The sequence below is a fragment of the Camelus dromedarius genome, chromosome 21, assembly GCF_036321535.1.
Source record: "Camelus dromedarius isolate mCamDro1 chromosome 21, mCamDro1.pat, whole genome shotgun sequence".
Lineage (NCBI taxonomy): Eukaryota > Metazoa > Chordata > Mammalia > Artiodactyla > Camelidae > Camelus > Camelus dromedarius.
The window spans coordinates 22,584,053-22,712,221 of NC_087456.1; the positions used below are offsets into that span (position 1 = coordinate 22,584,053).

The 128,169-nt window shown below is 46.4% G+C and overlaps 2 protein-coding genes, 1 long non-coding RNA gene and 1 other non-coding gene across 5 annotated transcripts; 2 read left to right on the forward strand and 2 right to left on the reverse strand.

Annotated features, from left to right (window-relative positions):
• The first annotated feature begins 354 nt into the window (after positions 1–354).
• On the forward strand, positions 355–54,674 carry TP53BP2 (tumor protein p53 binding protein 2). 2 transcript variants are annotated; one of them, XM_031438436.2, is made up of 18 exons: positions 355–655; positions 23,521–23,668; positions 29,113–29,226; positions 32,683–32,765; positions 33,865–33,966; positions 35,948–36,122; positions 36,668–36,849; positions 37,206–37,370; positions 37,763–37,991; positions 39,286–39,396; positions 39,698–39,846; positions 40,749–41,214; positions 42,510–43,285; positions 45,004–45,141; positions 46,020–46,153; positions 48,603–48,769; positions 51,474–51,673; positions 53,863–54,674. In XM_031438436.2, exons 1-18 carry the CDS (start codon positions 629–631, stop codon positions 53,902–53,904), a joined length of 3,408 nt encoding a protein of 1,135 aa, XP_031294296.1. In that variant the 5' UTR covers positions 355–628; the 3' UTR covers positions 53,905–54,674. The 2 variants fall into 2 exon arrangements, with proteins under 2 accessions (XP_031294296.1, XP_064333344.1); XM_064477274.1 differs by lacking the exon at positions 355–655 and adding an exon at positions 6,381–6,400.
• Positions 31,524–31,596, reverse strand: TRNAI-AAU (transfer RNA isoleucine (anticodon AAU)). The gene has a single exon. It is a non-coding gene; the product is annotated as a tRNA-Ile (tRNA).
• A 2,215-nt stretch (positions 54,675–56,889) lies between the features above and the next one.
• On the reverse strand, positions 56,890–105,863 carry CAPN2 (calpain 2). The gene is made up of 21 exons (XM_031438437.2): positions 105,477–105,863; positions 100,937–101,006; positions 80,394–80,512; positions 79,755–79,888; positions 78,451–78,619; positions 77,222–77,305; positions 75,708–75,793; positions 74,760–74,834; positions 73,887–74,047; positions 71,798–71,967; positions 70,109–70,120; positions 68,876–69,087; positions 66,935–66,971; positions 66,331–66,396; positions 64,993–65,050; positions 63,017–63,081; positions 62,006–62,074; positions 61,387–61,465; positions 59,802–59,918; positions 59,493–59,551; positions 56,890–57,760 (listed from the first exon to the last, which is right to left on the reverse strand). Exons 1-21 carry the CDS (start codon positions 105,711–105,713, stop codon positions 57,737–57,739), a joined length of 2,103 nt encoding a protein of 700 aa, XP_031294297.2. The 5' UTR covers positions 105,714–105,863; the 3' UTR covers positions 56,890–57,736.
• On the forward strand, positions 64,112–67,161 carry LOC135318798 (uncharacterized). Its single transcript, XR_010377169.1, has 2 exons — positions 64,112–64,673; positions 65,929–67,161. It is a non-coding gene; the product is annotated as an uncharacterized LOC135318798 (long non-coding RNA).
• Positions 105,864–128,169: the final 22,306 nt, after the last annotated feature.

Genomic DNA, 128,169 nt, shown 5'->3' on the forward strand with positions numbered 1-128,169 from the left:
CAGGGAGGCGACGGCCGAAGCCCCCAGGCTCCTACAGCGTCTTTCCTTATTCTGTCTTCGCGAGGCGCCGCCTCACATTCCCCGCCCCTCCTGGAAGCGCGCGCTCCAGTCGCTCCGCCGCGCGCCTCCGGCGGCGCGTCGTCCGAAGGCAAAGAAAGAAAAGGCGGCCCGGCCTCCGCCGCCTCGGGCGCGCGCCCGCCGGCTCACCTCCCTCTCACCGCGGGCCCGCGCAGGCGCGCGCGGCTCCACCCCCGCGGCCTCCCCTCCCCCAGCCAGTCTCGCGCGCCGAGGGCGGGGCCCCGCGCGGGGGGCGGAGCCGGCGCGGGCTCGGCGGGGGCCAGGCCCCGGGGTTAGTTGGTTTCGGAGTGGAGGAGGGAGTCAGGGCCGTCGCGAGCGCTGAGGAGACAAAGCCGCGTCGGGGGCGCGGCCGGGGGTGGCCCGGGGCTCAGTGGCGCCCCAGCCCTCGGGGAGAGCTGTGCGGACCGTCGCGCCGCCCCGCCACTCGCCGCCTCCTTGCAACAGGTCCGCCGCCTCCCGGGCGGCCTCCCTCTGCGCTCCCCTCCCCCGCTCCGCGCGACCCCCGGGGCGCCTCCGCTCGGCTCCAGGCTCGGTCTGGCCACCCGCTTCGATGCGATTTGGGTCCAAAATGATGCCGGTAAGCTGGCGGGCTGGTTGGGGGCCGGGGCTGGGGCCGGAAGTGTGCGAGGTCGCGGGCGGGGGTCTGGTGCGCGCCTTCGTGCGGGTCCCAAGTGGAGCCCGGGGGCCGGAGTCCGCGTCGCGGGGGGCCCACGCCTTGTGAACCTCGGGGGAGCGGCCGCGGCTCGTTCCGGCGGGCTCCCCACCCCAACTCCGGCGTGCGGGAACGGGGAGACCCTCACTGAAGGGAGGGGTCCCAGCAACAGCTCCAGAGTCGGTGGGGCAGCCACTCAAACTTTTCTTTTTTCTCTCTGTTTGGGTCCTGACTCTTTGCTGTTCTTGAAGGTCAAGAACAGGGGAACCAGGAATCTTATTTGCTTTGTCTTTAAAGAAAAACCCAACAACAAACAACTTTAAGTTGGAGTGAAATATACATACTGAAAAGCGTATCATTGCTCTATCTTTAGTTGAATTTCGATCTTTGTATCTAATAGCAGCCAAGCTGCTCTATCTCTTTTTGGAAACGGGTTTTAATAAATGCAACCTCAAAGTTTTTGATCGCAGTGAAACATATTTGCCTGGCTCCCTCTGTTTTCCACAGCTTGTTTTAGCGAGACTTATGAGCAGATTAGTGAGTTCTTCATAGGTTCCGTAGGTTCTTGACGTGGCCGCCAGGCCACAGGTGAACAGCAGGTTTGAGACATTTGAAATGCCCCTTTCCTTCAACGGTTGCAGAATCTGGAGGATTGCAGTGGCTCATGCAGGCTTGAGTAGCGTGTTTCTTCTAGGAAGTTGTACTTAAACCTCTCCCACTGAAACGAGATCTTCTTGCAGTCATCCGATGTTTTCTTAATGGCTTCATTTTTTCAAACACAAAAACAACTTTTCTTTTACTTTTATACAATCTGTGGAATCAGTGACCACAGATATGTTTATTTGTAGTCACAGATGTAGGATATAATGTTCTGTCCCCTAACCCCCTGTTTGTGTCATGGGAGGGCATTCTAAAATTTCACATGCTGGACAGACTTAATTTGTTGGAATTGATAATTGAGTTCATATGGTTTGAGATATCTTGTCCTGCCAGGATGCAAGGAATTTGAAAGTGTAACATTATCCCTCCTGTTTTAGTTTAATACCTGGTTACGAAGTTAGATTTGTGATATGAATGCCCCAAATTAAAATATGAACAATGGATGAGGGTAGGGATTTTGCTGTTAAAATTCTTTATTCCGTGGTTTCACATTTTTTTGCCTTGAAATAACTTCTGCAAGTTTTCTGTGAATTTTTCCTAAAAATAGGAACAAGGCAAGTGTTAGTTGTTGCAACGTGATTTCTTCCTTAAAGATCCATTGTATGTTATGGTGTCCTTTGGGCTTTCTAAATAAACACTTATGAAAGTTTTCCTTCTGCCAACTACAAACCAGATCATCACAATTTATAAAAAGTTATGTAGCTCTTTAGACTGTATTTAATTTAGCAGCATGGTTCTTCTGATTGCCTTTCCTAGTGTCAGTGGAATCTTAATGAGACTCAGTGTGGTGTGCGGCATGTGCCCCAGCTTTGAACAGACTAATGCTTCAGTATTTGCTCAGCTCCTACCTTTATGACCATAGGCTTTTTTCCTTTTTTAATGATTTGTTCCTCAGTTTCACCATCTATGAAATGGGGATGAGAATAATACCTAGCTCTTAGGGTAATTGTGAGGATTAGAGTGACTGTTTATGAAGCAATTAGTGCCTAATTGCCTTGCTTGGAATGGTGCTAGATAAGAGTTTCTGCTCCTGATTTTGCAAAATTGGTTAAACTGGAGATTCCTATACTTGCGAGACATAAAAATACGAAACGAACTTCCATTTAGTAACCTCATGTTATATGTATCTTTACCGTGTAATATTTGAAATACTTGAAAATAAGGCTATTGTCTTAAATATATTTCTCTTTAGCTTTTTTTTTTTTTTAAATTGGGTATTGGAGATCTAACCTTGGACCTCATGCATGCTAAGCATGCACTCTACAACTGAGCGGTACCCACCTCCCTCCTTTTTAGCTTTTAATGTGAATTTTTATTCCAGCATCGAGTGAGATTTCAAATTTATTATTTTGAAAAACTCTAACCAATTTATCAGGAAAAGCGTTATACTTGATATGAAAAAATAGATAGTCTGGGAATGTAGGTAGTTGCCTTGATAGACTTTCTTACTGGGATAAAATGTACATCACAAATGACCATTTTATAACCATTTTTAAGTGTACAGGTCTGTGGCATTGAGTACTTTTTTTTTGATTTGCTTTTAAAGGCTTGCTAAAGATAGCAATTTGCTATTTAGACTGCATTATATTAAAAATGTGCAAATAAATTGTGTTCGTGTGTTTTCTCACCAAACGGTAGAGAATCAAGTGGTTTTCTTTCATGTGGGACATGAAGTGATAATTGGACCCAAAACCAGAAGAGGAGAATGCGTTTTAGCAGACTAAATAAAAATAAGTAGACAAGTGCTGAGAATCACAATAGAGGTAATAATAGGCTACTGCAGGAATGGGTGTAATAATTACGCTCATTTTCAGATATATGTCTGGTTCTGTGATATTTCCACAGCTTGGTGGGGAGAAACTGATTAATCTTTCATACTTGACACCTTACTTTTCTTCATTAAAGAAAGGGTCATTTGCAGTTTGACAGCACGGCTTTTTAGTGAGCCACTCTCATACTGTGTTTGCTGATCAAAAAGGGAAATCATCATTAAAAGCAAAATTTCTCTGCTATTTAAAATTATATCAGATATCTTCTTTTCATTGCTTTTATTTTGCCAAGAATTATATTCAAACAAAAATAGTTTTCTGAAGGAGCTTAGCTAACTCTAAAAGCATTCACTGTTCTTTTTAGATACAGTTTTATAAAAATTTCTGTTTATATCTGCTGTTGAAATGTAAATTAAAAAAATCTAAACACAAAATCGTGCATAGTATTCTGCAGTGCCACGTGGAAGGCCAGAGGACTTGAATTTGCCTGTCTGAATGATAGATGTCGTATCTTTGGTGTTTACATCCAGCTGTGATGGAAATGAGCTGTGTCTGTGCTGTTCGGTATGGTAGCCGCCAGCCAGCCACTGCTACTGCACTTGAAATGTGACTAATGGGACCAAGGAATTGAATTAAAAAAAATTAATTTTAATTACATCTAAATAGCCACGTGCCTGGTGGCCCCTCTATTGACAGTGCATTCGGTTTGAGGAAATAACACAAAGAATAATTTTACATTTAAATCCCATATTTGCAGCTTTATATTTACATTAATATTTTAAATTAGATAGTAATGGACTTCTTATCTCTAATGACTTGGAGAAGAGGTTTTCTGATGATTTAATTTAGTATTCTGTTTAAACGAATTTCATCGTGTAGCCCTAACAGAGGTAATATTTGCAAGAAAATAATAGCTTTATTTTCAAAAGCTCAGTTGAACTAATGATTTATTTTTAGGTTTCTGGCATTTTATCTTTCAGTGCTGCAGAGACATCATAATTATTTCTAGGTGTTCTATGATGCTGTGAAATAATACCTGATTATTTGAGCTTCTAGTTTGGGGAGTCTAGGACCAAAAAAAAGTGGGATCTCTCAGTAGTTCCTTTAGAAGTTTGATACCTGGTCAGTGGGATTTATGCATTAATAAAGGTGGCTATAGGTATCTTGGTCAGCTCCACAGCCCAAGAGCTTAGCTTCTACTGAAATGCTTGAATTATTTTCATGTAGAAGGCTGGTTTTATTTGCACACATTTTCTTAAACTGAGATTGTGTTTTGATATTCCAGACCTTTCAGGTTATAGCTTTGGAACATTGTGTTTGTAGGATTATACCAAGTGCTGAAAGAATCCCTTTTTGTTGTTGAGTGGTAATGGGGTGAGTTAGCTTAGGTTTTATTCCAGAATAAGGTTTAAGGTAGGTTCTCTATAGAATTGTGATTTTCAAAGGTTGTTAAACAAATCATCTATTTAAAAAAATGTGCAAAGTCTCTCACATTTCATGTGTTACAGTGAAGTTTGTTGCCTTGTGATTTCTGCTGTACTAATTAAAAGCTGAAGAGCATTCAAGCATTTTGATAATTTTACCTGGTTTCAGCGCAACCAGATTTAGACTTTATAAAAAGACATAGCACAGATGTACACCTGCTTATGTTTAAAAAATTAACTTATTTATGGGGGGAACATGGAGGGTCATTTATTCATACACTGCTTCTAGGAAGAACTATTTTCTCTCTCTCTCCATGTCCCCTGCCCCTAGCAGCAGACAGTAAAAACAATAAAACAAAACCTCTCTTTTCTGGAGCTTTTAAGGAATACTGTAGACCTTTCTCTCTTGGTAATCTACCATAGTGTGTGAGAATCCTTGAAAACTCTTTCTAGCGCTGACTTAACACTGAGCCATTCTTGCAGCTCATGTGAGGTCCAGCCTCTCTTCAGCTCAAATAGAGTAACTGCGTACCAGTACACGTTGGTATGATGTGCCATCACCTGGTATAAACCTTGCACCAGCCTTCTCTACTGACAAATATGTAAAGAATAAGAAGAGTGGGGTATAGAATTTAGGAATCCAGTGTGTTCTTTTCAGCTCATGCCACTTAAGTCAAACATTATTTAAATACTTCTCTTTTGATGGTGTGCTAGGTACTGAACAGCATATTTGTCTTTAATCAGATGTAATTGAGAAAAGCAAACACAGATGACGGACTGTGTATGAGATGTGTACTTATGCTGGAGTGGTAGGAATGAGTAAAATTTTACATCTTGTGGGGGAGTGCCAAAAGGTCTTAGTCATTAGGAGATCCTTCAGGATCACTGAGCATCAAGGAGGTAGGGATTCTTAAAACACTCTGCATACTGTCTTATCAAAAGAAAACTATCTTATCAAAGAAATACAAACTCCCACCGTAATCAGATTATATGCAGGAAAAGTAGCTTTGCAGACTCAGCAAGTGTGATCATTTTTTGCTTTTTTCTACATAAAATTTATCCCAAAACAAGTTATTTGGTTAATTGGACCAGATTTTCACTGAAAGTGTTCATGGGGCCAGTCAATACTGAACTTTCCCTTTTGAAATGCATACTTCAATGGTTCTTCTAGAAACAAATGTATAATTTAGTGCTATTTATTTAAATTTCAAACATTTCAACTAGAAATCCCTAAGGCACACATTTAGAAAAGCAGTAGAGAACAGTAATGAGTAAAGTGTTGTAGAATACCAGTTTAAACTGCTAGTGGTAATAGTAAACATGGCTAAAACAATTTGCTGATGTTCCACAGTGAAATGAACAATTTCTCTGTGAACCAGTGCGCTTGAAAGCCCTGTGCTCCCATTTCCCACCCAGGATGGTGTGGGAGCTTCTCCTGAGCACCCCTCTGTGCCCAGCACCTGCCCCGAGGTTAGGCTGCTCATCCGTCTAATCCCATTATGACTCTGGGAGGGAGGCTTCCCCCTCTAATTCAACAGATAAGGAATTTGAAGTGCACAGGGTTTCAGTAACTTACTCCCCGGTCACTGGCAGAAATGAGATGTGAACCAGGTCCACCTGTGAAGAATTGTTCTGTTGGAGACGGCAATGCCCAGATCAGAATGTTTTCATATACTTAACAGTAGTCATGATGTTCCTTTGGCTAATGACAACTTCAAATATTGCTCTTCAGAGCATAACTATAATTATTTTTGACGCAGAAAGAAGAAAACAGAGATATTGTCCCATATTTAAATCCAAACTGGATGAGAAGATTGGTAAGTGGTTCTCTTATCAAGTTTCAGCTGACGTGGAGCTGACCTCACGCTGTGTAAAGTAAATGTCTCTGTGATACTATTTTTTTCTGCCTCTAATACTTCTGTAGAGATCTCAGCTCTTCCACATCTGCGGGGAAAGAAAAGGGGTGTAATGATTATCTCTTTTGTATGAGGGGTGTTGGATAGTCTTTCTTTAGATGGTATCTTAAATAGGGCGTGAAGGTGGGAGGAGAGGGTCAGAGTGGAGGAGGCGTGTTGGGAAACGGGAGGACAGGGAGACGCAGCGTCTGCCATGAGATTGCCATCGTCATTCTTCAGTCATTTCCAGGGGCCCGAGAGGTGCAGCAGTGACCTGGAGGAATGCCCACTGCTGGTGGGGCCTCAAGATAGGGTGAAGTGACAGCGTGTTCGCTTGCTGCTGCAGGCTTGTCTGTATAGTAAGGGATAGTAATTCAATGTAATCGGATGAGTTTATCAGAAATAAACTAGGGACTGACATTGAGTGAAATCACATCAGTTCATTGCTCTTCATTTTTTCTCATTAACCTGCTGATTGTTTTTGGATGGCGATTTGGGCATAACGTCTGTTCAACAAATATTTGGTGAATATCCATTGTATTCCAGGCACTGTCCTAAGTGCCAGGGATACAAGAAAGAAAAAGACAGATTTCAGGTAGCTTTCCTTTTAAATGGAGTTTCATGAAGGGTTGTGGGGGGAATGTGGAAAATTAAAAAAAATCGTGAGGGTTACGTAGGATCTAAATAACATCGCATGGCTGCGATGGACGGTCAGGGAAGTGACATTTCTGCTGAGACCTGGATGACGAGAAGGGGCTGGTCCTGGGAAGACTTGCGGGAGGAGCGTTTCCAGTAGGCAGGATGCCCGGGGACCGGTGCAGAGGCCCTGGGGAAGTGATTTGGACCGTGAGGCTGGCACTGAGTGGGCGGCCGGGGACCAGGGGTGAGAGTGGCAGGAACTGAGAGGGAGAGGTGCAGTGTGTAGGCTTTTGTGGGCCGGGGCAGAAAGTGTAGGTTGCACGGAAGGGATGGGGCAGCCTCTGGAAGAGTTTTAAGCAGTAAAAGCGATGTAATCTGAGTGATTGGAGAAGATCCCTCTGTCGCTGTGAGAGAATGGATTGTGGAGGTGCCAGGGCCAAAGAATTGGCTAAGGTGGGAGAGACTTAGAACCCCTGCCATAGGAAGACTACAGAAAACCACCCAAAAGGAATAAAAGTGTTATCACACTGGGGGTGTGAACTGGATGTGAACTCACACAGTGTGTGACTTGCTTTCGATGTTCATAAGCCCGGGGTGCGAGAAGAAACAGTACTACCTACGCAGGGCTGGGGGTCAGACCCACAGGGCTGGGGAGAGTTGCTTCCATATTCACAAGCTCCCCCATGGGATGAAAGAGAAACTAGATTTTGCAGTCGTTAGAGAGCTCTGAAGAGCCTGAGAGAAAGCCTTCTTCTGTCCGCGTAGCTCTTTAAAACAAAACAGGGCACATCAGGTTCCTTACAGAAGCCAGAACTCGACAAAGTTCCACAACAGCCCTGCCTTGGACAGCAGTTTTGACCACGCCGCCTGGAAGCTTCTAATGCTTTTGCCTGCAAGTTCCTTGACCTATCTTTTTTTTTTTTTTTAAATTAGTAGTATCTTCATTTTATGGATGGATGCAAACCAACCAGTGATCTAGGAAATTCAAGTCAGAGCTGACTTTAATCCTAGGAAGGGTCTCCTCGTGCCAGTGTTTTTCTGCACCACCACATCTTGCTGATAACTGCGAGCGAGGTTGCAATGAGTAGGTCATTTTGGGGTAATTTGTTGATCGCCTGAAAAGGGGGGCTATCCTGGATAATAACTTCTATTTTGAAGGTGGATAGGATCCTCTCTGGTAGGTTTTGCTTGCTGCTTTCAGTGGCCGGGGGACCTGGGTGGTTTCCTGCTTTCCTTCCGTTCTTCCATTTTCTCCTGTAATCGTTTCATCACTGGCACAGACCCTGCTCCCCAGCCCCTGATGCACCTTGTCTGATTTACCCATCTCTTGCCGGGACTGGGGTCATCCTCTCCTTATTTATCTTCTTACCTTTACTGTTCTTTGCCCCTTTCATCCATTGGCACACCCCTTCTGTGCTGGTCTTTACGAGACAGAAATCTGTGTCTTCCCCCTCCAGAATTCTTCAAGACTGACTTGTTTACAGCGTAGGATGTAAACTCCTTCACTAGATACAAAGTATCTTTATTGTCTAGCCGAGTGGATTTCAGCGTTTTTGTGTCCAGCTATATTTCCGTTCCAGAATATTTAGCCTCTCAGTGGGCAGTGGAAGTGATCGAAAGAGTCAAAACTTGGAAAAGTCAGTACTTCAAACCTTCATGTTTCAGCAATTCCAGCCCCACGTGGGGAAGGAGGAAGCAGTGTGAGGGCCTTACACATCGCGCGAGCCGCCCTCCCCACTGCTCACTTGGCCTTCCCTCGGGGTGGTGGTGCCTTCGGGAAGATCTGCTCCCTGCACTAGGACTGACTGTGGGGCCTGATGTTATGTTTTCCTCTTGCTCACAGTAAGTTGCACCCTGTTGTATCTCACTGTCCAGAACCTGGTCTGGGCCATCTGACTTTGCTATAATTCTCTCTGTGTGTGTAAAACAAGTTTTATACATGGCAGTTTTTTTTGCAGCTTGCCTGTGGCTCACGGGTTGAGAATTGACCTGGCCCTTCTGTTTGTCCAGCCTTGCCCCCTCCTTCATGTTTCAGCAGTTCCAGGATTGCAGTGATGACAGCATGCCAGTCTTCTCATGCCTCTGTGGCTTTCCGTGTGATGTTTTTCTGCCTGGATGGCCCTCTTCCTGCTTGTCTTACTCACCCTCCAGTTTTTGGTTCGGTAGTCCACCTTGAAAGGAGTAGTTTTCTCCTGTTCTCTCTGGACGTCACTGGACCCGCCACCAGGAAGTGTGTCACTTGTTTGCGGTGCTCCTGTGTTGCTCTGTGTGCTGCTTAGGGGCGTGGACTGGTTCTTTCGTCTTTGTGTTTCCAACGCTGAGCACACTGTTTGACCCACCATGGGCATTACTGAATATTGTTTGGGTGAATGAATGTTCTTATTTTTGATTTTCCTTGGTGAGAGTAGTTCTTGCCCATTTAAATTTATGCCCATTATTGGGTTTTGCGCCTTCCCAAAGATTTCCACAGAGATGAAATCTTTGAAAATGAAGGGCCAGTGTGCGAGGTAGAAAGAGAAGAACTAGAGGCAGCAGATGGGTTGTACTCATGGCATCACGGATGGATCTTAGAAATACCGTGCTTAGCGAATAATAGTGAAAGGTAGACTGAAGCATGTAACAGCACCTTTAAGTGAAACAAGACGCTCGCCTACAAAACAGCAGCGCTCAGTTTTGAAGAAAGCACAGCAGCGTTAACCTTGGAGTGGTTGGGGTAGGGGCGGGGAATTAACTAGTGGGATGTATATTTTTTAAAATTCTTTTACTTTGGTGTTGTTTATGACACATTGAAAGCAGAGTAGCCTGAAGTGAGCAGCTTTGGTGGATATTTTGGAATTTGAAATGTATCTAAATCAGGCTTCAGGCATAGTTGAAAAGGAGAGAAAAGATTTAAGTTATCCTAAAGTAAGCAGAATGCTGTGTTTTCTTCCTGTGAGACACTGTCTGGCTTTGAGAAAGCCCCCTTGGAAGTTACACCATGTGTTCACGTATAAACGCTTCTTGATTCCTCGTGACGTGGACGTCCTCTGTCACGTCCTGTCTCCTGTTCACTTTTCTGTCTTCTGGGGAGCTTTGAGTCTCCGAACCACAGTATCAACACGTATTACAGATTTGCTCCATGTAAGATACTAAGATAGATACTAAGATTGCATTTTTGGGAGGAGGAGAAGAACTGGGAGGAAGCATTTAATGGCCAAAACCTCTGTCTTGAAGGAATTAATCGACCAGTAAGACAGATCAGACGGGGCTCCAAACAGCTGTGGTGTGAGTGGCTTCTCAGAGAAGCCAAGAGAAAGTTTACTTCTGGCTGGAAGTGTGTATGTGTGGGAGGGAGAAGGTCAGAGGCAGTTTTATGGTCTGTGAATTATTCTAGAAGGATAAGGGATAACTTTGACACTGAGGCGCAAGGTGTAGGAAACAGGTGAACTACCTACCCTGGGGAGAGGAGTGAGGAAAAGCGTGGGTTTTCTAGATTTCTCATTTGGTGATTTGAGGCTGTGACTGTGGAGTGGATCATTTAAAATATGTTTAGGTCTTAATATTTCTTATAATTGAATGGAAATTCCTTGAAATTCAAAACATGCAAAGATTAAATACCATGATATATGAATCTTTTTTATTAAAGTATATTTGATGAAATATTATATAAGTTACAGGTATAAAATCTGTGATGTTTTGATATTGTCACTGGGCTAACCATTGACATTGTAACGTTAAATATTGTACAGATGAATATGCCCGGCTGTTATCTGTTAGTGAAACAACTACTGCTATATTTCATTTACAGCAAATTACCCAGAAACCTAGCTTCTTGGTACATCCCTGCTTATAACCCCCTAATGCGGTGGTTCTCAAACTTCAGCGACATTGCTGGGCCCCACCCCAAGGTTTTCTAATTCAGGAGGGGGCCTGAGACTTTCGAATTCTGATGAGTTCCCAGGGGATGCTGATACTGTTAGCCTGGGGACCACACTTTAAGAACTCCTCTAGTGACTTTTCCTGCCTTCTTCAGCCTGCACTCCTTCTTGACCTACAAGGCCCCACATCAGCTGCCACTGTTTACCTCTCTGCCCTCATTCACACGCGCCTTTACTCCTGATCCACTGGCCTTCTTTCTGGTCATGGACTAGACGAAGCCCATTGCCATCTCAGGGCCTTTGCACGGAATGTCTTCTCCAGATGTTTCAAGAGACATCTGGCTGGCTCCTTCAGCCTCAGTTCAAACGTCCCTCCCTGGACGCCTTTCCCAACCATGCCATCCTGTCATCACCTCTGTCACTCTCTGTCTTGTCACTTTGTATTCCATGCTCATCTATTATCAGTCTCTTCTCTCTGCCCAAAAGAATGCAAGCTTTCTCATCACTGTATTCCCAGTGTGATGTCAGTACTCAGTGAATCCTAACGGGTGAGTGAATACAAGATGTTGAAGTCAACAAGGAGTTGGGATTGAGAGGAAGAAGAACCAGGAACTTCTTTAGAGTAACTGGTGATGGTGAGATATGACTTCTCCACGTTTCAGTGGAGGTAACTGTTACCTGTTTACGTATATGAAGTGGTTGTGTGATCAGACATCTAAGACCAGCTGTTTTTCAGTATGTAATGAATTTTTCCCTCAGTTAAAGTAACCACTTCATATTTGCTGTGTCATTTTTTTCCCAGAATGGTAATTATCTTAGAAAATGACCGTGTACTCTAGGCAGTGCCAACTGAATGGCTGCGATAGTCCATGTTTGATGACGTCCTTTAATATTGCTGTTCAAATTGGTATTGAGCCTATTATGTCATTGATTTCTAGATTCTACTCACTTGCTATCATGACCAAAGAAATAGTTTGATGTTAAAAAAAATCCATTGAATATGATTTTATAATTTTTTTAAATAATAACTTAAATGTCTGATAGAAACTGATATACTGATGTTTAAATATTCCATGATGAAAAAGCAGTACATTTAGTGTGGAAGTGGTATGCTTAGTGTAGAAGTAGGTTTAAATATCGTTGGTCTTTACTAGAACATTAGTAGATGTAGCTCATGGTAACTGAAGATTTTATAAAGCAGTTTAGTGGCCTCAGGAGTAAACTCTAGGCAGGAGAGACAGCCCAGAAGTCTTAATAAATAGGTCTCTGTAAGCAGTGATCATCTGATAACTGTAACAAGTTTGGACCAATCATCAGGGAGGCTGGAGAGCATCTCTTTGAGGGAAAGGACTCCAAGATGTAGTGCCCCGCTACTCCTGAAGGAGGCTACGCAGAGACCTCTGTTGGGTGCCCACTTGGAGACTGGGGAGAGGGGTGACGGGGCAGCACACTGAGTGCAGAAGGATGGCAGCCCAGCCCACAGCGAGGGAGCCACGCTAGCCGACCCATGTTCCCAGGGTGCCGTCCCTACCTGCAGAGTGACCACTGGAGCAGACAGCCAGGTCTCCGAGGAGCATGAGGCCGAAAATCCCGGAAGATCGGACTGGTCTGCATCTCGTTGCTAACCCCCTTCCAGTATTGTAAGCCAGAGTTGGGCTGAATGGCTCTGTGTGTTTGAGAGGCTGAAAGACGTTTTGGTCATTATTACTATTTCTTAATTAAATACTCTTTCTCATATCTTAGTGTTAAGAGATGTTTTTCTTGACCAGGTTATAGGAAGCCTAGTAGCAGCATCCTCTTCCGGGAAGTAGTCTGGGGCCTTCCTTCATTCATTCCCTTTCCCTCTCCACAGAGGAGTTACTAAATACAAAACCACCTGGACTTTTCTCTGATCCTACTATCGGATTATTACTCGGCTGTCCCTATGGTGAGTTTCCTGTGAGTTGTAAGATGGAGAACTTATACCACTCTTACAGACTGTTCTTTTTCTCTAAAGGACAATCTTTCCCTCTCTCTCATATTCTCCCCCCTTAGGTAAACCTAAGCAAATCGAGTTTTTGTAAATCAGAACTCTGAAGGTGTTACTGCAAAGCTTAACTTCCTTTCTGTGACAAGGAACCTCTTACACTCTTGTTTCTTTTTTTCTTTCTGTGGAACTTCATATCAGTTTTCAATCAAAGGAATAAACTGTAGCCTGTGACACAAAGTAAATTTCTTATAAATGCCCTAGCCAGTTTTCTTTCTTTCTTTCTTTCCTTCTTTCTTTCTTTCTTTCTTTCTTTCTTTCTTTCTTTCTTTCTTTCTTTCTTTCTTTCTTTCTTTCTTTCTTTCTTTCTTTCCTTCTTTCTTTCCTTCTTTCTTTCTTTCCTTCCTTCTTTCTTTCTTTCTTTCTTTCTTTCTTTCTTTCTTTCTTTCTTTCTTTCTCTTTCTTTCTTTCTTTCTTTCTTTCTTTCTTTCTTTCTTTCTTTCTTTCTTTCTTTCTTTCTTTCTTTCTTTCTTTCTTTCTTTCTTTTTCTTCCTTCCTTCCTTCCTTCTTTCCTTTCCTTTCCTTTCCTTTCCTTTCCTTTCCTTTCCTTTTCTTTTCTTTCTGTATTTCCTCTTGGAAAAGTCTTCCAAATTTTAATCTGAAATAATTCCTCTTTGAAATGAATCATTCTTGTATTAATAGCATTAACATTAGAATTGCAGTGAATACATGTCCTGGACAAATGGAACTCTTAAAAATTAATCTATGACCTGTTCTTTTGAAATAAAAATTGTCTGTGACTTTGGAGTTTTGGAAGGGCAAGTCTTCATTCAGGCATGACTTGGGCGTGAATTACCACGCAGTGTGTGTGGAGGTCACCTGGAGTTACTTAATATAAATAGTGTTTACTCTTTCCTTGAATCTTCTTTCTCTTCAGATTAATCACTTTAGGAATCAAATCATATTTACCATCTTCAGGGAAGCAGTTTCACATTCGTTTATCACAGTTTATATTATGGGTACTTTAAAGTTGTAAATTATAATAAAAATGTATTAACCTTGAGATGTAAAAAAATGTAAAGTGACATCTCTACTCGCTCTCCTAACACTGCTGATTTCATTTATGTATTCCATTAAGGTCAATTCATAGGTCCATATATTCTAAATGGTTACAACCTACAACTTAATATTATCGTTTTGTAACTTTATCCTACCATGCATTTAACACTGTTCTTAGAGTAGTTGGTACCTGGCTCATAGTCCTTCCAGAAAGTGTGTTTTAAGTGACTTTTCCATGCTTAACTTGCTGGATATTTAGTTTTTCATCTTCCTGTTTATTGATCTAACACTGTAGTGACAATCTTCATACATCTAGAATTTTTCATAATTTCAGTTATTTCTCTGGGGATAAATTCCCAGAAGGTAAAGTCATGAGGAATACATAAATTTATGGTTTTTTAATACATGACTCATGTTACTTTCCAAATGGGATTTTTAACAATTTTTAGTACCACCGTTATGGTCTTTGAATGAATCACTTTCCCATGTTCTCACCTCTGTTGACGCAGCGCTCGACTGTGAAGACTCATTTAATAGTTGTCAGTGATACCTCATTGTTTTAATTTACATTTATTTCCCCCATATTTTATCATCTGTGTTGTCCTATGTGATCTGTCTCTTATATCCTCTGCTTTTAAGTATACTTTAGAGTTGACTCTTACTGTTTAGCAGTGAATCTATTCTCCTTGTGGCTCCTAGTATTAACAAATGAAGTTCTTGAAGACTTAAAAGTTGAAAAGAAGGTTGCAGTTTATGTCTATGTCACTGAGAAGGGACAACCTGTATCAAGAGAAGAAGAGCCATCTCCTCTGTTCCATCTAAGCTGGACCTTGTGAGCAGTTTCAGATGCCCCAGCTATTTATTGTCCTCAGAGTCACAGGGGCAGCTGTAAAGGCTGGTGTGTTGTTTTGATTGGATTAATGCTGCACTCTTAATGATGAAAATAATTTATGTCACAAGTTCCCAGGATCCTGTTTGGAGCATGAGTCAGTGAGAATCATTGAGTTTCTCACAACAGCCTCCCAGAGGATTTAACTCTGGGGAACTCCATTGCTTCTGTGTGGGAAAGAAACTGATGAAGTCATCTCTCTTTTCTTAAGAATATAAGAAAAAATTTAAAAAAATCCCAACTCAGGAAGAGATGGCATTTTGGAAGTAAGGTTACTATAGGATTATTACTGTTTTTTATTATTTCTTTATGCTTTCTGTTAATTTATGCCTCCTTGCTGAAACTTCAGTCTACCTCAGATCACATTCATCTTTCTCATTCTGAATTTCCATTTTACCTGCAGCCTTACTCATGTAATTCAGTACCAAGCTGTCCTTTAATTTTTTCATGAGTAAATTTAAGGAAAATTACCGTAAGAGATCTCACATAGTAAGCATGTAGAGGGCATTTTAAATTGTGATGTAATTCACATACCATGAAATTCACCTTGTAAAGTGTATAATTCAGTGATTTCTTAGTATATCGCCAAGGTTATCGCCACTAATTCCAGAACATTTTCATCACCCCAGAGAGAAACTGTATCCTGGAGTCACTCCCTATTCCCCCTCTCCCGACACCTGGTAAACGTGGGTCTGCTTTTTGTCTCTATGAATTTAAATATTCTGGACATTTCTTTCTGTGTCTGGCTTCACTTAACATAATGTTCTCAGATTCATCCACATTTTAGCATGCATCAGTACTTTGTTCCTTTTGTGGCTGAATAATATTCCATTCTAATGTAGTGGGCATTTAAGGTGTATTTCTTGATCGCTTGTTTTTAGTGGCCCCTGACTGAAGTTGAGGCAGCATGGTAACACAGAAAAGCACCGGCAAACAGATAGTTGCCTTACAAATCTCACAGGAAGGACCCAGGGAATAAAAATGGCACTTTATGTTTATCTTACTAATTTCATCATTGATTCCTTAAAAAATCAATTTTATTATCCAGCTGATGTTTAATCATTCTAGAAAATTTAAGCATAGGTGAATGCTCCAAAATTCATTTCATAATCTTAATCACCAAAGCATAACTACTGTTAATTTGATGAATTTAATTCCAGGCTTTTTTCTGTGCATGTATTTCATATATGTATACACACATTATTATTTTTCAATTTGTATAATAGGATATGGTGAATACTGTTTTGTAACAAAACAGTATATAACTGACACATTCTTGAGAGTTTTGCTATTTGTACTTTTTCTTTCTAAAATGTTTTCATAAAAGATGCTGAAAACATCTAAGATTTAGCTGTTTTATTTGTTATTATTAAAGGTCATGAATTCTCAGCCAAAATTGTTGTTTTCTGAAGGACTTAGTTGATAGAGTAGGCTAAACTTTATTTCTTAAGTTAATTGTCAACATGCTGATAAAACTACTTCATCTCAATGGAATAAAAACAGCTTCACCTTGTTTCTGTTTTATTTTTAGGGAATTAAATTACATTTTGAAGAATTCTTTTGTTATATTGGAGCACAGTACATTTATGAAACAAAGATAAAAGGAAAGGGGCAATATAAAGAGCATGTGTGCTTGCTTTTTTCTCAGGTTAACATGATAAGTTAGTTTAATCAGACCTCTCTTTTGACCCTCTTTTTCTTTTTTCTTTTTTGTTCTTCTAAGTAAATTAAGAAGGAGAGAATTGATACTCATTGAGAAAATACCTGTTTCACTTCCTCTATAAAATTTGAGATAGTTACAATGTATCATACTAAAGCCTATAATTATGGGCAGATTATAATTAAAATGTTTAAAATTGTAAATGATATATAAGTGTGATATTTAACCTTTATAACTTGGGAACATACTTTAATGCCTGTAAATTTAAAGGTAGGTGAAATGAGTTTTAAAAGTTTATTTCAAGTGATATGGTGCCTTTTTGTTCAAATCATAATTTTCTAGGGGGAAATGTAGCAATTATAGGAATTGTCGCCACCAGTAGCAGCTGGACTGGTGGGTGGTCTCTGTCCCCCACACCCTCAAGGACCCTCAGTTGCATGTGAATTGTCCTACAGTCCAGTCATGGCTTAAGGCCACCTCTTCTGTCTGTATCATTGTCACCATGCTGTGGCGTTCAATTAAGAAACCAACAAGCTTGACAGATTATTTTTGTAACTGAAAAAGTAAAATCATCTCTACAGCAAAGAAAGTAAGTGAGAATGGGGCTGTGGCGGTTTGGCCAGGCCGAGTGGGAAGGGGTTGTGGGTTCTCCAGATGGAGATCACCCCTGGGCAGTGAGCACTGATTTGGAGAGAAAGATTCAGCGACGTCAGCACCATTTCCCCTCCCGACTGGATCATTCCATCCATTAAAATATCCTGTGAAAACTCCATGGTGAAATTATAAAAGCAACAAGACACTCCTTTCACCCTGGGTCTTCTTCCATCGGTGGCTCTGTGGTCCCCGTGTGCTTCCCTTGGGCTCTCTGGGCTGTTCCAGCTGGGCCTGCAGCCTCATCCTCAGACAGCACTTGTCAGGGCGGTGTGCAGCCTCCATCCTGCCAGGTCTGGGCATCAGCCCTCAGCCCTCATGGCTGAGGTCTCTGAGCTCCATTTGACTTAGTTGAGGCTGCCTTTGCTTGGTCTCTGGTACGCCACACTCCCTGGGGTTTCTTTCTGTTTTTTTATTGATGGGTCCCCCTCGGTCCTTTGTGGACCCTCTTACTCTGTGGGACTTGTAGGTGTTGGATAGCTCACGGCATAGCCCTCAGCTTTCTTTTCCATCTCTGGCTATTCCTTGCTGATCTAGGGGCATCCAGGCTTATGGTTTTAAATGCTTCCATTTGCTCAGCTCCTACAGTCATCATCCCAGTCAGATGAACAGTTAGATGGCCTCTCCACATCCCAGGTGTAACACAGAGGTCCTGGTCCTGGGGCCCTCCCCCAGCCTGTTCCTCCTTCATCTCGAAATCACACCGCCGTTTGCCCCGTTGCTTAGACAGCAAACCCAGATTCACTCTTCTTTTCTCTCTACTCACACCCCACATCCTGTCTGTCAAGCAAGTCTTTTTGGCTCTACTTTCAAATATAACCCAGGTCCAGCCATTTTTCATCACCTTTGCTGTTCCCTGCTGTCTGTACTACCATTCTGTCTCATTTTATGTGCTACATTTCCTCTTAATTGGTTTTCCATTCCTGTCCCCCTGGAGTCTAGTCACATAGTGGCCAGAGTGATTTTTTAAAAAATGACATAAATCACTACCCTGTTCAGAATCCTCCAGTGACCTTTTTTTTTTTTTTAAATTGAGATATGATTCACATACCACCATTCTGAAGTATCTAATTTAGCGGTTTTTAGGATTATGCAGCCATCACCACTAATTCCAGAACATTCTCATCACCCCCAAAAGAAGCCCTGTACCTGTTAAGAACCACTCTCCCAGCCCCTGGCAACGACTAATCTACTCTCTGTTTCTAATGATTTGCTTCCAATGACCTCTTAGATTAAAATCCAAATTCCTCGCTCTGGCCTTAGAACAGTGTGGTTCTCAGCTTGTGGTTGCCAGACAAGCATCGGTACCATATGGTGCTTGTTAGAAATGCCCCCATCCCAGATCTGAGTCAGAACTTCTGAGGGCGGGCCCTAGCCATCTGTGATTGACAGTCCTCTGTCCACGCCAGAGTTTGACACTCACTGGCCTCCAGCATCTTGCACGATCTGGCCTCTTTGAATGAATCTCCTGTAATTACTTCTTCTTGCTCTCTCTACAGTGACCTTCCTCTTCCGCAAATGTGACAAACTCGATTTTTCCTCAGGGCCTTACACTTGCTGCTACCTCTGCTTGGGATATTTTTTCCCTGGACCTTGTGCTCTCATTCTGTTCAGATTTGTTGCTCAGTGGCCCTCTCTAACCACATAGATGCTGAAGTCATTGAGCCTGAGGATGGAGAGGAGGAACATTTTTTGCTTGCCTGTCTCCACCTCCTTTGTGCCCCAGGGGGCTGACTTCTATAAACCACATCTGTGGCCTCCCTTGCCTTTGGGTCCTTCTAGTCGGATTTGTCCAGTAGGCAGTGATGTGACAATGTAAGAAGAAGGGAGCTGGGTTGGGGTATCTATGCCCTTGGCTCCCTCCCTGTGGGCTGACTGTGTCCCTCTCCACACAACTCTCTCTTTTGAATTTTGTACCATGTGCTGTGTTAACTGTTGAGTAAAGGTTATTTCTGCATTAGAACTTAAACCATGAAATAGGTGGTGTATGAATCTTGGATGAATGAAGAGCATGTTGAAACAGGAGGAGGAGGATGTAGCGTGATACAAGCTGAAGAAGTGAGGACAGGACACTGATTTTTGTCAGTGTGGATAGCTGGGCTCTGTACTGTCTGCTCTCTCATCTGTCAGTACCTCAAGGAAAACTTTCTGTGAAAATAAATCAGAGGTACATCTGTAAAGTGTGATAACAGCTTTGTTCATTCATAAACACATCCTTACTGTGTGCTTGCTGCATACCAGGCCCAGTGCACGGTGCTGAGGATACCATATTCAACATCTCTGAACTTAATGGAACTTAATGTTCTGTGAGTGGGGAAGATGGGTAATGAAAGCAGATTAAGTAAATATAATATGGGGTATGTTGGTGACTGTGCCAAGGAGAGAAATCAAGCAGGGAAGTGTGTGTGCCCCGGTGAGGGTGGGGGTGGAATTTTAGGCGGGATGGTGGGGGAAGGCTTCCGGAGAAGGCAGCGTTGGAGTGAAGACCTGGGGAAATGCTGGCACATAGGGAAGAGCGTTTGCTGGGGAAGGTCGTCCAGAAGACGTGACCGCAGGTTTGCCCTGCAGTCTGGACCCAGGCATTTGGAGGCGCTTCACCCCTTTTCCTGTCCTTGGAATGTGCTCTCTGCTTGCCCTCCCCAAGCTTGAAGCTACCCAAGGACACAGCCTCCAGACTGAACCTGGTTAAAGCTTCTCCATAAACTTTCTGTTCATCTTGCAGCCACCCAAGACAAGCCTTGTGAGTCTTGTAAGCTCCCTTGCTGATTAAATTGCCTCCTGCCAGTCTGGAGTGGGCTGTCTTTTTTCTTCCTTTTTCCTTTGGTCTCTCCCTGCCCTCTGTGTCTGGGGCCCGTTTTGGATTTCACCTGGGAAGCTCCAAGGAGATTTCAGAGATTTTGACCCAACAACATTGCAAACAGGAACAGCAGGTGCACAGGCCCTAGGGAGGAGGGAGGGGGACAGCAAGGAGGACACTGGCAGAGCAGAGCAAAGAGGGTTAGGAGGTGAGGGCTGGAGAGGGAGTGGGGCCAGGTGTTGGTGTGGGCAGATCACAAGCCACCTAATCCAAACAAAGCTCCCTCCCTCCGCTCCTCCCCTCCCTTACCTGATGCTCCCACGGTCACAAAACAGAGCAACCCTGGTTTTCCTCCTAAATTTACTCTCTCATCATCCACTGAATAGTTCAGTTCACACCCACCCCTGTTTAGTCACCTGATCCCATCTTTCTATTGAATCTCTCCTTTTCCCTCTGTCCTCTTCACCACTGCCTTTATTCAGGTCCCCGCTTCATGCCTGGGTTGCTGATTTCCAACATGCAGACTGTTGTAAAGATGTTGGCTTTTGCTCTGACACCCAGTGAACACCCAAACTAGATGGCAACTCGTAGGGAACTTAAAGACTCATATTTTGAAGACAAGGAGGCTGAGATTCAGAGAGGTGACATTACTTCCCTAATAATTATTAATGAGTCTGGGGTGAGAACCCAGATCTCCTGCCTGGGAGTCAGCAGCAGCATCACATTGCTAGCCCTCCTTCACGTCACCGAGCTGTCTTCATGTGTGATGGCAGCAGTGGGGTCCACTCGTGTGCCACCATTCATACCAGTGTTAATCTTGAGGGTTTGGGGGGCGGGGAAGTAAGTTTAAACAGAACATCATTTCTTATCATTCATATTTATAATTGTCCTTTTAAATAAACAAAGCTGTTGTTTCCCAGAAAGTAAAAGGCCAGATCTCTATTAAAGTTTGGTTACTGGGTTTGAAGAGAGCATTTCCTGATATTCTTCTGCTATAAGGAACAGCTTAAAGAGTAGAGCATGGAAATAGATAAGCAAAGTCCTACTGTAGAGCACAGGGAACTGTATTCAATAACTTGCAATAACCTATAATGAAAAAGAATTTGAAAAAGAGTGTGTATGTGTATAACTGAATTACTATGCTGTACACCAGAAACTAACACAACATTGTAAATCAACACTGCTTCAATTTTAAAAAAAGAATAAACAGGATCAAAAAAAAAAAAAAAAAAAAAGATGATAAGAACAGAATTGTACCCTCTCTCATTCTGGTAGCCAAGTGTATCATTTCCCTGAGTCTTTTTCTTCATTTATAAAGAGAAAATAACGTCTGCTCAGCTTATCTGAGAGGTGATGTAAGTTTCTGAGATGTGTGTGAAAGATGAAGTATAAAGGTAAGGTGCTATTATCTTATGTAATAGCCTTTTATTTGTTGACACAGTTAGTGTTTAGTATATACACAGTATGTTAAATATTTCTGTGATTTAATAAATACCTCCAAGTCTCATATTTACAATGAAGCCAGTTACTATGTTTGAAGTGTTAAACTTCAAAGAAAATTTTGGTGTGGGTAGAGAGTATTGAGGACAAGTACTATTTAGTACTAAAGTGACTAAAGTGTAAATTATTTATCTCCCTCCTTAAATGCCCTGTATATGTATCCAGAGCAGCAGTGGGTTGAAAATCTGTTTATTTTGTGTAACAGTTTTAAGTGCTACTCTGTTGGCTAGATTGAGGGCTTGGAACTATGTATCTTTATGCAGCGCAGTTTATCAGAATGTGGAGAACCTGATACAAGTAGCTTGAAAGCTTCTGAGCTCATACTGGGAGACTCTACAGTTTTGTTTTCACATGTTTTATGTATTGTTTCAACAGAAGCCACTTTTAAATTTTTTTCTGGGTTACCTTGTAGATGTAATGGATTATCTTCTATGTTTTCTAGTATTCTGGGTTACTCTCTGTTATACATGTTTATGTGAGTTAAGAGCTTTGGTTGGAGACTTGGCTCACCTTAAGAAAACATGGTTTTAGTGCACAGTGCAGCTGGTAAGCCCTCTGGGGCTGAGCCTGCTGACCCAGTGGGCTGCCTTCTCTTGTGCATGTCTTGAACCCTTACTCGAACCAAATCCTTGAGGCACCTAGTCTGCTGTCTTAGCCAGTGTCCATCATCGTCCCTAATCAGGTGCTGCATTTTTTTTTTTTTTTTTTAAAGAAGAACCTAATTCAGCTTTCTCACTTCTGGGGTAATGGGAGAAGTTAAAGCTGGATGGGGAGGTTGTATGGTTGTCATATGACATTCCTGTGTCATTGTGATCACAGTGCAGATCCTACTCATTTTGCTTTGTTACAGCCTTAAAACTTAAACTTTCCCCAATGTTTAGCATGGTCTTGGTAATTATTTTTACAGACCGTCTACTGTACTGGTCCATCAAGTTTATGTTTCACAGCCTTTGTTATTTTCTTCCTTTGATTATAATTGTTTTCACAGGATAGATTCTCACAGTGGGATTACGCTTTCAAGTCGTCTGTTTTTTTTTTTCTTTTTCTTTTTCACCCTGATATACACTAATCTGCACAGAATAGGTACTCACTGAGTGAATGAGCATAGGGGTTTGCTGATTTGCAAGGCCATCAACAATTCATTTGTTGCTTCATTCAGTCTCTTCAGTACTAAGAATTCTAGGAATTAACAATGGCTTTTTGTTTGGTTGGTTGGTTATTTAATAGGTGTGAAAACTTAAATTCGTCAGTAGCAGGTCTACTTTTACTGGGAGAAAGAATGTTAATGAATTTTAGATCTAAATCTTCTGGTCTGTGTTTATGTACAGAGTCAGATCAATTTTAGCATAACAGCCTTTCATTTCTAGTTACATCTTACTGATGAAGATTTATGCTTTAAAGTAGGTATTTAATTGGATTAAAGCATCTTAGGTTTAAAATACATTTTTTTTCAAACAGGTAATATATGCACATGGTATAAATAGTAGATTTCCCTCCTAGTTCTGTCCTGTTGCCCATCCTGCCTTCAGAGGCAATACCTGTTCTGTTCTTGTGTATCCTTCCCCAAAAGAGGCTTTGCATATATGTGTGTGTGTGTGTGTGTGTGTGTGTGTGTGTGTGTGTGTGTGTGAGTGAGATATCCCTTGATCATCTTCACAGGACTGATAGGAAGATCTGTTTGTAGTGTGGGTCTGGTCCAGCATACTAAGAACTACACAAGTATTCTTAAATAACATAAATAAAATGTCAGAGAAAGCTTTAATTTGGCCTTCCATGTGCGCTTTGACTGTTCTCGGAGGATCCCTGAGGGTTCTGCGGGCGCTGCTGGTGGAGCAGGGCCGGGGGCTATGGGCAGAGGTCCAGGTCCCTCCCCCGCCTGGGCCACAGGGCAGCCAGACTGACCTGTTGTACGTCTGCACTTCAGCTGAGACTGTCTGGGGCAGGGACTCTAAGGTGAGTAGGAAGTGAATGGCACTAGTGTAGACAGTACTGCTAACTGGTGTTGTTTCTCCTTCTGTTTCCAGATGTTTCTTACTGTGTACCTCAGCAACAATGAGCAGCACTTCACAGAGGTCCCAGTTACCCCAGAAACCATATGCAGAGACGTGGTGGACCTGTGCAAAGAACCAGGCGAGAGCGACTGCCACTTGGCTGAAGTGTGGTGTGGCTCTGGTATGCGTGCTTTGGTTATGCCATCTTTTATTTTATTTTATTTCTCCCTTTTATTATTATTGGTTTTAGACGGGGCAGTGTGTGACACACATGTTTTATCCACGGAGAGACTATAGACTGGGGTGTCTGTTGGAGACAGTGTTCTCAGTCCCGCTTTGTTGTGACCTGTAAAGTCTTTTTGCTGTTTTCTTTCTCCACAGTACACTGAAGACAGTACAGTGTGAAAGGTCAGAGGATAGGCAGCTGGTATACCGGGGGGAGGCTTCGGGAGTGTTCATGCTAAACTGTATGATGCTCAGGAGGGTTTTTCATATGCTTAGCCTCCACTTAATTAGAAATTGGGAGCATCCTAGTTGTTTTGCCGTCTCTGAGTTTTTGTAGGTTTTTAGAGAAAGCTCATCTGTATTGAGTTACTGTGGTGGCAGAAAGAAGTGGTGAAATCATAGCCATTATTTTAAGCCTTGAAATCAATCCCTTGCTTTGTTCTTTAGAGCTTTAGAATGGGACAGCCCGGTTTCTTTTCAGCCCCTTAGGAGTTTGTAGATTCGGGAGTAATTTTTCATGATTTCTGCCTTGTTCCCGTACTGCCTGAGTGAGCTCCCACTGTTTCCTTTTCGTCCCTGGGGGTGAATGTCCCAGTGCAAGGTTACCCACTGTGTTCACACCGTTCACACCATTCATGGTACCTGACTGCAGCTGAGCGCCCACTGCTTCCCAGGCAAGTCCTTTTATGCATCTTCAGGTGACTTTCCTGCAGGTGGGGGTTCGGGGAGGTCTTCCGCACCTGCCTGAGTGGCATGCTTCACATAGGAGCTAGATTAGACCACGAGTGCAAAGAAACCCCAGTGATCCTTTTTAAAGGAAAATACGATAGTTTGCCTTACCTGCTGAAACTCTCTAGAGGCTTTCTCTTCTACTTAGAATAAAACCCAAACTCTTGATCTTGGATTGTGAGGTCTTTGCTGTCTGTCTTCTGGTACCATTTTCCTCCTTGCCCGCCGCCTGCAGCTTTTTCATACTCCTGCATAAACGAGGCTCTTTCCCACCTCAGAGCCATTGGCACCAGCTGTTCCCACCGCCTGAATTGCCCTCCCTCCAGATTTTGTCATTGCTGGTTCCCTCTGGTCATTTGGATTTCAGCTAACTTCACACGTCCTCAGAGATGCTTTTCCTGATCTTCCTACCAAAGCAGGCATGAAGTCTATTATAGCATCCTTATCTGATCTCTGGAGAAGACCTGTCTCTGTGGTTTTGTGTGTGTGTTTATTAGTTTATTGCCTCTTTAATCCCTGTAACCCCAAACACACGCACAAGAATGTAAACTTCCTAAGAGTAGAGACCTGCTTGTCTGGTTCCTTGCTGTACCCAGCTCAGGGAGAGTGCCTGGTATTTAGTAGTTGCTCAATAAATATTTACTGACAGAATAAATGAGCTCCGAGCTGCTCTGGTAGCCTCTTTGCATTCAACAAATTTCCTTGCTTTGTGCTTTATCGAGATGGTTGAAACCACCCATTGTGAGTGTCCTCAGTTCCCTCCTTCTGCGCTCACCTCGGGTTTCTCTGAGTGTGTGCCTGTCCTTCCTCCTGATTTTCCTAGAGGAAGAAGTGTTCTTTCTCGTTGCCAGGCCTCACTCTCATCCTTGAAACTCTTGATTCCACCTATTTCCTTTCCTCGCTAGTATGTTGCTCACTTGAGTTCAGTAGCCTTTACTATGTGACGATGGTGTTTAAAGGATTTTCTTTCTTCTTTAATTAAAAAGATAACACTTGAATATGTTCTTTTTTTTTTTTTTAATGTGAAAGAGGAAATAATGTATATAGAATGGAAATCTCTCCCCCAAGGTTATTGTTGCTTGATGTATAATTGCTTTTAATTTTAGCAGATAACTTCACAGACTTTTTCTCTGCAATTGTAAGTAACTATATAAATAGTTTTGTGTTGTCTCCTTCCCTGTTTTTTCTTTATGTAATAGTATCAACCTCTGCAGTTTACTATTTTACCCATAGCTTGGAGATCTTTTCAGATTAGCATGTGTAAATCTGCACCATTGTATTTAATAATCATGATTTTCCATAGTACTATCACAAACTGTAGTTGATCTAACCATTTCTTTTTTTGAAATGGTTGAAAATGCCCTTTATTTTTTATTGAAGTATAGTCAATTTGTAACATTGTGTTAATTTCTGGTATACAGCCTAATGATTAAGTTGTGTGTGTGTGTGTGTGTGTGTGTGTGTGTGTGTGTGTGTGTGTATAAATTCCTTTTCATATTCTTTTTCATTATAGGCTATTACATGATATTGAATATAGTTCTCTGAGCTCTACAGTAGGACCTTGTTGTTTATCTGTTTTATATATAGTAGTTGGTATCTGCAAATCCCAAACTCCCAATTTATCCCTTCCCACTCCCTTTTCCCCCTGGTAACCATAAGTTTGTTTTCTCTGTATATAACCATTTCTTTATTCACAAACATATAAATGAATTCTCTTGTTTTTATAAATGCTGCAGTAAAAATCTTTGTAGGAGCCTCTTGATCTTGTGAAAGCATTTCTCTAGAGTAGATTCCAAGAAGTGGGATTGCTTGATTAAAGGTTCGCACATTTAAAAGTTTGATATATATTGCCAGATTTCCCTCAACAAGGGCTGTATATGTAAGTTCACACTTCTCCCAGTTATTTCTGAGTGTCCCTCATTAACAAATGATACAATAATATTTTAATTTTTTGCTAAGCTGCTAGCTAAAGTTGCCCATTTTTTCATTTGTCTGTTGGCCAGTTGGGTTTCCATTAAAAATGTTTCTTCATAGCCTTTGCTCAGATTTCTTTTGGCTTTTGCCTTTTTCCTTCTTGATTTTTAGGTATTTAAAAAAAACCTGTTTTTGAATTCAGGCCTGTTTGTGTGTTATTTTTTAAAAAAAAATCCTTTCTTTACTCCAAGATTGTAAACATATTATCCTAATATTCTTACTATTATGTTTTAAAGTTTCCCCCCACACTTCCTCATTAATTTTTGAGTACTGTGAATTACGGATCTAATGTTTTACCCCCTAGTGGATAGTGAATTTTTTAAGTGTCTTATTAAACAGTTGGTTTCTTCCTTACTGATGTGAAACGTTGCTTCACATTCTTGTTATATCTCATATGAAGTATGTTTCTGTAAGCTTTAGTAAGTTACTTTTATTTTTTCTTCTAGTTTATGGTAGTACTGAACAGTTTTAATTACTGTAGTTTTATAGTAGGCTGGTTATCTGTAAGGCAAGTGCTTATTTCATTATTCTGCTTTTTCAAAAAATGACCTGAACTATTCTTGAGTATTTTCTTTTTCGAATATGTTTTAGAATTACCTTGAAAGGGCCCATGAAAAGGTCTTTTGGGATTTTGATTGGTTGCAGTGAATTTATACTTAATTTGAGGGTTGTTTGGATGGTGGTGTGATTAAGAACAAGGTCTTGGGTATCACAATCTTGTCTCTTTCATTTACTTTATAAATAAAGCTTTATAACTTCAGGCAGGGCACTTAATCTCTGTAATCCTCAAGTGTTTTCCATGCAGAACTGGGGTGATAACTGAATCTATTGCGTAGGATTGTGGGAGGATCCCAGGAACTCCTATTTGAAGGGGGTTTAGCATTGCCCCTGGCACTTTTAGTATTAGCTCTCAACAAGTTAATAGCTGATATGTTTTCATCTCCCTCTGTTTTGCTAGAAATTGTCCAAGGTGCCCACCCACTTTTAAAATAGTAAATATCTTACTTCCATTTTGTTAGCTTCTTAATTTTCTCACTTCCTTTAACTGACAGTCTTTGAAAATAAGTTGCTTTTTGTTTGCCATCTCCATCTCCTTTCTATCCACTCATTTGTTTGCTGAGAGAACATTTCTTTGGATTCCTATTATGTGCTGGGAACTGTGCTTGATTGTGAGGAATAGAGATGAAAGTCTCCTGCCTTCAAGTAAAAGCAAGAATCAGCAGACATTTATAATACCACGTGATGACTACAGTAATAGATGGATGTGCTCTGTCTGCAGGAGAAACGGGTACTGGGTTTAGTTTTCAGTGCTAAGAATGGCTTGTTCAAAAACAAGCATGGATGTCAGGACAAGGGGAGGGGTGTGGTTGGAGCATGGAGTGAACAGGCAACCTTGAGACTGAAGTGTGTTTCAGTTTGTGCCAGCCTAAGTCTGATTTTTTGTCACTGTGAGCCATCAGGACTTTAGCTCCTAGACCTTATAAGAAGGTTTGTGCCCTATTAATAAGGTCTAACCCAGTATGGACTGGAAGTTACTTCATTTCCTTTGAATTCCCTCTTTGCTGCTGGAACCTGGGGATTTTGCTTCTTTTTTTTGAAATAAAATGTTTTTGTGTGAGTGGGTGGAGACTCTGCTCAGAATTTCCTTTGGGAGGGTGTCTACTCAGCTATGGGTTTTTCCTTTTGAGGATGAATCTTAGTTAGAATTTCTGTGGTTTAGAGTAGAGGGGTAGCATGTCAACTCAATAGGTTATGTTAATGTAAATAAAACCAGAAATGTACTTTGTGGCAACCTAGCAGATTAAGTTCAGTGGTTAGTTTACAGAATTGGCTGCAGAATGCTTGGCTGCTCCATTCTTCACCCTGTGTTGTTTATCTAAGATATCACATAGTGTCTTTGATTACCGACAAATGCAATGCATTTAGGTTATTTCGGGATTCTTATATTAAAATTTATATTGACGTTACTGAAGTTAATTTGATTTTAAATAGTTGCATCCTCAGTTTTTTAGGTTTTGTATCCAGATCTCTTGAGACTGGAAGATTTTTTTGAGGGAAGCCCAAGACAGTTTCTCCTAAAGTTCCCATTTTTTAAATATTTAGCTGTGCCCTTCTTTTTGTCTCTAGAAAAGTTCTGACAACTGGCAGTCTAACTGGAAGAAGGGCCAAATAGGCATATTTTCTGGACAGTAAACAGGCTTTCGTTTGGAAATGTATGCATCTTTTTTTTTAATATAGATTGTAAAATTATAATTTAAAACGAACAAACCCAATAGATAGTAAGACTTAAGCTATTTAGAAAGTTGTTTTTTAATTTTTCATGTGTATACTTAGAGAATCATAGGACCATTAGAGTTAGAAGGGACCTCAGAGACCATCCAATGGGACACCCATAGAGCTTCAGTGGCATGCCTCGGGCTAGTAAGGAGCCCCCTGAATTAGATCCCTGAGCTCCTGACAGTGGCTCAGATACAGTCTTCTTTCCAGGACTTCCACCCAAGTTTGATCCTGATTATATGTATGGAAAATCGGTGATACTTCATTTTCTAAGGGTTCTTTTAATTAAAGAAAAACATGATCTAAGATGCTAAATACTTTCTGCATTCATAAAGCGTAATTTGCATGAAGGATAGACAGCAAGTGGCATGTTTGTCTTTCCTTTACCTGCGGGTAATAGGATTTGTTCATTTCTTTTAGAACGTCCAGTTGCTGATAATGAGCGGATGTTTGATGTCCTGCAGCGGTTTGGAAGTCAGAGGAATGAAGTTCGGTTCTTCCTTCGCCATGAACGCCCCCCTGGCAGGGACATTGGTAGGTAGCACCCTATGAATCCTATCAAGGATCTGAACTTTTGTTTCATGCTCGGGCGTAGCTGGGGGAGAGGTAGCATGTGATCAGGAGCCAGGTAATTGGAGGGATGAATGAGAGGTAAGGAAGTGGGAACAGTGAGGATGGACCACTGTTCGAAGCCCTGACTGGGGTTGGTGGGGAGAAAAGGGCATGGTTTTGTTCAGTTTGTTTTGCTTGAAGACGGGAGAACTTTGATGACAGTTTTTAATGCTGGTTGTGAGGAGTCAGTAGAGTAGGAGGTCGAAATGCAAGGAGGCAGTGCTTGATGGACAAGTCACCAAGAAGGTGCTTGCTCAGCCGGGCAGGCTGTCTTCTCCCGGCAGTGGGGAGGCTCTTCTGTTGTAACAGGATGGGAAGAGAACTGCGCAGAGGCAGGTAGCTCTGTGCCCGGTGGGGCAGCGGGAGGGGCTTCTCATCTGAAAACATTTGTTTTCTCTGAGGTGGGAGGCAAAGTCCTCTGAAAGCGATAGAGGTGGGTGGCAGTTGGAGCTGTTGTGGAGAGCAGGCAAATGTGCCCCCTAGGGGAGCCAGGTTGCTGGGGTCCCTGGAGGCCAGTTGAGATTAGAGACCATGGGTGATTTTTCCCCAGTGGTGCTCTGCAGCCCAGAGGTTTGTAAAAGGAGAAGATGATTGGATTGACCCAAGATTGGGGTTTGGCCAGACCAGCTCAATGCAAAGGCAGTGAGACAGGGAAGACGAGGATGTTGGCAAGATGTCATCTAAGCTGGGTGGGGAGAAGTGAAGATGGTGGGGCCACAGGGAAGGAGCAGAGCAGGGCTAAGAAACCGCAAGTCTCAGATTAACAAATAGGTCTAGTGAGAGGACATATGATCAAAAGGTAGAAAGTCTGAATTTAAGATTTCAGGGGTAGAGCACTTCTAGTGATGTGGTCCTGCATTGGGTCATGAAGTGAGCCTGAATTAGGGCGGAGACAGGAACCACAGGATGGAGAGGCTGGATTCTGGATGGTGAGGTCATCCAGATTGAAGGCAGGACTTGGAGGGGAGAGAACAGGGCAATCAAGAGGTCACATCTGTGGTGACTGCGGGTTGTGACCAGGGTGTATAGATGACAATAAGGAGAGGGTAGAAGGTGATACATGAAGGTGGAAAAACAGTGGGCTGAAAGCAGCATTGGACACTGGGGACAGGGCCATCCCTGTGACCTTGGAGATCTCGTAGGATGTGGGAGAAAAAGTTTCAAGTCTGAGATCTGTGGGGAAGCTTTGCTGTCAGTGGGAAGCCACTGGTTGGGAAAGGATTACTAGGTATTTCTAAAAATGTTGGAACTTTTAAAATGGAAAGTTGAGGGTTTGTGTTTTCAGTATATAATTCTTGGGAGTAAGAATGTCAGTAACAGAGGTTAATTATTAGATGTCATAAAGTCTCAATTTTATTCCTTTAATAACAAATGTCCATGTGGCACCCACAATTAGAAATTATTAGATTGTGAGGAACCCAGAATTGACTTAGTCTGGCCTCTTTCGCTCTAGAGATGAGAAGTGCTGATACTTAGGGGTTAAATGACTGGTCAGAGGCCTCACACCTAGATGCAGAGCCAGGTGCAACTTAAGTCACCTCACCCAGACTGGCTCACCTGCCTGTCAGCGTCATTGGTGTCTGTCATTTTATTTTAAATAAACATTTTTTTTTTTCCAAAGCTGTCCTTTTTTGTAGTTGTAAGTTGACATCCATCCTATTTTTGTTTTGTTCTTTATTTACATTACTGCATACATCTTCTTTTAATAAATTAGTTGAATTTTACCCATTCATCTACCAGTTCAAGTATCTTCCTGTATAGTACTGGGTAAATTATTAAATAGCTTCTCAGTAGTGCAATATGCAGTTTTAGTGTGTTCGTAATGTGAGAAATGTAATGTGAAGATGAAGGCGCTGTTTTCACGTTGTTGCAAAACACTAGTGCCACGTAGTGTCTAAACTGGGGGAAAAAAAAAACAGGATCGCTGTTCAGTGTCCTTTAATAAAGCAGTAACATTTTTAGTGTAGACTTCTGATTACAGATTAGGAGACTGTTACTGTATTCTTTCTCCAATTGAAGTAGGACCTGTGACCCACAATGTATTTGAAATTATTTTTAAAGCTCTTGCTTTTTACTTTGATTATGCCAGGGAGAAATTCATTGAGTGCTCTCTCTTTGAGGCAGCAAAGAAAGCAATTATTCTTTTTTTTTTTAATTCTTTTTTTTTTTTTTTATTTTTGGAGGCGGGATAATTGGGTTGATTTATTTATTTATTTTAATGGAGGTACTGGGGATTGAACCCAGGACTTCGTGCATATTAAGCACATGCTCTACCACTGAGCTATACCCTCCCCTCACAATTATTCTTAAATAATAGATTTTTTTTCTTGCAGAATTATTGTGACAGATTACCTGAGCTATTTTGTGAGAGAATTGAGCAGTATTTAAAAGTAAAGCTAACACACTGGAGTTAGGTGTAAGTGGGATGCCTGGCCCTGAGGATAGATGTGTTTACTTACTGGCAGGGAATTCATGCTAAGCTTCTAGGCAGGTGCAGTAGACCTTTGATTCAAAAGAAATTTTAATCTAAAACTACTTGGGAGATAATTCAATAATTTTTCTAACTTCTGAGAAGTACAGATATAAGCTTAATTTCATATATTTAAACAGTTCTTTTTGTTGATATCATTTATTTCTTAAACTTCATCAGTTTAAATGAAGATTATTTTCCCTTCATGATGCATTAAGTGGTACTGAGAGCCCCAAATATTTTGGCTTGAAAAAGTCTTTTTAGCCAAAAAAGAACACACAATGGTTTCCAGTTAGTTCTTTCCCCAAACTAAGAAAATGGAATTTTTTTACTCACCTAAATGGGGAAGTGCTTGATAGTACTTAGGAATTACCACAAAATGACCAAATATCTGAAATGCCACTTGTTCTGTTTTCAATTGCTTCCTTCCCATGTGAGTTACAGACACTTTAGTAAATACAGGAATAGATCGATTTAATTTTCACTTTTTCCCCCATAGATTGATTTAATTTTCACTTTTTTCCCCAATGAAACCATTCCTGATTTCACTATGGCGTGGCTAAAGAGAGAGCTAGGCAGAGCAACTGTAAACAAATAGTGTGAATGACCCGTAATCAGAAGTACATTTGTTTTCTTACATGTTCCTCCTTTGGTGTCTGAATCCTGCAGCTTTCCCTGGCAGTAGTTAGCCTGTGACGTTTTCTAGTGCTGACTGTTCACTATTCCAAGTAAGGTTTTCCAAAACAGGCTGAATTATGAGACTTTAACTTCATTGCTATTAGAAAATATTTTAAGTATATTTTCAACTTAAAATATCAAAGAGCAATAATAATAGAACTGAGGAATGAACTGGTACCTGTATCTGTCAGTTCTGGTGTTAATGCCTACTGTTTGAATTTTGTACTCAGTGAGTGGACCAAGGTCTCAAGATCCAAGTTTAAAAAGAAATGGTGTAAAAGTTCCGGGTGAACATCGAAGAAAGGAGAATGGCGTAAGTGGTCCTTTTTGTCCAGGCTGTGCTTACACCACAGTGATGCTGCTTTTTAACCTGTAAATCTCATTCATTTACTTTTTTATTCAGTGGGTTTTTAAGAATGGGCCTTATTTTAAGTTTATTTCATCAAAATGATTAATTCTAATGCTCTCTACGTGGCTGTTGAGTGAAGTTAGATGCTGAATATACCACAAATTCAGAGCAAAACATGCTCAGCAAGTTTGAGAAAGCATTCGTTTTTTGGTGCTTTTATTTGTTGTTAGAATCACATTTAGTGATTAATTATGTATTAATGCTCTTGCTATTGTGTATGAATTTTAGCAAGTACCTTTGGGGTACCTTGTAGACATTTTCTTTTCAGAGCTCGGAATTTCTAATACTGTTAGGGATTAGCTAAATTACCTCTCTTCAGTCTACACTGCTTCTACTCTGCCTTTCCCCACATTCTTCCTGTTTCTCTTTTTGACCTTCTGGTTATCTTACAGTGATGAAAGGCTGATAAAAGGATAACAAGAGTGGTCTTGGCCATGAACAGGATTTCAGTGTCTCTTGACACAATATATCTTTCCCACCGCTGGGTTTAAAAAAAAAATTGAAGTATAATTGACATATAGTAAACTGCATATATTTTAGGGACACACTATGCTGATTGCATGTTTAGAGAGTGGACATTTTGCTTTGTCTCTGAATTTTTAAAATTCTAGTCTCGTATTTTTAAAGGGTTTTTTGATGCCTATATTCTAGGTTTGCTGCCAGTGCCCCACTATCATGTTTAATATGATTTTGTTTAATATGATCAAACACTGCCTTCCTAATTTAAATGAACTACAGAACAAGGTAATTCTGAATTGTTCCATTTGTGTCGCCGACTATTGAAACTATTTAATTTAAATTTACAACCTCAAAGAGCGCTGGTCTGTATATTAGTATGTTTACATCTTAATAAGTCAGTGTGGGGGTATTAATGTTACAGAAGAAAAATGGCTAAATAATCTTGTCATGATCGGTTCAGGTGACACTTGTGGACAGACAGACCTTGGTGGGAGGAGTCTCTGTTCATTTTATACTAAGTTGGATTGTTTGCCATTTTTTGTAGGTTAATAGTCCTCGGATGGATCTGACTCTTGCTGAACTTCAGGAAATGGCGTCCCGCCAGCAGCAGCAGATTGAGGCCCAGCAACAAATGTTGGCCACAAAGGTAACATCTTGCTTTGAAAGACCTAACAGACCACTACCGTTAATGTGTGTGTAACGCTGTTTCCCTCCCACCCTTGTTAGTGAGCCAGTTGCTTCACAGATATGAGTTGATCCTCTCAACCCAAAAGGTATCTGCCATGTGATGCTTTCTTCCCTTCCCTACAGCATTTTGTAGGAATCCTTAACTCATCCAGTTCCAGGTCTTCCTGACCTCGATTCTGATCAGTATTACCCATGCTATGTTGAGTATCAGTAAAGCTGAAAAGACATAAAGAACCCCTCAGCTTTGCTAGTAGGAACTGCTCTGGGCTAACCTTGACCTGAATCATTACTGCAGCAAGAGGAACTTTGGAGTCTGCTCTTGCGAATGCTGTCCTCTGCTGCTGCTTAGCACCTACAGAAGGCTGCTTGCCTTTATTTGGGGACATTCTCCATCCACACACTAATCTTAGTCCTGTCCTTGAACAGAGAAAACATGGGATGCCTCTCCGTTACCATCAAAAGCAATGTCACTGCTGTTGCTCCTGCCAACCATAGGATTCCAGTCTAAACCAGATGTTGACAGCTGTTCTCTGTAAAGGGCTGTAAATATTTTATTTAGGCTTTGCGTGCTGTGCTGTCTCAGCTCTGCAGTTATAGCAGGAAAGCAGATGTAGACAGCAGGGAACGGAATGGATGTGGCTGTGCGCCAGTAAAACTTTCCTTACAAACACAGATAACAAGCTGTATTTCACCTTCAGGCTGTATTGTCCGCCAGCCCCTGGGCTGAACACTCAGTATCTGCCGCCGACCAGTCTTTGAGTGACTAAGTTCACTGATGCTGGGGTGGACAGCTGATGGTTTGGGTAGCAAGTGACCCAGCAGGGCTTTGAAGTGATGGCCAGGGATTCTTTAAGGAGGGTCTCAATATGCATTGTGGCCTGTAATCCTTCCTAGGGTTCCTTTCATCATTTCTATTTTTCATGGCAGACACCAGCTTTTTCAAAATCATGTGTATCATTGCATATCAGACTTTAATGTGCATATGAATCACACAGGGGTTTTGTTAAAAATGCGTATTCTGATTCAGTAATTACAACATTTTGCATTTCTAACAGGGTCCCATGTGGTGCTGAGGCACCAGTCCTTGAGTAGCAGGGACATAAATTCAAATAAAAAAGGTGATTGTTAAAACAGGATAAATCTCTAACCTCGGAGTCTTATTTTGAAACTATTTCTGTGTTATTGATATGTTTTAGGTATATTAATCTGTGGCGTTTACCTTTGATTATAAATTGTGTGGCTCTGTTACTCAGTTTTAGTTAAAAATTTTAGTGTAAAAGAAGTAAAGTTTTAGGTTGCGTAATTGCAACCTTCTGAAGGCGCTAGTGCTTTAGCGCTTTTCTAAGTGTACTGAGTGTGCACTGTGTACAGTACTGTTCCGAGAGCCTTACCCTTCGCCTCGCATTTAACCCTCACTGTAGCCCTCTGAGGACCAGTGCCCATCTCATTTCATAGGTGAAGACACCGACTTGTGTACTTGGTGAGGTTCTGTAACGCAGTGAGGTATACACCCAAAGTCTCGTAGCTATTAAGTGGCAGAGCTTAGGTTTGAATCCAGATTTGACTTCAAATCTTATCATTTAACAGCTTTCTTTTACTGTCTCCCATCTCTACACGAGCTCCCTCTTAAAATTGGAGCCACAGTTCATGAAAACTAGTTCAAGGATCACTGCTTGTTTGCTGCACAAGACCACGTGGATTAAACATTACTGATTCTTGGATCTTATCTCCCAAGAAATAGGTTTCAGGGTGGGGCCCGGGAGTGTCTGTATTTTACAGACTCCCCAGGTGGTTCTGACAGTGGTGTGGGACAGATGGGGAGACCAGAGCAACGCCACTGGTGCACCTCAGTCTGGCCATCTCAGGTGTGGTTAGGCTGATTGTGGGTTAGTGGTCTACCTGTTTAAGATGGTATGTCTGATGATGGCTTATGTCTCTAGGAACAGCGCTTGAAGTTTTTGAAGCAGCAGGATCAGCGTCAACAGCAACAAGCTGCTGAGCAGGAAAAGCTCAAGAGACTCAAAGAAATAGCTGAGAATCAGGAAGCTAAGCTGAAAAAAGTGAGGGCACTTAAAGGCCACGTGGAACAGAAAAGGCTAAGCAACGGGAAGCTTGGTGAGTTGTTCCCTGTCCGTCTGCTTCAGTGCTGAATGCTGCACGGTAAACCGTCTGGGTGTAAGCAAACACGCTGGTGTAGGAAGTTTCTGTAAATTTGTAGTAAGTAAGTAGAATGAAATGAGACTTCATGTGTAGATCATTTTAAAAGGATTCTTTTTGAAAAGTAGAATTCACTGCAGTTTTGATGCTGCTGGTTCCCCTGAATTAAATTCAGCTGTTGAGTGTTTTAGATGAGGTTTCCAAGTTCCCTTTGGAAAATGTAGTAGTAGTTCTCTCTCTCCTGAAAATTGGATGAAGGCAAGGATTTTCATACAATAGCTCCATCTATTACAGTACCATTTTAATTAACATTTTAGTGATGTGATTTAGAGATATCTCTTGATTTCAGTTGCTTTTGAAAGAAATAGATTGGTTCCAGGACATTTCTGAAATTTTTCTCTATTGTGAGAATGGTCATTGTACAGCCTTGTTGCCTGGGGAGCGGTCTGTTCTCATTTTTCTTTTCAACTTTTCAACTGTTGCATTTCTCGTTCTTACTTTAGTGGAAGAGATTGAACAGATGAATAGTTTGTTCCAGCAAAAGCAGAGGGAGCTCGTTCTGGCTGTGTCCAAAGTAGAGGAACTGACAAGGCAGCTGGAGATGCTCAAGAACGGCAGGATTGACGGTCACCACGACAACCAGTCTGCAGTGGCTGAGCTCGATCGGCTCTACAAGGAGCTACAGGTAAGCTGAGGCCGTGCACGGCTCTCAGTGGAACCTCCGCTCTAGGCCGCAGTGTTGTCCACATCAGGGGCAGAAAGTGCTGGATTCTGGCTTCTTTTCCCTAAAGCTGGGAGGAGGAGGGAGGCCTAAACCCCATGGAATCCAGAATAAACTTTATGGTACCTCAGACAGGAAATCTGAGGCGTTCCTTATGACCACAGCTGGTGGTCTGACACTTAATTTTAAACCATGAGCTGAGACATGTGGAGGGACCTTACATTTTTAGAAATTATATAATAGAGAACCATGTGATTATCTGTTTGAGAAATTTTTCTTCCTACTCCTTGGCTACTCCCCCCCCCCCCCATTTTGTTCAGTTGAGAAACAAACTGAACCAGGAGCAGAATGCCAAGTTGCAACAACAGAGGGAGTGTTTGAACAAGCGCAATTCAGAAGTGGCGCTCATGGACAAGCGTGTTAATGAGCTGAGGGACCGGCTGTGGAAGAAGAAGGCGGCCCTGCAGCAGAAAGAGAACCTTCCAGTGAGTGTGCTCTCGGCAGGGGGCCGGGGAGGAGGGGATGATGACCAGCAGCGAGGTCAGCTCCTCGCGGTTGCGTCTTCAGAATCATTGCTCAGTGTGCCCTCAGGAAAGAGACAGGGCCCGCGGCTCCTTGAAAGAGAACCCACAGTTCTTGTGCTTTTTTGTATCATCACCTCCGTAGCTCTGCTCTTCCTTCTGATACTTGTGATAAAGTGTGGGTAAGAGTTCATCATTGTGGGCAGTTTTTGTTTGGGGATGTTTCTTGTAGACTCTGTGGCTAGATCCTAAAAGTGCCGATTTTCACAAAATTAAAATGATGACAGTAGCACAGGCTTTTCTGCGTCTGATCCACCGTAACTTGTAATACTAAAGGCCCTGTGCTTTTTCCGCAGGTTTCATCTGATGGCCACCTGCCCCAGCCGGGGGTGTCGGCGCCGAGCCGAGTGGCTGCAGTCGGGCCCTACATCCAGTCGGCCACCATGCCGCGTGTCCCTTCGCGGCCCGAACTCCTGGTGAAGCCAGCCCTGCCTGACGGTCCCCTGGCCACGCCGGCTTCCGAGGGGCCAATGAAAGTCCAGACGCTGCCCAACATGCGATCTGGGGCTGCTTCACAAGCGAAAGGTAAAGCCAGTCATTTCCAAGTCCTTCCCCCGCTAGCGGCTTCCCTGCTCACCATGATTTTCCCCCAAGTTTAAGTTTTAAAACGATGTCTTCCTGTTCCTTGTTCGTGTTGAAATTCTAAGAATATCCTTGTGTTCTTTAAGGGTTAAGAAATGATAAATAGCTTAGCCCTAAATAATACAGTCCTATCCAGGAAATGAAAAAAAAAAACAAACCATAATATTTTTTGAAAACCTGAAAATTGTTTAGAATTCCTTCTCGTTACTAAGGAAATTTTGATCTGATGTTAGTAACTTGAGAACTTCTCTTTTGGTGTAAAAGTACCCTGAATGTGTTAGTGGTGTCACCTTCACAGAATGTGAGATGGTGAATTCATTCTGTTGGTGAGTGATATTTACTGTTCGTATGTGTGTCTGCAGGAGAATTTGGCTGCTGATAATCTTTAGCATAAAGGTAAACATACTGGGAGATAAAAGTGAAAGAAACAGAGGCTCCTTGTGTTAGTGATCTTTGCATTCTGTGTGCAGCCCTCAGATACTTGGGCGATGCAAACCAGAGATTTATAATAGGAGGGGAAAATGAAGGGAGAGTTGTAGGAAAAGCAGGGCAAAAGCATCCTTTTATAATCTTATCGTAGATCCCTGGAGAAGAAAAAAATAGCCAGAATTGTCTATTTCCCCTTGTCACTATCATGTGCAAATAGTAGCTGACTTTAAAATTATTTATTATTTTGCTGTAATTACTACTGTGAAGCAATAATGCTACATAGTCTGGGTTTTATTGTAGAAGGAATTACTTTTTTTTCTATAAGGACAAGTAAAAGCTATGGCTTTGGAATTTAAATATCAGTGTAGAAAAAAATGTGAATACTCTGGTTTACGAAAGACTGTGGTCAGAGCCATGGGCTAAAAGTCTGCGTTTTTGCTTTTGTTTTGCCTTCATCACTTATGGTGTCGTTATGTGAGATACACCGTAGAGCCCTCCATCTGATACATTGGAAATTGTTTTCTGGCTGTGATGGTGACGTTTTCTTATCCGTGAAGAGTAATGTGTCCTTGCTGCTTCAAGCAGACTTTCTGTTAATCATGATTAATTTTAGCTTGTTTGACTAATCAAGAACACTCTTAAATTACAAGAAAAAAAATCTAGTGTCTTGTAAGTATGTTTACTGGGATTGTTGTGAGTCTGAAATTTAACTCTGTTTTTTAGAAATTAAACTTTTTAGCAGCAAAACGAACCATTAAAACTCCCTTGAGAATGCTGGGTTATTTGTCTTTGCTTTTCTGCATTCTAGGCTCTAAAATCCATCTGCTTGGCCCTGATTGGACTCCTCCGAATGCAGATCTTTTCTCGAGCCAAGCCTCTGCTTCCGTGCCTAAAAGCTCTGGGAATGCTCCAGACCAAGGTGAGGTTTACTGGTGCTGCTCCTGGACATTCTGTTTTGGCCATCTAAAGGTCTGTGTATGCTTTTTCAGGTAGTTTATTTTCTAGTGTGTTAAAACTAGGACCATATTTCCAGAATAGCTTCGTTAAGCCAGGGAATTAAAATACTAACATTGTATTGTTGGCTATTCTTTACTCAGTATAATTTAAAAGTAGGAGAGCATTCAGTGGGTATAGATATTAAGGAGAGAGAAACATGTGAATAAGAAATTTTATCACAAGCAGTTTGATTATCGATGTGATTTTTTTCCCCCCGTCTTCAGCTGATGATGGGGAGGTTCCGCTTAGGGAGAAGGAGAAGAAAGTGCGTCCCTTCTCTATGTTTGACACGGTGGACCAGTCCGCTGCCCCGCCTGCCTTCGGTTCTCTCAGGAAGAACCAGAGCAGTGAAGATATCTTGCGGGATGCTCAGGTACTTAAGAATGTGCCAGTTTGAAATTTAACGGTAATTCTGTATGCATTTTTAGAAGAGATAAAATGAGGGAGAGCAGGAAAAATGCAAATGTATCTGGAAGATTAGAAAATATAACAGTGTTCTGCTATTTTAAATTCCGTTGCTCAAGTATATTTGTGGTCTCAGAATGACTGACACACTTGCTTCTGGGTCATATTTTGTGTGATTCTCTGAAAAATATGGTGCATGGAAGAACATCGTGTCTGTGCTGCTCATTTACCTTGTTTCTTCAAAATTTGGAGCTGAGATTATGTCAAATAATTTGATGGTTAATCTTCTATAGCTGTTGGGATCCCAGCCTTTGACAACTGGGCCACAGCTGCGTGCTCCAAGTTAGGAGGTTTTGGGGTGTTTTTTTTTTTGTATGTTTTTTGTTTTTTTTTCTTCACTATGTGGCCCAGATTGCATGAAGTTCTGATGAACGAGGATGGTTCCGGTTACTGGTGCTGTCCATGAATATGTAACATGGCAGTTAAAGGTCTTCAAGTGGGCACTTGGAATTGTCCAAATAGGAAGGGGCAGCAAGGAGAACATCATTCAGGATGGGAATTGTATTGCATTACTGAAGTCCCTTTTGCATGTAATAAATTCAGAGATTTAAAACTTTTTTTTTGGCGGGGTAATTAGATTTATTTTTTAGAAGAGGTACTGGGGATTGAACCCAGGACCTTATGCTAAGCATGCCCTCTACCACTTGAGCTATACCCTCCCCCTAAAACTTTTAAATGATTTTACAATGTAGAGCCAGTATTTTCAGTCTGTACTTACATTTGTGAAATTTAGGTTATCTAGAACATCTTTTGTACCCAGTTATACAGTATTTTGACTGGCTTTTTACTTTTATGTGTGTGTGTTTACAGGCTGCAAATAAAAATGTGGCTAAAGTACCACCTCCTGTTCCATCAAAACCAAAACAGATTAATTTGCCTTATTTTGGACAAACTAATCAGTCACCATCAGACATTAAGCCAGATGGAAATCCTCAGCAGTCGTCAGCAGCTGTGGCATCCATGGGAAATAAACCCAAAACAGCAGGACAGCAGCAGAGGGTCCTGTTGTCCCCCGGTGTCCCTTCGGTTGGCCAAGCAGACCAAACCCTTCCTCCGGGTTCTAAGCAGGAAAGTCCCCCTGCAGCCGCTGTCCGGCCCTTCACGCCTCAGCCTTCCAAGGACACCCTGCTTCCACCCTTCAGGAAACCCCAGACCGTGGCCGCCAGCTCAATATACTCTATGTACACCCAGCACCAGGCCCCCGGGAAGAACTTCCAGCAGGCCGTGCAGAGCGCGTTGACCAAGTCCCATTCCCGAGGGCCACACTTTCCGAGCGGTAAGGTTCTTGGTCTCTCTCTCACCCACGTCAGTGTGTTTACGTCCTGCACCAGAGCTGCGGTCTCTCAGGAAACAGCAACATGACCTCTCCCTATTTTGGCTGGTGCTTTTCGTCTAAGAGTTCTGTTTAATTGTGGCTTCTGTTCCTAACTGGGAGTTTGATAGGGTTTGTGCTAAATGTCAGCTGCTTGCAGCAGCTGAAGATAATAGGTGAATAAGACAAAATGTGAATAAAACGAAACAAACATGAAAATAATAAATGAATGAAATAGATGAATAAACCTATAGCGAAGACCTAGCCTTTGGCGTTGAATTACCCGTGCGAGTTTGTTTTCTGCTCACGGGTCACTCCTCGGTGAGTGGGGGAGAGTGATCGCCACGCGGACAAAAGGCTGTGCGCGTCTCTGCTGTAGGTCGGGCCAGATGTTTCTTGGTGTATAGAGGATTGGACAACTGTCTCTGTGTCTATTTTTTTTAAATGGTGCCCTTTGCTGTAGCTTAAATTGTTCTAATGTGGACACAGCTACACAGAAAGATTACTTTGTATTAAACGTACATAACCTGGTCATTTGCTGGGTTCTTTTTAAGAGTCAACAGTTTTATGAAACTAGATTAAAATCCACTCTGTTTTAGTTGAATGAAAATGGCCTTCTAGTTATGAAATAAGGGTGTACTTGTGGCCTAAAATGTTATGGAAGTAACTAGATGGCAGAGACTTAGTATATACCCTACATCTTACTGGTTTCTTTCCATGAGTCTTTGGTGAAAACTGCTAATACGATAATCTGGAAATTAGATAATGATGATGTAATCAGAATGTTTAAGGGGAATAGTTTTCATAAATGTAGGTGGCTACTGATAATTTTGTAAGCCAGATGCTTTCTCACATTGATTGACTTTAGAAAAGTGAGAAGCAGTGGGGTAGTGCGTATTTAGTTTTCATCTGGGCACGTGAAACGATCGCCAGTTTTCACTGATTCTAAATTCTTTTCACATTTTAAATTTGGATGCTGTGCTCAGTGATTTCTTATCATTGACAGCGTTTTCTTTCCTATTGGTACGTAGAGTGATGGTGCCTGTTTACAATCAGGATTTTCATTCTGTAATGAGTTTATTATGCAGCTGTGGAAACCTTGCTTTGTCATCTGTTATTTTTAAAAATTAGTTGTACTGAAGGGTACTGTGCAATAACTATGAAATTAAAAGAGGCTCTAATTGTTGTTAGCTTTGTCTATTATTGGCTAGTTTTGTTTAATTAATACTAATCAGGCCTTTTTTCCTAATTCCAATTAGTATATGGCAAGCCTGTGATTGCTGCTGCCCAGAACCAACAGCCGCTCCCAGAGAACATTTATTCCAATAACCAGGGCAAACCTGGCAGCCCGGAACCTGAACCCGAGCCCGTTTCTTCAGTTCAGGAGACGCATGAAAATGAAAGAATCCCTCGGCCACTCAGCCCGACCAAACTACTGCCTTTCCTATCTAATCCTTACCGAAACCAGAGTGATGCTGACTTAGAAGCCCTCCGAAAGAAACTGTCTAATGCACCACGGCCGCTCAAGAAACGTAGCTCTATTACAGAGCCAGAGGGTCCCAATGGGCCGAATATTCAGAAACTTCTGTATCAGAGGACCACCATCGCCGCCATGGAGACCATCTCCATCCCAGCATACCCACCGAAGGCCGCTTCTGTGACTGCCAGCCCAGAAAGCCCAGTGGAAATCCAGAATCCGTATTTACAAGTGGAGCCAGAGAAGGAGGTGGTCTCTCTGGTTCCTGAGCCAGTGTCCCCAGAGGACTTAGGAAGTGCCAGTACAGAGAGCAGTGATGTGCCAGCTCCTTCTCCGGGCCTTGAGTATGTCCCCGAAGGAGTCCCAGACAGCAGCCCCAATGTCCAGAATAGCTTGGAAGAACCAAACCCAGAGGCTCCCCCTCTGCTGGAAGTGTACCTGGAGGAGTACCCCCCCTACCCGCCCCCGCCATACCCGTCTGGGGAGCCAGAAGGCCCAGGAGAAGACTCTGTGAACATGCGTCCACCTGAGATCACCGGGCAGGTTTCTCTGCCTCCTGTAAGTAACGTGGTATCTCGTGGTCACCGCATAAGCCGTTTCTCTGGCCACAGCCTTCTGGGTGGTTGATTGTTATAACTCAGTGAAACCCCAGTGAGGACTCATGGCCATTTGCAGAAGAGGGTTTGTGTTTAAATTGCCTTGGCACAGCGTGGATCTCATAAGTGTTATCAAAATTTAATATATTCTGTGTAAAGAACATTTTAATTTTTTAGGAAGAACCCATTTCTTTGTGAAGGAAACAGTTTTGTCCTTATACCTGTAAACACCACGTCCGCTGTTTCTTCTGCAGCTGATGTTATGTGTGAGGGAGGCAGCACTCGACTGGCGATGAAAGACCTGGATTTGGATCTTCTGATCACTAGTTTAGCTCTGCGAAATCAGGCAGATGGCTCGACTTCTCTCACTGGTGGTTCACTCTTTCAACTCTTTTTCTAGCAGTGAAGTTTGTTTTCAATGTACTATTTAGGTGGAACCTCAAACTTGCACCACTGCTAACGGTGGGAGGGTTCTGGACGGCTGGGGGCGGGGAGAGGTGATGGGCAGAGGGAGGCGGGCGCCTCTTCACCGCTTCCTCACCCTCGCCTGGTCTGAAGTCTCTGGGTAGCATGACGACCCCGTAGGTGTCCTCAGGCTCTGACATTAAGTTATTCTGAAGCTTTGTATGTTTTGACTTGGACATATCTTCCTCACTCCTTCCAAATGCTAAACTTTTCTTTGGAAGTTTGTGATGTCACTTTGAAATCGGAGAGAGAATACTGAAACCCCAGAATGCCTTTCAAGTCAGTTTTTTCAGTTTAATTTGAAGTTGTTTTGTTTCAGTAGGATAGCAAGCTCTGAATTTTTAAAACCTGGGCAAAAGCAAAATAGCATAGTGTAAGGGTTTTTTTAAAAAGTGCCTTATATGTTTGATCCCTTATTGCATCTTTTGGATGTGATAGTATTCAAAAATAATGATTATCCAGAGTTGCTTTAACTACTACTTACAATCAGCATTTGCTTAGAAGTTTTATATAGTAAACATTGAAATCTAGGGGGGGAAAGTTTTAAAATAGAGGTTAACACTTTTTGAACAACTCTGTGCTGCTAAGTCCTGAGGCATGATTCTCTTTGCGTGTTAAACATGTAAGATTCTGTCATTCTCTTCCCAGGAAAGTGATTTACACATTTTTTCCTTCTTAGTTCAAGTAAAATAGAAGCCACTATTCCTTACTTCTGTTTGAAAGTGGGTATGACTGTACTATTTGTGAGTTCTTTGATCACAGTCATGTAATGTTTACACTTTTCTTTTTTTCAAGCAACAATAACATTTTAGCCATTGCACATTTGTGCAGTACATTGATTCCAACTTACTGTTTTTCAAAACTCAGTAGCTTTCCACATCTGAAATAAAATAAGGAAAAGTATGTCTTGACTAATTTTGATCCTTGACAGAAAACCAGCCTGCTTACCACTGCAGGCTGTACCCTTAGCTTAGTGTTACCCAAATGTAACTTCACTAGGTTTTAAAAAATTAAGTTCTTCCCACTTTGTTACATGGGTGTATTCACTAAGCTGTGTATTATGATGTATATACTTTCCTGAATAATGTTATACTTCAATAAGATGTGCTAAACATACATATTTTTAAAGTTCTTTTTACTGACTCTGCTGGGATGTTGTTTTGGTTTCTTTTACTTAGACGAGGGTCCTTGATTTTCCATGCATTTCTTCTGCAGGGCAAGAGGACAAACTTGCGTAAAACTGGTTCGGAGCGGATCGCTCATGGAATGAGGGTGAAATTCAACCCCCTTGCTTTACTTCTAGATTCCTCTTTGGAGGGAGAATTTGACCTTGTACAGAGAATCATTTATGAGGTATGATTGAAGTAGTGAATTTCTTAAATACGGCCTTGTATTTAGTTTTAAAGCTCTAATCAGAAGGCTACTTTAGAGAAATTGTGCTTTTAAGTTACTTTCTTTTTAGGGGAAGCAGGGTTATTGTGAGGAACTCTTGATCATACTCCAAAACAGGCTTTGCTGTTTTCAAGGTGTGGCTATTAAACTTTCCATAGTGCAGAGTTTCAGCTTTCCCTGGGGGTGCTTTTCGTTCTCCGGGAGATCATGACCCTCCTTTAAAAAGTGCTCATGTATGGATTTGTACTCTACAGTGTTAAATTACAGATGTGGTCTCTACTTTTCAGAAGCCTGCTATTTAAAATATTTTTAGTTGACCTTTTTTCTTTTCCACGGCAAGTGTGACTTCCCCTTAGACACTAATTTGTGGTGGGAAGTTGGAGGATAAATAAACAAAAATGACTGTAAGGATATAGTTTCTGGGACTTCTTCAACTTTTAAGAAATCTTTTTATAGTGAGTGCCTGCTTGATGTCTGTCTTATTCCTAGAATTGTCCTTGGTATAGTGTTCTTGGCTCCTGTAGGTTTTAATTATGATTTAGAAAAAATACTTCAAGAATCTATTTTTGTTCTGTTGATGTCAAGAGCCAGTTAATAGTTGGCATTTTCAGGTGACAAGAAATTTGAGTGATGGTCACTCTTCTTCCTTTTTAATTTTTTTTTTTTAATTTTTACTTCGGGTGCAGGGTATGTAATTAGGTTTATTTTTAAATTTATTTTTAATGAGGGTACTGGGGATTGAACTGAGGACCTTGTGCATGCTAAACATGCACTCTACCACTGAGCTATTCCTCCCTCCCCCTTCCATTGGTTACCCTTCTTCTTAATTGGTGTTCCAGGTGGATGACCCAAGCCTGCCTAACGATGAAGGCATCACAGCTCTTCACAATGCTGTATGTGCAGGTCACACAGAAATTGTTAAATTCCTGGTACAATTTGGTGTAAATGTCAATGCTGCTGACAGTGATGGATGGTAAGGTTTTCTTTCAAACTCCATTCATGCTTCAGTTGTATCTGCTGTGTAGCAACCGAGGAGCCATGTTGTTGGTGCTGCTGGAAGGGAAAGAAGTCTGTGAGGGCGTGTTTTCAGGCTGCTTGTCGTCTAGAAGGAGAGACATGGTAGACGTTTTTAAGGAATTAACGTCCTCATGTATCAGTCATGTAATAGATGGAGTGTTAGAAATTCAGTAGTTAAATAATAAAAATAAGAAATGTCGCAAAATGGTACACAGTTCATTAGCATGTCTCAGCAAATCTGAGAAATGCTCATTTAAGCAAGGTCCCCCATCCCCTGAAACGTCTGTGTGTCTCTAAGAGGGAATTATAATTTGTAACCTTTCCCAAATGGACCACAGAATCCTTTTTTCATGGAGCATTTTGTGGAACTGGTATGTGCATAAAACACAGGCAATAATATTGCAAATGATGAATATTATTCTTCTTAGAATAATGTATTCTTATTACTAAGTAATAAGAAAGGTCCACATAAGTTACTGTCACTCTTGATAACTATAATTGAATGGACAGTAAAGTTTGTATTTTTTTTTTGAAAAAATAAAATTTTTAAGTTATGATATGCTTTTTGGGGGGAAAGCACAAAACATTTACTTCTTTGTGTATGAAAAACATTTTTAAAGTTGTAATCACAACTTTGTATTTACTCAAGTATTTTAATTTTATAGTCTATTTTTCTCTCAATATGGAGAATAGTTATAATATCAAATTTACATGTACATGCATAGAACTTGCAGGTGCCCACGTGCATAGATTTGAAATTGCCTCATCTACCATGTGGCTCTGGTTCATTTATCATGATTGTCTCTGTCTTTCTAGACACTTAGGGTGTTTTCCAATTTTCTGTTTGTTATAAATAATGCTTAGAAAGAAGCATTTTGGTTGCAGTTTTAAAAAGTCATAAAAAATAATGTGAACCCATTGTGGAAAATGTACAAAATAGAGAAATGAGAGGAAAACAAGCCATCTGTACCCTACAATTAGAGGTAAACACCATTAATATTTTAACATATTTCCTTCAGGCGTATATAAAAATATATATATAATTTTTATGCCCTTTTTTTTTAGTTTAGCTCTCAATAGGATTTTTTTTTTAAATTGAGGTACAGTTGATTTACAATATTAGTTTCAGGCATACAACATAAGAATTCCAAGTTTTTATAGATTATACTCCATGTAAAAGTTATTGTAAAATATTAGCTATGTTCTCTGTGCTGTACAACATCTCCTTGTAGCTTATTTATTCTATACCTAGTGGTTTGTACTTCCTATTCCCCTACCCCTATCTTGCCATCCACCCCCCACCCCCACTGGTAACCACTAACCACTAGCTTGTTCTCTGTATCTGTGGGTCTGTTTCTGTTTTGTTATACTCGTTCATTTGTTTTATTTTTTAGATTCCACATACAAGTGATAACATACAGGATTTGTCTTTTTTATGCCAAATTTTTTAGTTTACCTTTCTAGCATGAGCGAAACAGATTCTTAATGTGTCACAATGTCTTTGTTTCCCTAATATTGGGAGTCTAGATTATATATAATTTTTCACTTTTAAAAGAGCCATGCAGTTTAAAAATCTGTAATAGTATTCACCAAACTATTAATGATAATGTTCCAGGATGGGGGGTGGGGTGGGGAATGAATCTCTGAAAGGCGCAAGGGGAATAAAATGAAGAGCAGAGGGAAGAAAAGGATAAAGAAACAAAACTTCGTGTACTTCAAGGCCTGATGAGCATCCTCAATCCCGTCTTTGGAATCTGGGCAGTGGTACTGGCTCTGCTTCCACAATTACTATGAATCTGGAGTTACTTATATTTCATTATGAAACATTTGAGATGCTGGAGGAGGTTCTCTGTAGTGGTATTCCTAAATTCCTGCTAACATAGATTGAAACGTGAATTAAATTGACAGTTGTTTTTCCAATTAAAATTTAATTCAGATTTAAAAACACATCGGATAGAAGTAGCTCTCTATGTGCAAATTAATTCCCTCAGAACTGGTGGTGATAAAGGGATATTTAAAGGCTCACGCTTTGACGAAGGCCTGTAGTTTAAAGACATGTCCTCCACCCTGGCGGAAATAATTAGGCTGGGTGCTCCAGAACATAGAACTAAATACTTTTTATCCTGCTTTAGACTGTTGCACAAATTTCATGTCCTTTTGCTCATTTCCTTGATTCCCTTCACCCTCCACCCTAGCCCCAGTGTAGTCTGGTGCCCCGATTTTTACCTTTGTGGCTATAATTCTCTGATGGGCTCAAGTATCTATGTTTAACTGATTTTTTAAAAACTGTGTAAGAGGTTTTTCAGAAGAAAGGGCTTGGTGGATGACAGGCTTGAGAACTTTCTCAGCAGGTGTCATTCAGCGTAGGGAGCCAACTCTAGCTCTTGCTGTGTCCTACTCCACAGGACCCCACTGCATTGCGCCGCCTCCTGTAACAACGTCCAGGTGTGTAAGTTTTTGGTGGAGTCGGGGGCCGCCGTGTTCGCCATGACCTACAGTGACATGCAGACTGCTGCCGATAAGTGTGAGGAGATGGAGGAAGGCTACACCCAGTGCTCGCAGTTTCTTTACGGTATGGAGCGGTTAGATTTTCGTGTATCAATTATTGCATTGATTTATCCCACATCTCTAGGGTATAATCTGGTAAGCGTTTTTATTATTTGGGAAAGCGTATTTTGTGTTGTACGTAGTCCTGGGCACTGAAAATAGGGCAGCTTCAATCCCAGATGTGAATGCAGCTTTTGTGTGTTTGCCTAGAAACAGCTATTGTCAGGGGCATCTTCAGCTACAAAAGACAGTGGTGCAGCATTGGATCTAGCGCTGTTAATGGCTTTTGACCTTCAAAAGTTCTCTAGTAAGACGCAGTGCTTAGCGTGTGATGCTGCATCTTTGCAAATAAGTAAACAGAAGGGAGAGGCTCAGGGAGAACCACAGACCACAAGTCCTCTCATCTCTCGGCTCTTAGTTTTTATTGTTGATATTTATGATTACTTTATGTTCTGAACTCTAGGTCAAAGAATGATTTTGATACATTAACCGATTTTAAAATTAATGTGATATATTAGTATGTACTTCCTTATATTAAATGTATTGGCGATCAAGCTGTATTTAAGTATGGAATATGATTTTTAAAAACAGCTATGGACATTTGATTAGAGATTTTTAACTATGGAGATTTATGAACTATATCATGGACACCAGGAGTGTTTCTGACATAGATGTGCAATTTAAGTAATGATGACAGTAGATTGAACACGGAAAAACCCACGTGTCCATCTTGGGAGACAGAACCTTCGCCCTCTCTGACATCATCAGAGACCCTGTCCTGATGTCGTGCCTCACATCCGTGGCGACTGCCACCTTGAATTTTATGTTTCTCGTATTTGTCATCCCATGCTTTTTAAAAATAGTTCATCACCTCTGTATAAATCCTATAACTAATATTGTTTAGTTTTGCCTGTTTTTGACCTTTACATAAAAGAAACCATACTGGTGATTCTTTGGCTGGCTTTTTTCGTTCACCATCGTTTTTGAGATTCATGTGTGTTGTTGCACATGGCTTTCGTCTCTTTTCACTATGCTGCACTGTCCCATTTTAAGATCATATCACGATTTGTCTTTCCATTCTGCCTTTGGTGGACGTTGGCTTTATATGCTTATTTGTTCAATGATAAACGCAGCTCCGGTGACATTTTTGTCCTCATCTTCTGGTGTCCGGCTAGACCTAGAACTGCCAGGGCACAGGGACGCACGTCGAGCAGAGTTCCTTCTGCTCCGTGTTCTCTTAGACCCTTGGTGGATTTGGAATCATATCTCACTGTGGCTTTAGTTTGCATTTCCCAGATTGCCAGGGATATTGAGCATGTTTTTGGCCCCTCAACATTTTTTCAAACAGTAATTCATAGGTCTTAGTTCGGTAAATAGCAAAGCAGTGACAAATTTTCTTCCATTCCTAAAGATTTCTTGGAAATGAGATTCGGGTTCTTATTTTGAGTACACAGAAGTGTCCAGAATTTCTCTCCTACCACCTTCCCCATTCCTGTCCCAAACAGGTAATGAGTCTGGCCAGCTTTAAAACTCTGTGGAATTACAGTTATAGCAAGTCTTACCTGTCCTCATGAATCTCACTGTCAGGCTTTGCATGTCTTGTGTAAAGAGGAAAGTGGAAAATTTACTTGTCCTCATTAGTAGAAACCTGACTCTCAAGATTGGCAGAGTCTTCCTTTGGAACAGAACGATTTCATTTCTCGTTTCATTTTGTGCAGAGTGAGACACTGCATGCTGCATCATATTAATTGATAGAGGAAAAGTAAGTTCATAATTAATAATTTAGGTTCACATAAGCCAAAAAACCTGACAATTCAAAAGCGGGCAGATACTTTCCTAGCTTTTCTAAAAAGGTGAAAATAATAATGAACTCTGAATTGCTCAGAACATTACTGTCTGTTTCCTTTCCTTCCCCCCCCACCCCCGTGTTGCCTGCTGTCGCTGGTTGTTCCTGCTTAATAGCATTGCCCTGTAGGGTGGGAAGGTGTACATGGGGAAGGGCAAAGCCTAACGTCATAGTTAATCTGCAAATCTGTTATTAACTCTGGTGAAAAGTGGACGTTTGGGGATTATTTTCCCTCCCCAGTGTGGATTTCAGTATCTTTTAGAATTCTGATTCCAGTTATTTTAGAGTTGACTGTATGTAGACTTTTATATCATGTCTAATGTACCTGGCCATATTTCTGCATTCTAACATTTTGGGGTTTTTTTTTTTTTTCTTTTATTTTTCCCCATTTAGAAATTGATAGAGACCACTTTAAGAGTTACAACACTTTTGGTCTTTTTTCTCTGTAAGGAACAAAAATGTTTCCAGAGTTCCTTGGTCACTTACACTTAGGAGCAGGCTGAAATTTGACAAATGCGTCATTCACTTTTTTAATATCCTAGACACAAACAGTTCTTTTTTTTTTTTAATTCCTGGGCTTGTGAAAGTTTTTGTATTCTGAGTAAGACTAGTTTTGAGGGCTGCTTATAAGGCGTTGGTTAGTTTTTAGAGCTGGTTTAAAGATGACAGGGTATATGAACTTGTCTTTTATGTGTTGCCTCTGCACGGCTGGCCTTCCTATCCTCCCACAGCCCTGAAAAACTTATTTATTGAGCATTTAATGAGGTAGTTCTGCCATTCCGGCACATCCCCATTTCTTTTCGTCTGGTCTCATAGAGCTAGAAGTTCTTAGCATGATGTACTCTGAGTTGCTTATCCTGTGCTGTACCTTACATGGTTTCAGGAGTTCAGGAGAAGATGGGCATAATGAATAAAGGAGTCATTTATGCACTTTGGGACTATGAACCTCAGAATGATGACGAGCTGCCCATGAAGGAAGGAGACTGCATGACGATCGTCCGCAGGGAGGACGAGGACGAGATCGAGTGGTGGTGGGCCCGCCTGAATGACAGGGAGGGCTACGTTCCACGCAACTTGCTGGGGGTAAGTGAATCTTCGATGTGTCGGGGAGGGGCTCTGGGGAGACCGTGTGTCCTGGATGCAGGGCGGCCTGGTGCCCTTCATTCATGAGACTCGGGATTTCACATTTCTGATTGTCTTAGACTTAAAACCACATTTTCAATGATTCCTATTATGATCAATAGCACATGTACGTGTTTGCCAGCCCCCAGAGGTCGGGGTCCTGTCTCCATTTATAAATGGAGTGAAGGGACCTGGATAATGTGATGGAAATTGAGCTTGTGACATTGGAACTAAATCTTGAATTTGTTTAAATCAGGATTTGTCAGTCTGCTACCGAGCTTGAACAGGGCACTGGAGACAAGATTCTTTCTTCTTTCTCTATTGCTGGGTTTTAAGCTTCATAAAAACCAAGAAAACAATCAAATCGTATAAGCACATATAAACCGATAACACATACGTCTTAGTATGAAGGACCCGCTGCCATCAGGCAGAGAGTCTCAGGAGTATTTCAGGAAAAGGCTGGTATAGTTGGCGGAGTCTGATGTACAGCAAATGGGAGATACTTTTATTGTATTTTCATCTTCTGTTGGGCAGACACGGTCTGTGCCCGCAGGGAGCTTCCGCGTCATGTGGAGGCCGAGTGCCCGGGCTCCATCTGTGAGCGGCCCGCTGCCTGGGCGTCAGTCTCTGTGGAGTCTGTTAAGAGGGCGCCAGTGTTGGGACCTGGCTGCCTGGACTGTGGCCAGTGTCTCCTCCTGATTCCTCCTTCTCCTTTGCGGTTGGTGTGATGTACGGTGTACACGGCTTCACACGTCCCGACTGCCGCCTTCCTGGTGGCAGAACTTACTAAGTAAACATTTGGGATTTGGACAATATTTCTTCATTTGATCATTATGTAAGTTATAAAGAATAATGAAAATGAAAAAAAATTAAGCCATGGAGCCCTTTGAAAAAGCTTTCAAATTACCAGGCAAAAGTAGAAATATAAAGGTGGCTCCCTTTCGAGCCCTCCCGTTCGCCTCTACGTCTTCAGCTCCAGAGAAGTAGACTCACGTGTCCTTCTCTAGGGAATGTCAGGGCAGCAAGCACGTGTGCTGGGAAAAGCTCTGCCTCTTAGAAGTAGTTGCTTATTTGAGTCTTATTTTAATTTTCTAACGAAGTGGTCTGGTAGCTAATGAAACACGGGGAGAATGATCTGTTCCCGAGTGTGGAAGCAGCTGGTCGGAGGCCAAGCTCTGCCTCCCGTGTGTGGCTTTCCAAACAGGCTGGACTGAAGGTTTTCAGTTTAATGCACCATCAGTATTCTTCGTCCTTTGGAAATCTCTCCTGGATGGAAGTGACCTCTATGTAACTTCTTTGGGTTTCTTTCGAGGTTTTTTTTTTTTTTTTTTTTTTTTTTTTTAAAAAGGAAATTGCATAAATGTTGAAGTTTTAGGCAGAGGCTCAGATATGAGTTTAGAAAATTATGTTGGCTAAATATCTTTCTTCCCGGAGAAAAATGGCCCTTTATATAACTCTGATTCGTCAGTTAGCTTTTCAGTCTTGGCTGGAAGTCTGATCGACTTTCTTCAGTGAGCTTTTCCCCCTTTGTCTTGGGGAGCATGAAGAGGAGGAGGGTTTTGTGGAGTTTGCCAGTTGGATTAGTTTGACTTGCTCTTGGCTTTGGGACTCCTCCCCGGCTCTGGTCATGGGAAACACAAAACCAAAAACTCCACCTGTCCTTCCTCAAATCTGTAGACTTTTAGTCTTGTGGCATTTCGTTACTGACAGCCATCCATCCCATCACACAATGTGACTTCCACTGTGAATGAAGTAAAAAGAAGACTTTTCAGTCCCTCTCTTTTCCCCTGGAATGGAAGCTCCACATGCTGGAGCTCAGAGCACGTTGCAAATCACCTTGAGTTGTTTGTGGTCCTTCTTAGACTTGACTTACAGTTCAAGTCAGTAGGCTGTGCCATGGGGTGATTGCTCAGAGATGCCATGGATTATATATCGTCACCATGGCATTGTCCCTGTCAAGGGACCTGTGACCTTGGACTGTTCTTTGGATCTTTGGGCAGCTCTGGGTGCTTCACATCGCAAGTCCTTTCTTTGGTTTAACCTCTTTCTTGTGACATCAACACCTGCCCCCAGCCCCCTTCATTTCTTGAAATTTTGTTTTACTCCCATGCCTGTGCAGTATGTAAATATTTAAAAAATTCTTTTTACAGCTATACCCAAGAATTAAACCAAGACAAAGGAGCTTGGCCTGAAACATGGCAGAATTTTAGTTAATGAAGAATTAATCTCTGCTACCACTGAGAAGAAATAATATGATCATTTGGGGCAAAAAATTTCACGAGACTTATTTTAGTGACAAAGTAACTTGAAAGCCATGAAGAATGCACTCTGGAAGCAAATGAAGGGCTGGAGAAGTCAGTCCCTGTTCGCAGAAGATGTTCAGCACGAGGGAACGGAGCTCGCGAGGAAGCTGACTGAGCTGCATCAGGGCTCAGTGTTCCATGTGGCACTCAGAAAGATGCACAGCGACAGCCCTGTCCTCTGCTAGAAGTAGGACCACTTATTGGGCTACTGGGAAATCAGCGTCACGTCCCGCCTTTTAAGTTGGTGTTTTCCAGCACCTGCCCCCATACCTGTCCTCCCGCCAGCAGTACCAGGGCCATCATGGTGCCATCTGATGTCCCCCAGCACCAGCAGGCCCCCAGGGGACTCGTGTGAAGGCTTGAAGGTGCCGCACAGGTGTGTTGTCTGTGAAGAACTGTCTTGGTTGTCAGTGAGCAATAACTTTGATATGAGTTCTTGTAGCATCTTAAGGATTACACGTTATTTGAAATACTGAAACCATGCCACACTACAGGTAATTAGATTTAGAATCTTGTTTTTAGGCTGAAATTTGAATCTATATTTATTGTCTTTTGTATCTCAGAAATTAGAGACTTGCTATAGACTCACTCATGATATTTGTCAAGATCATAGCTGACTTTAAAAACAATTGTAATAAAATTAAACTTTTTGACTTTAAGCTTTTTACTGGCTTTAGTTTTTTTCCTAGCTTTGTTTAAAGTTCTTAAGCCATTGGAACACTGTACCCAGGTGAAAAATAAGAAGTATTTCTTTGCTCAGTTTTGCAATTTGTGAGTTTTGTGGTGGTCTTTGCTACAGAATTGAGTTTTTTTTTAAAGACCGTGGTGAGAGAAACTCGTACCTTTACCTGGAGCCTCTGATAGGCTGTTCACTGTCCTCATTTTGTTTCAAATTCTTCACAGAGTTACATACGTTGATTTATAGGATGGAAACTTGTGTAGCCGTGGTCCTGCACATCATTTTATTAATATGTTACCACATTTGTGAATTGTTTTGGAACTCATCTTGCTTAATGGAACTAGTTCATTTAATAGAAGAGACAAGTGAAAAAACCAACGGTTGCTCCTATTTCTATAGAAATATTTAAAGGTGCAGGAGCAGGAACAGGTTATGAAGCAGATGGGGGCAAGGACCACTGTGGACACGGCAACTGTGACCGACACTCGGGCCTGTTTCTTTCTGGTCTCCCCTATGACCTTCTCTTCATGTAGCTGAGGGCGTACTGTTTAAACAGTTCCGTGTTCTCCTGTTTTATGCTCCACGTTGCATCATAAACATAACTTGTAACGACTGTATAGCACTGTCGTGTAATTTATTCTGTCGTACTGAACACATGGCTGTCTTCCAGTTCTGTGTTGTAGCTGATGCTGTAGTCACGCCTTCAAGGCAGCAGGGTTTTTAGGAGCGTAATGTGTAAACCTAGCTTTGCTCAGAGTCCACAGCAGTGGAGCCACTGAGGAGCCTGGGCTCAGGGAGGCGCGGGACACCGCAGATGGCGGGTTCCCAGGAGAGGAAGAGGGAGTGGGGGGGATGCGAGCCGAGAGGAGGATGGCTGGTGTGCTTTGTAGGATTTGGCTTTGGAGTAAGAGGTGACCCTGGGAAGCAGTTTTAGCAGAGTGGCTGGGCCACTGGCCAGACTGTAGAAGATGAAGGAGTTACTGAGAAGGCAGAACTGGGGATCTAGCAGGGATGGCTGCGGCTGCTCAGGAGGCCTGGCTCTGTGGAAGGAGGGGAGGCAAGATGCGGGGGTGTTTGGTGTGTGACCGCGCGGGGAGCTCTTGGGCCTGAGTGAGGGCTGCGGAAAGAGAACGTGCAGCCGGAAGAGAGATGCCTGGCTGACAGGCTGAGGCTGCAGGTCAGAGCAGAGCCTGTGGAGGGCTTTTCTCCTGGACTTGGCACGGGCAGCAGAGAGGGTTTAGGTTGCGGTGACTTCCTACCGGCTTGGAGGTTTGGGGGGGATTTTGTTTATCTTCAATTTTTTCCCCTGTAAAATCTCTCCCATTCTCTTCTAAATCTTCTTTAGATTTGCTATGGTAAGCATATACCCTAACTTTATTTTTGTTTTAACATTATTTCTTATCCTGTGACTGAAAGAGAAGTGGTGAACTTTGAGCTGCAGATCAGAGTGCGCCTGGAGGGGCCTGCACCCAGCGCAGCAGCCCAGCCGGAGAGGTTTGGGGCAACCTCTGTGGATTGGGGGTGCCTGCCTTTCTCCCCCCAGTTTCTCCTGTCCCCTCCCATATTCCAGCCATGTCTGTCAGCACCCTCCTCTCCCTCCTTCCCTGGCCACACTTCCCTGCCCCCTGGAATCCTGAGTCACTGGAACATCTAACCCTCCGGAACACAGTACTGCTGGACAGAGATCGCCTACCCCAGGGCACTGCTGCCGGTTCACAGTTGCCACCGCCTCTGGGCCCTCAAACACTTAACCTCATGTGAGCTGAATTTGGGAAATCCGTCTTCCTATCTTTTCATGAAATAGGAGCCAGCGTTTACCTCTCTCAAGTCATCTTTCAGCTTTCCCGTCTTGCTGATTCCTCAGCTTAGCTGCACGTCTCCCTGGCTCCCTCTGGCTCCCTACACCAAAGTGACACGTGGGTGGCAGGCAAGGCAGGAACCTGTCTTTGCCTCTTTAAGAGACCAAGAAGCCGTAGACATTGGAGCCACAACAAATTTATGGTCAATTATCAGAGCTGCTGGATTGGATTTTTTTAAAAGTTTTATAGTTCCACCTTGAGATGATGGGTGAGCTGCCCTTTCCTCCCAGGACGGGCACTTGCAGAGGGAGCGAGCACGCCTTGCTAACATGGAATAGGCTGTCGTCAGGGGATGCTTGCCGCAGAGCCCCTCCAGGAAGGACAGTGGACATGTGATTGCTTGGGCAACTCTTTATTTAACAGTACATCTGGAGGAAGGTAAGGCAACAAGGCAGTATTTTTCTAACGTTGCTAGCATTTTCCCAAGGAGAAGCCGGGAAACAAGCTTGCGTCGTTTTCACAGATGGTCCTCTATGACCGTCCCCGGACCCATGCACAGATGCGAGCGGTGGTGAAGTTCGGGGAGGTCTGAGGCAGGTGCCAACAGCTGTGGTGTTTTATCGTAAGGGGCTGCGGACCCGACGCCCGTGTGGGTGAGCGAAATCCCTTTAGTACTCAGAACGCGCAGTGTGTGAGACCAGATGTGCTCAAGGACTTGAGTTAAGACATACTGTTAACCAGTTTTATATAAAACCTGTCTCTTACTTAACCCAAATGACAGAGCTGTGCTTCTCACCTGGCTTCTTCAGAAGCCTTCGTGATGTATCGTGTTTTTCTATTTTACTCAAGGGAGATGGTGATCCCTGGACTGCTGTCCGTTAAATGCCACAGCTGCATTTTTTTCCTGATTTAATATTGCTATAAATGGGAAAGTGTGTAAAAGTAAAAAGTGTGCATACTATGTACATCTGAAGGTTTTCTCTAAGTTTATCGAGCGTTAAGCGACTCACTTGTATTTAGTATAACACTATGCAAATCTTTCACTTTCATAATCAAAATAATGATACTTTGATACCTGGAAGTTCTGCTTTCTCAGGTGGACAGTATCATTATTTTCAGCTAATTATCAGTTTAAGTAAATGTTCCCATAACTTCAGGATCCAGATAAAAAGTTTCTCTGTGAAGGGTTAGTCCTTGGCTGATTTTCCTTCATGAGAAGTCTTCAGGCAGGTTAGTTAGAACTTCAGAGTACTGAAAAACACAGCCACTGCGGGAGGAAAAAGCAAGTCAGCTCAGTGACTACTTTTAAAATTTAAAAGTCTGTTTAAGTCCCTGTGGATTATCCTGAAAGACTGACCACTGTACCAGAAAAGCTGATCAGGGGTTAAGATCTCAGTGCACTAACTCACCTTTTTTCCTACCTGATTTTTACAGGTCTAGCTTTTTACAGGCTGGTAAAATCAGGTAGTCATAAATCATACCACAGCGTTGACTGAAACACATGAAACTCAGACACCATGAACCAGCAATTTCACGTCTCTGCCTCCGAGTCACCTCAGAGGTCGGTTTGGGGTGTGGAGAGCCCTTAAACTAGTGGTTCTCAACCCTGGTTCTATATTGGAGTAATCTGGGGCCTTTAAATCAGATTCTGGTTGAATTGGTCTGGGAGGGGCCTGGACAGCAGGACTTCTGCAAAGCTCCGCAGGTGATGTCACCTGCAGCCAGGGCTGACCGTCACTGCAAACTGAAGGGGAGACCTTGCTGTCGCAGCCTTGGCAGAAAAACAGTGGTGTATGGGGAACTCATGGGACCCGTGGAAGACAAGGCTTAGAAAAGGGGGGAGGGACAGCCGGTGGACAAGATATTGCTCAGAGGAAGCGGGGAGAAGGACTGAGTAGGCCGGCCAGCACAGAGCAGTGGGAGCTGGGGAGGAGTAAGATTTCCAGTGGGAATGAGGAGGAGGCTGGTTTCCTGAATTCACAGGTGGCATGTTCAAGTCCCAGCTGTATTGCCTCTACCTTAGATGGCAGTTTCGGGGAGGGGTATTTCCTAGGCTGCGCAGAGTTCTAAGCAAGTCAGTGTTCTTTGTGACTACCTAAAATTTATGTTCATTTGGCTAAAGTTACTTTAACATAACAGAGTGAAACAGCTGTTTAATTGCTGGGTTCCTCCTGAGTTCAGGTTCAAGGAAACGAGTTGTCAGTCCCTCACATTTGTCCTTCCTACCACTCTGGTCCATGGGACATGTCATTCGCATTCAGCACTGGCCACCTGACCCCGCCCTTTGTCACCTGTGTGCCCCAAGCTCAGCTGCCCCACGGACAGAGGAGGTACCGGCTGGAGGCAGGTGAGGATGAAAGTACACCCCAGCTGGCTTTCTCTGAAGTGAGAACTTTCTGTCTTCAGCTGACAAGAGAACATTTGCGCTCTGCTTTTTGTGGAATTGGTATAGTGACTGGCTTTGGATTGGTGATCATTTCAGAGGTGGGCATTGCTGGGGTTCCGGGCACATGAGTACAGTCATTCTATTTGGCAGCTTATTTACTATTGATCGTTTTATTCTGAAGGGGAGGGAGTAGAGAAAAGTCACTTGCTCAGAAAATATTTTAAGTAGATCTAAGAACGACAGATCTTCCCAAACCCACTTGAACTTCACCCACAGGGTTTCTTTGCAGAGCACCTTCTCCTGGGCGTGCTAATTAATTAGCAGGTCATTTTTCTAAATGGCATCCTGCAGCCGCCCTCCTCTTATTTTAATCTTGTGCAATTCTCAAGGCAAAACTCATGGGAGGAGAAACCGGGTGTGTTTCTTGGACTTGAGAATCAATAGGTAGTTTGGAAACGCCTGCAAACGGCCGTGCACTGTGGGACCTGATAAGCATTTACAGCCCGTCCCCAACAGACCGAGATTCCGGTCAATAAGGCACGGGTCTCTGTCGCCCGAGGAACAGCCCTCCTCCCTGTCCCCTTGGGGCGCGGCTGGGATGCCGCAGACTCACAGAGATCAGGTCGAGCTGGATGGTCCCGGTGTCCTCGGGATCCAGCTGCTTGAATATCCCTGTGGGGCAGCCAGAGGGTGTGGGGGTGAGTGAGCGGGAACAGCAGGTGGCCCACCTCCCCAGCTGGCAGGTGACTTCACTGGACGTCACAGGCTGTTATTTCTCCCCGCTGTCCCCAAATTAAAGAAGGATTTTCCTTCTCAACTGGGCAGACCCGTCTTGGGCTCAGGTGGCTTCGCCCGTGGTGAAGGGCTGGCTGCTTTAATCCCCAGGGCGCTGAGCTGGATCTTTCCCCAGGTAGGCACTTACTGAATAGTGTTTCCAGTCGAACCAAACACCGAACAAAATTGTCAAAATCGATGATGAGCTGCTCATCTGCAAACCGAGCGACAACGACCTGGTGGAGCTGACAGGGCAGCTTGAACCCTGCAGTGAACATGCAAACCGATTGCTAAGAGTTAGGCTGCACCCTGGGGCTCCCTCCCCCTGGGTCATGTGGAACGGGGATGGGGGGAGGGCGGGGGGATTTAGATCACAATCAGAACTGCTCTGCGCCCCACCACCCCCTGCTCTGAAACTTTATTTTACAAAGCTAGTGCCTTGTGCCGATGCTGTTTCCACACTGTTCACCTCTACCTGGCCTCTCTCCTTACTGACTGACACCTAAGACCCTCCTTGCCTCTTCCTACTACTCCCGTGGTCACACAGCTTCAGGCTGTCAACCACACCTCCTTTTCTGTTTGCTTAGCTCTGAATCATCTTGGAGACTAGATTCTTCCTGGATGTATGTGTCAGAAACTGTTCAAGGTTAACTGATATTAATTCTTGTAAATCAACTGTACTTCAATAAAAAAAAAAGATCTATTTAGTTTTAAAAAACAAATGCATATAATGTTGAAACAGAAAAATTTTTTCTTCTATAGAATATAGGTATATAATTTTTCTAGAACAGAAATATATTTTCCCCTCTAATATGATGAAGAATAGAATTTCAAGAACACCTGTGCTTAGAAATATACATATATATTAAAATGTTTCTTTAGAAAAAAAATTATTTCTCCCTTTATCCATAGTGGTAGAATTTTTAACAAGCCGTGGCTGCCGAGAATCAAGGCTGCCTTTCGCAGCTTTCCTTGCAGTCCCACTGCCAGGACTTAGTCACAAGGCCTGAGTCCTGGCAGGGGGACATGTGCCCTTAAAGGCAAGAAGCCCCTCTTTCCCACCTCCTGTCAGCCCACTGCTTGAATGTGGCGGTGGCAGCAAGCCATCCCACTCCTGCAGATAAGGGCAATGCTCTAAGGGCCGGTGACAGTATGATGGAAGGAGCCTGGGTCCCTGACTGCAGGAGGCACCATCCCAGCCTTGGATAGTGTGAGCTTGAGTTGTTCTGTGAGAGAAAGATGTATCTTGTTTAAACCACCGACTTGGGGTCTCTGCTGTGGCATTATATCCAGCTAATGAAAACCTCGTGTTGTCATATTTGTCCCCTAAGCACACAGGCTTCCACTCTGCTGTGTCCCCCAAGCTGGTGTCCCTTTTACTGACATCACATTCTGCTAGGGACTCACCCAAGGGTGGAGCTGGACATCCCATTTCTGCCTGACCAACCCTGTGCTTGAGAGGAGGGTCTGGGTGGGTCTGCTGAGAACTGCTTTGCCTGTGACCCACCAGGGCTCTCGGAGGGAAACTGAGATTCAAGAAGGCTTAGGAGGCAGAGTGTCCTGGACTCCATTTCATTTTACCAAATGGTCTTTAAAAAGGAGAATGAAAAGGATGTGTTGGTATTGAACCAGCACCTACTTCATTTCATACTTTACCAAACTTTGTATCGTATGGAGTAAGTTTTCACATACTCTGCAGATGGAAGAAAGGAAATACAGCTAGGAAGTGTTACCTGCTTCTTCTAGTGCTTTCCGCATCTCATAGGAGTTCATGGTACCAGATCTGTCCACATCGATTTCCCGGTAAATTTTCTGGAACATGCAAAATAGAAAACCATGACCCAAAAGGTGGCAGGTTACCTCTGTTCTCTGTGCTCAGTGGGGCTGAAGTCCCTCCAGCTCCGTGCTTCTAGTTTGCCTTGGGAAGAGTCACCCATTTCTGCCTTAAGTAAGTGTTTCGCCTCTCTCCGTGAGCTGGTTTATAAATATGCCCATCAGACCCGCCAGCCAACCGCATGAGCCCCTGTGAGTGTCTTCTATGCTTTTTGTACCTGAGCTGCCAAAAATCTAAACCACAAGGGGCTCCTCAGGCTTTCCAGGAAACTCGGTGGCTTCTAGAAGACCCTGTTTCTAGCCAGTCTGGCAGGGAGGAGACAGCCTAACTTGCAAAGTCTTTGCTTTTTCTGTTTGCATTTGCCCAGCCCTGTCTTCACACATCCTGAGCGCCATTATGGGTGCAATCCCCTCCCCTGGGAAACGTTCCTCCGCTGTCAGGGAGAGTTGCTGCATCCGGAAGTCCACGGACCCCACACAGATCCCCCGCCCTGGCCACTGGGTCCCCTGGGCTCTTACTTGGTATTTTTGAATCTTCGTCCAGAGAATGTAGAACTCCTTCAGGCCCAGCTTGCCACTGCCATCCGACTGCCTTCGGTTAAGGAAAGCTCCTGGAGTCTGGGCTCACGTGGGCCGTGTCCCCTGGTTTGTCGTCTCCCCTGGGGAGCCTGGTAACCACCACTTATTCATGGGGGCCCCTCACAGGACCCTCTCCTGCTCCTCCTGTTGGCTACAGCTCCCTCGAAGGGTTGGTGAAGGGCCGGATAGAGACCCGCTGGCACCCCCACCTCTGCCTGCTGATTGTCTCGGGTGCCCTGAAGGCCCAGGTCCTGCTGAAGATGAGCTGTCGGACGATATCCAGGGGTTTCAGGTGGCTTCTAACGGCTGGGCCCTCACCTACTTGGGGAGATCATTACTTCTAAGGGGCCTCTTGTGAGGGGAGCTACACAGGGTGCCACACACCCAGAGATGAAGCATCACGCAAGTGTGACCGGCCCTGCCCCACGCCCTCGGGAAGCATCAGGAATGGGGGAGGGGAGAGGATGATTAGTTGGCCTCGGGTGAGTGGGGCCTGGGGAGGAGCCGGAGAGAAGAGGACGGAGAAGGTACTTGGAGGGTGGGGCCCACACCTACAAACCAGGAAGAAAATCATGACAGGGAAAGATTCCCATCAGAAATATGGTTTAGGGGACACTTTCCTAGAGGAGTAATGGAAACACCGTCACTCAGGAAGCAAATCCAAGCTGCCCAGGGCAGAGACCAGTGGGCGGACTGGTGGGAGCGCCTGGAAGAGCCCAGGGCCCAGCTCACCAGCCGGTGCGGGCAGCCTGGGGGTGTGACCTCTCACTTGCCCTCATGTGAAGTTGTGCCAGTTTCCCTAGTGAGGGAGGTGAGCGCTGACAACAGGCCTACAACCCAGCAGCGGTCCAGCCAGCAGCTCTGAAGGGGAGACGGTGAGTGTGTGTGTCCGCCCGGAGCGAGGTTTCAGACTCCTCCAGTCTGTCCTCCCGGGCACATATTAAAGGATACGTCGAGCATGTCAACCATGATTTTGCAGGTCTCAATGCTGAAGCCGTCTGACTTGATATCTTGGCCTAGAAGACAAAATAAGTGACAGGGAAACGTAGAACGGCTCTGCCGGCAGAACTTTCTGCGATGACAGGAGTGTCCTGTATCTGTGCCTCATACAGGAGTCACCTCAAGTTATTTCAAATATCCAGATGAGGCTGGTGGCCACCACACTGGGACAGTGCAGAGGATGTGGGACATCTGTCTGACTTCTCTGTATGTTGACCATGGGCATATACGGTTTTAATCAATGCTTTTTAAATAAAAGAATGATAAGAGACCGGGCCTTTCAAAGCTCACAGGGTACAATAAGTCACCTGTGGTCATCAGGCAGGGACAAATCAGAGGCCACATGTGTTCATTCTAGGCTGGGACCTGTGAGAGGAAGAGGTTGACCTAACTGTCCGTCTGCAGGCATTTCTGGAGCCTGTGTGTCCCCGGCTGGGTAAGCACCCAGTGGGCCAGAGGCTGTCGGAGCCCCCATGCTCTCCTAGGTGAGTCCTGTCAAGCTGGTGGTTGGCAGGTTGGATGACAGCCTTGTCACAGACATGACTGTTCCCAGACTTCATGGGAGCCCACGCTTTCCATCAAGTCCTTGTAAAAGGTTATGACTGAACCTGTCTCAGAGTAGCCATTCTGGGCTCTGACCTGTCCCACGTCTGGGCGTGAGGCGGCCTGGGGCAGAAGACAGGAGTCGCCAGGCACGGGGAGGCCAATGCTGCACCCCCGCGAGGAGGAGCTGAGCCCGCTCCCCCCTCCTCCCCGCTCCTGTGCATTAACAACGAGGCTTAGTGTCCTCATGACGGCCACACATCTGGGGAGCCCGATGACCTCACTTGTGCCTGGCAGCTTCAGGGTAACACCATCTTCTTGTTACCCCCGGCCTGGAGGAGGGAGGCTGAGGATGGGACCTGCCCTGGGGACGCTCTGGCCTGGCCGTGCTGGCCATTCGACCCCTGGCCGGAGCTCTGGGACTCACAGAAGCTCAAATGCAGTGCGGTTCTTGGGACAATTTGGGGGGGAAACGTGTGTGTGCGTGTTCTCCCCCACCATCCCCTCTACCCGGCAGTGGTGATCAGCAGTGCGGAGGTGGACAATCAATCCTTTGATATTTTTCGCTTTAAGAAACGGTTACCAGCTGGAACAGTGTGGGAGAACCACGGCTCTCTAGCTCCTTAGCTGTGTCTGTTCTCTGAAGCCCGTCAGCCTGGGCTGGGAGCGGCCATTTCTGAAGACTTGAAGGCATCTGCCTGGCCCATCAGCTCAACTGAAGTGGCTGACCCTTCTCCCATCCACAACTGGCCCCGCATGAGGCTCACTTAAACACACACTTGGGAGATGAGGCTTTTTAATGTCATTCTCCTTCGTTTGAGTGAAAGAGGGACCATTTCTTTCTCCATTCTGGATGATCAGTGAGATGTCGTCACTCTGTCACTGTCTCCCTGCTACATACAGCTGGGATTCAGGGATGGGGATGCTTTCCGGCTCCCATCGTCTGGGCTGACTCAGCTTTTTTTTTTCACCAATTAATCATCTTAATAGCCACCGTTTATGGAGCCTTTGTGCTAGGCAGTTCCTACACGTCATCTCATTTACGACGTTCAACCCCTCTTAAGAGGTGAGTAAGAACACGACTATTTTGCAGATAAGGAAACAAGAGTCAGAGAGGTTATCTAACTCACTTTAGATCACAGTTAGTAAGTAGTAGAAACCTGGGTGTGATCTTTGACCTCCAGACTCCAGAAACCTTGTTTTAATCACATGGAGGAGGAACTTCATTCACCCAGTTCCTTAGCGATGGCGGCGGCGGTATTTACGGGGCAGCAGGTGTGGCGGTTCAGCCACAGGAGCCAAGATGTGGAAGGGGAAGGACTCCCGCGTCCTCTCACCTCCCAGCCCCAGGAGCAGGATGAGGGTTGTAAGGAGGGGATACTTACGCTTTGCTAGAACTCTTCTCAGGATTGTCTGCAACTCAAAGGCAGAAATCTCTGCATCCTGCGGACGTGCAAGCAGAGCATCGTTAGTGGCTCCCTGGGGGCCACAGGTGGCGGAGCAGCAAACATGAAATGGTGCCTGCTCCGGCCACGCCCTGTGAGGTGCGTGAGTCTGGGGTCTGCGGGTGTGCATTTCTCACAAGCCCCCTGAGAGATGCTGCTGCTGCCCCAGCCCGCACTGCCACAGCCCGAGTTTTAGATAGTGTTTCGCTGTGCAGTGTGCTCTAGGCAGAGCTCAGCCACCGCTCCTTTGCTGTAGGGAATAGAGTCAATTTTCCGCTCCACCCATGTTTGTGGTCTTTTGACTTAGTTCTCGACTCCATTCCTCCCACCCAGCCGCCTTCCTTTACACCCCAGATCCGGCTTCCTGGAAAGCTGGTTAGAACTGGCTGTCTCCAGGAGCCGGCCCGGCGCTTTCTCTGTGGCCCCTTAGGCCAGGGCTCCTCCCAGGTGGTGCAGGTGCCTCTCCTCACTCACACCACGTGGACCTGGGGGACACGCCCCGTTATTTACGACCAAAATTGACTGTAGTCATTTGTTCCTTCTTGAGGTATGCGGGCATGTGGCGGGGTGGGGGGGTGAGTGTAAATGTCCCCAGTTGGTGGGGAAGTCTGTCTTTGTGATGCCCCTTCCCCTGAGAAACCGGGGAGGGGGGCGGGGGTGGGGGGGGCAGGCAGGTGGAGGTGTGCAGTGGTGGCACCTGCTTCAGCATGCTGATGAGGAGGCCCAGGTGAGCTGGATGGTGAACACCGGACAGAGCCAGAATCCTCCATAGAATGGAGGAGAATGACTTTTTAAAGTTGCTGGGAAGAAAGAGGCTGGAATAACTTTGTAGCAGATGGAAGCCTAAATGGCTGAGGTTTTTGTTTTCTTTTTAAGAACAGGGAAGTCTAACGTATTCTTGCTGCATCCATGATTTAAAGTCCTCCGTCACCTCAAATAGTTTTGTGGAAATCAAGAAGGGTCCGAGTTCCATGTCTCAGCTGCAGTGGAACAGAGCAAATAACAGCCATATGGTGAGGCCCAGGGGTCCCAAGGCCAGAGGAACACAGCGCTGGAACCCACCAGAAAATGGAGGCCCCTGGCCAAGGGCAGAGGTCCTGGGGTGGGGCAGGGGACAGAGGCAACGAATCTGAGCAGAAATCCTGGTTACATTTGCAACTCCTCTTTGCCGTCATTCAGTTTGTTTCCTTTCTCCCCTTAAATGGAAGTCTTCAGGACAGACTGTCTTCCCCTTTGCATCCAGCAGGGTGCGTAACACTGAGGTTTGGGGACACTTACCTCCCCTGCCAACTGGGCAAACAGCCTCCGGAATCCATCATCGATGTCGTCCTCACTGACGTCGTTCTGGGAGGCGAGGCACAGATGTGAGACGCAGTGGACCAGCAAGGTGGCTTCCCCCTGCCCACAGTTACCCTCTCCCCCTCTCTCGGGCCTAAATTCTATGGTTACTGGGATCGAGACACAGGATGGTATGAGGAATTAGTAAAAAAATTCCCGAGTTGTATCTCTCAAAGCCCTTCAGGATTTACTGCTGAGTCACAACTCCTGGAACTCTAGGGGATCTGAGAAATCTCATCACCCAGTGCTTCCGTTTGATCGATGAGCAAACCCACGTCCAGAGAGGGGAGTGGCAAGAACCTCCACTGATCAGTGCAGCCGGGTGTCTCATCCTCCACGGCCCCCACGTGCACATGAGTGACCTCCCAGGGACCGCACAGCCAGGGCAGGAGCTCCAGACTCCCAGGCCAGGGCTGCATCCTTCGTTTCATGCTGTGTTCATCACGTCCTAGGGGCCTCCTAAGCCCTTGGGATTATTTTCTGCTTCTCTGCTCCTGGGTTGTTCAGGACAGAGTGTGGGTAGAATTCAAGGGGTTACAAGTACCTCTTCAAGGTTGGCCTCGATTTCATCGTCGACAGCCCTGGAAACAGAAGGAAACTGTGGGTTACTGGAAGGGAGGGGAGGGCGCAAAGGGAGTGTTGCAGAAGTCATTGCTAAAATGGATCTGTGACATTAAACCCAGCATGGGGTGGGCACAGGGGTCTTCTCTGCATAGCAAGTGCCTGTGATAACATGTCCCCTGCAGCAGAAATAAAGCAGAAACGATCTAAGGAAGTGTCGTGGCTGGAACAATCTGCAGAGCCCCGCGTCCCGCAGTGCTGGTGCCCTGGACGACTCACTCAGTTCCTGGCTTTGAGGAACAGCTTTTAGATTCCATTCGAAACACTCTGTGCCATCATAAATGTCCACACTGAGGACCACGCAGTGCACACTGCTGCCTGCTCACTCTGCTGAGGGCTGGAGAAGGCAGGCGGTGGGGAGGCCATGGGTGATTTCAGCTGAAGCTTGGGCGGTGGTTAGTTTATCCCACACTCAGTCCTGTGTGCAGAGCTGGGTCCTCTGCTCCCCAGTGAGGGAAGTAAGGTTCAGGAGGGTCTTCCTCAGGCCCCCTCGGATCCCAGACTAGGCCACCCAGAGACCCCTCTGCAGTGCTGACACCTCGCAAAAAGGGTAAGGGGACTTCTTGGTGCCGCTAGCTGGACTCAGCATTCATATCCTGGGACAAGGAAGGAGACAACTTTGAGGGGCAGGACAGGATGTCCTGTCGGGGTCGGGAGCTCCCCCGGCCAACAGGAGAGCTAGGGGAGCTGAGGCCTCCCTGGGACGGCGGTGTGGTTGGCAGGGAGGGAGAGGACTGAGGCTGACACAGGACAGTGTCATCCCAATGTCACCAAGTCCTGTTCCCATTTCCTTGTCAGTAAGGACTGTAGGCTGAACACACCAGGCTCCCTCCAAGGATCCTTCTGCTGAAGCTTGCCACGGGGAAGGGCCGTGCTCTCAGCTGCAAGCAAGACCCTTCCCATGATAAGCTTCAGCACAAAGAGAGAGCCTGTCAGAGGCAGGAGGGCTGCAGCCACGAGGCAGGGATGCTATAGGTTTGCGGCGGCCAGGCGCCATCTCCTCGCCTTAACAGCACCCCGGTTTTCTCGAGGGAAGTTATTTCTCTGCTGTGTACTGTGCTGGACCATGGGTAACCCTGCTCCTCCCTCCCCCCCACTGCCCCCTCCCCACTCCAGGCGGGCTCAGAGAGGCCGTGGACACCCTCTGCTGGGTCTCTGGATCTCAGCTCTGGGCCCAAGGTCAGAGGGGACAAAGCAGTGGCCATGCCCCCTGCTTCCCACACCCCGGCCCCACAGCGAGTCCTTGGTCCCTGCTCTTCCTCGTCCTGCCACTCAGCCTTCCATCAGTTCTAGACAGTTCCATGGCCTTCCGGTAAATCTGCTGCTTCAGTTGCCCAAGGCTGATTATCAAGCAGGCAAATGCCCTACTGCAGAAGCCATGTGAATTGAGGCCGTACTGACAGTGGTATCGGCCAAAAAGGGTCCCCAAACAGCTGGGATCCAGTGAGGAAGGGGGAGGACCTGGAGGCCTGGTGACTGTGACGGAGAGCGATGCTAGAAAGCTTTGAGGGGCCACGGAGACCGTCACTTACACCCGTGGCCTTGCCCGGCCACTGGACTGGGAGGGCAAGGATTCCGCCAGCACTGCCCCAAATGACAGGCGTTCCAGCTGTGAAATTAGATTCTGCATCTTGCTTTTCAACAACCCCTTTCTAATCAAAAACAGCCTGAGTGGCTCTTTTCTTGGCTCACCTGAGTACAACACTAAAGGTCTTCAATGCCTCAAATGCCCACACTGGGCCCGAGAAGCGGGCAGGTGGTGCAGAGAAGGAAGCTGAGGTTCGGGGCAGTAAGGTCCCGGGTGGGCCAGGGACGGGCGGGCAGGCGGGACGAGGGGTGGGGAGGAGGGGGTGGAGCCACCTACTGGTAGTCGGCTTTCTTCTCGGAGAAGACCCGGATGCAGAAGTCCCCGTCCTTGTTGGGCTCAAAGGTGGACGGCACGAGGATGTACTCGCCCGGGGGCAGCTTGAAGCGGTTGAGCACCTCGCGCAGGTTGATGAAGGTGTCCGACCGCTCCCGCGCTCTGTGCGTCAGGAAGAAGTTTTTGCTGAGGTGGATGTTGGTCTGTCCAGTCAGCTGGTGAAGAAACGGGAACAAGTGGGAGGGGAGGCCAGAAAGGGCTCCAGGGCCCCGTCCTTTTCACTCATCCAGATAAAAGGGCTCCAGCAACAATGTCTGGACCGTCTGAGCTAAAAAGCAAACTTTCTACCCCAAACAAGAAATGCCCACTGAGGAACTAGGCGGCACGGGCGACGGGGTCCCCGCGTCCACCTGCCACTTGGACATAGGTCCTCGGCCTTCCTCTAACCACTCAGGGACATTATTGTGCGTCAGGGATCCGCTCAGTTCCCTGTGGCGTAGACACATTGACAGAGCAAACTGCACCAGAGCGAGAAGGGGGCTCTGCTTCCAAACCCATGCACAGTCTGACCACGGCATCCACAAAGGCCCAGCAGGCCACCATCCGCGCTGTCCTGGGTGTCAACTTGAATAGCTGTGGCCTTTAAAGACACACACCGCTACTGTGCGTCTCACCTTATCGGTTAACCCTACCTGCGGGCCTACTAAGTGCTCTCACATAATTCAGTGCATCCCAACAGCTTGACAAGGTGGATGGCTGACCAGTTATATGGAAGAAGAAACTGAAGTACAGAGAGGATAGGATAATTGTCCAAGGTCACACAGCCTGCAAATGGCAGAGCTGGGAATTGGGTCCAGGCCTCTTCCTTTGTTTCCTCATCTCTGTAACACAACCTGTGGGCTCACCATTTGCCTTCAGGCTTGTGGAAGAGCAATACAGGACTCCGAGAGGAGCCTCCTGCAGTCCCGGACCATGGGTCCTCCGCCCGGGACTAAATGCGGCCCTGCCGGCCCCGGGGAAGCAGCTCAGACCCCAGGGACTCCCCCAGGCGCCTCACCCTGAGCTCAGACACCAGGATAAAGGACCTGAGCAACCTCCCTGGGCCCAGAGTGGGTGGGGACTCATCCTTCATGGCCACCAGCAGGCTTCACAAGACCCCTGAGCCAGCAGTCTAAGCCTTTGACTTGTTGGTGAACCTGAGCCCCCAGGGACGAGACTGACTCGTGGGAGACGTACCTCCTCCGGAACCTGCAAATAAAGGAGAACACGCTTAATTCAGACTCTGGAAAAGCTCCAGGAAGAAATGTCCCCACTGAGGTGGTCTCCTTGGCTACTCCCCTTTCTCTGCAGCTTTAGCAATATTAACTAAGCTTAGGTAGTAATTATTTTCTCAGGAACTCAAAGCATTCCTACATTAAAAAAAAGTATGATCCAGTAATAACGTAGATGAACTCTTAGTAATATTCCTAATTTATAGAGCATGAAACCGAGGCATGGAGCTGTGAAGTGACCTGTCTAAGGTCACCCAGCCACCTGTAGCAAAGCCCCCCCCCCCCCCCCGGGGAAAGCAGGTCCATGCCATTGGAGGAAGCAGCACAGGGAGGTGGGTGCACTCTGGGCTAGGAACTAGCAGGTGTTGGGTCTAGGCTTCCGTTGGCCACATCCGTGTTTTCTCGGGCAAGTCATTTCCCTTCCCTGGCCTCAGTTTCCTTGTCTCTAAAATGGGACCAAACCAGCTCTGAAAGCTCCTGGGTGGATTTCCAAGCCTGTGAAGTGGTGGGAATGTTGGGCTGTGTGTCACAATTCAGTCTGCATAATCCTTGCAGCTATGCTGTCCCAGATCTGAAGTCCTCAGCTCCTGTTTCAGAGACTGAGGAGCTTGGACTCATGTGCATTTGGGGGAGTGCTCCACTTCTGGGTGGGTGAACAGGTAGATGGTTGGCCCATGGGTGGCAGCCATGTTGCCCTGATGAGTGAGCACAGAGAGCCTTCTCCCCTGACATTGGGTCTGACTCCTATGTGGTATGCTGGGAACCCAGCTCTTGGGATCTGGTGGGAGCCCTGATCTGTAGTATTTGCTTATTTCCACGGTGTAAATACAGCCCCCTCTCTACCATGGTCATTTTCAGGCTGTCAATGTGCCCTTACTGAACGTGGGGCTGGGAAGAGTGGGCTAACTCTAGTACAGCAAAGTGAACCCCACTTCGGTGGCTTCTCCCACTGCTCAGCCCAGGCCAGGAGCGGCTCTTCGCTGTGCTGTGGGAGTAGGGAGGGTGCCGGGCCCCGCATGCTGCAGCCCCCGGGGGTAGACGTGGCAGTAATGTCGCTGCCCTCTGACTGCGGCTGAGCTGGGCTTTTCTTCAATTTGGTTCAGACTGAAAGGATCTGTGGGCAGTGAGTGTCTGTATGGGGAGCGGGGCTCCAGCCTACAGAGCCCTGGGGGGAGCCTATGACCAACCGTTCCGCTGCCCTGAGTGCTCCACCATCCAGACCAGCCACTCTGCTGAGCTCTGACCAGCTGGACCTGTTGCCCCAGTTCCTGCCCTCACAATGGCTCCTGAGGTGGTCCAGTATACTCTGTACTCAGCTTAAGTCTCTTCTGTTCTTTGGAGACTGGTGGCTAATCAGAGTGCTAGGTCTGGGGGACATGAGACGGGACGTGGAGGCCATTAGAAAGAGTAGGACTCCCAGGAAGCTGGCTGCAGGGGAGGCAGGGGGCTCGTGGTGACACAAGCCAGCTGCAGGGACCTCCTTGCATGACTTCTAAGACTGGCCTGGCCTGTGGCTTTGCTCTTCCTTGGCCAAGCTCCCGGTGTGGGGTCCTATTTCTGGGTCTGCCTTCAGGATTGGCCTTCCTTGAGGTGCTGAGAGGAGCCAAGTAGGAGGGGAAGGTGGAGCCCATGCCCCGTGGCTGCCCTCCGGTACCTCGTAGATGCCGAAGCCAATGGTGTGCATGTCCTCGCCCATCTTCCTCTGCCGCCGCCGGTGCTTCTGGATGAGGCCCACCAGGAAGGTGCAGCCGCTCTCCCCGTCCTCCTGGTCCTCGTCCTCCTCCTCCAGCTTGATAACGTACTGAGGGTTCATCCAGAAAGTATCTGCAGCCAGAGAAGGGCCAGGGTCAGTCACCCAGCACGCAGGAGCCCAGCCCGAGCTGGTGTGCACAGGGAGGAGGCGCTGAGGCGGCCCTGGTCTCAGGGGCTGGAGGCTGCCGGGGAGGGATGAAATGGGGACGATGGAGTGGCGAGAGGCTGCGGCACAGAGGAGCCAAAGGCCAGGACTATCAGTAGCCTGTCAGGAGGGGAACAGGCAAGGAACAGCGGAGGGCTGTGGGCTTGTCTGAATCTCAGGGGAACCGAGATTTGAAACTCCCCTTGGCCCATGTTCAGTTCTCTCCCACCTGCCCTCAGGCTGGCTGGGCTCGGGGGCATTTCTCACCTGGGAACAGGGGGCTGGAGCTGAGGGGCAGGTCCCCTTTGGCTCAGCTGCAGCGTCTCATCATGGTACCCTCTCCCACCAGGCTCTAATGTGGGGTCAGAGATGGGCCAGCCGGCCTGGACAGGGAGACTGGAGACTAGCTCCGCACCCTTCTCAGTGAACCCGGGGGCCAGGAATATCCTGTGCACAATTTCAACCTCTTGTTCTGTGTCCCTGTCCTTTTGGGCCTGTCCCCTTGCCCGCTCCCAGGTGTCTCTGCCCTCCCCACTTTCAAAACCTGTTTACAGGATGAAGCTGAGATTCATTCACGTTTAAGGCTAATTAATGGGGTGACATTCTAATTGTGGAAATAAAGGCATCACCTAGTACAGGGATTAGCAAACGATGGCTCTATGGGCTGCTGGCTCCCTGTACTTACACATAAAGTTTTATTAGAACACAGCCACGTGCATTCATGTAAGTACCGCTGCCTTCAGCTACAGCAAGAGTTGCATAGTTGCCATAGAGACTGAATGGCCCACAGAGCCCAAAGTGTTACTATCTGGCCTTTAAGAAAGAGTTTGCCGACCCCTGATCGAGTGGGGAGGGGAGGCAGTCGTGTCTGAGGCAGATCACCACCCCAGCACCTCTGGAACTTGCTTGGTGGCTGCACACTTGAGGTGAAGGATTAAAAGCACCAGAGCTGGAGGTACCAGTCAGCTAGCCCCAGTCTGCCTACTTGCTCTGTGGCCCAGGCGTGCCACTTAGAGCCTCAGTCTCCTCATCGGTAACAGAGAATCAATATACGACCATGACTTTTCACTGTAATACTGAAAGACTGATTCCACAGTCAGCTGCCTGGGTTCAAATCCCAGGCACAGCCAAGGCTGTGCTGCCTTGGGCAAGTCACTTAATCTCTCCAAGCCTTAGTCCCCTCATCTTAAAGATGGAGATGATAATAAAATGCCTGCCCCAGAAGTCTTTTGTGAAGATCAAGTGGAGTAATATATTAATGGATCACTTAGCCCAGCTCCTAGTGCCCAATGTATGATCCATAGTTGGCCCATGTCATCACGAGGAGATAATTTCTGAGGAGGAGAGGGCAGGGAAGGACTGGGCCACCAAGGCAGAAGAGTCAGGGGGAATCAACAAAGGATAAACCAGAGGAGAAATCCTCACCCCCATCTGAGCAGGGCCCTGTCAACATTTGCTGAGTGAACGGAGCACAAGAGGGTTGCCAGGCAACCACCAGGGAAGGCCTGGATGTGCAGAGGCCCAGGGGGTGAGGTCTCCCTGCTGGGTAGCCTGCCTGGGCTTCAGGGGGATAAAGCAGCCCACGGGCACAAAGCGGGATCAGCACTGCCTCAGTGGGTGTGGCAGATGCTGCGGCATCAGTGAATCTGGGGTCTGGAAGGGACATCACAGAAACAGCACATCTTGGGTTCTGCCCAGGTAGGAAAGCAGGTGAGTGCAGAAGAGAAGGGGCCAGGGGACTCAGAAGGGGGTTGAGATGGAGACTCAGGGAGAGGAGGCAAAGGGCCCCAGCAGGCAGAAGCAGCTGGGCTGGGGTACAGCACAGCAGGGTGGGGCGGGGCCGTACTCGGGTAGTTCCTGCAGCCGCCCGCGGTGGAGCCCCGCCTCCAGTTCCCGTCCATCTTGCTGAGTTTCCACTTCTTATAGGTGTCACTGGTGAGCGTGTCGGGGGTCAGGTTACAGATCTCCAGGCGGGAATAGTGCCTCAGGAAATCGCTGAAGGACATCCTGGCAAAAGCAGGGACCCGGCATCCTGGTTAGCAGAGGACACGCCGTTGAGCCTGGACCTTTCACCCAAGGCTAGACCAGGAGCCGTTCGAGGCCGGGCAGAGCAGCTAGGAGACAGCACCTCGCAGCCACGTGGCCACCAGGTTGGCAATTGGAAGGCACCAATTCCAGCCCTGGCGCTGCCACCTTCTAGCTGCGTGACTTTGAGCAAGTTACTTAATCCTCTCTGCAGCTCAGAACTCTCATCTGTAAAGACAGGAGCCATGTGTGTCAAGCGAGGCAACAGAAAGGACCTCATCTGGTAAAATGCCAGCCGTGTACAGACGCAGGGGCTCCCAGAGCGGCACAGATGCACCCGCCTAGGCCCGTCACTGCTCTCTAACGGACTGGGTTCTTGAGGCGTTGGGATGACTCTAGGAACGGGTTGAGAGGAAGGCCCTTCTTTCCCTTGTTTTCTTCTGGGATCTGAACATGACTGCTAGGTTCCTCTTAGCCTTCTCTGTGAAGCTGCTTGGCTTTGAAACCCCATTGTTGAGATAGACAAATCGAAGGGGTTCAAGAACTTTTTCTGTTCAGGGTCTTACAGTGAATTTAAGGCAACAGCAAAACCAGGATCCCACGCCCCTGCGCCCTCAACATGATAATGTCACTAATTTTCTAGTAAAGATCACTGGGGAGACACCTCTTTCCTTGAAGCCTCCAACAACCTTACCAGAACTCCCCGTCTTCGTGACATCTGGTCAGCGTTTCCCTCACCTCCGGGTCGATAGTGTTCCAGTTTGGGCAGCTGGAAAACCAAGCAATGGGAGAGGCATTAGAAACTAGTGTAGGGGGAGGACTTCTCCCCAAGATGCCCCCAAAACCAGGACTGAGGACACGCTCCCTCACTGGAGGGCGCAGACCCCAGTCAGGGAGGGAAGCAATGCACATGTGCCTAAGAGATGCAGGGAGCAAGGTGAGAGGATACGTTATCCTGGAAGACAGTGGCCAGGAAGAGCCAGGAATGAACACAGCTCATCAGAGAGACATGGGGCAGCACCAGTGGCCTGGACTGAGATAGGCCTGGTAGCTCTTTTACGAGCTGATTGAGATCTGCTGGGGACCCACTCCTCTTGGTCTCTGCAGCTGACCTGGAGGCCCTGGCGGCTCTCTCTGTCATGGCAGAGGCTGCCTGGGAGTTGGCCACGGAGAGGGTGGAAGGATGTGGGTGCCAGGCTGTGCAGGAGGATGGAGGAGAGGAGCAGAGGAAGACAATGAGAGAAGCCCTGGGAAGCCCCACTCAGAAGCCCTGGACATCAACAGAGGTACTTCTGTCCGGTCTCAGGCACAAAGTTTACACCCTTGGAACAGAAGGAGTGTCCGGGGGAGGAAGGGTGTATTGTTCCCCTGAGGTCCAATAGCAGATGGACTCTGAGCTAGGGAAGGGGTGAACCATGGGGCGATGAAAGGAAGAGCATCTCAGGAGCCCCGGGTCTGGGAATGGCACCCAGATGGCTGTAGCGCACTGGTTAAGTCTGTAGCGGGGCCACCTGCTCCCACTTGGGGCGGCCTATGCTCTCAGGTTTACTCCTCAGTGCAGCCTCCATGCCCTCTCTCCTCACTTCCCCGGAGCCTCCCAGGCAGAGCGCCCCAGCCCAGGCGCCAGCCCCACCCTCCTCACTTGTCGTTCCACTGCCCGGTCCACTCGACCTCTCCCCAGGGGTTCCGGATGCGGATCAGCTTCTGCAGGCTGCCTCTACTTTCAACCTGAACAAGGGGTGGGTGAAGGAGAGGAGGGAGATGCTGAGTTCAAGCCAGGCCTGAAGGTTCTCTGGTGCAAAGCCCCCTTCTCCATAAGCCAGGGGTGGAGGGCGTCAAATCCATGTTATAAGAGGGATCACCAAAGGGAGAAGCACTTGACCCCAGACTCTCAAAGCTGCTCAGCTTTGGCAGCTCCCAGGATCTGGGCCTCGGAAGACCGGGGCTCTTTAACCTCTGTCCTAAGCCTGAGGCACAAATGCGCTTGTTCCAGACTCTGCATTGGGTCTTTGCCTCCGAACCTCAGGTTAACTGACTATTAACAGGATGTGCTTTTGTTATGAAGATAAACACTGGTAACAATAAGCAAATACAGTGCATGAGTCTCAACTGAATCCTGGATTGGGGAGAGGAGGGAGTGATATAAAGGACATTTTGGAGCAACCAGGAAAATGTTAATGTGGACTACATATTAGATCACATTATTGAACTGTTTATTTCTTCAGCACGAAGACAGTACTGGGATTAAGTAAGAGAGTGTCCTTATGGGTAGGAGACAAATGCTGAAGTATTTAGGAGTGAAGTATCATGACATTTGCAATTTACTTTAAATTGCTCAGGAAAAAAGACAAAACAGACGTGGAAAATCTTAACCACTGCTGAATCTAGGGAAATAGTAGTTGGACGTTTACTATACTATTCTTTCAACTTTTCTGTAGACTTGAAATTTTTCAAAATAAAAAGATGTATGGGGGGTGTTGAATAAAACAAAGATTCAAGGTTAAAAAAAAAAAGAACACTGGACATGTCAGAAGACCTGGGGTCTCGTCTGGGTTTTGTAAGTAACAGTGAAAGTAGCTGCTTAATAATATTCATAGTAGTAACAGTAACAGCAGCGCCAAGGACCCGCCTGCCTGAACAGCGTGTCAGGTGCAGTCTGAGCGCTTTTCATATATTAACTTGTTTGAATCACCATAACAACCTTACAATGGATATTCTTATTGTTTCTAATTTGAATTTGAGGAAACTAGGGGGCAGAGAGGTTAAATAACTGCCCAGGCTGCACAGCTGACAAGAGGAACATTTAGATTTGAACACTAATTGGTGCACTATAATGCTTTTGTGAGCTCAAATATGAAAGGATAAAGCACTACACAGATGCAGAGTGTTGTTCCGCTGTTTCCAGCTGGTCCTGAAGAGTGAGGCAATTCTACAGCCGAGTGGAACAGAGCGCCTGGGGCCGAGCCGGCGGCCAGCAGAGGGCAGTGTGCGGCGGCGGCTCGGGGAGTGCCGGCCAGTCGCTGGCAATGAACTTCAGGAATGCGGGGCCTGCTGGGGAACATGGGGGCCCCACCCTAGGCAGCCAGGCAAAAATGTGCTCCCCGGGCCACCGTGTGCAGGAAAGAAAGACCCCCGAAGATGCCTGCCGGGCGTTACCTCCTCGGCTCCGGTGACCGAGTACGCGTGCCCCTTCACCAGCTTCTGGAACGTGACGGCCTCCGAGTCCGCAGCGCTGGTGATCTGGAAGGGCAGGAAGAATCAGCGGGGCACGCATCCTGCCTCCTCCCTCCCGCGCTCTCTCGGGTCCTACAACGGGGCCCTGGCCTGGGTCAGGAGGGCGGACGGCGTTCCTGCTGGCAACCGGAGGACCTCCCATAGCTGCTTTCAGGTGCTCACTGTCCATTTACAATCAGACAAAACGCTGAAGGCAGCCCTTCAGGAGAGCAGCGCTGGGCTCACGTGTGCACCGCGCAGACACAAACTTCTGCAGGAAAGGGCACACCACGGAGAGGGGGCTGCTGGGCACCCAGGCAGCTCAGGACACACCTGGACGGCGTCCAGTGGCCCAGGGCGCTGAGCTCCCTGAAGCTGGCCCAGCCCAGCTGCAGGGTTTACGCTAGGACAGTGCTTAGTTGCTGCCTGACTTCAGAGTGTGCCTCTGCTTTGTTAGAACTTCCCCAGTCATTCCTTTCCCCATCTAATCTGATGGAGGTTGTTATTTTTGTCTCAGTAAATGTGTAGAAAGGGTCTTTGCCTCAACATGGTCTTCAGAGAATATCTGAGAATCCCTGCCTGGAGTCAGACAGAGACTTAGGGTCCAGGAGCCAGACTTAGTAACTCTGTCCCCATGGGGACCAGTTCCTGGATAGGACGGGGCTCAGACGTTGGGCCCAGCCTTTGCCTGGAGGCTCCTCAGGGACAGGACATCGGGCCCACCTCCCTTCCTCTGGTGAGGTTTGCCTGCAAGGCTAGTATGAGGGGATGGTTCTGTCCCTGGCCTTCTGAAGTCTTCCTACGGGCCCATCAACCCTGCAGCAGTGAAGGGGAAGGCTGTTGGGCTCCAGGCACAGGCCCTGCCGATGTGACAGAAGATGTCTGGGGCGGGGGCCCTCAGGGACCCTGGGGTCTGGAGTGGGGATTTACAGGAGGCTGAGGGTTGTAAGTGGGCTGGAGAGGGAAGGGATGGAGTCACCGTCACCCTCCACCTCCACCCCAGATAGCCTGGCTGCTGCCCAGCCACCCCTGGGTTCCAGGTGATGCACAGCACTGTGGGCAAAGGATGGACTAATGGTGTGGGAAACAAGGGCGGTGGGTTCTTGGGCACTGGTGGAGGCTCACTTTCGCTGGAACAGATGGGGGTTGGGGTCAGGGAGGCCTGGACTTACATCGATGGAGCAGCCAAGGAGAGAGCCCTTCTGCAGAGCCTTCTGGATGATCCTGAACAGGTTGGGTGGGGCCTTCCTTAACTCATACCACTCAGCGATGCCTCCGGTGAAGTCCTCGAAGCCCTCGGTGGTGGCACCCCCCGAGAGTGCTTCGTAACACCCATTGATCCTACAGGAAGGGGAAGATGCAGCTGCCACCCCAGCCGGTGCGGACACTTCTGCTTCTGAAAGTGTCTCCCCGCCCCCCGCCCCATGCCTCCTTCATTGGATGCTCCAGGGACCCTCTGCTTAGTTTCTTGGTTTGTCTCCAACTCAGGGAGCCCATGAGGGCAAAGGACTGTCCCCACAGTTACCACTGCCCCGGTACTTTGCGAAGGTTTTGGAAAATCTCACAGAACCTGAGAGTTGGAAGGACCTGGGCGATTTGTCTGGTACATCCTCCCATATTGATTCTTTCTACATCCCAACAGGAAAGGGGAGGTCTGCTAATTGGCTGTTTGGCATTTATAGCTTAAAAGAAGACAACAGTTCAGTAATGAGAGCAGCTTCCCTGCTGCAGGCACTGTGTTAGGAGGGGCTGGTCGCTCCTGACACTACTATTTAAGTGTGAGACTTAGAAGCGGCTCTCAGGCCCCAGAGTCTCACAGCTGGGTGTGTGAATCCCGGCCCTCCTCCCTGGCAGGGGCTGGCAGGACCAGACATCCTCCTGGTGCCTGAGCTTTCTTTTTCCCAGAGGACACGCAGGCAGCACGGCCAGGACAAGGCCCTTCTGCATCGGGGCTGCTATGGGTGTCCTGCTGAGAATGGGCAGTGCTGAGTGCAGGACAAGCTCGACTCTGGGCAGCCTGGGCGGGGGGGCGCAGCTGGGAGGGCTAGAGGACACCATTTCTAAGCAGCGACACCACATATTCTGGGCAAATTTCCATAATTTTCACATCTCTGCAATGGATAGTTTTGCCCATTGGCAAAAGCTCTTTGCTGTATTTAGCTGACAAGAATGTAACATTATCTGCTAAGGACCTGCCAAGGAAGTAGAGTCCTTCTCAAGGCCAGCACGATCAGTACCGTGGCTTGTTCCTGTGTGTTTGATTAAAAATGGCAAGAGCTGTCATTTATCAGGGCCTAATGGGGCCAGGCACCCTGCATGCAGTATCTCCTTGAATTTAGAGCCCAATTTTGGCCAAAGTAGTCCTTTTATAGAATAGGACTTCTACTCAAAGTAGTCCTTGAACAGTTCCTGTTTTTTTCCCAGAATCCAGGCCGGCTGGGGGCCGGCTGCCCAAGGGAAGGGTGCGGGCACTTACTTGGCGTAGGCCTTCTCCAGCAGCGCGCTCCAGAACTCACTCCCCTCGGCCGAGTGCACGAACAGCAGCTCCCCGTCCTTGGTGGGCAGCCTGTCGTCCACCACCACCTCCACCCACTCACCGTACTGCCAGAACTGCGGGGCAAGGGCGGGAAAGGGGGGCCTGGAGGAGGAGCCGGGGGCAGCATGGGGACCCGAGCCTCGGCTGCATCTGGCTCCTTCCTGCCCACGCCCCTTGGCATGGGTTCCACAAGCCCATCCTGGAGGAGGGCCCTCCCTCCCACCCCCTCCTGCAGGTATATCCTCTCTCAGAAACCAGCACAGAGGCCATGCCTACCTCTCCAGCACTCCCGCACCTTATGCTTTTTAAAATACTGCTTCTCATTTACCAGCATAAAAGGAGAAGAGTGAAAGTACCTTAACATTTTTTCTCAGACTCCAAATAATAAACTATTTTTTAAACTTGGGAATTACTTCCTGAGTAGTGCTCTGCCTCCATCCTCCCCACTGCTGTCCTGACAGGGCCCCACATCAGCAGCGGGCCAGGCAGCTCCGTGTCTCCCAGTGTCCTTGGTAGAAGAGCATTGTTCCTAGCCCCCAGGGCCTGCTGAGAAGAAGCTTGAGCCAACCTCTAAGTTACCTGGAAGTGGAAGATCCCCGCATAGTTCTCTTGGAAGCTCTGGTCCAGGGGGACGACTCGAGCCAGGATTTCCTCATTCAAGGTGAGGGAGGCGATGGCCGCCAGCAGCCAGCAGTCACCTGTGGACACAGCGCCAAGGAGCTCTCATCTGAGGGGTCCCAGTGCCGGGAGGATGTTACACATCTTATCCCTGCCTCTGGGTGTTCGAAGTCTACCAACACCTCGGTGAGGGGGGGTGTGGGCCCCTTGCAGGCAGGGACAAGGACGGGGGCAGTCAGATGGGCGCTGGTTAGGCAGCCTGGCCTTCCCTGAGCCTCGGAGCCCTCCTCTGTGACCCGTGGGAAACTGTCCGGTAAAGCGCACACCCACTTCACGTGGTCAGAAGCGAGATGGGCGTGGTCACATTTGCCACAACAGGAAAGGCCCGACTGATGGGGAGTCTAGGATGAGGGTGAGGAAGTTTACTCCATTCTTAGGGAATGTAGTTTCCCACAATTTCCCGTGACAATAATAGTAAATAGCCTTAGATGAGTTTGACTTCCATGGTTCGGTTTATTTTTATTCATTGGCAGGTCTATTAAAAATGCTATTGAAGTTCACTGTGATCTTTGAATTCTGCAGACTAAAATTAATGTCCTGACAGCTCTTGAACTAGACCGTCCTGTTAACACTTAGAAATAACAGTCTGTAAATGGCTCTTTGAGGCTTCTGTGCGCTCACCACAACCCCGTGCTAAGTGGAGACACATCCCTCCCTAATCTGCCAGTCAGTAGCCAAAGGAAGTTAAATCCCCTTGCTCCTTTAGTTAGGTGGGGGCTGTGGGTTCACCGTCATTTTCCACTCAGTGGCCATCTCTTTCCTCCTGGCACCACCAAGGACCCTTGTGAGCAGCCAGCTTCCCAGCCTTCTCAGGCTGTGGGGTTTGGGTGGTGTGGACCCTGCCCCCAATCCCAGAGGTGGGCCCTGCAGCAATCTAGACAGCATGTTCCCTGGCATCAGTGATTGGCTTGGAGAACTTGCTGGAACCAGCCATAGCCAGGGAAGTGTGAGGACACCTTTCTTGGAGCTTTGGGGAGAGTGGAAGCCCTACCATACTGCATGGACTCTATGATGATGTACAGTCTGCTGCTGGTAAAACCATCTTGCTGCTGTGGGAGAGGCAACCTGTCTAAAAGTGGAGGCAACTCAAGAGGAAAAGGGGCTGAGAGCTGGAGAGAAAGAAACTAGGTCCTGGTATCATTGCTGGAGTCCCTGGATCAAGCTGTACCTGAAGCCACAACTGCCTTGGACTTTGCAGTTACATGAACTGATCACTTCCCTATTTCCTTACCCATTAGGCAGGCTACAATTTCCTGCCACTTGACTGCTAGGGGAACTTGGGCAATAGCCAATAGCCATTGGAAGGTTTATGAGGCTCTCTGTGCCAGCTAAGAGCTCTTTGTTCTAAGAGCTATAAGTTCATTATCTCACTTATTTCTCACAACAGCTTTGTGAGGATGGTGCTCTTACCATCTCCATGCTGAAGCTGAGGATAATAAGGCTTAGGAAGTTAAATGCATGGCCAACAGTAAAACACTACAAAGAAGAGTTTAAAAGGTGTGGTGTTTCTGTTTGTCAGATCTCAGAGACAACCTTTTCGGGTCAAGTAGGTCTTTATATAAACCAGAGACTCTTGGACATGTTGAGAATAGGAGCTTGCAGAGAAACTTAGTGGGGAGAGTTTTTAGCTCTGGCCGTGGGGAAGGAGCCAAGGAGCCCCTGACTGGTCGGGATGGGAGTCTATGCAGAGGAGCTTTCCTGGCTGGATTCCACATGCTGCCTGGTAGGAACCAGACAGTCATGAAAACAGATGACCTTCAGCCCTTCTCTGACCACCCACTGCTCTCTCACTTCCACCTTATCCTACTGTCCATCCTGGAGGGTGATTTCACCAAGTGTCAACTGCTCCTGGAGTCACAAGATCCTCCTTTTCAATCTATTCCTCTTCCTCCAACTTCACATCTTCTGACTTGAGACCTTCTTTGAGAACCTGGAGATGTCTCTGATTCTTATTTTTCTTGAGCTTATTTGAGATTTTCTGGGGATCTTGGAAAATGATTTTGGTCTATCAACACATGGAGGCAGAAATATGGGATAATACGGGCCCTAGTGTAGGAATTTCAGCGACATTAGTCCTGAAACCAGTTACTCCCACGGTTTCCGTGGCTCTTCCATCAAATCCCTGAGCAACCTCAGAAGAGCTGCCCGGTCCACCTGACTCCAGAGTGGCCATCTTACCACCCTCCCAGTTCTGTTTCTTTTGGTACCAAGAGTTGATGCCTTTACATTGCGCGTGTGTGTAGGCATCACACAAGTGTGTCTGCGGGGCTGGCTAGTCGCTGTTGTAGTGTTGGATGTCACAGCTGACTGTGCTGCTATTCATGGGACAATGACTGAATGTATGATGGACTGGTGCCATTTTCTTCCTTTTTTTCTTTTTTTTGTGGGTTAGACATCTAGGTCAGTGCTGGCTGCACAGCTGTCTCAGATTATGGCTCACCATCAGACCTCTCTTGCCACATCCCAGAAATCAGTGGTTGAGCTTCAGGGCTCCCTGTTTTCTTCCTTTGACTCCCAGAGGCATTTATCCCGGTCACCCTGGGAGGAGCAATGTCTCATCTCTCCCAGCCCTTTGGAGAGGACTGATTGCTTTTTTCATCCCCTCCAAGTTAGATTGGAATCTAACTTGTTTCCTCTGAAAGGATTCATAATCCTAGAATCTTTCCTAGATGACAAAACTGTGCCTTTAAGAGATTAAGTTACTTGCTTGAGGTCAAAAGTCCCGGAAAGGGCAGATCAGAGACCAGAATCTGGACTCTTGACTTCTAGTCTGTGCTCCTTCCACCAGAAGGAATAAAAGAAACAAGTAGCTAACATTTTGTATAAGACTTTGCAGTTTACAAAGAACACGGTACACACTTTATTTGATCCTTACAGAACTCTTATGAGATGATTATCCTTACTATTATCACCTTTTTTGGATGAAGAAATTGAAGCTCTGGAAATCTGTGTTCTAGACAGCTGGCAAGTTTTGCATGCAAAGCCTCTGAATCCAAATCCTGTGTTTTGTTTAAAAATCATGCTTTGCTACAAATTCCCTTTGGTTAAGAGTATTTGATTCGTTTAACTAGGGAAAGACCTCACTAGGAAGATCCAACTGCAATTCACATTTAAAACTAAGGGGCAACAAGCTGGCAATTTCCTGAAATCCTGTATTATATCTTAATACCCTAATATCCTTGGCTCAGAATTATTAAAACATGTCACCTATCCAATGCAATGTAATTCCCTAAGGCAGCAGGAGGACAGATGGCTTGTCACTGCACAGCAGTGACCCCGGCACTAAGATCACAGCACAGGCAAGAAGAAACAAGAGTTAGATGTATTTCACAGTACTTTTACTGTAATTAAAAAAAAAAAAAGTAAGGTTCAAAGTTTTTCATCAGTTCTCCAAATTCTGGAGTTGAGGGAGACAGAGCCATTTAGAAGAACGTCTTGATTTCTAATAAGGTGGAAGCATTTGAATCCTATTTTATATTTCTGATTTCTTAATTCTCTCCCTCATCCCAAGCAGCAAAATATTTTTAACTAAGTTGAGGAGCTCCCTTACAGAGCCCATTTTTAAAGTTTATTTAATATTTGCTCATATAAGCTTTCTCAGTAGCAAGACCTGAAAATAACAGTTACAGTAGATTACAAGGATAGAGACATACTACGTGCAGGCACCCTGTGCTAAAATGCTTTACATGTGTTGCAGACAAGAAAACAAAGTTGCTTGCTATTTCAGTAAACAATGAATGTTGCCCACCATCAAGCCATTAGCCACTGCAGTGCCGCACCCCAACCCCACCCCCAGTACACCCCATCCCACAGCACATCCTCAGGGGAATTCAGCGTGGAGAAAAACAGGATACTGGCCATATCTAAGGTACATATCTAAGAAATAATTTCAATGAGCCCAGACTCTTGCATCTTCCCACACACAGAATGGTACTACGTTAGCTTGAGATGTCTGTTTTTTCTGACGAGCAGTAATCTTTTGATGTTCAACTACATGTTTTTTTACTTTTGTTTTTCAGCAAAAACTCCTACAGATCCTGCCCCTCCCTTACCATTTGGGGACAGTTCCTCAGAGCTACCTGAGAGGCTGTCTCCCAGGCTATCGTCTCAGTAAAGTCCCCGAATAACTCTCAGCTTCTAGGTTGTGCGTTTTCCTTCAGTCAGCAGTATCATGAAGTGATCTCATTTCATCATCACAAAACAGTTCGAGATAGGTGGGTACAGGTACCACCCTCTGTCACAGGTGAGGGAAGTGAGGCTTGAAGAGTTGGGAAGCTCACCTGAAGGTCCCAGCTAATGAATGGCCATCAGGTCGGTCTGAGCAAAGCACATGCTTTTAATGTATAATCTGAACAGCCTCCGTTCCAAGTTGGTGTCAATTTCTAATTCACCTGGTTCACAGGACACTATCTTGTGGACTTATGTCCTTGAGAGGTGACGCCACTACATTTCAGGATCTGGGCTGCACCGTGTTCTCTCACCAGCTTCCTGCTGGCTCCGCCTGGATGGCAGTGCCTGCATGAGGGTCTTCTCCCCACGTGGAAACCTGTTCTACGCCCTCATCAGTTGTAGACTGCTTCTGTCCCACCCTTCCAGGCTGAGGGTTCAGGTCTACAGTTCTCCCTTCCAAGGTCAGAATCAACCCTTCCTAAAATGATTTATGAAAACCTGTCTCCTGGGGGAGGGTGTAGCTCAAGTGGTAGAGCACATGCTTAGTGGGCACTAGGTCCTCAGTACCTCCATTAAAAAAAAAAAACTAATAAATGAATAGACCTAATAATCTCCCCACAAAAAATAAATAATTGATTTAAAAAAAAAAGAAAAAGAAAACCTGTCTCTTCTGGATAATCCCACGGTGACTTGCTCTGGCAGAGGCGACCTGGCTGGAGAAGTCACTGGTGTCTCCTCCCAGCGCACCTACTGGGTCTGACACACCCTGGACTGGATAACACCAGGCCGGCCTGTACAGGCCAGGCCAGACGACCCATTCACCTCTGAGGCTCCAGACCGCTTGTGGTTCTAACTGGTTTTAGAGGGTCCCCTCCAGCGACCAAGGCCTCTCCTGGAATGTTGCCATGTGGATGGGGCTTGAAAAAGAAAGATCCGGTATGTGGTTTTATAGGTTTTTAAGTTATGTAACTATAAGAGACTCTGGACTTTCAAACATTTTTTTCCCTTGCGCTCATTTGTTTGTTTGGCTCTGCTCTCCAGTCACAGAGGTGGCAGAGGTGAGGGTAGGATGGCCACTCAGACCTCCAGGGGACTGTCACTGAAGAGTGGACCATGAAACTCCTGCCTTCCTCTGCTGGTGGGTTTTCTGGTTGTGACATGCTTTTGGCCCTCCTGCCCAGGAGCAAAGCCTTCTTAGACATGTCACCTGTTGATAACCTTCTACTCTTTATTTGCTCCATTTATCTCAGAGCAGAAATAATTGTCTCGGGGACCTGAGTGCTGGACTGCGTGAGTTAGAGGTGAGCGCTGGTACCTTCTGGTTGCCACCCCACACCCAGCCCACAGCCTTCTCCATCCTGCTCTCTGCCCCGAGCTGACCTCAGTGGGTGACATCGTGGGCTCCCAGGGCCTCTGGCCTCTGGTAGGGTTTGGCCACTGGGGAGCCCTAGGGACAGGAGGAAGAGAGGAGAGTGAGGTTAGGGTATTTCTTCCCTGGCTCCTTCTTTGTGAGCTCGGCTGGAACTGTGCCCTTTGACTGCAGGACTGTGCTCCTTCAAGATGGCATCTAGACATAACCCAGGTCCAGAATTCCCAGATCAGGGCTCTCTTCTGGGAGGATGGTTACGCTTCCCCACTTGATTACAGAGGATTCCGACCACAATGTTTATGCCCAACAGAGTTCGAGACTTCACTGACTAGTGTGCTCTGTCCTTCTGTTCACCCTTATAACTGACTCCTGCCCGGAGAGGCATACACAGTCATTTACTCAATTTAAAAAGTGGCTCATATGCTTGGCTAGAAAGATTTACCATCATAAAACTGCCACCTTCTCTGGCCAGTCTATAAATTTAATGCAATCCCAACAAAAATAGCATGAGGGTTTTCTAAAAATTCAGAAACCCAGCTGATTCTAAAGTTTACAAGGAAAAATTAAACAAGATGCCTAGCCAGAGAGAAAAATCTAAAAGGGAGGAGAATTTAGCTCTATCAGATATTAAAACACACACAGAGCTATAATAATTAAAATTGTATAGAACTTGCACAGGAGTACACAGAGTTACATAGATGGCACAGAATAGAAATTCCAGAAACAGTTCCAAACACAGAAATTTAGTAAAGATAAATTATTCACAAATGGAATTGAAAACAACTGAGAAGACATCTAGAAAAAAATCAAGTTGTAGCTCATCTTGTCAAGGGGGTAAAAACCTAAATAAAATAATATTTATGTATAAATATAGCATTGTATATCTTAACTGTATGTTCTAATATATTATTTACACATTATACATAAATATAAACCTAGCCATTTGTATTATTTATATATTTTATGTATTCACATTATAATATATAGTATTACTATAAATCCATAAATATTCTAGAGGACATGATTGGAGAATTCTATAAAAATCTTATAGTGGAGCTAGGCTATCAAATTGGTACTCGAAAGCCATCAAATTTTAAAATGATAAATTTAACTACATCAGAGTAAAAAAAAACACTACATGGTAAAAAAAATCACAATAAGCAAAGTCAAAATGAAATTTAAAAAAAAATAGAGAAAAATATCTGTTATTCAGATCCCAGACCAAAAGTTATATATAAACCTTTCTAGTATTTAAAGAGAAAAAAATTGAAAGCTCAATAGAAAAATGGGCAAAGACAGAGTTAATGGGAAAAGGAAAATTTAATGTCTCTTGAACATATTAAAAGGCACTTCCCCTCACTCATCATAAAAGAAGCATAAAGTAAAACTATACTGAGACAGTTTTTCACCTTTCACATTGCAAAGATCAAAAAGTGTGATCATCTGGAGAGACTGAGGGGAAATGTACACCCTCGTATCGTGTCGGGGGCAGAGATCAGGGCAATCCCGACAAAGGCAATTTGAGGATATCGCTGTGCCCCAGCAATTCCACATCCAGCAACCTGCCCTGCAGACACACTCACAGAAGAAGATGATGTATGAGTAAGATTATTGACTGCAGCACTGGTTGCAACAGAAAAGACTGAAGACGAGGTAATTGGCCACCCACAGAGCACAGGTGGAACAAACTACAGTCCCTCTACAGCGCAGCCACAGAAAGATGCTCTCTGTTGATACAGAATGATCTCCAGGACATGTTAAGTGAACAAAGCAATGTATGGAACGGTATGTGGTATGCCAACAAAAAATAATGGGGAAAAACAAAAAAGAAAAAAGGGGGGAACATTATATTGACCTTCTTTTGTAATTCTTCAAAATCTGAAGTTATTTTTTGGATGATTTATTATATAGAAGAGCATATGTGTCCTTCTATGTGCCTAGATTGTGGTTTTATTACTATAAATTCTAGTTTATTGCCCTTAAGAGAAAATTAGTTATGTCAGTACTTACAGCAAAAAAACAAGTAGCTTAATATCAGTTCTTCTAAATGAAAATGATTATTTTTGGTAAAAGTCTTCCACAGTAATTGGCCTAAAGTCAATAAAAACAAACAGCCAATCAAGCCCCTTATTCCGGTGTCTCCCAAAGTGCATTCTGTAGAAACAGTTCCTTAGAGTTAACAGATACTCCTTGAGAAATGGGTTCTGCGGTCAAGTAAGGAAAATGCAAAGCTAACCAGGTCAGGTGTGGACATGTCTCAGACCCTTTCAATAATTACTCGTGGTGACGTTCCCAGGAACGAGGGGGGAGGAGTATGATACGAATGTTTCCCAAACTTATTTGACCCCAGAACCCTTCCTATTGGCACCTCGCATAGCCAGGGACGCCTGGGGCCTGCCAGACGCCGGCTTACTGAGTGAGGGGCAGATCTGTGGTGGGTTCACCCTGGCAGGTCTCCAGGAGCTGGGCTGCTCAGAACCAGGTCTCCCCGGGGGCTCGGAGAGTGGCTGTCAGGCATCAGCGCTAGTGAGGGCCCCCTCCAGCAGCTGACGTCCTTTTCACAGCACCCATGTCTTTCTCTTTCTCTCCAGGTTTTGACATCCTCTTCTTTCTGGATTATCTTTAGAACTGTTTTTCTTCACTGTATGCTTTTTTTTGGAGGTGGGTGGTGGTGGTGGTGGTTAGGGTTTAAATTCTAAAGAATGAGGTGGGGCGTATGTAAATACTAACACATTCTGACTCACCACCTCTCATCTGCCTTCCTCATCGTGGGAGCCTGACACCTGTCTCAGTCTGTCCAGTGCCTTAGACATGGGCTGGGACAAGTGTCAGAGCTGGGTCACTACAGGTCCTTGACCACGCTGGCTGCCTGTGGCCTTTCCTCTCAGCAGGTGGCTGCTGGCCACGTCCAGACAGCAGACAGGGCCCTGCCCAGAGGTTCCTGAACCGCCCACTGAAGGCCTGACCGCAGGCTCGACAGACTGGCTGTTTCCGCATCCAGGCTCCCCCAACACCCAGGTAAGTTTCAGCCTTTCTGTCTTGGAAGACACTCAACCTGCACAGGCCTATGAGACTGAGGGATTATCGACCCTGCTTCCTATCCTGAAAGCTCACCTGGGCGAGCCAACAGCTCCTGCTTAGTCCACCGGAGCTGCCTACAGGAGTTGCTGCCCCTTTCCTCTGAACACCCACACTACATGAAGACAACTCCCGAAACAGAACAGTCCTCAGGAGATGGGACCTAGAATGCAAATAGCCATGGGAAAGGGAACCTTGGGTTTAAATGCCCTAGTGTTAAAATGACCGAAAGGAAATTTGTGGGGACATGGGAGGAGTAGGGTTCTGGGAGCCTGGGGTGGGGTGGGGAGAGGCAGGTAAAAAACATGATGGAAAGGAAATCACCCAGGGGAGGTGGCCCAGGACCTGAAGCCAGACGTGCCCCTTGATCTCGGACTTAGGTGGGCACTGGGATTCCGGGGCCTCCCCAGTGGGGACCCTGGATCCCTGTAACAGGTGTGTCCTGCCAGAGGCTGCATTCATGCCTGATTCCTCAGGAAATTCCACACCCTTCCCCTCATCTTCCCATACACCTTCCTGCCTCCAGGCACTGGGAGGCCCTGCTTCAACTCCACCTGCTCGGATTCGGGCTCTAGGCTGCCCTCTCAGTCACCCTTGGCTGGGCCTGTCCCTCCAGCTAGGCCCCAGAGATCGCCCTTCCTGCATGGTCCCCTCTACAAGGTCACTCTATGTTGTCCCAGGCTTCTCTCTGCCAGCACCAAGCTAGAAGGGGGCGCACAGACCCACAGGCAGGGTGCCGGCCCACCGGGAGCGCTGGCCTGGAGGGCTGGGAACCTCAGGGGCCGGTCAGCTGGGCCTGCCGGGCTGGTAAAGCTGGGGCTGGGCTGGTGTGCTCTCCTACCGATGGGGCTCACGGTGAAGGGGCGCCTCAGCTGGACTTCCCCAGCCACAAGGCACAGGGCAGTGGCTTCAGGGCTCCCACAGCCACGCGGGGCCATCAGTTGATGCCCAAACCAGAGGGGAAGGACCCTCTGGATAGACTGAGGAGGCCCAACTGGATTTGAATCCTGATACTGCCACTTCAGACTGTGTGAACTTGCGCACATTTCTTACCTTCTCTGAGCCCATGTTTTCTCAGCTGTGGAAGGGGGTTAATACTCACATATCCTCAGAAGGATGCTAGGATCAGATGAGAAAGGGAAACTAGGGGTCCTGGATGGGCTTCAGTGACCTGGAGCCTAAAACCTTGGGTGCACACTTTGCATGTATGCAAATACATGCATTTTTCTAGGCATGAGTCAGGTTTTCCTCCCACTCATACCCGCAAAAGTTAGGAAACACTGGAGCCAGCACATAGAGTTCAAATTCTGGCTAAGTCACGGCACACAACTTTCTGTGTCTGTTTCTTTGCATATAAAATGGATTTCATAATAGTCAACTGCCTTACAGAGGTGAGAATTAAATAATGAAATGGGAGAAGATACATAAGCATTTAGAACAGTGTCCCTAAGTGTTTGCTGTTCCTATATTCTGAGTTTATAGGGGAGAAAACTGAGGCCCAGAAGAGGTGACGTCTCGACTGAGGATGAGTTATGCGCCAAACATTGGCCACATTTAGTGGTCTTGTCCCGGAGAGGGTGACAGCTCAGGATGGGGGTGTGGGGAGATGGGAGAGAGGCGGGAGGGGAGCCACAGAAGGATGGGGTGAGATGGGGAAGTCTGTGACGTGCAGAGCGCCTTCGGGGCCTGTCTCATCATCCTGAGCCCCTGCCAACTGTTCAGAAGTGAGGGAGTCCAAATAATGAGTAAATAAAAGTAAAGCAGGCGCGCAGAGGAGGTTGTAGACACAAACGCACTTACTTAAAACCCAAGAGCGGCCCCCGCGGTGATGGAGCCCCTCACCCCACCCTCACCCCTGCAGAGACCTCAACCCGGGACTGTTGACCTCGCCTCCTCCCCTCCCAGCGCAGGACCGGGACCTGAGAGCTGTGCTCCCGGGGGCCGGGGCCGGAGGCTGGCTCTGCAGCACTTCTCTGCTGTGTCCCCCGCACAGAACATGAGGCAAGAGGGTCCTTTAAGAGCCAAACTGCCTCCTCCTGTGTCTGCAGTTTGATAATCACTTTCTCTCCCTTCATGCCTCAGCTGTGGGTTTTCAAATAAAATTTTTACCCTTTTTGTGCCCATGGCAGAAGAGTATTCCTGTGTTAATTTGTTCACTTATTCCACGACTATTTAGTGACACTCTCTCTGGCCCACCCCCTGCACCTGCTGAGATTACTTAAGCCACTTTTGCTCAAGGGATCCCAGGGAATCTCCTCCAAGTCCAAATCTCCCCCTCACCTTCTAATTTGTTTGGATTTTTGGATCATTAAGCGCAGCTGCCTCGCCCTCCTGGACTCGGACTCAGGCACCCCGGGCCTACCTTGATAAAAGGTTTGACTGTCTCCAGCTGGGCTGCCCCCGCCCGCTCCTCCTGGGCCTCACCAAGTACACACAGGCTTCCTTCCCCAGACAACCCAGACCCCCACCCTCTGAGGAAACAGCACCCCAGGCAGATCTTCTGAATGGCTCTTTTCAGCTCCAGACCTCTCTTCTGAAAAGAAAAATTCATGTAGAGCCATGTGAGTAAATTTCCAGAGCTGTGCTCCCCGCGCCTCTGTGTCCATATCCTGAAGGTCACCTCTGTGCACAGGCCAAGGTCACCCAGGGCCCATTGTGGGGACGGAAATGTGGCTGGGTGACAAGCATTATATTTGCACTGCTGGAAGTTCTTCCAAGAGGGGAGCATAATATTTGCTGTGTGCTTTCTCCTTCCTTCCCTTCCACCATCACTCTTTCCTTCACACACAGGGAAGAGGAGCAGAGAACTCGGGCTACGCTGGCTTCCGTCCCACCTGTCCTGCTGCACTGCATCACAGGAGTGAGCAGCGGCCTGTCCACAGTCCCAGGAGAGCGGAAGCTCTGTGAGGGCAGGGACCATGTCCCCACGTCACGGTGGACAGAGCACGTGGTCCATGAAGAAATATGGGTTGAGGAAGTTCTACATTTTGGAGAAAAGAGCAGACAGAACACGGAGCCCCAGGCCAGCCTCCCAGAGCTCTCCGCGGTCCCAGCAAGTCTCCCGCTGCTTCCCTGTCTCCTTCCTCCCATCTGGACTCAAATTTCCCTCATCCCTCTGTGCCTGGCCGGTGCCAGGTCCAGAACGGCTAGCCAGCGCAGGGAATGACTGGGAAACACAATCAGAGAGGGGAGCGAGCACTGGGCCTCAAGTCCAAGCAGGGCAGATGGGCCGTAGTGGGCGGGGTTCGAGGAGGCAGGGCGTAGGCTGGTCCTGAGAAAGCGGTGGAGGTGGGAGGGACAGGGAGGGTCAAGTGCACACACCAAAAGGTGTGGGGGTGGCCCAAGGACGCTGGGGTCCTGGAGAGGGCTGAGGCTGCAGACGGGTTAAACACCCGCAGAGGCTGAACTCACCCTCCAGGGAATTTACGGGAAGGTTCCTTCTCACCCCTTCTTCTGCACAGACCCTTCAGCCACAAGGAAATACCACTTGCACTTTCCAGAATGAGCCTCTTCCGGCTGGGGAAGTGCATACTCTGCTCTGTTTCCCCGGCCAGACGCCCTCCCTCCACCCCTCTCCTTAGTCATCCTAGAGACTCGGTCCCAGCCTTTGAGGGCCTCTCTTAACCCCAGCTGTTCCCCTCCCATGTCCTCCCCCTGCACCCCCGCTGACCCCTATTATAGCATGATCAGAACTAATATTTAATTTGTCCATTTAACTGTTTCTACCATGGGGAAGTCACCTCCCCGAGCTGACCACCCTCCAGCCCAGGCACCAAACACATGAGTGGGAGGCCTTCAGGTGACCCAACCCCAGTCCCCATCTGACTGCAACCGCCTGAAAGTCACCCAGCTGAACCCAATCATCCTTCAGAACCACGAGAACGAACAAGAAAATGACTGCTGTTGTTTTAAGCCTTTGCTTGTAGGGTGGGTCATTACACAGCAGATACTGGTGTAATGAGACAGGGATATTCCTGACAGCTGTGCCTGGCTGGGGACACTAAGATGCACCTGCCAACTAACAGAGTCTGGCCCTGGGGGTGGGAACAGGCCAGCAAGAGAGGAGCCAACATGGAGCGATGCCAGTGTCAGGACGCCGCACCCAGATGCCCAGTCACTCTGTGGTCCCCGGGGCACCCCAGGACCCGAGATACACTGCACACACCAAGTCCAGGAAGCTGCTGAGACAGATGGTCCCCCCAGGGGAGCAACCCAGAGAAGCAGGGAGCCCGTCTCCTCCTCTGCTGCAGCAACTCACCAGGGAGGGTTGGAGCTCCTCTCCCACAGGGTCAAACACCCCAGCAATGCTGCTCTTACTGTTCCCTCCTTCCTTATGATGACTCCTAACTGTGCTGGGTTAGGGGAGGCTGTACTGGAAGTGTGTGGAGTTTGTCTTCCGCAGCTCACCTACCAACTACCACTCCCACCGCCCACTCAGGGTCCTCCTCGCTGGCCTCCCTTCACCAGCTCCCGGCATGGGCATTACACCCCAGATGCCCTGTGATGACCCTCTGCCAGCCCTGTGGTACTTAATGCTTCCAGAGACCCCTCTCTCCCCAGATCTATCTCTGGTTTCCCCCTAGGAAAGGGATTTTTGGCACTGTCTGGAGACATTTTTGGTTGTCATGCTGAGGGAGTGGGTGCTAATGCATCTAGTGGGCGGTGGGGGTGTGTGTGTGGCTAGGAATGCTGGTCCACAGCCCACAGCACAGGCCCCCACTATGAAGACCCCAAATACCAACAGTGCTGAGGTCGGAAAACCCTGCTCTGTCTCAAGTCTCGCTTGTCCTGTGTTTCATCCTTGTAGTGCTTTGTTCCTTTGCTTTCCATGGTGACAGCTAGATCAGTGATAAATGGTCCAAGATTTTCAGGCTCTTCTCACTAAATTTGACCCCTCCTGGGACACTGGTAATTAACAGGCTCCAGAAGACTCGATACCCTGCCCGACAGGACTTCTCTCTCCTGGCCTATGCAGCCTGAGGAGGAAGGGAGCCCACTCTTGGAAGGGCAGGGAAGGAAGTCCTGGGGCTGCCCTGGGAGCTGGCAGGGAGGGAGTTCCCCAGAGAAAGCACACACCCTGTCAGGGCCCAGCCCTTTGAGATGGTGGCTGATGAGTCACACTGGGTGTCTTTTTTATGCCTGCTTCATGGCCTGAAGCAGCCCAGAAAAGGGTACCCCCAAACCAGAGTTACGCTTACACACAATCAGGTCTCATTGCATCAGTGGCTGTCAGCAGAGGTGGAGGAGATCCACTCTGCTCATATCCCAATCCTGGTTAATGCCAGGCCTTCAGCCTCCTTCCCTGAGCTGCACACAGAACCATAGCAAGAGCAAGTGATCCAAACCATGTGTCCACACCTCCCTCCTTCCCCCTGCTGCTCCTGTGGATGGGGGCCTGGAAGGAGAAGGGATGGGGGCCAGGATGCTGAGGCGCTGCACACTGACTGGACTCTCAGAGGGGAAGCCCTGCCCCGTGTGTGCTGCCCTCAGCCATGCCCTGGACCAGGAGGAAGCAGCCATCTGCAGGGGTTGTTTCTGCTCCCCAGTTCCCTGCAGCCATTGCCCCCATGGCTACTACCCAATATCAGAGCTCCCTGCCAGTCCTCTGAAGCCTTGTGCCTGCCTGCTTGGCATGGTCACAAGCACAGTGCTTCCTCCCGAACCTCTGCGCCCACAGACCCCTGCAGGAGAGGAGGAGAAGCCAGCCCTGGCCCTAGTTCCTCCTCCTCAGAGCTTGACCTCCTCACCTCCTGGAGGAACCAGCAGGGAGGCAGCTCCTTTCCTGACTTCCTGGGGGCCTTCACAGCATTGAACTGAAGGCAAGTCTCACTGTGGCTGGGGCAGCAAAATGCCAGGAGGAAACTCACATTGTGGGTTGCAGTAAGAACGAACGTTACAGATTTTCTGGCTCTGGTCCTGATCCCTAGAGGGAGAGAAACCACAAGGGGCCCTGGGTTCCAGTGGCACCATTCAGCCACAGTCTTAAGGTTCTCCACCTTATGGGAAAAGGAAGGATGCCAGTATCACCTTGTTCCCATCTCACAGGTGGGTAAGTGGAAGCTTGAGGCTGAAAGGAGCAGGGGCCCTGCGGGCAAAGCGTGTGCTGGGAGAAGAGAGGGCCAGAGTGGAGCCAGTAAAGAACCTCCTGGCCTCTTGGGGAAACATCATGGATTATGGCCACCTCCTGACCCTGAAAGCTGGGGCAGGAGACTTCACTGAGTTTCCTGAACTGTTCTCTGAACAACTAGCTCCTCTCACCCCATCTCCACAACTTCAGTGGTCGTCAACGCCAAGTGCTAGAGCTGGGACCCCATCGGATATTCAAGATGCGGCCCAGCGCGCTCTGCCTCACCTCCCCAGCCTCATTTCACATACTCCCCTGGAGCCACACGCCCCCCAGAGATAACTTGCAGTATGTAGCTATTAAACCCTTACTAAGTGTCAGCCTCTGGTGTTCCGAGCTTTCCAGGCATGGTCTCATTTCATCCTCATGGCCCGCAGAGGTAGGTAGTATCATCATCCCCATTTTATGGATAAGAAAACTGAGGCTTGACGAGGATAGTGATTTGCCCCACATGACAGAGCCAGAAAGTGGCAGGACCAAGAAGCCAACCTCTCACTGCCGGCCATCCAGGTCCTCCCTCTGGCCCCTGCTCTTTACAGATGGTTATCGATACATGTGCCTTGCTTGGCTCTGTGTGGAGACACAAAGGCCTGTGAGGACCAGCCCACCTTGGAGAATGGCCGGCTGATCCCCACACTCAGTTCTGCTGTGCCGTCCACTGCAGTGGCCGTAGCGTACATGTGACTCTTTACTGAATTAAATGAAAAACTCAGTTCCTTGACTGCAATAGGGACAGTTCAAGTGTTCTGCCTGCGGCTTGTGGCTATCGTACTGACGGTACAGAACGCTTCCATCACTGCAAAAAGGTCTGCTGGCAGGGTTGGTCTAGAGTCTGCCCCCTGGCATACCTGCTGGCCAGGCCCCCCGATGCTGGGCCAGCCAGAGAGGACCGCCCTCCTCCTGGGGCTCCTTTACTCGCACTGCTGTGGCCCAGAACCCCACCAACCTCACGGAATGCTCAGCCTTCATTTCTGAAATCGCCTGGGTGGGGGCTTCTCTGTGTTTGATCCTGCCAGAGATGATCGGAGCAAGGGTCTCAGACCTTGGAGCAGAGACATTACTGCTCAGCAAACGCGAGCTGAAGCCCGGTGAGGGGGGATGTGGCAGGGGAGCAGAGGCTGCCGGTGGAAGTCACAGCCCATCAGGAGTGGTGGGACCTTAGGAACCTGGAATCCCATCCCCTCATCTTAGAAACAGACCACTGAGGCCACACAGGGATGTGGCCTGGCTCCTGGCTCGGGGGGACCTGCCCAAGTGAAAAGTCACACTCTGATCCATGGGCCACAGGAGCAAAGGAACCGTGTAAACTCCTTCTAGCAGTTTCCTCTGGCTTCAGAGCACAGTGTATGCGACAATGGAAGGATTTCCACTGCCTCTCCTCCCTGGGGAGAAGAGGTCAGGGACAGCCAAGGAGGGATTTGCCCTTCTGGCCCCAGATGAGGCTGGAACTCGCTGTGTGACTGCCACGGCTGGGGCAGCCAGGGAAGGACAGGGGCCTCTGGGGGACTCATCCCTGCCTTGTTTGTGGGACTGTCTTAGATGCAGCAGGAAAGGGAGCAGGGAGCACCAGCAGCGGTCACAGGGGAGAAAGGCTCTGAAAGAGCATTTACAACCCGGAGAGACCAGAGAGGAAAGGATGACTCAAGGACAGCGCATGTCTGCTCCCGGAGGCTGGGAGGGGCCTCCGGGCTGAAGTGATTGTTTTCAGAAAGAAAAAAATGTATTTACTTTCTCCATCAAACCAGCCAACACTTTTTTTCCTAGTCCTTTTATTTTTAAAACTACATGCACTGTTTTTTAAAAAGATACCTGCAAATGCCAATAGCAGGCATCCTACAAAATCCCCAACCAGCACTCCTGAAAAGTAGCAAGGTCATCAAAAACAAGTGGAGTCTGAGGAAGTGTCATAGCCAAGAGGCACCTAAAGAGACCTGACAACTACATGTAATGTGCTGCCCTGGGTGGGGTTCCTGAACAGAAAGAGGACACCAGGTAAGAACTAAGGAACGCTAAATAAACGTATGGGTTTTAGTTAATGATAATGTACCAGTATTGGCTCATTAATTGTAGCAAACATCCCACACTAATGTAAGATGTTCATAATAGGGGAAACTGGGGGTGGAGTGCATGGAATTCTCTGTGCTACCATCTCAACTGTTCTGTAAAACTAAAACTGTTCTAACAAACTCTATTAAAAAATTTTAAAGGCATTTATTAAAATGGCTTTTAAAAATTACAATCTAAGAATCATTTAAAAATTACTTACAACATTTAAAAATGGGGAAAAAGGAAGATGTTGAATTTATTCATGATTTGTGTTTGCCTATATTAAGTGCATTTTGCACCACAGCCCTGGGAATGGAGTATTACCATTATTCCCATTTTACAGAAGAGGAAACTGAGGCCCAGAGAGCTTGGGTAACCTGCCTGAAGTCACCCAGGCAAGACAACAGGAACTGGAAACCTCCTTTCCGTGTGCTTTTCCCACTGGCCCTGCCACTCCCTACTCTCTGCTGAGCTGAGCCCTGGGGAGGGGCACCCTATAGACAGACACCCCCAGCAGGTGCTCTGGGGGCCCGTGTTACTCTTAGGGGTAGAGGCAAAGTGATCTACTTCTGAGGGGCCTGGAGAACATGTGTCAGGTTACAAAGAAGTGGGGCTGTGCAGTTTCAACAGCTCTGACTGTGCAGGTAGCCTCCGGCCCTCCCCCAGGAAGCCGAGGGCCCATGGGGGCACCGGGCCAGGATGGCTGCCTTCCCCTGAGAGCCGTGGGCACTGTGGGGGCCCTGGGGCTGTGAGGGGCCATGCAGGGGATTAGTGGTGCAAGCTCAGCAGCAGCCCGTGAAAACCAAAGGCAGGAGGGGCTCAGCTCTGGGATTCCGGGGCCCCGGGGGCCACTCCAAGTGGCAACCACTTGTAGCAGAGGCTGCTAACAGCAACCCCAGAGCCACATTTAGCTGCAGGGCCAGCCTGGCCGAGGCTCAGCTAGGTCTCCAGCCCTTCCTCCAGATGGGCAGATTTTTCTTCGCTGACTCAATGCTTAGCACACCCAAGGTCTGCAGTGCAGGTGGCTCATGTCAGAGCAGTTCTGCAAACATGGTGGGAGTTACTCTGGTGAGGCTTCGAGCTGACCCCTCTGGAAAAGAGGGTGGGAGTCTGAGGATTAACCACTGCCTGGCAGCCCTGTGAAAGGAGGCTGGGCCTTGGAAAAGGTTCCAGCCCAAGGGTGGCCCCCATCCAGGTTCACTGGTGAACTGAGTCTCAGGGTAGAAAGTCAGATAAAGTTAATTGTGCTTTGAGAATTTTACCCCTGCAGTCCCTCAACACAGCATCATGGCAACTCATGATGGGAGTGAAAAGAGACTGGAAAAATTTTAAATCAGATCAGGGTTCTTTCCTTTGACAACTTTTAGCTGTGTGGCCTTACATGTATCCCCACCTCTGCTTCAGTTTTCTTATCTGCATCATGGGGGTGAAAATAGTTACTTCAGAGACGGGATGATTACATGAGATAACAATGAAAACCGCTCCAGGAAGTGCACACTGTTCAACAGGTGGCAGGCGCTGCCATCACTCCTTACCTGAGATAAGAGGTCTGGTGGGCGGTGCTTTAACCCTTGCACAAGGTCTACACTCAGCATCAGACATGAGGAATGACTTTAGAACAGCTGAATGCCCCATCTGAGGGGATCTCTGAGGTCACCTCACTCCCCCTCCCCCCTCCCATTTTTAGAAGAAACTGAGGTTCTCAGTGATGACTTGTCAATAGTCTGCCACCTAAGAGCTGAGCCTCAACTTGTATCTCTGTTCATGTGGCCAGGGGTTGCTGCCACAGCCCCCGTTCCCGATGCCTCTGAACCTGCTGGGACCTGGTGACGGTCACCACTCCATCACCACCCTGTGCCCGGACGCTAGAATCAGGGTGAGAGTTCAGTCCACCACATTTCACTGACTGTAATCGAACCAGGATCACCCAAAATAAAAGGTCAAGAGAACAAAATGACTAACATGATATAAAAAAAAAAAAAAGCCCTAGAGATTATAGACCAGTTTTTTGAGAAAATTTTAAAGGACTTACCCTTAATCTTGTTTCTATTTGATTTGGTGCTTATCATAGGGAATTTATGCTTTGCCTGTCTCCTCTCCAAATGGTCTGGCAGTACTTAAAGGATTTAAATCTTGCAACTTGGCCCTTAAGATGTCATTAAACTTTGAAGTAGATGTTCAGTCCAGGTGTGGAATTTAGCCCAGGTGTGACAGTTGCTGTGTTTGTTTCCAGATTTTCTAAAGCCCCCACAGTTGGTCGAATTGCTCCATCAACTTCTAGCCCTGTTAACAACCATATTCTCTAACCAGTGGATTTCCCTGGAGCACCCACCTTAAATGCCCAAGGGCCCCTGGACTTCTATCTTTGTTGCGGAGAGAAGGTGGGAAATGCGTTTTCTACAGGTATGAATGTGCTCTGGCATCTCAGGAATTTGAGCATAGAGGCTGAGGTCAGACAGCGGGGTGTGCATGCCCAGCCCTGGGTCACATTCTCTCGGGGAGGCATTTCCCAAGGGGCTCCCAGTGTGCCCTCCCAGTGATTCACACAGTGGCCCTGACATCCCTCAGAGGTTGAAATTTTTCCATGTCCCTTTTAGGGAGTCTAGCTCAGGGGTTAAACACACAGGCCTTGGAGTCATTTGCATCCCAGACCTTCACTTCAGCTGTGGGATGATCTGAAACAAGTTACTCCCAGGATGGAAACTCCGCTAGGTGGGCCAAGAAAGGAGGTACAATTCAATTTGATCATTCTTGTTGCCGATGGACTAATCTGGAGAGAAAGTTGAAAGTGATGGCAGGAAACAATGGTTTATTGCCTCAAATAATCTGCTCCAGTGATCATAGGCCTGTATTTATTATGAGTAAAAAAAATGAGCATGGATTCTCTGAGAATCTTAAATAATGGTCTCAGGCCCCACTGTTGAGACCTCTTCATAGGAGCCTTGGGGGCTTTCATGCCAAAGCCGGAGACCCTGCAGGTTCCAATCTCAGCAGGCACTGTACCCAGAGAATCAGAGCTCGGCTTTAGAGAGCACAGCTTCAGACCCTCCCAATTCAGCCACTCCAGGTAATCTTACTGAAACAAACATTACAACTGCCTGTGACAACGAGCACCGAGTCCACTGTTGTGATACCATGGTGAGCTCGTCTGGCAAACACTGAGGACGCCCCAGTATGTTAACTTCCTCCCAGCAGCAACTATGAGGATTTCCTCTTCTTTCACACTGAGTCACCATCCCATCCGCAAACCCCAGAGAACTGATGTCTCAGTGCTACAGCTGGCCTGGGGGAGTCCTCCCACCCGGCCCTCAGCCCAGAGCCAGACTATTCATGAGCCACTAGTAACGCTGGCCCCAGGAGGTACAGGGACCAAGGTCCAGAAGCGCCTCCATCCTCCAGTGGCAATGTCTTTATAACTTCAACAACTCGCCCAGTGCAGGGGACACAGGAGGCCTCGCTGCACATCTGTGCATTTGTGTACTGCTGCACAGGGCCCTCAGGCGACAAGAAATTCCAGGGAGCTTCTGGAAATGGAAATTGCCAAGCTGTCTAGCAAGGGAGAGAAGCCACAGAACATCCCTCACCCCTTCTACCCACACCCTTGCAGAGGCCCCCCCTACCCCCCACCCGCAGCCTGCTTCAGAGTCCGTCACTTACCCAGGGCTCCTTGGCAGATGTCTGTGCGGGTGGCTCCTTCAGTAATAAATTGGGGATCACTGCAGATCTCCTGGAAATAAGACCCACAAAGTGCTGTCAACCCACCAGGCCTGAATTTTTACAGTTAGGACATCTTGGCTCCCAAATGGTACATCGGACCCCCTTTCCCTGTTCCCCACCCCTCTAGGGAAAGTTCTGCAGTTACAGTTAGACTGCCATGGGGTCCTTCTCTGACCTCTGCTCTGGGGGTCCTGATGGGTGGGTGGGGGCACCACTGCTCCACTGGCACTCATCACCCAAACTGCCCAGAGTCCACTTCATCATGCTACTTCCTGGGGCCAGGGCAGCACCAAGTCCAGCCTCCTCTGGGGGCCTTGAAACTGTCTACTCTGTGGAACTGCCCTACCCACCACGCCAGCCCCTCTCCTCTCTTCCTGCGTGTAAGCTGTCTGCCTGCAAGCTGTTCTGCCTGCATGGAATACTTCCCTCTCCCACCCTGTTCTCTCCTTTTCCACATGTTACCATATCTCAAGACTCATTGTCACCAACTCCAAGAAGGCCTCCTTCCCCATCCAGCCCTCACCCCTCCCTTTGATTCTGAGTCCCAGCGCATCTGTACTCTGTAATTTAGTATCTGGTTGTGCGCTCTGCCGCGGTGCTGACAGGTGTCACTGTCTTCCTAACATTCACTCTTCTTGAGGGCAGGGCCATGTATCCAGCCTTCTGAACTGGCCCACTGGCCGTGGTACTTGGGGCAGCCACAGACAGTGCGCCTGCTGTCAATACCGTGCATGGTGTCTCATCTCAGGCACCCCCTCAGGAACACAGATGTGCTCCGACCCCGTTTTACAGGTGAGGAAACAGGCTCAGAGATAAAGCAACTTGACTCAAGTTATATCACTCATAAGCTGTAGACAGCACGGGGATCTGAACTTGCTGGTGTTAAACCACATACTCTTTCCCCTGCTGCGCTCCCTCTGACTGATCAGACCAGGCCTCGAAGGGCTGTCCACGTCGCCTGACTGAACAGTGCTAGCTTGGTGGCAGCTCTCTCTGTGTAAGTTTCCTGATTCTGAAGAGCCCCACCCGACAGCCACAGAGGAAGTCAGGCATGAATCTGGGCTTCCCTCCGCCGGGGCCCCTGGTTTGCAGGAGCTCCACCCGACAGCCCCCGGCGGGCCCCTGTCCGTCCTGCCTTAGACGGTGGAGGCTCTTCCAGAATCTGCAGCACGACACCCTCCTTTCCTGCTTTGCACAGTCCCTTCCCTGCTTAGGCTGGCCTGTTTGGGGGATAACAGAACCAATGAGAATGTTTTTCTGCTGAGCCAAACGAAGCTAGCTCTGCCCAAGGCCTGCCAGGCAAGCACTTACCCAGCTGACAGAATAGACTGGGCCTGGTGCTGGGAGCCCAAGAACCACGCTGATAATCCTCAGTGCACCAGGCACTTACCCCAGGAGGATTTTTCCATTATGTTTGAGAAACTTTCTCTTTTGGCAGCCTCTCCAAAGAAGGCAAAGTTTAGAGTGGCCCTCAGAGATGCTTCAGGAAATGGAAACTTGTTACAACACGAAGAACACTGAATTAAATACAGAATGTCAGAGTCCGAGGAAGCGGGTGAGGGCTGGGGCTTTGGAGTCAGACAACCTGGGCTTGAATCCTGGCCCTGCCACTTCTTATATGGGTTCTATGACCCTGACAAGTTACTTCCCTCTTTAAGCCTCAGTTTCCTCATCTCTATAATGGGGATGGTGATGACATGTGCACCCACCACACAAGGTTCTTCTGGAGGTTGGATGAGATAACTATGTAAGAGTGCCTTGGCAAGCACGCTATTACCTACTATTGTTATTACCAAAGAAGTTGATGATTATAATCTCTGAACTTGGACACAGGAGATGCAGGTTTGAGGCTGAGTTCAGCCAGCTGAGTGTAAACACTCAGGCCTTAGATGTCTCAGGGTAAAATGGGGACTGACACACCTGCCCTGGCTCCCAAGGGACTGGTGCCATCCTTGGATGGCCAGTGTGAAGGCCCATCCAGTGTGACTTCAGCCATGCCCTCCTCAGCCCCCTGCCTGAGCCCGGAGTCCTCTGTAGCCAGTGTGGGACATCCTCTCAGAGAAGGAGCGGTCCCTCAGCCTGTTCCTGCCCGCCCTAATTTCCCATCCTGTTTCACCGTCTCCTCCCTGCTTTTATCTTCAGTCCCTTCCTCTTGGTGACGCAGAACACATTCCAGATGCTCCCATCTGATACAACAGCCCCTCAAACCCCAGGTCCCACCCTCCCTGCCACTCCTCCTCCTCTCCTCTCACAGGCGCCCCTGCCACATGAGGTGAGCGCACTCTTCATTTCCGGTTCCTTACTTTGGGGTCTGGCTTCCACCGCACTGAAATTCTATCCCCTTGCAGTTGCTCTGTTAAAGTCACAATGACTTGCTTCCATCCAGATCCAGGGGACACATGTTTGTTGGCCCTGCCTGACCACAGCAGTGTTTGGGAAGACAGAGGGGGCGGCTGTGAGCTGTGGGCTCTCACATCCACAGGCTGGACACAGCCCTGCCTCCATCCCAGCACACCTGCATGAGCAAATATTTAGCCTTCCCAAGCCTCAATTTCTTCAACTGCTGACTGGGAATATAATAGCTACCCCCTGCCTTGGTTGTGCAGTGGACAGACTGTCCTGCACTAAGCAGGGGACCTGGAATGGCTCCCGATCTCTATTTCCCCATCTGGGAGTCCTACAGGCATTTCCAATTGCTGGGTGACCTGTGTCCCCCACTAGCCCTTAAAGCCTTCAGAGGCAGAAGCCATATGCACTGTGCCTGGCATACAGTAGGTGTCCAATACATGTTTATTGCATGAATGAAAGAATAAGTAAAGAAGTGTGTAAATTCACTTTGTGCACTGTAAAGGGCTATACAAGTGTAAGGTGAATACATTATCTTGTTCATCACTTTCACAGCTGTAATTTCATTTGAGGCTCATTACAATCTTGTATTCATTCATTCATTCCACAAGGAGTCACTGTCTGTTTACAGATGTATCCCAAGCATTTAAGACAGTGCCTGACATGTAACAGGCACTCAGTGAACATTGTTAAATGAATGAATGATGCATGGATACTGTGAATGCACTAGGGATAAACTGTTGAATAACACACACATGGTCCCTGCAGTGCAGTAGGAAGGACACACAAATTATGTAGTTATATTTACAAACTGTGAAAATGCTATGAAGGAAATTAGCACAGTTCATTGAGAAAGAATACAAGACGGGAAGGGGGCTGCTAAGAAGATCAGGAAGGATCTCTTTGGGGAGGGGCTATTTAACTAAGTCCCAAAGAGTGAGTGAGCCAGACTCCAGAAAACCAGGATAGGGTGTCCCTGGCAGGTGAGGCAGGAAAGAGCTGGGTGCCCTTGAGAAACTAGAAGGTGCTCAGCCTGGTGAGTCAGTGAAGAGGGGAAACTATTTAGGAATAACTTCTTTTAGAGGAAGAAACGGAGGTGAAACGGCTCTTGCAGGTTAGCAAGAAATGAACTCAAGTGCTCCGGGCCAAGGGCACTACCTACTGTACTTATCGCCTGTGGGCTGGGTTCAGGGTAACAGAAGGTGACTGGAGGAGGCGGGGGCTCGGAGGAGTGGAAGCAGGGCAGGACTGCTTATTTTCATAACAGGAATCTAGAGGTTGGATTTCCCAGGGAGCCTCCTTGAGGTTTGGTGGGGGAAGCTTGGGGAGCAGTCACACAGGAGGTGGGGCCAGCAGGGCTGCCCTGGGAAACAGTATGGATGATTGGAGTAGGGAGCAAACTGTCCCAAGGCCTTCCAGGGCAAGGGGGACAGAGACCCAGCGCGCGGGATAAGGGAGCTCAGAGGGGCCCCTGAGACTCCAGGGTGAGGATTCTGGGCCAGTGAGTGAGGGGCAGGCACTGGCTTCTTCTCCCCGGTCCTTTGATAATCACCAGGTTCAATGTTAAGGGGAGGTCTCCTCAGCTCCCATTTGTTAAAATAAGCAGGAAACTGACTGGATAAATCTAACCATCACTGCATGAGACAATCCTCAGTCACAAAGGACCGGGCCGTGAGGAGACTTCCCCCCTTCCCGAAGCAGACAGAACCAAGTCAGAGACCGACTTTCCCCGGTTAAATACTGCCCCCCGCATCCCGCCTCCTTTCTCCGCAGACTCTTCCCCACTTCCCACCATCTCCTCATTGGAGTCCAACTGAAGTTTCCTCCAGGTCCCTTTATGTCACCCGAGTATCTGTGCGGTTTTGCTGGCGGGCCTGCTTGTGGGATTGAAGGGCAGTGGGCGCCTCGGCCCGTCCTGCAGAAGCCGCGGGTGGCAGAGGGGACGCGGGCGACCCGGGAGCCTCCCTCGACCCCGCGCCTGCAGAGCCCCTGGCTCGGCTGCGGGCTGGGCTCCGCGCGGTCCCCGAGCGCCGAGCGCCGGGTCCTGGCTCTCGCGGGTCAGGAGGCCCAGGAGCCGCGCCTCCGGGCCCCGAACCCCGCCCGCCCCACCTCCCGCCGCGGGCGCGCTCCCTACCGTGGGCCGCTTCCACTCGATGCCCCGGGTCTTGCTGGAGTAGGGGCCCAGCTCCTTGAAGCCCAGGGAAGACGGGAGGGCGGGGAAGGAGGGGTCCTGGAAGAGCACGCCGGCCTCCAGGCACTCGTCCCGCAGCGCCGCGTAGTCCTGGTTGAGGTACTTGACCGCCCTCTCGTGCGAGCCCAGCCCCTCGGCCGCCTCCCGGTCCTTGGCCAGCTTGGCCGCGATGCCTGCCATGGTCGGGCCCGGCGCCGGCGCTGCGGCCCAGCGAGCGAGCGAGGGTCTCGGCTGCTGCGCGGGGCGCGGCGCTCGGCGGCGGGACTGCGGGCGGCTGCCGCGGGCGGTGATTCACCCGGCAGGGAAAGCACCCTCCGCCCGGCGGGGCGTGGCCTGGCCGCTCCCGGCCTGCTCGGCGCCCCGCCCGGACCCCGCCGGCCGGCGGCCTGCGGCCTGCGGAGCAGCGGCGGGACGCCGGCGGCCCGCACGGCCGGTGCTGCCACCTGCGGACGGCACCCGGGATGGCCCCGCTGGCCGGCGCCGCGCACTCGGGCGTCCGGGTGGAAAAGTCGGGACTCCAACCGGACCCCGATGGCCGACTTCCCACCTGCGGGGGAGGAAGGCTGGGAGAAACCCGAGGCTGGGCAGTTGTGATTCCCGAGGAAACACCCTGTGAGTCACATCCCGGAGAGAGCTCGAGGAGATAGTATTAGCTCTGTAAGAAGCTTGTCCTGCTAGGGCCCCCATTTTACAGATGCGAAAATTACGCATCAGCGAGGTTAAGTGACGCTACTCTATGTCGCACAGTCAGGGGCAGAACAGGGATTCTGTTACCAGAGGCCGCGTTATAATCAGGATGCTGCGCACCACTATGAGTTAGGTATATGATCACAGATAGGGCTGCCAGATTTGGCAAATAAACATACATCCTAGCGGAGGGAGGGAGGAGAGGTACACCTCAGTGGTAAAGCGCATGCTTAGCATGCACAAAGTCCTGGGTTCAATCCCCAGTGCCTCTATTTTTTTTTTTTAAAAAGTAATAAACAATAAATAAACTAATCCCCTCTCCCATTACATCCTCCCAGTTAAATTTGAATTTCAGGCAAATACCAGTGATCTTTTAGAATAAGTATGTCCGAAATATTGCATGGGGGCATACTTCAACTAAAAAATTATTCATTATGTTGGGGAGCAATCTTTGCCTCCCCCAAATGTCTCTTTGGCATATAGATTACTTCAAGCTGAAAGTAATCAAGACAAAAAAGGACCTGACCTGGAAACTGCCTAAAGAATTTAGATAAAGTGCCCACTCCTGGATAGAGCCATGACCAGAGATATCTGCGAAGAATAGGGGCTAGGTGTGGAGGTGGGAACTCAAGCAGGGCCTAGAGATCTGATTCCTCTGTGTCCCATTGTCTCTGTGTGGGCCCAGCAAACATTTACTCGCCAGATATTTGTTTTCCCAACTCCAAGTCAATCGCCTTCCTTCCCTTTGAAGTCCCAACCCACTACCACCAACACCCTCTTTTGTCTTTAGCTAAAGATGGTATTTAAGGAGAGGGCTTTAGCCATTTTGGTGAATTTTTACTGTTTTTCTGGGTCTCTCCCATGCATCCATGTTATTAAACTTTTTTTTGATTTTCTCCTGTTAACCTGTTTCATGTCCATTTACTTCTAAGACCAGCCAGAAAAAGCTAGAAGGGTAGAGGAAAATGTCTTCTTACCCAATAGCTGTTTATCTGAAACTCACATTTAATTGGGAGGACTGAGTCCATACTGGTAGGACATTTAGAACCCTGTGACCGCTCGGTTGGGGAGACAGCATGAGATTCTCAACTCATACACTAAGAAATGTGTGTGCCAAGGAGTACGGTGCTAATATGAAGTACTTTTGTTTCATTGGAAAGCTATGCATTGTTTCAAGCAGCAGTTCCTAAGCAGCGGGTAAATTTGCCCTCTCCTCCCCACCCTGAGGAACATTTGACAATGTCTGGAGATAATTTTTTCTATGACTGGAGGATGGGGGGGCTTGCTACTGGCCTCTACTGGGTAGAAGCCAGGGATGTTGCTAAACATCTTGAATGCCTAGGACAGCTCCCCACAGCAAAGAATTCTGTAGTCCATGTGGACTGAAAAAAAGAAAAAAAAGCACAATGTGAGAATTGTGAATTAAGTTTTATGTGGGGCAAAATGAGGACTATTGACCAGGAGACAGACTCAGACAGCTTAGAAGAACTTCTCCGGAGACGGGGGGAAGGCCAGTATATATGTGATTTTAGTGAAAGAGGGACACGTGCAGTCAAGCACACATTTTGGCCGAAGGTTGCTGCTAGTCATGAGGAGCAGATGTCTCCTTTAATGATTTTAAGTGCGTTTCTAGACAGGAGAAGATGCAAGAAATTGGGCTCATAAAAAAATCTCCTGAAAATATCTAACTATCTGAAGGCCTGTTCTGCCAGTTTTTCCCAGAGCACAGAGGGCCTCATTCCTGATCTCAGCCCTGAACCCCTTTCAGGGTGTGCTGAAGGTCAGTGACTGCAGTGGCTGGTGACTTTGTTCCTGTAGAATCAGACGGCAAGAGACACTTTTTAGCTGGCATCCAAAATGTCAGTGACCTCAGTAATGCTGAGGCTGAGAAACCCTGGCTTAGAGCACCTCCTTCCAGCCTTTCATTGTTTTTGAGTCTTTTTACACTCTAAGTTGTAGATAACTGTAGCAATGCAAAATGATTTTTCTATATACAAATTAATCCTGTCCAATGGAGGGGACACACGTTTATTTTATATTTGTATGAGAGTCCTTATTTACTCTTTTAAGAAAGTATCTTTTAACAGACATTTTGTGGACAGGCCCTGCTATGTCATGTGCACATTATCGGCTCTTAGTGGGTGATGGCGAAATAAATAAAATGGGTGAGAAGTATTCAAAGATCTCCTTGGATAAGAAAATGCATTTTTTCTTGGATAAGAGAAGGCTACTGGGCACTTGGTACTAACTTCAAGTGTTTACAGGACTGTCCTGGAGAAGAGGAAGTGTATTCATTCTTTGTTGCTCCATAGGGAGGATTAGGACTAGGACTAGTGATGGACTTAAAGGGGCACAGATTTTAGTTAAACATAAAAAAAAAATTATATTGTGGCTGGAGCTGTGCCACGTTGAATGGGCTGCCTTGTGAGGGTGAGAATACAGCACCACTGGTTGTGTTCAAGGAGTCAGGGGCTCCCCAACTTGGTTGAGCATCGGAATCCCTTGGAGAGTGTGTTCAAAATACAGATTCTGGGCCCTGCAACCAAGATGCTGGTTCACTGGAAGAGAAAGCTTTTGGTCTTTAATGATTGATAGTCAGCCAGTTTGGGGCCCTACTGCCAGAGGAGCCTGTAGAGCTGGAGGCTGGTGACCTCTGGGGTCCTTTCATAGCCAAAGATTCCATGGCCTGAGGCTCTTCTGGCAGGTGGTATGAGCCAGCCCTGTAGGTACATTTCCATCATCATCAGGGTGTCAGATTCCTCTTAGCTTTAAAGTCAACACTGGCCTTGTTCTTGAGGGCCACGCACCCATTTTATAAAGGGGGACTGCATCTGAAGGAACTTGTTAATTCTCTGCCCCTTAGAATCTTTTGGGGACTGCCTATTGCTCCTTACTTTCTAAATTTCCCAGATAGGAGAAGGAGTCATAGTACATGTGAATTGCATTGGCAACCATGGGTATTTATTCAGATTTAAGAACTGAGCCCTTTGCACCAAGTGCTTCAGGAGTGGAATTCCCAGGCACCCCACATCCATGGAATCAGCCAATATTTGGGTTTGGTTTTGTCTTCACCTGTTTTATTCCTCCTCCCTGTGAATGAAAAATATTGACTGCCATATCAGCAAACAAAGAATGTTACAGCCATCAAGCCATCACATTAGAGCCACCTCCACGGTGAGCCCTGAGGGAACTCAGGATGGAAACAGGATACTCAGCCAAAGCAGCCACCCTTAATGGTGCCCCCTGAGGAGACTCGGGATGGGGAAGCATGAGGCACTGGCCCTAGATGGGTGAAGTGCACATCAAAGGAATAATTTCAATGAGCCCAGACTGTTGCATCTTCCCATACACAGAAAAGCCTAAATTCCTTAACTTGGGAATATCCGATTTTCTTTAATTAACACTAATCTTTTGGGGGTAGGTATAGCTCAGTGGTAGAGCACGTGCTTAGCGTGCATGAGGTCCTAGGTTCAATTCCCAGTACCTCCATTAAATATAGAGACATAAATAAATAGATAAATAAACCTAATTAGCTCCCCTCTAAAAAAGTTACAATAAAGTAAAAATTAAAAAAAAAAACAGTAATCTTTTGATATTCCGACTATCTGTTCTTTGTTGCAAAGACTCATATAGCCTGGCTCCTCTCTTCCCTTTTTGGAGCAGTCCTTTAGAAGGATCAAAGAGGCTGCCTCCCAGTCTTGAAGTTTTCAGAAAATCCGCCAAATAAAACATACCTCTCAACTTTAAGGTCGTGCATTTTTTTTTTTTTTTGAGTTTTTAAAAAAATTTGGGGTGGTGGAGGAAAGTAGTTAGGTTTATTTATTTATTTTAATGGAGGTACTGGGGATTGAACCTAGGACCTTGTGCATGATAGGTACGCATTCTACCACTGAGCTACATACTCTCCCCCTTGTTGTGGATTTTTTAGGCTGACATCCCTCATCTGTTCTTGTCCTTGGCCAGGTGTTTGGTGGCCCATTTCTTACACTCTGCTTGACCAAACTTCAGTCAGGTTTCTCTTTCCTACAAGCCCCTCAATGCTGCTTGCCTCCAAGCCTGAGGAAACACAGAAAAAGTGGACCCTGTGTCCCCCTTATCAGCTTCTGGGAATCTGCTGGCCCTGACATGACCCTTTTCCAGTCAGGCACTTCCCCTTGTTTGTTTGGCTTCCTCTCCAAAGATTCTGCTTATCTCTGTTGCCCCTATTCAAAACAAAACAAAACAAAATACCCAGTCGACTGAAGTAAATGCGCAGCCTGAAAGTTGAGAGTTATGTTTTATTTGGTGGGAGGACGCGAGCCGGGATGACAGCCTCTCAGATCGCTCTGAGGGGCTGCTCTGAAGAGGTCTGGGAGGAGCTAGGATATATAGGAGCTTTACAACAAAGACCAGGTAGTTGGAACAATAAAAGATTGCTTGTTATCTAAAGAAAACCAGGCATCTCAAGTTAAAGAATTTAGTGCTTTTCTATGTATGGGAGGAAGCAAACATTTGGGCTCATTGAATTCATTCCTTTGACAAGCACCCAGCTATCTAGGGCCAGTATCCTGTCCTTTCTTATTCTGAGTCCGCTCAGAGGGCACCATTGTGAGTGGCTGCAGAGGCTGGGCTGCAGGCCTGTCCTCACTGGGGGGAGGCGGCAGCCGCTGAGGACTTGGTTTCAGCATTCTTTGTTTACTGATATGGTTGCAGTATTTTCGTTCACAACCCAAATCATTTTCTGTTTGGTTTTGAGACACTTGCAGCTTTCTGAGACTGGAGAACTCTCTCCATTGTAACAGCCTTTCTTTCTGATTAGTCCTCCCCACCTAAGTCTGGATGTGTTTTTACTTGACCTCTTCCATCTCCAGTTTACACTGCCCGAAGGACAGTACCATTGCCACCACCAGGCTCTGGATGAAGTGGGGGACACAGGTATTCATTTCTAGCTCATGGGTTTCAGGTGCAAGGGTTTTATCAAACCATCACAGTTGGGAACAGAGGACAAAGACAACTCACCCTGGAAGCTGTTAATTTCCTTCGCTGTCCTATTTCCATGGGGCCCACCCGGATTTCTTCTGAGCTCTGGGCTCTTGGGAGAAAGCCTGTCTACCTGTCCAGGGTGGCCGAGCAGCGGAGTGCTCAGACTTCTCCTCTAGCCAGTCTCCTCAAGGACAGCCCACCCGAGGGAAGCACCTCCTCCCAGGCGAGTGTCTGAGGTTCCCCTCCCCAGTCCTCTCCGTGGCAAAGGACTGGGCAGCCCAGCCCTAACAGAAGCTTCGTGCAGCCCTTGGCAGAAGAACCTCCTGGTCACCGTGGACTGCCTCCCCCGGCCCAGACAACGGCCTCTTCTATGTGGCCCTAATTGGTTGATACTCCAGCCTTCAGGGTGTCTGCACACAGGGCTCTGCTCACCAAGGAACTCAGCCGTCCTGAGCTACTCAGATCACTTGTGGTTACACACGAAGATGAGCGCCCCGCCACTGGACAAGCTCCAGTTTTTTAAACCTGAGAAAACACCGCTCTTTATACTCTTCAAGGCCTCTCACATGATACTATCTTGCTGGATCCGGCAGCATCTCATCTCTCTGACCACGCCATCCCTTTCACGGGAACACACCAGTGCAGACAGACACACACTCCATCGGTCTTACGGTGGAGAACCTTCCTGCAGTGAGTCACCCAGCCTTGAGATCAGTGGGTGAGTCAGAGCAGCTGGGATTACCCAAAGCTGCCTGGGGGTGGGCCACGGCCCTGTGTGCCAGCAGTTGTGTGTGTGTGTGTGTGTGTGTGTGTGTGTGTGTGTGTGTGTGTGTGTGTCAGAGAGAGAGAGAGAGAAGGAATGTGTTTGTCTTAGAGGGCCACAGCAAGGTAATCTTTTTTTGCAGCATTTTTTTGTTTAGATTATTTTCTCTAAATAAGACATCCGGGTCATGCAAACTCCACGACCCAGGATACTTGAGGTGTCAGAGGTATGATCTGCAGGTCCCAGAGATACTCTTCCAAGCCACCTTCTTAACTGAGACCCTCCACAGGCCAGGCTGAGCTTCACCATTGGTCAAAGGAGATCTTATTTCCTCATTTCATAGATAAGGAAACCAAGGCCCAGCAAAGTGGCAGCTGACGAAATGTGTGCTAGAGGGCGCCTGGCCCTGATGCCTGGGGCCAAAGTCCTGTCCACCCTCTTCCTGGCCTAGGAGGGCAAAGCGGGTGACAGGGGGCCTGCCTCGTCCCTAGGGCTGAGGTTGAGGAAAAGCCGGTTCTGCCTTCACCTCCATCTCTCAGGCCTGTGATCAGAATCCAAAAAAGAGCAAGGGGAATACGAATTCCACAGTGTTGTAACAAATGGCTCTGTTTTAGAGGTTTCTCCCTTATGGAGCGGTTACAAGTCTCATTCCCTCCTCCTGACTGTAGCGAGAAGGCTGGAGGGCCTGCTGGATTCCACCAAGAAGAGGGGGATGGGAAGGGCTGTCCCTGGCGCTGCAACAGATGGGAGGTGCTGGGAGTAGGAGGAGAGAGGAAAACTCCAGAAAGAGAGCTTCAAAAAGCCCAGTTTCCTGGGCCCTTTGATGATTTTACCCGTCAGCTGGAGCTCAGGATATTATATCTGACTCTTGCCAAGAGGCCAGAGAGAGGCAGGGCTGCTGCCCCTCACCCACCGAACACCATCTCTGGGAGCAGTTTTCATAGAAGGGTCTCCTAGCGACAGCTTGGCTAATAATAAGTCACATCTTTTCTTTGTGGGATCCTTTGCAATTTTCAAACCCCTAGCCCTCAATTCCCTCAGATCTTCAAATGGGGAAGTAATATCTACTCTGCAGAGTTCACAGAGTTGTTTGTAAGCATCGAATCACAACATGTGTGAGATGGCTGGGGCTAGATCACCTGGGGTACAGCCTGCACACCTTTTGTCTAAAGGCCAGGGAGTCCTTGACGCGTGGGGAGCGACTCCTCCATCTTCCCACTGCCCGCTGCAGGGAGCCAACCCAGGGCAGCGTGTTCCTCCTCCAAAGGAAGTAATAAGCTCAAGTGTCTGCGCCACGGGTGCCAGGAGAGGCTCTGGCCCACCCATGATTTCCATCAGCAGAACCCCAAACTACCCCCTAATTAGGTTTCTAAGTAGAACAGGGGGTTTACTAAGCAAAAAGCAAAAGCCTTAAGACCAGCTCCAACGCACCTGGCTTCATTACCATCAACATTTTCAGTCCCAAGTCCTTCCCACATAGAATTTCTAGAACTGTTCCATATATGTGCTCAAATTCACAAGGTGAGAAGGCCAAAGTGGCACTTGGCCCCCTCTGCCTTCCTGCGTCTGCGGTCTTGGTGGTCGCTGTGCAATTTGCACTCTACCCCGACCCCTGCCGGCTGGGGCAGAAACCAGTTTCCCCAGGACTGTTAGCTGCAGCTGGAAAATGGTAAGACTCACCCATATTTATTCACACTGCAATTTAGGTAACCGCATTTTGAGAAGCATGGTTCTATCTGTCTCTTTATTTCATTACTTCCTCCAATTCTATTCCTTTTCTCAGCCAATCAGTTAACAGGCTTGTTATCAGGGGATGAAATTGAAACTAATAATGACTGTGGCCCCCGACAGCCACTCATTGAATGGAAGGAGGTGCTGGCTCTGGTTGAGTTAGGTGGTGATTCTATAGTGTGTCGATTGGGGTGGGGAGGGATCCGGGGGTTGCAGAGAGAGGACTAGGGGGCCAGGGTGCTGGAACAGTGAGGGCACGTGGCGGGGACTGGGGCAGCCAACTGGCAATCCTGCTGGGACACAGGACAGCCACCCAACCCTGTCACCTAGTCCCTCTGGGTCTCCACATTTTCTGCACTCTTACATTTGTTGTCTGGCAGTTTGGACACGTGTTGGTATTTTTTCTCCTCGGTGCAATGTTGTATTCTACCTGGGCTCAGGCACTACTCTTCTGCTGTTATTTTTTACCTTCTCCCTCGTTCAGGCACAGGGCTCAGCCTAGTGGCATCTTGTTCTTAGTGTGATCCAGATTACCCCCGTGACCTAGATTCTAGGAACCCTTCCGTTTCCCTTCCCTCTTTGGTCTTCCATCAACATAATGCCTCCAACTGACCATGACTCGGTGGCAAAACCAGGAACTCGAGTGTGGATCTGAGGCAAGTGTCAGTTCTGGTGCCCCAGTTTTCCCGTCTGTAAAATAGGGATGATGACATCAGCAGTGTTAACAAAGGGCTCTGTTAGGCGCAAAGATGGGAGGAGACTTATAAATATAGCTTGGGTTGTTGATAAAAATCAAGTGAGGCCTTGGGACTTTCATTCTGTACAATGAGGCCCTGGATGCTCTATAATTATTCAAGTGTTTCATGTTTTGAGATCCAAGGTTGGATGGAAATTTAGAGGTCTTCTCGTTCAGTGTTTATCACACTTTACTTAGCAGATCATAAGTTCCATGAGACACTAATGGATGTTCTGTGGTGCGTGTGGGTGTGAGTGTGTGGTCGTTAGCTTTCAGCGATCAAGTAAGTTTGGCAAACACTTCAAATTATGTTCCCCTCTTAAGAATTATAATATATATGGAGGGAAGGTATAGCTCAGCCGTAGAGTGTGTGCTTAGCATGCACGAGGTCCTGGGTTCAATCCCCAGTACCTCATTAAAAAAATAATAAATAAATAAACCTAATTACCACCCCCCCAAAAAACTGAATTAAAAAGACAAACAAACAAAAGAATCATAATGTATATTATTACATTAAAGGCTCAGGCAAGTCCTGTAGCAAAGAATTCTGTTTCACCTAGTCTGTCAATTTCGGTCCCCCAGGAAGCAAAGGCCAACACAAAGTTAGGAATGCAAGAGACTGACCGGGGGTAATGCCAGGGAAAGATAAGGGGGAGAAGGAGCAGAGGAGGTGGGGGAGCCTTCGGACCACAGTGCAGATCTAACACGTGGGAAGAGAGAGAGAAGGAAAGACAATGGGGTAGAAGGGCCAGCAGTGCCACCTGAGAAAGTCCCAGCCAACCTGCTGGGGACTCCCAAACAAAGCTGGCCCATTAGAGGTCAGCTGTGGGCAGTAATGGCCAGCCCAGTGCCTCTGCTGGGTTCTCACCAGCCGGAGCGGCCTGGGGAGAGCTTGTCTTCATCTTGAATGCTCTGCAGATATTTTTTTTAATCTAATTCTCACAATAACCCTATGAGATGGGTCTTGCTGTTTCTTTCACATATACAGATGAGGAAACTGAGCACCAGGAGTTTCAGTGACTTCCCCGGGGTCATCCAGCCAGTGAGTAGTGTGCAGTTGGAATCTGAATGTAAGGCTGCATTTGGGAACCCCTGCCTTAGACACGGGGCAATCCGGTTTGCAGAGCAAATGACCCTTATTCATCAGCAAGCCGCAGACTGCTGGGGCCACAGTCACCGATGGCTTCCCAGACCCTCAGTCCAGCGAGGGCTTCTCCAGTCCTACCTTACGTGGTCTGTTTCCTGCAGCTGCGCCGTTGTTCTCTCTCTCTTCCCTCTGCTTCTGTGGACGCCTCCCTCTGCTAGTTTTTCTCCCAGCTCTCTGGTTGTTGTTTCTCAGTCTCCTTCACCAGCTCCTCCTTCTCTGTCTCTACCCTTTGTGTAGGTTAATCTGGCTTTTTCTGCCTCAAAACTTTTCTGGTTTAACATCTCCTCTGCTTCCAGCTTCTAATCACTGGGGTCACTTGCAAATGCAGCCAGCGCTGGGGGCAGAATAATCAGGATGTTTCCACTGCCTGAGCTGTCTTCTCCGCTGGGAGGTGGTTGGTTGGTTTGTTTTCTTTTACACACACACACACACACACACACACACACACACACACACACACACACACACACACACACACACACACACACACACACACACACACACACACACACACACACACACACACGGCTTTTCTATGACCCTAGAATATTTACTTTTTAGAATACTAATTTGGGCTTCCAGGCACAGCTAATGAAGCTTAATGGTGCCCAAGTCGTTTTCCATATGATTTAGAACCTAAATGATTCAAAACTTGGAAAGACATTTCTTTGCATCAGTTTTTTCTGAGGATGAGATGGTCAGCCACCAAGCCCATGCCAGGCTGTTATCACCTGAGTGTTGGGCCCCAGGGCTCTTCCTTGGCCCAAAGACAGACTCTCCCCAGCAGCTCCCAAGAGAGGGTGTGGAGATCCTGCCTGGGGCCAAATAAGGGAATATTACAAAAGGGGCCTCAGAGTGGAGTCTGGGTCTGAATCACGGCTTAGTGATGTGGCCACACAGCATCTGACTCAGAGCATGGAGAGTCTTCAGCTCCTCATGGTGAGAATGAGGATAACAAAGGCAACAACGGGCTTAGAGGCAGAGAAGAGGGCAGGACCATCTCCTCTCATCTGATCGCTGCAGATGAGAGGCCGAGGCCCGGGAAGGGCTGTGACAGCCCAAGTCCCACAGCCCTAAGGGAGGGCTGGAGCCCGCTCCGCAGGCGATGCCAGCCTCTGCCCCCTCACTCCACTCTGGCCATGTGATGCTGGGACGGCCTCGGCTTCCTGACTCAGACTCAGAAGGGAGTGTCTTGGAGGAATTTATTCCACCCAAGCAGTGTAGGGACTGACCAAGTCACATCAGGACACAGGTGCTCTCCAGTGTAAATTCTGTGATGCAGGTTTGAATATAAATAAGAAAACACAATAGTGAATAATTAGAGCTGTTAACTTAGCCCTTTTTATATAACTTCTCTTACAGCACTTACAACCAGGTGCTGTACACGTTCACGGGTCTGACTGCCTGCTGGCCTGTAAGTTCCTAACGTGGAGGACTGCGTCTTTCTTACTTACCTCGCGATCCTGGCATGGTACCTGGCACCTGGTGTGTCCTTGGTAAAGGTCTACTGACTGAAGGATCAGAGACACAGGCTTACCTAAGGCAAAGCTTGTTGGTGTCTTCAGTGTCCCTGTCATGGATGTAGAGGGAGGGAACGCTATTTAGGGCCCTGTGTCCTGCGAAAGGGGACTGAGAGTTTTTAGGAGCCCAGATTTAATACCCATGAGGATTGTTTCAGACGTCAGGGCCAATTATAAGGTAATGGAACCACAGAGACACAGAGACCTCTCTTGGCCTCTTTGATAATTGGTGCAGGGGGATAGGAGTAGGTGGGTAGGGAGAGGAGGTGGTAAAGTGGTGGGGGGTGGGCAGAGGGGTCCAGAGGTGAGCCTGGGAGGTGGGGAGGGGCCAGCTCCTCTGCAGGGCCTTGTAAGGGCGTCGAGGGAGTCACTGAAAGGTTAAGGATGTAAGTGTGGTCAAGTTAGGGAGGTGAGGCTGGGCGGGGAAGGGGTAGGGATCTGGTGGAGAGGACCCCTGAGCCCCACCGCAGGTTTGCCAGGGGCACTGAAGGCCCCTTCCAGAAGCAGAACTCTGCAGGACTGCAGACCCCTACCTCTCAGCTCCTAGAGCTTGCTCAGCCCTCAGAGGCAGGCCCTGACAGAAAAGTGCTTGGCTTTTTAGAAGACAGTAATTCCCAGTGGTCTCTCCTAGTCCACCCTTATTCACAATGGAACAGCCTGCTCACTCATTTCTGCACAACAGGCCGGCAGGCTCTCACTGGAGAGAAAATAACCCTTTCCACCCTTTTGTGGAGTTGGGATGAGTTTCAGAGAGTTTTAAAGATCACCAAGATTTCCTGAACAACAAATATTAGCCTGCAGTAAAGCCTTTATACCAAAATAACGCTCTCCATTGTCAGCAAAGGTGCGCTCTCCATTGTCAGCAAAGGTGGGTGACATCACAGCCAGTCAGATGCTGAGGGCGAAATGGCGCCTCTGAAAGGCCTCTTTGGTGTTGTGTTGGCTCCACCGCGTGGCAAAATGCAGTATTGTTACTTCAAAGCCATAAAACCCCCAATCTAGCTGTGGAAAAGGAAATCTCTACCTCTAATTTTCAGCATTAATGACAGAAACTGGCAAAGTGTACTGCTGTGGAGCTCAGGAGGCCATGAGTCTAGATCCCAAAACCCTCTGGAGTTTGACACTGAGCCAGTGGTTGATTTATCTATCCTGTCTCTCTTTCTCTCTCTCTCTTTTCTCTTTCTCCCTTTTTCCCTTTCTCTCTCTCTTTCTTTTTTTCTTTCCTTTCTTTCTTGTTATCTATCAATCATCTATGGATTGATTGATTGATCCATTGATCCATCCGTGTATCTGTCATTAGTTGTGGCCAGGTATAATGTGCTAGGTATAATGATGGGCCCTGAGGCTTCAGCCATGAACAAGACACAGTACTGTCCTCACAGGGGATACAGACAGGTAGACAGGAAATTACAATTCACACAGCAAACCCTATGGTGGGAAGTGCATTTCTGAGGATCCTCAACCAGACTTGGGGAATCTTGGAAGGTTACAGAGAAGAAGGAGAAACCAAGCTGAGCTGAGTTCAGTTTATGTCAGGGTGAGCGGGTGGGCAAGAGATGCAGGTGGAAGAAAGGTAGGAAGGGAGAGGTTTCCAAACTGAAGGAGAGATAGTGGGCTGGAGGAACTGAGAGGAGTTTGGAGGAGCTGGCATGTAGGGTGAAGAGGGGAGACGCAGTGGGAGATGAGGCCGGAGAGGAGAGCAGGGGCCGGAACACACGGGGCTTGGTGAGTTATCTGAAGGGGCTGGGACTCAGACTGAAGGGCTCACCCAGGGTTTTTAACCTCAATGTGGCACATGGAGGGGAGGTGGGGAGGACAGCTAGCAGGCTATTGCAATGATCCAGGGAGAGATGGGGGTAAATAGACAGGCAGGAGGGTGACTATCGTGATAGAAGTAGACAGGTTGGGAGAGATTTAGGAGACAGAAGGGACAGGACTCTGATCGGAGGTGGTCAGTGCAGGGTGATGCTCAGGCTCTATCTTCACAAAAAGGCTACTTTCCGAGTAGGGAAGACTGGGGCAGGAGCATGGCAGAGGGAACAGGAAGATGGTGAGTTCCTTTTAGGACATGTTGAGTTTGAGATGCCACTGCGATATCCAGGTGCAGGAACCCAGTGGACACTTGGAAATGTGGGTATGAGGCTTAGAAGAACAGGACCTGAGCAGGAGACCAGGCTTAGAGAATCATCAGCATGAGGTGGTCATGGAAGCCATGAGCAGAGATGAACCTGACGGGGGACACTGTGAAGGGTGGCTAGACCAGAACTCTGCACATCACGTGCACGAAAGGAATGGGTGGAGAAAGGGGAGCTGGGAAAGAGATGGAGACCAAGCAACCAGAGAGGCAGAAGGAAAACCAGGAGAGCCATGTCAATGGACATGGAGGGAAGGGATGTTTTCAAGAAGAAAAAGTCAATAGTGGATTCGATATCAAGGAAGGTGACTGGGGAGTGGTCCTTGGACTTAATCAATCATTAATTGCAGTGGTGGGTCTGGAGGCCAGAAGGCTCAGGTCCTCCCTATTCTCAGCAAATCTCATTGTCCTGTGTCTTGAGCAGCCATTTCCAAATCTTATCACTTTGCCAACACCAAATGCCTCCACTTCTCTTATATGCGTGTAATATGTGTATGCATATATTCATATATATATATATATTTTTTTTTCTGAACTGCTTGAGATTCCGTTGCAGACATTGTACCCATTTACCCCTAAATACTTCAGGGTGTAACAAAGTCAGAATACTTAACATCGATTTACTGCTATTATCTAATGCACAGTTTACATTCACATTTCATCAGTTTTCCCAGTAATGTCTTTTATAACTTTTATAAGTTTTTTCCCCCCAGGTAAATGATCCAATCCAGGGCCATAAAATACATCTAGCTATTATGTCTTTTTAGCCTTCTTTAATCTAGAACAGTTCTTCAGTCTTGTTTTGTCTTCCATGACCTTGTGATTTTTGAAGAACAGAGGTTAGTTTGTCCAGTGTCCTTCAGTTTGGATTCGTCTCATGTTTCCTCATGGTCAGATTCAGGTTATGCATTTTTGGCAACAGCATCATAGAAGTGATGTCATGTCCTGAGGAGGCACATGATACTGATTTGTCCCATTACTGGAGATACTAATTCTGATAACTTAATGAAGGTGGCGTCTGCCAGTTTCTCCATTGTAAAGTTACTATTTTTTCCCTTTGTAATTAATCATTCATTTCATAGGGAATATTCTGAAGCTATTTAGATATCCTGTTCCTTATCAAACTTTCATTCACTAGTTATAGCAGTCATTGATACCTCGTGCCTGAACCCACCATGACCATGAGTATTACAAAATAGTGTTTTTCTCTTTTTATTATTTCTTCTACCTTTATCGGCCAGCATTCTACTGTTAGGAAGAACTTTCCCTTCTCCTCTAATTATTTCTATAAAGACACGTGAATTCTTATTTAACTCCATGGATTATAATCCATTGCTACCATTTATTTTGATGTTCAAACTGCCCCAGATTTGTTTGGCCAGTGGGAGTCCCTTCAAGCCAGCCCCTGTGTCCTTTTAGATGCCCCACCATCCTTCGAGCACTCCTTTACTGTCTGGCACATAACTGTATTCCAGATTCCTCTCGTGTGTTTTCTGTCCTAACTCTAGAATCAACCATTTCTTCACTGAGCCTTTGTCCCTTTTAGTGGAGAACAGTGTTTTGAAACCAAGATCTGGGTGCTTATGGCTACCTGGTGGACAGAGCTTGTCCTCTCTCTACAGAGGACACTGTCCACTCTCCAACTAACAGATTTTCTTTTTTATTTTTCAGGGGAATGTACTTTTGTTTGGTTAGTCACCATTGTATAGAGCCCAGACTCTATAAGGTTCCATGTTAACACGTGGAGTTTTGTCTGATACTAAAGAAAATCATTTCTTTTTTCTTTCTTTTTTACTTTTTTTGGGGGGAGGGAGGTAGTTAGGTTTATTTATTTATTTATTTTTAGAGGAGGTGCTGGGGATTGAACCCAGAACCTCATGCATGCTAAGCATGCAGCTCTACCACTTGGGAGCTATACCCTCCCCTCTGGTACTAATGCAAATCACTTCTTTCAGGTACAAAATAAAAAACAAAACCCCAAACCTAAACAAACCAGAAACAAAATCCCCAAATCCCAAAGGTTACAGTTTCTTTGCCTTTATGACATTAACTAGTTTCGTATCTAACCCAGAAATTTTATTTTACCATTCTTTACTCAGTGCCTATAATATTTAATCTCTCAAAATCTCTTTGAACTGCCTTTACCACACTGTTGATTCTCGCTTAATTAGGTAAATAAATTGTAAAAAAAAAAAAAAGGGTAAATAAATGCATCTTCACTTTATGTTTTTGAAAGTGAATAAATGAAATAACATCTTAACTTATTCAACATTATACCTTGCCACATGACTTCACACTGACCATCAATTTCCAAACCAACACCACACGGTTTGTTTTAAACTTCCCTCTCCGTATTGGTAATTCCCCTTGCCAACAATGAAAAAAAATGGCTTCCGTTGTTCTTAATATATTTCTTCACTTACTTAATACAAGAGTACACAGAAAGTAGTTTTAAATTGCTAACCCATCCTACTATGAAAATCAAAACTGCCAAGCAGAGTTCAATATTCGTTTACAGTTCTTTCTGACTTCACTGAGGATAATGGTCCAAATGCTGTGGGTAAATCTCTTGGATTAGTCTTCCTTTTTCCTCCTGTCTGACAGGTGTTTCTGAGGCTGAAATCTGTTTAGAATAGGACTGGTGTGCTTTATTCCATGCTTGTAGCTAGAGCGTTATTTGGTGTGGAAGTTCCTTGCATGTGAAAATAGATCCTTTCTTACTTTTTGTTCAAAGTGGCCATGTAAATACAAATATCAAATACACGTGGAACAGAATTTAAAAAAAAAAAAAGTTGTGTTGTGATCACATCCCAGAAATTGTGCAATTTACCAATGACATAATTTTACTAGCCTCTTGCTGATATCTTAACTATACATTAGTTCTTCCTGCCCCACGTGGAAAATGACAGTCTTGGCACATTTTAATTAATTCTAGATATTTTTCTCTGATAAGTTGATATCCCTCCAGAGAACCCCAGATAATAAAAAGCAGCCCCAATTCTCTGGAGTTGGGCCATTCAAAGCCAGTTTTAAATAAGAGGTTGAATGATGTTCCTGACTGTTCAATTTTTTATGTGGTGTTAGGGTACTTCTGGTGGTAAGGGATTTTTTTTTAATGATTCATATAAATGATAGCTTAATTTTTAGTATTTAATAGCCGGGCTGTGTATTTTGTTCACATTGGTGTCATGAACAAGATTCTAACAAAGCCCAGCTGGGTACAAAATTTGGAGTTTATCTTTAGGCTCCTGAACCCCCTTTCATCACCCTTCCCCACCTTAATGGTGTTCTCTCCATTTTCTGTGTATGGAGTGCCCTAAGCTCTCTTCTTATGCATTTTAGGATCCTTCATAAAAGGATCTGAAATTTACTAACATTAAAGTAAATAACAGAGAGTGGCTTATGGTATTACCCCTCTCTTCTAAATTCCTATGGGACAACCAAGTTAGTGGCATGTGATCTCACCCACAGGGCCAGCTACATAAATTAAATTTAAATTTTAAAATGTAATAGGGGTAATAGTCATACCTGAGTAACAATATAAACCTGAAAACTGCAAAAATGTACTATTTTTGGTACCATAATTTTATATAATACAATGAATAATAATACTTTTCTTAATGTGACATATTGGTTGATGATAAGATTTTCCTGGCTTACTTTTCTGCAGATTCATTCATTAGGCCATCATAACTTATCCTCTCAAGATGGTGGCAGCAGAGCATTGAAGCAAGCATGGGGCCCTCCTGAGAGCAGGCCCTGTGCAGCTGCCCAGGCTGCACAGACATGAAGCTGGCCCTGCCTGCTCTGCTGCCAGTTGGGTTCTCCAGAAGTAGAAGCTGAGATGGAGTTTGGCAGGCAAGAGTATTTACTAGCGGTCCACATCTGTGAATGGAAGGAGGAGGGTGTCTCTGTCAGAGGGAGAAGTCAAAATGTCATAGAGTTGCGACCAAATTTTGGCCAGTCCCATGGGGTGCTCTGGGCCATCCACAGCCCATAAGAAATGCCAGGTTGGGCCAAAATGTCTTTACACCCTTGCCCATATTGGTCTCTGGAGGACTGCTCCAACTGCAGGCAGAGTGATTAGCAGAAAGTTTCCAATTCTCAGCTCCTTTAGGGCCTGTCTTAGTTGCAGAGAGCCACCTCATCCAAGGACACGCCCTTCCCACCTCGACCCACATCCTGCTTTGTCTTCCGAAGAGAATGTTAACAAACCAAAGCCAGCCATAGGCATATGGTAACAATCACAACCAACAGCTTGGGTCTGTCCCATGAATAGAGGGTTGGTTTAACATTGGGGAATCAGGGAATCAACCACTGATTAACTGATCTACATTAACAGAATGACACATAAGATTACAGATACAGAAAAGTTGGAAATAAAATGATGGGAAAAGATAAATCATGTGTCAATGAAAAAGTAAACAATCTAAGAAAGACATGGAAAATTTCATTCGAGCCAAATTGAGGGTTATAACCCAGGAACAGCATCTCAGAAAGCTCCAAGAACTGTTCTGCTCATTAGAAGTCAAAGCACAGTTATATATGTTTTTGGAGACACAGGACTGTACCTTATGATGTATTATTGCCAGTTTACACAATGCAGATCTAAGTGTTGTTGGGGCCCCTTACAAGATCAAGAGAGAATGTTATGTTTTAAGGAGTTGTCTTGCTGATGTGAGGAGAATGTTGCTCTTTATGGCTGAGCAGGTATTTCTGCCAGAGGCGGAGGTTTGGTTGATGCAAAATGCAGATACACGATGCACAGTAAAGGGGAGAGAGAAGGCCAAAGGGCAGAGAATATTTTTTTTATGTTTAAATTTTTTTTGTCTTAAAATATGAAGTTTATTTCACACATGTAAACATGAATGAGAAGGAAGCTGGCATAACTTTACTAATGTCAAACAAAATTAACTTTAAGGCAAAAGCAGAAGAGAAAGGGGGCTCATCTGGTAATAATTAAAGCTCAAATCATGAAGACATTTAAAGGGGAGGAAGAAGCATCGCTGAAAGGAAGGGTAGCAAAGAAGATGGAGGAACTTGGGTGTCTCAGGAAGGGCAAAGCCGCCTCCTACCTCTCCCACCAGCTGCAGATAGAGATTTCAGTTTAATTTTGTTCACTTAGTGCTTCAGTGTGTAGTTGAAATAAAAATTTTAAAAATGAAGAAAGGAAGAAAGAAAGGAGGAAGGAAGGAAGAAGGAAAGAGTTATCAAGTGATGAAAAGACAAGGAGGAAATTTACGTACATTTTGCTAAGGGAAAGAACCCAATCTCAAAAAATAACACTGTATGATTCCAACTATATGACATTCTGGGAAGGGCGAAACCATGGAGACTGTAAAAATATGGTTGCTGGCTGTTTGGGGGAAGTGAGGGAGGGACAGATAGGTGAAGAATGGGGTATTTGTAGGGCAGTGAAACTATTCACTACGGTAGTGTAATGGTAGATTAAGTCATTATACATTTGTTCAACCCATAGACTGTGCGACACAGAGTGTACCCTTGGGTAAACTATGTTAAAATAATGTATCCATGTTGGCCCATCAGTTGTAATAACTGTATCACACTAATGCAAGATGTTAATAATAGAGGGAACTGTGTGGGTAGGGTGGGGTGGGAAGGGAAGGGTATGTGGGAACTCTCTATACTTTCAATTCTTCTGTTAAAACTTCCATAAAAAAAGAATGTCTCCGAATTAAAAATTATTATTACTAGGATAATGTATACAGATTCTTTTTGGTACAAGTAACAGAAACTAACTCAAACTAAGTCAAAAACAAAGGTACACGCATGATAAGATCCTGAGGGTGTGGGGGCCGCCGAGTGGTGTGTAAAATCCAAGGTCACAACAAAGCATCTGAAGTTCTTAGCAGAAAGGAAACATGAAGGCGCAGACAGGACCCCAAACTGAATCCCCACCATGGATGAGCTCACTGAGGACACGGATGTGATGGTGGTACTCTGAGAGGTCTTGCTGCCGGTGACAGTGGGAAAGCTGTGAGATCCCCTGGCAGACCTATAACGTGTACATAGCCCCGCAAGATCAGCTCCTTGATGACAAAGAATGCGGCAGATTTGTGGCAGGGCTGGGGCTAGGAGGCCTCGGGCGGAGTCCTCACCGGCTTTGTCTCTCCACCCCTTCTCTTTCTCCAACCCCATTTTCTCTCAGTTTTCTCAACAGTAATCTCAATCCCACACATGCAAGAAGGCCTGCATATACAGAAGCAATCTCACTGGTCAGTAATGGAAACTCTCTTTTAAAAGAAAAATGAGTCAAAAGGAGTCTAGGAGTAGAATGGTGGTTGCCAGGGGCTGGGGGAAGCGGAGTATGGGGGAGGTTATTGTTTAGTGGATACAGAGTTTCAGCTGAGGAAGAGGAAAAGTTCTGCATGACAGCGATGTTCGTAAGACAAGGTGGATATAGGTAATGCCAGAACTGTACATGTAAATGGTTAAAGTGGTAAATTTTATCTTATGTGTATTTTACTGCAATAAAATTTTTTTAAAAGTAAGTGCATGATACAGATTCTGGAATATTATGGGAAAACCAAGGGTAGAATACTTATATGTCTCAGAGGACAAGTGAAGCAGAGACTCAAATAACAGTAGAATCCTCTTTCCAAACTTTGGCTCTCTGGCCATCATGACAAGAAAGCGGGGAGGGAAAGTATTGAAGTTTTGCTTCTTATAGTTTCAGCCTTCAGATTCAAGTCCAAAATCCAGGGAAAGGACCCACTAGCACACCTTGGATCAGATGCACTTCCCTGCACCAATCAGCTATGAGCAAAACGGTGTCCACGGCACCAGGGCGATGGGCTATGTAGTGGTCAGGTTTCATAAATGCTCCACGTGCCCTTGAAAAGAATGCATAGTCTGCTGTTGCTAGGTGCAGTGTCCTACATATGCCAATGAGGCTAAGTTTGTTCATTGTACTGTTCACATCTTCGCTATCCCTACTGATATTTTTGTCTGCTTGTTCTATCAGTTACTAAAAGTATTATATTAAAATCTCACACTAAATGGGGCTAGCTCAGTGGTAGAGTGTGTGCTTAGCAAACATGAGGTCCTGGGTTCAATCCCCAGTACCTGCATTAAAATAACTAACTAAATAAATAAACCTAATTACCCCCCTCAAAAAAGCAAACAAATAAATAAAAAACCCCAACTACCTCCCGCCCAAAACATTAAAAAAAATTAAATCGCACACTAAATTGCATTTTTTCCCCATTTTTTGTCCTGCCAGTTCTTACTCTATTTTGAGCCTGTGTTGTTCTGAGTATACAAATTTAAAATTATTACTAGAGCTTCCTGATGAATTAACCTTTTATTATTATGAAATAATCTCCCTTTATCTCTAGCAATGCTTTTTGCTTCAAAGTATACTTTTTTTCTGATACCAGTATTGCTGTACCAGTTTTCTTTTGATAAGTATTTGCATGTATTTTCTTTCTTCCTTTTTTTAGTTTTAATCTTTCTATAACTTTACAATTAAAGTGTATCATTTTGTGATGGTTTTTAACTAATCTGAGAACTTCATGCCATTTAGATTTAATGTAATTCCTGATACATTTGCATTTAAACCTGTCTTTTCCTGCTTTTTATTTGTCCCATCTATTCTAGTCTATGTTCTTTTCTCTCTCTTTTTGATTTCTCTTGGATTGATTAACTATTTTTAAATATTCCATTTCACCATGAGGTTGGTTAATTACACACTCTATTATTCTTTTAGTGGTTACTCTAGATATTGTACCACACATCTTTGTTTCATTAAAATCTAATATGAATGAGTACTTCCACCATTGTCTGGACAATGCAAAGATTGGAGAACACTTAAATTTCTTTTACCTCCTCCTGACTTCTGTGTTTTTGTAATCATGTATTTTCACTTTCTCTATATTTAAAATCCCATAAAACATCATCATTACTGTTATTTTACAGTCAGTTTTCATTTGGATATACACGCATGTTTACCTCTTTGCTCTTCATCCCTCCTTGCACCCCAGGCCTTTTATTAGGAGTCACTTTTCTGCTTAGAGTTCACTCAGTTTTGTCTGTTCAAAAGGATTTTTTTAAAAAAATCTGAAAGTATCTTTATTTTAGCTTAATTCTTGAAGGATATGTTGGCCAGGTATAGAATTATAGGTTGATATGTATTTTCTCGCAGCAATTGAATATTTCATTCCATTGTATTCTGACCTCCACTGTTGCTGTTGAGAAAGTCAATTATCAATCTGTTCTTTTGTTGAGGTCATATTATTTTCTTAGGGTATTTAAAAGATTTTCACATTTCTCTGGTTTTCTGGGTTTTCCATGATGTGTCTTGATATTGATTTCTTTTTATTTATCCTGGCTGGACTTTATTGGGCTTCTTGAATCTGTGGTTTGATGATTTTTATCAGTTCTGGAAAATTCTCGGCCATTGCATCTTCAAATATCCTCTACCTCATTCTCTCTCTTCTCTCCTTTGGAAATTCAATTATATGTTATTATACCTTATTGTACTCTTTATGTCTGTAACCCTATCTTTTTCTGTTTCACATCTTTTTATCTTTCTGTGCTTCAGTCTTCTGATCTATCTTCCAGTTCACTAATTTTCTCTTCTATTGTATCCAATCTACTGTCAAATATGTCCAGTGAGTTTTATTTGGGTTACTGAATCTTTCAGTTCTAGCAATTCGTTTGCCTCCTTTTCAAATCCATGATGTAGCTTCTTATAGTTTCCTGGTCATGCAAATGTTTTAAAGTTTCTGTTTTATTGGTTTAATTATAGTAATCTTAGATATTTTACAAAAGAAAATTCTTAAAGCTTAAGTCTTTGTAGGTCTTTCTGTTGTTACTTATGGCTCTTGATAAATATTGCTTTTGAAAAATTATGTATAGGAATATTAAAAGACCTTGGATGATATTATCTTTCTCTAGAGAGGCTTTCATTTGTTTCAGCCAGGCTCCTGGGTCT

Excerpts from the sequence above, each read along its gene's own strand:
- TP53BP2 (XM_031438436.2), top strand. The coding sequence starts at position 629 with ATGCGATTTGGGTCCAAAATGATGCCG. Across the intron at positions 656-23,520 it reads TTGGGTCCAAAATGATGCCG|ATGTTTCTTACTGTGTACCT; the intron begins GTAAGCTGGCGG and ends TTCTGTTTCCAG. Across the intron at positions 39,847-40,748 it reads ATATCTTGCGGGATGCTCAG|GCTGCAAATAAAAATGTGGC; the intron begins GTACTTAAGAAT and ends GTGTGTTTACAG.
- CAPN2 (XM_031438437.2), bottom strand. The coding sequence starts at position 105,713 with ATGGCAGGCATCGCGGCCAAGCTGGCCAAGGACCGGGAGGCGGCCGAG. Across the intron at positions 74,835-75,707 it reads ACCGGGCAGTGGAACGACAA|CTGCCCAAACTGGAACACTA; the intron begins GTGAGGAGGGTG and ends TTGGTTTTCCAG. Across the intron at positions 61,466-62,005 it reads CGAAGATTCAAAAATACCAA|AAAATTTACCGGGAAATCGA; the intron begins GTAAGAGCCCAG and ends TGCATGTTCCAG.